Here is a 144,179-nt window from a genome sequence, read left to right on the forward strand (position 1 = left end):
CTAATGAAAGCTCCATGGGCACACCATTAGGATCCCTGCTACTTTGCTGCAGTCAAAGTTGTGTGAGCCCATGTACCATCCCTTTGTGCGTTAAGAAGACAGCAGTATCATAGATACAATGCAGAGTATTCTGCTTTCACGCTTTAGAGCATTCATTGCAAAGAACAGTGATGTTTTCCTCCTGTCCTCAAAGCCACTTGTTTACCCACCTCTTTTGTTCAGAACTGAAATGTTTAGCTTTAAAATGAGAGAGGAAAACTGCCATTTTTTATCAGCAGTAGGAAAACCACACAAAATCACTGTCTCTCTCAGCAAGCTTATTTTTTTAAGCATCCAGGGTGTTAAATTAGCTGTCTCATCTATATGTGCTTTAATAACCCACCCATCTATCAGCTGAGAACAAAACAGGCCTTAACACAGTATTGCCTGCTGAGACAAGTTATGTGATGAGTTAGATCTTAAAAGATTGTTTTATGAGACCCAGTATCACAATGGCCTAAAGTCTATTGAACACTATACTGACTGGACTATGAACTGCGTATTTGTTACAAGAGTAAATAATTATATACATGAGAGAGAGGGAAAAAATATGCCCAAGACTGCTGATGCTAAATTTTTTGGGAAAAGATACATTTTACCAATTCTGCTGTCTCCTTACCATTTTCAATGAGAAAGCTGTTAAGAGGCTGCAGGCTACTACATTTAATCAACAAATTATTCAGTGTGAGAGTGTGAATTTGTTACTGAATGTCTACAGTTAAATATTTCCCCCCCTGCAGCGGACTTCTAATTTGCCAGAGTAGAAAAATCCAAAAGAAAACATACTTTCAATGCATTATAAACAGAGGCCTCTAAACATTAGGCAGTACCCTTAGAGAAACAAAGATTGTTGTATAATCTGTTAAGAAACAAGCATTTGCTCCTCATGTGCAAGATAACAAATAAATAAGCACATACAAACTGTACAATGTCACTTTACTCACTTTAGGTTTAACCCATAAACCCGGCTGAATTTATACAGTGGTTTTACTTTTTTAAGTACAGGCAGCCAGAAAAAAGCCATTTAAGTTTCACAGCACAGCCTGTGTAGGTCTGGTTTTAGTTGTCCTCTTTCCCAATTGCACATGGTCCCTTCTAAAGGGCTATACAACCTTAAAAGGATTTACCTGAGTTACCTGGCATAGTTGGCCTGTCTGGTTTTGATTGTTCCTTTGAGACACCTCAGCTCATCTTCATAATTCCCATCTGGCTTTGTTTTACTGCTCGTGCAGGGAGGTGAAGTAAATCTGACACCAGCATTGCTGAGAGCAGAATGTAAGAGGCAGTTTGCTTTGTATCTGTGCAAATTTAAAGGAATTTTTTTAAAAATATTCTTTAAACCTGTACCTAATATTAGCAGCAGTTCAGTGGAACTCAAATATGTATTAAATATAAGAATGCTTTCCTCATTCAGAACTTGCACTTTACTGTGGGCAAGAGGCATTCATTGCTATCTGACTTTTAAGAAGGGCTAATTCTCCTCCTCTTAGTCATGCTGATGTAAATGTGAAATAACCCAACTGAGGTCACTGGGGAGATGGCAGAGTCCTCTTTGTGTGTCTGAAATCAGCCTACAAAATAAGCACAACTAATATAGGCTATTTTAAAAGCTCTGAGAATCCACTAAGACTGACATCGCACACAGGGAAAAAAATTACTGAAATGCTGTTTCAATTTCAACTTCAATTTTAGAACATCAGTTTTTGAGAAAAAAAAGACAAATTCCAGTGGCTAATATTATTTTCAAGCTTCTGAAAAGGAATATCAAACTATTGGAAGTGGGGGAGGGTAATGAAATTCTCAAAATAGAAAACTCTCTTCACTTGAAGGTGGTCAGGAAAATAGCCCCCTGATTTCCTGCAGCTGTGAAAGCAGTGAGAGCTCACTTTAATAATTATCAGTGAGAGAGAGGCAAGTTGCCCTATTTTCTCCACACTTGGGCTACAGCTTACAATGTGTATAGATGTTTGGTGCTCAGATACGGATCCAAACCCCAGTTCTTCCATAGCACAGATGTGGAGATAAGGTTCCAAATTGGGAGATGATTGTAGACCTTTGAACAAGTGACAGACTGAGAGTATTCACGCTCTACCTGTTTGGTTGATAAGGTCCATGCACGTATTCCTTACCATACTATACATCAATAAGTAGTTTGATGGGTCCCTCAGGCCTTGATCCCTAAATAGGACCTGTGCTCCATCAGGTATGATCCCTAATTCATATTTAAGGGGGCCTGTAGCTTTTTCTGGGTAGCAATAGTAAAATTAGTCCTTTCTCTCCTATATCTGAAAATGAAGCTCTTAAGACTGCTGCAGCTGGGTCACTCTTCATTTGGGATCGTGGGATTAATCAGGTTCTTACTGACAGCTGCATTCATATGAATATGTTTGTTTTCAGACAAGTACTTGAGCTAATAAGCATTTGGGCCTTTGCTTGGTTGATTCTTTTCATTATGGACAATATGATGCTCAGGCATACAATTTGTGTTATTTAGCTATTCTCTGCAGTGCCTATTATCAAATGGTCTTTTTTTATCATCACACAGTGCACAACTCATTTGTCTCTCACATTCCTGACTCAATACCCTCCCATCTTTTCTTGATCTTGTCCTGCCCTTGAAACATGCTAGTTAGCTGTATACAAAAACTAACAATACAAAGAAGTCGCAGTTTTTCTGAAAAAAACAAAACCAAACCAAAACCAAAACCAAGCCCATGGGTTCTCACAGTGACAATGACAAATGATTTATACTGGCAGGCACTCTTCATGAACACTGAATGCTGAGAGCCTGTATTCATGCAAGATAGGGGTGACCTCTAAGGCCATCATTTGGCCTGGTTTTTGTTCATTTAAGCTAAAAAAATTATGCTGTCTTTAACACTCTGAAAGTATTACATTTCCCCTTACAACATATGCAATAAAGGCTAATATCTAAGTAGCCTTTTTAGCACCTATCATTTTACAGAGCACTTCAAAAGTTACAGTTTTTTCCAAGCAATCATCAGACTCGGTGAAGTAGATTTTGTTTGATCTGGACCCTGACTTGACCTTGGGCATGTCTTGTCACTGTGAACCTGCCTGTCAATCGCTTGGTCTGATTCTGACCTGGGGATTTACTTCCTGGCTCGACGTGGGACCTGCTTCCTCACCATGAACTCACCTGAGGACCTGGGCTCTTGCTCAAACGTGGCCCCCACCTGCAGGTCTGCCCTGCTCCCCTTGCTGGACTAGTGTGGGGCTGGCCCCGGGCGGCAGGGCCTCTGCCTGCTGGCTGTGTTATTGCTCCCTGCCCCATAGGGAGCAGCTGGCCCTTTCAGTTCCCCAGTACGCAGCTGAGGTTTAGAAGCAGTGTGAATGGGGTGTGCTCCAAATGGAGACATTGGCAACAAAGGCACTTGACTCTAGGATTTCAAAAGCCTGAGGTAAGTACATCTTTTTCTGACATCATTTATACAGTTTTTAATCAGCAGTAACTCTACTGACGGCAGTGGAACTATCCCCCTATGTAAGAAGTGCTATTAAATTGTATTTTCAGAGGAAAGAAGGAGACACTTAAAAAAAGGAGCATGGGGACAACTTGAAGAAATAGCCCCAGAGTTCAGGAAAGTAAGGACACTTATGATCTATGAGGTTGTAGTAATGTATTACTAATTCATTAACAAACCTTGAATGGCAAGAAAGTGTAAACGCCTTTCCAAATCATGATTCTGGGACCTGCCAATTCTGCTTCATGTTCTAGCAAAAATAAAGATCTGTCTAGGGCTTTACTAACAGGATTGGACCTAATACACTTTTTTCTGCTAGGAAAAATGATGTCAGAAATGGGCTCAGAAATTAACATCTGGGAGAGAGTGTTTGATGGTTTCTCAGCTGTTCTGAGCTGCCTAAGCAGTGCAGAATACTCTGGCCCATCACTTCAGTATTTAAGTAAGCTTATTGTGATCTAGAAATTCTTTCCTTAAAGTCCATGCATCTGACTGCCTGCATGCTTATTTTCAGCTGCTATTTATTTCCCAGTTTCTGTTCTATTTCAGTTATATTGTCAAAACCTAATTCTGATGAAGCTCTGGCTTTGATCCGTGAAGCTTCAGCTGTGCAGTATCTGAAAACTGTAAGTGGAAAAGCAAAGTATTCTAGTCCCTTAAAAAAGGCAAGGGAAGGATTAGGCATTAACTGGCTAAAGAGTCCATAGGTATATAGTAGAATGGGGATTTTATTTATTTTTTTCTTCCCACAATGTACTAGGGAATGATCTGTAAGACTAAAAGGAGCTTAAATGACCTGAAAGCAATTGGGCAGTGCTACAATTGCAGTTTACTTATTTAGATCTTCTCAGAATACTGTCTCTTGCCTGGTCATCACTGGTGTTCATGGTGGGCTCATCCAGGCTGACTCAAATATTAAAATATGGCTTTTTCTCTTCCCTGTCTGAAAACAAGCTATCCTAGGGTTGGAGCTACTCTTGTTCATTTGACAAACCTTGAAGTAGTGAGGATGAAATGAATACTTGAAATACTCACCCTATGTGGGCGTAGAAACAGAGAAGCCCGGCTTAGCCACACTGCTTTTCCTCTGTCATGCTGAGAAAATGCTACACAACTCATTCACTTTCTACATTCTACCCACTTTCTTATTTACTCCTACAACACTGGCGAAGTGCCTTCTGTATGTTAATGCATAAGAACTGAGCCCTAAAAATGAGGTGTATTCCTGACATGAATATTAAATAAAATTGGAAGTAAATGATACTGAAGTGTCTGGCTTTATATCTGCTTAGTAAGTTACTATTCCTGCCTTGGAGCAATTATATGTGTTCATACTGGAAGTTCATCTGATACAGTAGTATGTGCATGTACGTGTGTAGAAGATGCCTTCTGCTGATTCCCAATATATCAGTCAGCGTTAATTTTAAGCAGTAAGAATTAAAAGTTTGGAAGGTGGGTCTTGCAGTACTATTTTTACTCAAGCTATAATATGGGTCCAGACTACATGTCTCGCATTCTCAGCCAATAGATTTGTTCACAGAAATAGGAAGCTAAGATACTCAGCCACTTAAATTGTTTGGTGTTATTCATATTTCAAGTACCAATGACTTAATATTCTTCTTTGAATGTTGTTTCTGCTGCACCCACCCATGTTATCTGTATTCATGTATACATTCTCTCCTGATGGAACATCAGGTCGGTATGCCAAATGCAGCTGTACCTGCCAGCATTACTAACTATAGAGACTGAGATGTCCTGTTCCATATGAATTTTTTGACTCTCTGGTGACAAAGGGTACAGTATGAATAATATTTGTATGTCAACATAAGCTTCTGTGTATGTCTCCATTAACTATTTAAAGGCTTTTCCCATCTCCAGACTTTGGACAGCAATGTAGGACATACATTTGCTATATGGGTGCCCTTGGCCAATGACCAAGGAGACACAGCCCATCCCTTTTCATGTCTGGCTGAGGTCCCACATGAGCAGGTTTGAAGCATATCAGAGAATGGGGTAATAAGGAAGGTGGCAGTGATAATGTTAGTGCCGAGGGCTTTTTTCTAGGTAGGTTTCCCTTATTAGGCTTTTAAACTTGGCAGTTTCCCTGAGAACTAAATACAACAGGGAAATAATACAATGTGCTTAAAACTGACCTAGCTTCATGGACAACTCTTTAGTTCTGCCCACCAGAAGGGTCAGAAATCTTCTCCAAGGTACCTGGGCAATCCTCAGGCACCAGGAAGCATTCAGATACTCTAAAGCCAGTTTTGCTGCCATCTAACCATCTGGTCCCAACTCACCCAGCAACAGAAGGGCTGTCACTCTGAATAACTTTACTGCCTACCACTTTGGCAAGTCGAGTCTGAATTTAACTAAAATCACACCTTGCAGCAAGAATATTTATGAACTAGGAAACCCTCCTGTGAGCATAAAAGGGCAATTATATGTGTGTATATATATATTTCCACACCCCCTCCTCTTCCTCCAATCTACATGTAAGCAGCGGAGCAATGCGGCCACCCTGGTTGCCTAGGAAGCCAATTGCTGCTCCTAAGGGATCTGTTTAAAATTCCAATCCAAATTCTAGTCAGGTTTCTGAGACCCTGGGAATGGAGCTCTTGAAGTGGTGGGTACTTTCCATTTTTTTTCCCCTCTCCTCAGCTCCTCTGGACTGAGAGAAGGCAGCTGTGCTGCTTTGCTAAACAGAGCAGCTGGACTTGGTTACCCCTAGAACCAATTAAGTGCTGTAAGAATGGCTTGCCTTATTCCAGGGAGACAGAAGGAGCTGTTTGGGATCATGAATGATACTGGAGAATAGTTGTGTATGTATGCAGGTTTTTTAAGCGTTGTTTTTGAGGCTTTTTCTAAGCACCTGCTGCCTTTTGGGGCATTTGTACTTTCACTGAAGTTGTTTGAAATGCAAATAAAGGCAATGATACATATTCAGATAATCTGAGACCTGTGTTTTGAAGGATTATGCTAAACCCTTTGTGGAGTTTCTTTTCAGAAACTAATCCTAGTGGAAAATTACCAAATGGAGCTTTAAATAGGTGAAATAATGAGCTAGGCAAATAGTGCACCTACTAGGGTGGCAAAGGTGGGTGCTTTCTCCAAGTCTGTTTCCACCTCACAGCCCTACACTGCTGACTACCGCTGGGAGAGGCAAAGCAGGGTGATTTAAAAGCAAAGTTCCTTAACATTTACTTTTGATGTAAGGCTGTTGTTCAAAAAGTTGTCACTTCTCATTATATGTGCTATTTAAATAGGTGTTCAGAATAACACCTGGATAAAAATCTATGAATAGGATAACTGATTATCAATGTAAGCAATACTCATTAAAAGAGATCTTATAAGGTAACAAAAGCTAGAGTTTGTTTATGCTCTCAGATAAGTGTAGGATCTTATTTAAAACTGCTTTGCAGTGTGAATTATGAACAGGAGCTCTTTGATGTCCTGAATGAACTGATGTATGATGTGTCATAAGGCATTATGCCAAAAAAAAAAAAAAAAAAAAAAAGGCGCTACTTAAGCCTCCTTTCCAGTGGTACTGAGTGAAATGAGAGCTATGGTTCTCATGCTCTGTCTTATGCTAGTATGTCCATACTGAAGAAATTTGGCTACAAAGACTACTGCCGAACCTCTGCAAAGTGGAAACAGGTGTCTGGTTTTCTGTTGGGGAGAAATCAGCAATGCATGATATGGGTATTATCTTAGCATACTTATAATGTCTATTTATATTGCACAGATTCCTCCATGAGCGTGGTCCCACACAGACTTCCTCTTTCGAAAACTTTAGCCCCAAACTTGGTTCGTGGTTTCTGCTGCTTGCAGTAATTTCTCCATAAAGAAGTGACAACAAGCTCTTTTCTTCAGAATATGACCCCCTGTTTCCACATTTAGGAGAAGCACAACTGGAATGTGATGTGCAATATTGCCATTTGGTGATACCTATCCCATGAATATTAACACTACCTTTGTAGGTAGCTGACGGCATTGCTGTTCAATGACTTGATTAAGTGGTCTTTGTTATTCTGATATGCACTGGCAATGCTCTTGTGACCAGGTAGGGTCATGTGGGGATAAAATGTGGACCTGCTGGGATGAGATGCCTGTATTTTAATACCATGGTTGGTATGCATCCAGCTGCATGATAGTGGGGCTTGGAAAAGAAAGGAGAAGGAAGTTAAATTTGTTCAGATGTCCTAATTTATTTTTTAAAATCCTGCAACTAAATTAGATGATTTTCCAAATGAAGGAATATTAGATACCTGTTTATACGCCAGGACATAGAGTCATGTGCAACCAGCAATCTTCTGTTCACTCTGGAAAATAAACAGGTTTTTTTCTGATGCTATCCATAAGAAAGGGGAATATCGGCAAGTACAACCAGATAAGGCATCTTCTGCTGTGTCTAATACCACTTAGAAACAATGTAGAATTTGTAATTATTATTTGGGGTTTAATCAACCAGTGAAAGAGTAGGAAAAATTATGTGGTAATATTCCTAGTATCTACTTTAATTGCTGATTGCTTGATTACTGCTGAAACTGATGAGGCTGAGTGTGATGATATTATCAGGAAGTTAAGCCTGAGAGCAAGAGATGAAAACATAATGTTTAACATGAACACGATACACTGCAAAATAGCATGTCTGAGGGCTGAACTGAGTGACTCCCTGCAGAGATAATTTGAATGCTATAAAGCCATATACGTAGAAATGCTGACGAATAAGATAATAGACAACTGTCACGGTTTAGGCCCCGCCGGTAACAAAGCAGCACGCAGCCGCTCGCTCGCTCCGCCCCGCCCCCGGCGGAGAAAATACCAAGGCAGGCTCGCGGGTCGAGATGAGGGCTGGGAGGGATCACTCGCCACTTAGGGTCACGGGCAAGAGGCAGGCTCAGCTTGGGGAAGAGACCAGATCGATTCCATTTGCTACCAATCGAACCCAAAGGAGGAGCCTGGGAAGGGCACCCGAACCTTAGAGCACCTTCCCCCCAGCCCTCCCTCCTTCCCGCCTCAGCTCCACTCCCGGTTCTCTCCGCCTCGACAGGGGATAGGGGTTGGGGTCAGCTCGCCACCCCGGGTCTCTGCCGCTCCTTCCTCCTCAGGGGGAGGAGGACTCCTCGCTCCTCCCCTGCTCCACCGTGGGGTCCCCCCGTGTTCTCCCAGAGGCGCTACCACCGTCACCGATGGGCTCGGCCTGGGCCAGAGGCGGGTCCGGCCTGGAGCCGGGGGAGCTTCCAGCAGTAGCTGCCAGCAGGAGCCGGCCCGGCGGGCCCTCCCCCGCTAACAAAACAAAACAAAACAAAAACAAAAACCCGCACCGCACAAACCCGTAATAGCAGCCTCTGAAGAAAACAGCAGCTGCTGTAATGCAATAGAAGAGTTACAGAAATCTAGGTGAGTGGCTGTGGAGTGATATCCAGACCAATAATTAAGACCAATCATTAAAAGATTCCAAAAGGTCCATGAGACTTGGAGTGAGGTAATTTAATGGTAACTGTCCCAGGACGTTATAGGAATATAATGCTGAAATACACACAGGTCATCAAAGCTATAAAACCAGGGCTAACTTTGTCAGGTATTGGATGGAAACACCACATGACACTTGGAATGATGCAGGAACATGCACAAAGAAACTGAAAGAGGTGACACCAGACTTCAGGTATGTGGTGGCAAAAAGCAGGCATAAATAACTTTTTAAAGGGGTTTCCTTCCAGAACTGTCAGCAGTTTCTTTAAATACTTCAGAGCAGTAGACTGAGACAGAAAACATCTCAGTCAGTAATTAGCAAACTGAAAACAATGCTTGCTAAGCATTGGGGTCTTGTCAGAAGGGACCTTGTGCTAGATGAAGAGTAAGGACTCTCTAAGGCATTCAGGCATGTAGCTGAGAAATCCGGCCAACATCAAACAATGGAACTGAAAGAATGATTCAGACCGCTGAAACTCTTGTGTTCTTAAAAGAAGAAAAAAACCCTGCAAATATATAGGGCCTGAAACTGTTAGAGTGAAGAAGTAACCCTAGAACTGAAACACCTTATTCAAATATTACCTTGTATAAAATACTCCCATAGTTCAAATGTATAATAGCTTAGGAGTGCCTGAAACCCTCCTTTATGAGCAAAATTGACTGCAAACTTGACTGTAGGGCAGTGACTTACCTCTTTCTCTACCCACTCACTTGTGCTTATGTACTGCGCTCCATTGCTGTCATGGCTTTTGGGAGCAGTAGCTGGGATCTGGCTGGTATTTTCAGTAAAGTCTTTGGGCTTTCTTCCTGATTCTCATTTCTTGTGAAAGTATTACCTGTTGGATTAAACAGAAAATTGAATTAATTTATACTGTAAAACATACTGATTGTGTATTATGTGTGTTAGAATTTGCCTGCAGGAGAGCCCTGATCCAGCCCTTGCCTTCTGAGAATCTCCTATTCAAAAACTCTGGCAAACAGAAGGATGTGTAGTTGCTCTGACTCTGTGTGACTAGAAGTGAAGGAAGGGGAGGGAAAAAAACCCCACAAACAACCCACCACCCAGTTGGAAACTGTTTGGTTTTTTTCTAAAAGCAAACAAACAAAAAAGTGGGAAGGAGGAGGGGAAAAAAAGAGCCAGGATGAGGATCAGGAGCTTGGAAATCTAAGTAAACTATAAAATTAGAACTGTCCTCCCTGGGTGATGAGGCTGTGTTTCACCATAACCTGTCTTCTAGAATTCAGGTTGTCAGTTTACCGCTTGGGGTTGAGGTCAGACAGATGACACTACACTGTTTTGACTACATATAATCATGGATTGTCTCAGTAGCAGCTGGTGGATGCTAGTGAGCAAGCTCAGTTTTAGTGTCCATAGATGCTCTGTTACCATTTGGTTAAAGCAACAGATTTTTTGTTAGTTGATAGCTCATTCACTCTACTGTAAGGACATCCTTACAATACTTGCTGGAAAAGTAAATTCTGATGATACAAGGTAGTATTTGTACGATGAGAAGTTCATTGGATGCATAATGGTATGTATATGAGAAGGTAGATCCAGTTGATGAGAACATGAAGCGAGGCGATATGGTGGGACTGTGGGTATCTCCAAGTCTCCTCCAAAGACAGTAGCTGCAGTTGCTCTGCCCTGCAAGTACTCAGTTTGTCTCCTCTAATTTAATCTTTAACATCCAGGTGTATGGGGTTTCTGCAGCAAAGTTTTCAGGCTATTAACAACTTTTGAGTACATAGTCTTTTGTATTATAAATATCATAATGACTTTTTCTCTAATGAAGTTGATTTCTTTTGTGTGTATAGACAACTGTTTTTTATTCTCCAAAGGAAAAACATTCTGTGAAGAAAACGAAATCCTTTTATTACATGGAGAACAGATTGACAATTGCTGAATCCTGACTCCTTTGTGAATTGCACTTTGTTCTGGATGGAGGTGGAAAAGTAACTCCCTTGGCAAGCATTTGCTATCATGGTAAATCATTGTTTCCATACGGAGATGATTTTTCTGTAAAGTATGTATTCTGTTTTCTGGGTAGGGAAGGGCCAGATTTCTCTGTGTTGATGTTGGGCATTGTGCGATCCTAACGTGCCCTAAAGTGATCTAGTGAACAACAGTCTCAGAAGTCTCACTGTTCCGTATCTGGGGTCCCATAATTGGTCTTCTGCTCTTCCACAAACCATTCTTTTTCAGATGGCTGGTACTGGTTTTCTAAAAAGTAGGAAAATCATTATGATTGATTAGCTCTAATCTGATGTGATGCTGGTAGTTGGGAAGAACAGCAGCTTCTGTGTTTTTGATGTGTAGCCGTCAGCTGGCAGGCCAACCACCGTGCTGCTGAGCATCTCTGGGAATGTTTTTTTAAAGAGCAGCAGTTAGTAAAGGCTCAAGTCTTCTGATCTGCAGCTGGATGACCACATCTCACATCACTGTGCAGTCTGTCAGTTAAAACTGGATTAATTCCTACTTCTTATGCCAAAAGGAAAGAAGATGGAGAACCTCAGTATTCTTCTAGGTGAAATCATACCAGTTAGGCAAAAGTACTAGTCTAGCTAGAAAAACGTGCCCACTCTTTTTGTGCTATGTGTGTTACCTCTGTGGATGTGCAGTATCAAAGCAAGCAAATCTGGCTCCATGCTACTATTTACGGGGCAGTGACCACCAGTCACCATGACCAAAGAGCAGAGGCCACACAGATAAGTAGCTTGCCAGGCAGAACAGCATGACAACACAGTTGGAAGCTGGCTGAAGTATTCAGGGTTTCAAGTGGAACTGCGGGACTATATGAACCACACATACTCTTTGAGGTGACTCCAGACTCCAACAAAAAGAACCTGCAGCCATTTGTCCATAAACCCTGCTGCCAAATGTTTCATGTCGGCACCTCTACTTTGATCACCCAGGATTTGCTTAGGTTCTGTATAGACATGTCAAAGGAGGTGCCTGTAAAGGGAATTAAGGCATTCCCCAAATCTGCAGAATTAATTTTGGCATCTGTTTTAGGGAGATGTGAAAAACTGATGTATTTGCAAGACGATCAGCTTGTAGGATTAAACAAGTGCTCCTGCTGGTAGAGCAGAATGAGCCCCTACGACAGGAAAGGCTGATTAGCTGGGAGCTTCTTTGCTGGCAGCAAATCCAGGCAAATACTTTGCAAGTTATGAAATGACTTCACTTGCATCAGCTATACAATGGAATATGTTGGCTTTATCTTTTTATTGAGATTTGTGGAATTCTCCTTTGACAAAGACTTGAAATCGGCTTTTCTTACAAAGGGCTATGAGAACGTCCAGCTGTACTTCCTGGTAAGTTAAGCACGAGAAGAATTTGCGAGTGGAGTCGCTAGCAGTAACCATTTTGCTTAGCTGCGTTAGATGTTTCTGCTATGCCTCCAGGGAACTAACCGGTGGCCGTCTACTCAAACGCTGGAAGCAGCATGAAGTTGGAAACACAGGGCTCCGATGCGGGGGAACTCCGACTAGATGCCCGCTGTTGGCCCCGGAGCCTCTCGCTGCTCTCCCGCAACGGTGGTCAGGAAAGAAGCCGTCCTCAGAGGCCTGAAACTGCCCAGCCCCTCGGCGGGCGGCCCGGGGACCGCAAGTACGGCGGACAGCAACGGGCGCCCCCTCCCCACGCCCAGCTGTGGGAACGGCGGACGGGCCGTCCCCGCCGCGCTAGGCGCCGTCCTGTCCCGTCCCGTCCCGTCCCGTCCCGCACCGGGGAAGCCGAGGGCAGGGAGCGGGGGCGCGCGGCCCGGGCAGGTTCCGGCTCAAGCTCCTCCGCCGCCGCCGCGCCCTCATGTCGCGGGCACCACCGCCCCGCGGGGCGGCGCGGCGGGCCCCGCTCCGCTCCGGGGCGGGCGGCAGGGGGCGCCGGCGGGCGGCGCGGCCGCTCAGGGGCGGCGCTCGCAGGAGTGGAGGCGCTCGGCGGGCTGCCGAGCCGGAGCCGTGGCGTGGCGGCGGGCAGCGGCTCCAGCTCTGGCCCCGGCGGAGGCGCCGAGCAGGTGAGGGCGGCGCTGCGGAAGGGGTGTCCCCGCGGGCGGGACGGTGCCCTGGGTGCGCTGCCGGGGAGCGCTCGGGCCGGTGCCCCGGTACGACCCGGCTGTATCCGCGGTGCTTCCTTCCCCCCTTCCCATGTTAAATACTCGGCGGCTCCGGCGGGAGGCCGCTGCCGACGCCGGGGGAGAGAGGGGGTGCGGCGCGGGCGTTTACGGCGCGGCGGGAGCGGCTACCCCGCGCCCGGCTGCGAGGGCCGGGAAGGGTCCCCCTCGTTCCCGCCTACGCCGCGCACCGGGGAGACCCGGAGCGGCAGAAGTGCTGCGGGCGGCGGCGGTCCCGGCCGCGCGGGCTGGCGGTCTGCGGCCGGCGGCGAGCTGCCCCCCGCGCCCGGCCTGGCCGCCTCCGCGGGGCCTCGGCGGGATGAACTTTGCCTCCGGGTTGGTACCCGCGGGCAGCCAGCCGGCTCTCGGTGCTCACGGGCTCCGTTCCGGGTGTGTGTGTGAGCGGTCCGCGCAGCTTAGCGCCTCCAGACCGCGTGTGCGTGCGTGAGCGCACACACGTCGTGCAAGGCAGGAGCCCGAGAGGGGCTCGTCGGCCCCTCTGCGGTGGCCGACTCCGTATCTGGCAGCCTTGGCTGGCGAACCGAAGGGTGCTGTCGCAGAGGTGCTGTGCTTCTCCAGCGGGCTGGTACTTTGTCACCTCTTGTTGGTCGATGTGCTGTGGCTGGAGTGGAGTAACTTACTTGAATTTGCCTTTTTTTGATGCCTGTTGTCTTTGGTGTGTCTGATAGCAGTCCCTTCGTTGTATCTATTTTAACCTAAGTATTTTTAGAGCCTTGAACGGGCTTCTTAGTGTATTTCTGCGCTGCAGGTTCCTGAAGATAATCGTGAACCTTTTGACAAGCATGGACTTTACATCAGAAATGTGTTTTGACAAGGAGATTGTCTTGGCCTTCACGTGGAATGTTGCACTTACCTCGCCACCCCCCCCCCCCCCCCCCCCCAAAAAAAAAGAAAAAAAAAGAAAAAAAAAGTGAAAGTCTTTTTAAAAATGCTAGGAAGTAAGGGGTTAAACAATGTATTTGTAAATACCATAACCTGATGGCTTTACATAAAGGCTGGGACAATGGAAATGATGGGGTGGGAAGAGTGCTTGTGATGACCTTATAAGCCTTTTATTTTGTCTGGCATTATAGTGTGAGATGAGCACCTAGTTCAGACCTTAAATTTTCTCTTCCACAAATATAGTTTCTTGTGGATGAAAAAACTACAGAGTAAGTGGCTTTATCCTTGACTAACTGCAAAAGCTGTCACATATAATAAGTTATTGTGCTAGTATTACAATAGTAATGGGATATTAAACCAACACATTTTGGCAGTAAGTAGCTGTAATACTTATGCCCTGTTTTGACGTCTGTAGAGGGAGGATTAGCTCAGACAGAATTTGTAGTGGGAGGGTGTGAGTGGGATGAAAAGCAAAAGCTGCTTAATTTTAATCTTCTCAAAAAGGTAACTAAAAGTAGCACATGTAGTTAAAACACATATGCTCCTCTTTCTAATGGCTTTTAATTGTAGTGTCTTAAATATTTTATGTCAACTCAGTAGTGCTGAAACATTAATTTTTATAAGATTCAATACATACTAACCAAGCTCCCTGTTCTGCAAAAAAGGAAGTATTGAGGAATAGCAGGGTCTCACGTGAAGGTCTGACAACAACAGAGCTATAAAACTGCATTGGTGTAACTAAACCTATGTATCTGTACCTATGTGCCTAAACAGAGGTGTACCTCTAATATTTAGTAATATTGTTTCAGTTTCATAATGGTGAACTTGCTTTTCTCTAACATCCCTCATTTGTCTTTTGGGCTTTTTTTTTCTAGTTTAAAAAGCGGGCATCTTGGAATGAATGCACACAAAAAGGAATGTTTCAGGATGTGCAAATCTACTGTCCCCCATGAAGTTTGCTTTCTCCAGTGGTTTTACAGTGGGGTGTATATTTTTACATACTTCCCTCACAACCTCCTTAGATGAAAGAAACCTTAAGTGTCCTGTGAGGTATCTTCTGTAGGTTGTTGTTAATTTTCATAATCTCACCGGAGACCTTTGAAAACTAGACTTTGGTTGAATTTTTCTGCATGCTTTTTCTGCTGAAGTTGCAGATTTATTTATTTTTTAATTTTTTTTTGTTATAAAAGGCTTGTATCTTATGTGTATTTGCATATTATTGCCTGAAAGATGAATGACGACTTCTTGTGATCCTAAGTGTGGCTTTTATCTGGATTTATGGTCAGTTCTAGTTGCATATTCTCTTCCTCTCCCCAAGGCTTTTATTTTCTTTTAACTAATACCTCCCCCCCCTCCCCCCGGTAATTAATATGCAGAAAACCACCGTGCGGTGTGTGTTGCTCAGAAATATACCTCAAATGAGCCTAGGAATTAAATGTTAAGCCACCTGCTAGCATATGCTTTATGATTTAGATACGATTAGATTTATGGTTTATGATGGCTGCTACAAAGGAAGTGGTGGTACCTTAATTGTTCAGGTGAGTGGAATCTTCAAAGCTGCCTCTGCCAAAATGATGAAGATGCTCTCTCAAGGAGTATTGGGAGGCACACACAAAACATGCAGCTATGGCTTTAGGTGTTGAAGGAATCATTTGGTAAAGGTAGTATGAGAGGATTAAAGAAGATGGAGTTTGTTACAGGAAGGTTTTGGGAGTTACTGGTAGATAAACAAGACAGTTACTGAAAAGATGGCCCAAAAGACAGCATGGCAGCTCTACTGTGCTGGTAAGCACTTGACTAGCACACACAAATGCTGCTAGGCAGCAGCCTCAAGGGTGAGGAAAGATTTGCTTAAAAAGAACCTCAGTGGTTCAAAAGTTGGACAGGCAGCACGGTTTGGGTCAAAACTGTTCAAGCAGTGCATTGCATTTGGGAAGTGTTTGAATGTAGCCTTTAATCTTGACTTGCTGGGAGAGGGAGTCAGGAAGTGAGCTGTGCATTGATTCACATTCAGAAGGTTATATTTAAAAATATTCTAGCTTGGGTGGTAAATTATTTATGAAAATGAAAACTGAAATTGTGTAACAAAAAGGGAAAAAATGCCAAATGCCTGGCAGGAGACTTTAGATATAGATTTCATGCAAAATTTCTACTTCCATGGGTTTTAGTGTCATCATAATTTTGCTGGAATTGTACTAACATATTGCAGGGCTGATAAAAAGATTGTGCTTGAAAAGAATTTTTTTTCTTTGAAATGCTTTCCAGAATGCTTTCCGTAAGGAGTGGAGGCCAATGTATGGTATAAATTACACAGAAATAGAAATGGAAACAGTTGATCATAAAGCTACATATAGGATGCTGGTGACTAAAGGTTTATGTAGCAGCTTTCCAGAAAGATACTAGAAATGTCGTACAGACTGTGGAACACTTTATGTTCTGTTAAAATCAGGCTGTGCTTTGGTGAAACCCAAATGAAGTCCTTTAGGGCAGAAAGTTTTGGAAATTTGATTGTCTGAAAATTGTAGCAGAGGATACCTGAGGCTTGACTTACATCTGTGCAGGAGCACGTGAGCTTTGCCCATGTGGCTTGCTTTGTGGCATTGGGTTAGGTTAGAATTCAAAATTAACATTCTTGTTTGTTTTGAACGTGTTAGGTGGTCTCTGATTACAGCTGGATGAGGCATTTTCTTGCTCAGTGAAGAAATAAAGAGTGGGAAGTTGTACTGTGAGAATCAGTGTTTACGATTCTTTTTAAAAAATCAGATAATGCCATTTTACTGTGTTCAGATAATGCCTGAATCATAAATGTAATAGTCCCTCCTAAGCAGCAAAAAAAGAGCATTTTTTTTTCACTGTACAAAATGAGAATAGGAACATCTGCCAGGAGGACTACAAAGGTGGATGGTGAGTGTGTTTCTGATGACAGGCAAAGGATTCAGAGCAAGATTGACAGGCTATTTTGTATTGATTAGGTAAACTGGTCATTGAACAGCTAGATAGCTGGCATATTTCTTAAAAATAACTGATTTTTGGAAACTGAAGTAATTAGGCTTATTTGTTTGTCCCAGATGGTAAAGACCTTGTTCAGAAATGCTGTTTGGAAATACTAGTCAGTGACTGTTAAGCAGCTGTTTCATCCATAGTTTCTACAGCCACCTTAAACTTTTTCAGGTACCAAGAATGAAGTCAGTTTTCCCTGGAAAGTTGTCACGTGATTCGTGGCTTCCCTTATGAAAATAAAAAAATAAACACCATAACTGTCTCAGTGTCCACTATAATAAATTCCACAATTACTTACATAGTGGAGGTACTGTACTGTTTTCCTAATGCTGATAGTCTCTGGTGATAAAAAGGGAGGCCCTGTGAATACCTGGTACACTCTGTTGTTAACGATTATTTTAAAAGGGCAAAGCAATGCTGACACTGGATCTTGCACTTTGCCATATTTTTCATGCTTTGTTCATCTTCCTCTCATCTATGGTTATGGCATTGGTTTACTGATTGCCCCTGAAGTAGAAGTCTGAACACAGGCTTGCATTTCTGTCTGTGAAGACTTTTGGGTGCCTTCATAAGGAGCTTCTGTTGGGCCAGTAAATTGTGAAAACAACTTTGTGGAACTAAGCAACAAAAATGTGGGCAATGGGCCTTTCAAGTTAAATGCTAGGGCATCGTGTTTAATGCCAGTGCTGTTTACCTAAACCTATTTTTATTTTTCCTTTTGAAGAAATAACTTGCCTGCTTGTACATTTGTGTTGGGGTTGTCTCTAACTGTAAGATGGTGTGTTTCTAGAGGTTAGCTTGTGCCACTGCCATGAGGATCAAGGAAAAAAAAAAAAAAGAAGGCATGCTCTTTTGCCAGCAGCATGGCAGTTTTTCCAGTATGTTGCCTGTGTTATTCCCCATTCAGCTATCCAGCAGCCAGGCGAGTTGGCAGTTATATGAAGTGTTGTGGGGAAGAAAGGGCAGCAGAAAATGCTGTCTACTAATGCACTTGTGTAGTCACCATTCTAGGGTTAGATTGCAGGAAGATGACAAAATCGCTGAATAAAGTCTGTTTAGTCTTTTTTTTTCTTCTTCTTTTTCTCTCCAGTATGAACTGCCAGCTGTTGGTGCTGCAACGGGTAATAGCATACCTGTGGAAAGAAACAAAAGTTTTCCGTTTGGAAGACAGGAAACATAAGTGTGTACCTACCCCGTAATTTTGAATCCTTGTGATTGTATAGAGGTGGTTGAAGATGGAAGTGTTGGGTGACCTGGCATATGATGATAGTATGGAACAGATCTCATAGCAGGGCCGTAGTCAGGAGAAATAATATTTTGGGGTGACGGTCAAAATACAGCTTGAGCACAAGTATAGAATAGAAGTGTAATCAGTAGTGAAATAAATGTCAGCCCTTCCATCCCTCTTGCATAAAAACTTCCAACATTACGTTGTTGTCCTGCTGTTTTTCATAGCTGTAATTTAGATAATTTAGTAAAATTGTGTTTTACTTCATGGAAAGCTGTCAGTAATGGCTAAATCGCCAGATGTGAAGTTTTAGGGTAAGCTGAAGGTGTGACTAGCTAATTGTTACGGGTGGGGTTGTGGGTGAGTTGCCAGGGGAATTTAGTGGATTCAGATTCTGGGAGTTTTTCAGAGGGTGAGGGATAAAGGACCAGTTGAAGAGAGGATACAAAGTGGGATGGCAAGTAGGCTGAAGAGCTTGGAGTACTTAAGTCAGTGAGCTCTTACGACTTAACTAGAATCTCCCCAAATCCATTCAGTGTGAATACTGCAAGCAAATCAACCTGTGTGAACCCCTGAGAACTGTGGCTGTGTGACCTTTCAGCATTGGAATATAGACATGTACAGGCAGGTTATCAACGGACCCAGCATAAGATTATCTGGAATTAAAAGAATAAGGACAGATTTGGGAGTTTAGGTCCTATTCTCAAATCCATCTAACCTGAGTGGAAGGGCAGACATGCAGAGGAAAATATTGTCATTCATGCTAACATAATCTCAAACGTTGGACAGGATAACTTCGACCTGGTGTGGGAAAATAAACATTTTCCTACATTTATGAGCTTTCTTCACTGCTCTGTTTATTCAAATTGACTTCACTGGTTGATCGCTACTAGGTATGAGTGCATCCCTGCAATATTTGCTTTAAAAGTTAGTGCTAGAAGAAAGTATTTGTAGCAGAATACAACCCCTGACACTGGAGCAGAGGGAGGCACGTTCCCGTTCAGAGGCATGTTCAAAGGTCTGTATTGGAAATGCATGCAGAGGGGAGTGTTCTAGTAGGGGAGGGAGTTGTTCAAAGAATTAAAACTAGAAAGTAAAGGCTTAACTGAAAAAAAAAAAGCGTAACAATTCAAGCATGTTAACTGCTTTGCCTTTGCGTGCTTTTTGGAGGTGCATTGTTATCTATCAGGCACTGACTGTGATGTGTGCGATTAGGATCTATGCTCATACAATTATGAGCATGTGGTATATCGTTTTAAAATGGTAAGCTTAAAATAATTACATTCTGGTGCTGTTTTTTAAGAATTATTAATTGTCTGTATGTTCTGGAATGGTTTTGCTGCCAGTTAAGACTCAGTTCTGGCCTGGAGCCGTAAAAATCATAAGGTTTCTTTCAAGTTGCATAATAATATTAAAAAAGAGTTGTTCAGTTTCCTTTAAGGAAGTAAAAGCACTTCCTTTGTTTTTGTTTTCACTTTCCCTGCAGTTCAGAGATGTGTATGACCTATCATTGCATAGGAAAAGGAGTAGGAATATGGTGACATTCCTGAAGTGGATGACGAAGAGTTGGGTTTGTGACAGATTTTCCTAGGTACTAAAATTTTGTTTCCACAGGACCTCCAAAGTGACTTGCTGGACTGGTGGGTTGTTACTGACTTTGACTCTTTTCAGATTTCTGCAGAGTAACGTTAATGTATACAGCTGTAGGACACTGACCTTATTTTCAGCCAAAAAGACGTAGTCAAGCCCAGATCAAAGCACTTCCTGAGAAGTTTGTCTGAATGGAAGGATCTCTTGAACTAAAGGTTTAAGTGGACCAAAAGAAACCAAAGTTAAGGACACCTTACTCTGAAATATTTTGTGCTCTCATACATTTGCTGTTCAAACAAGTAAACCAAGTGAGACCTTTAAAATCAGCATAGTTGGAAAATGGAAGCTCAAAGCGTGGAAACTTCCAACAATTCCTAAAAGGAATATGAAAATGACAGAAGAGGTATTAAGCTAGCACAGGAATTGCAGTAGTCTTTTCAGTACTTATGGTTTGGGTATGCCATGAAGTCTGACTTTTTAAAAAGGCGAATGGTTTGTGATCCAAAGTTATATAAAGACTGTTTAAAGCTTTGTAATTGACAGTTTTTATTATAGACTGGATTTTATTGATAGACTTAACACAACAGTAAAGCTTCTTTTTGGTTTGAAAGGAAGTAGTCAATGCTATATCATGTTCTGTTCAAAATGCAGCTTCAAATTCAAAACCACATCCATCTTCATTCAGAGTGTCTGCTGCACTCTGAGAGACCTTACAGCAGTGGTAGATCTGCGGGTTTCTTCTGTTGAATGAAGTGGCCTTTCTCAGACTTCATTTTGGTAGTCTAAAATGTGTAGCTTCCATAGAGCTGGGGACTTCTTTTTTGGCTTTTTGATTCATCTGAGCAGGTTTGTAACAGGTGTAGTATAAAATGAATAGTTATGATAGGCTGCGATGAGGAAAAGGAGGTTTAGGAACAGAACAGCAAGAGAAACTTTGATTCTTGGAAATGTTACAAAAATGCACATGGCAGCAGCATGTGCTTGTTTTTAATGCTCCTGGTAGCAGAACTTTCATGGGGCTTTTTTTCTTATCTTAGTCAGGTGCAAGGACATGTTCTAAAATCTTTTATCTGTAGCAGAGAATCAATCTGCAGCAAATATGTTTCTGTATAAAGCCTGTCCTCAAAAAAGTGGTCAAAGGCAGACTAGTGTGTGACCTAGGAGACGTAAAGTTTTATATTTACATGCAGTTTCTCTGTATTGTCAGATGGAAAACAAATACTTGTCAAAGTATTCCAATTTGTTTCCAAATTTTTTTCTTCGCTACAGAAGGGCATGCCATTAATCAGCTTTCAGTGATGCTTTTTCCTGTTATTTGGTAGGCTTTCTGTTCTTTCTTTTACCTAATAGGAGTGTAACAAATCTTCATTATGTATTCATAATTAGAAAAACTGAAAAGTACTGCATACTGAGTTTAGATTTTTGTTTCTGTTAAAGTGCATAGGTGTGAAACCCAAGGGTGTATGAAGGCCCCTGTTTTGCTCTCATGTTTGTAGAAATTGATTATGCATCCATTACAACTTAGAAAATGCAGTGGTGTAAAATGATTGTAACAACAGCTGTAGTGAGGGCATATTTGGGCTTAGCACCTGATCTCTGTAAACTCTGAAGCGGGAAAACCAGATGGAAATCTGCTCTAGCATGCTTTCATCCCTATGTTTTGGTGGCTTGCTTGGCAGTGTACTGGTTTAGAAACAAGCTCAGCAAGATAACCCAGATATATTGTGTGGTATGACAGCATCCGTCGCCATTCCTTCCCTGGATGCTATCCTATGGATCCTGTGCTGGATGCAACCAGCAATAGGAAAACTAAAACTTGGTCATATTTAGTGCTTGCAAGCAGTGACATAAATACAGACTTAAATAAAAACATTTTGCTGGCCAAAAAAAGATTTAAGACTTGTTTCCAACTTTTGCACCTACAGCAATTTTGGTAAATAACCAAGGAAAGAGAAATACTGTGTGTGTTATAAATACCTTTGGTATAGGGACATGTTGTATATATGATTATGTAGGTTTTGGGGTTTGTTTTTTAAATATACAGGTACTGACAATTAATATAATCCAAAACCTACTGGGGAGGGTGAGAAAAAGTAATCTGTTGGGTAGGTGGGACTTGAAAATATGTAAAGGAGCAGAGTCTGTAAAAGGGACAGTATTAAAGGGTGGAGATGATTTGCAGTGGTAGATGACAGAGTAAGTCATCATGTTTTCCTCTGGGAAACAGCAAGGAGGGAAAGAACTGTGTGGCACCTATTAAAAGTAAATGAATACTTTTTTACAGCTGATGGAAAGCAGGATCAGCATGACACCTGTCATTTGGAACCCAGAAGCCTTGTAGAAGGACAAACATTCCTAATTGGAGAAGTCAGTACTCGGACAGTTTGCATCTCTAATGAAGGACTGGAGTTCACAGGTTCCTGTGGGTGCAGTGTGGAGCTTTACCTGTGTGTTTTGCTTAATGTGGAGTAGAATTCAGCAAAGAGGTTCTTGTCTTGGCTCTGAGCCCCCCAGAGTGAAGTGATACAGCAGAACATCAGTGACTAAAAAGTATGACTTTTAGAATCAGAAGAGAGAGAATGCCTGAGCTGGCAAGCATGAATTTTGATGCTGACCATCACTTTGTCCTCTGATCTAAACAGATGTCTAAATCTGGCACAAAGTAGAACATAAAGGAGACTACAGACAGGTTGCAATAAATGTTCCATAATTGTTTCTGTGTGCAATCCTGCTTTTCCTCTGTTTACAGTCAGAGCTAATTTAGACTCTTGCAAGTTCCTCCAGGCAGGGGCATGTCATCTTTGTGGCAGATGGGAACACTTTATGTTCTTTATAAATAGACTAGTGAAGCTGGTAGGAGGAAAAATGCTTCTGTCTTCCAGATGCTGCCAGAGCCTGGGCAGGAAGGCAGCAGACTATCTCCCAAGTTGAATCTCTAAAGGGGTAAGTGTTCTGGGGAGAAGGGAAAAGGAGACTAAATTTAAAGTGTTTATTTATTTTTAAGGGAAGTATGCACGGGACATAGAAATTATATTTGAATTGCAGCTGTTCAGAACTTCTCTCACATATACTGATAATTTTAGTAATAGCAGAGAGACTGGAGAAGGAGAAGAGTAGTCTAGGGCAATGGCATCATCCCAAAGGAATTAGTTGTTTACAGTACCTTATATTTTGGCACTGTAGTTCTCTTCATCTCTAAGTTAGTTCATGCATTTACTTTGGTTTTTTTTGGTTTTTTTTTTTTTGTTATTAATAGTCCTAGGAACTATCGATTATGTAGAAATAACTGGAGTACTCATACCCTTTAGTGACTACATGTCAAAAATTATTGTGCTTGATCTTAAAAAAAATACTCTTTTGGTATTCAAGTGTTCTTAAGTGTGATTTTGAAATGTTATGGAATAAAAAGGATACTTACAGGTCACAATTACGGTATTTCTTCCAAAAATTCTTGTTTGAATTGTCAGAAGCATTTGGTTTTAGAAGTGGTTCCTTGCAAGGTGATTAGTGGTCAGAGTACAGAGGAGGTAAGCTGATATGCCTAAATGGCATTCTGTGGAAGTGTGAAAAAGATAAAAGAATCAAACATTTAATGATCTTTTCATGCTTTTTAACGTTTCCCACACTTTTTATTTTTCCCCAGTTTGTTCAAGAAAACATGGGTATAATTTCAACAGAAAACTGGTGTAAGCCTAAGGAAATTCCAGAAACTGGGAGATCTCTGGGTGCAAAATAAGTCAACTTCCAATGTTGGGAAACCCATAAAGGGTAGTTGTAATGTTTTAACGTTACATTACATTAACTACAACATTAATGCACTAAACATAACTTGAATATAGATGTCTCTGCATGACTTGTCTTTATTGCCTAATTTTAAGGGATTCATAGACTTGTAGGTTCTAATTTAAATAAAAGACATACATTCTAAAGGACTTGGACTGACAAAAATCAAATGCAAACCTAAACTTTTGTGGTGGGTTGACCCTGGCTGGATGCCAGTTGCCCACCAAAGCCGTTCTATCACTCCCCCATCCTCAGCTGGACAGGGGATAGAAGAATATAACAAAAAGCTTTTGGGTCGAGATAAGGACAGGAGAGATCATTCACTAATTACTGTCACGAGCAAACCAGACTCAGCTTGGGGAAATTAGCTCAATTTATCAATCAACCAGAGTAAGGTAATGAGAAATAAACCCAAATCTCAGAACACCTTCCCACCACCCCTCGCTTCTTCCTGGGCACAACTTCACTCCCAGATTTCTTCACCAAGACCCCCCAGCAGCACAAGGGGGATGGGGAATGGGGTTTATGGTCATCACACGTTATTTTCTGCCGCTTCACCTCCTCAGGACGAGGGCTGATCACACTCCTCCCCTGCTCCAGCGTGGGGTCCCACCCACGGGAGACAGTCCTCCACAAACTCCTCCAACGTGGGCCATTCCCACGGGCTGCAGTTCTTCATGAACTGCTCCAGCATGGGTCCATTCCACGGTGTGCAGTCCTTCAGGAGCACACTGCTCCAGCGCGGGTCCCCCACGGGGTCACAAGTCCTGCCAGAAAACTTGCTCCGTTGGGCTCCTCTCTCCACAGATCCGCAGGTCCTGCCAGGAACCTGCTCCAGCGCGGGGTTCCCACGGGGTCACAGCCTCCTTCGGGAACCCACCTGCTCCGGCGTGGGGTCCTCCATGGGCTGCAGGTGGATATCTGCTCCACCGTGGACCTCCCTCGACTGCAGAGGGACAGCCTGCCTCACCAGGGTCTTCACCACGGGCTGCAGGGGAATCTCTGCTCCAGCACCTGGAGCATCTCCTCCCCCTCCTTCTTCACCGACCTTGGTGTCCGCAGGGTTGTTTCTCTTACATGTTCTCACTCCTCTCTCCGGTGGCTGTTTTTCCTCCATCCCAACTTTTTTTTCCTTCTTAAAAATGTTATCCCAGAGGCGTTACCACTATCTGATTGGCTCTGCCTTGGCCGGTGGCGGGTCCGTCTTAGAGCCGGCTGGTATGGGCTCTCTCTTGAACACGGGGGGAAGCTTCCAGCAGCTTCTTACAGAAGCCACCCCTGTAACCCTCCCTGCTACCAAAACCTTGCCACACAAAACCAATACAACTTTGTAAAAACTTTTTCTGCTTGCATCTCTTAGCTGCTGATCTCTGAAAGAAGGCAACTCATAATGGTGATTTGAGTAGGACAGCATTGAAAAGCTGGAAACTGTTCTTTGGAGGATATAAGCTGAAGTTGTAAACTGAAGACTGCTTTCCCAGAACTCCCAGCATAAAACTGTATGACAGTCCTGCTCAAACCTGAAAGCTGGTTAGGAGAAAGATGTTTAAAATGTTCACCATGTTAGCTGCTTGCACACCTTGAGATTTAAAAGCGACAATCTCAGTGTCAAGTGGACCTTTTGTTTTGAGAACAGCAGATTATCCGGATTATCTTCAAGGTGTGGTCAAATTTCAGTATGGCTAGTGGTCCCTTCATCACTTCTGAATGCTAAGCAACTCTTCACCTGTACTTATTAAATCCAGCAGTGAATTTGCTGCACAGTGAGAATAATGAGTGCTGTAGAGAGGTACAGAATTGTTTGAGGAAGAGCTCTGTTTGATCCCTTGGCTTTAATGAAGTGAGAGCTTTTGATGGTTACCTTGACAGGCTGGGCAATACTACTGTGCCATTTTCAATAGCTTTTGCACATCTCAAGACCAGCTGTGCCAGTATGAGGATTTTAGAACTGACTAGATAAGGAAGAAACTTGGAATAAGAAAAAAGAGAAATTTAGATGTAGATATTTTAATGTTATAAATACTAAAATATATTAAACTTTTGCAACTTAGCTGTTAGTTTTGTTTTTTTTTTTAATCAGATGCTTGCTGCTAAAATGTTAAGTACTTTCAAAATAAAATTATCTTGTAAGTAGCTATTAGTTTTTACATATCAACATGTAGCTATGCTTTGTTGGATAGGCACTGCTTCCTGCTGTTTCTGTGCATGATTACCATGGAGTGGTACATGTTTCCTTTTCTTAATAGCTTTCCTCATCTTCACTTTTTTTTTTTTTAATGAGGCTGCTGACCTGTTTGTACTTTCAGTCAAGTTCTGTGTTTCTTGTGGTTTCTAACTTCCAGCTTAAGTCATGGGGTGTGCTAACATAAGTAACATTACTGAGCAGGTTTTATGTAATTTGTTCAATGATGAGCCGATTTTACTTTTTTAGAAATGTATTTTCTTACATCAAGTGATGTGACCTATTTCTCATAAATGCTTTTTTTAAAAAAAAACTGGAATGCTTGCTGCTTTCTGATGGGAAAATGAAGAATTATGATTAACAATATTGCAGATGCTAGCTTTGTTACTTTGTGATGCTATGCAAATGCAACTTCAGTGTTGCAGGAATTGTATGTCCAGTTTAAATTGTTGATGTTGCAGTCGGCTACAGGGGGTTTGTGAGGGTTTCCTCAATGTGATGATTACAAGCATGAGTAACTAAGTAGGTCATGCTGATGGGATAATTGGTTCTGCTGAGTGTTCCTGTTTCCTCTCTGTTCTGGTGCTTGCTGTAGATCTTCGTAGCACTGGTCAACTTGGTCATAAGCACAAGATCCCAGACACTATTTTTCATTCCTGCAGGAAAAAAAGCAAATCCTTTGAAGAGCCAAAGAAAAGGTTTGGCTTGCGCCACTTGCTGACACAAGTATTTTCTGCAGTTTCCAATTCAAGAGTATTAAGTTCTTCAGATGTATGAGAATGTCAGGATGCTGGACTTGTGGGTTTTAGTAGGTGAAAAATGTACTGCCTGGTAGTCTGCTGCCAAATGGCTGGGGAGTAATTGATGGAGCATCACAAAGTAAAGTGAAAGTAAAGGCAGGAGTCTTCATTATAATTGTATCAGGAGCTGTCACCTTCATTTCAGATGTGTTCAAAACAGGTTTTGTCAGAAAATAAGCCTGCAGATGTAGATGAAAGATAAAAGATGCATCAAAAAGCAATTACAATTAAAAACTCTCTCCTGCAGCGTGGAGACATCAGACTAGTAAGTGGGTCCCTGTGTTCTTCCATGACTTTTTCTAAAGCTATCTATGAATGTTACTCCAAATCAACCTTATGTTGTCTGCATGCTTTTTGCTCTCCCTCCTAGGATCTGTAAGCTTGTTGCAAAATATGCCTCCCAACGTCTTTGGCATATAGTTAGGTACAGACTTAATGCTTCCTTCCTTTTGGGCAAAGTCACCATTTCTCTTTGCTGTTTCATTGTGACCACTTTTGCTTGCTTGTATTTCAGTAGACAATGTCATTTTACTGTACCACATCAGATAAATACAGTAATTTTATTGAGGCAGACTTTGAAGAGTACTATTGATTATTTATGGAGACATGCTATATTAATCAAGTAAATTCATTTAAGCTGTCATGGTGAGACAATTTAATAACGTGCTTATGCTTCATGCTAGATAGTAGGTTTGTATTCTAGATGGATATGGGTGATGTAGAGGATGTAACAGTATCAGTCAATTGGAATTGGCACAGAAATTTAGCAGTGGTGGTTCAGCATCATGTCTAACCTCACAAGTGCTTTGAAAGCATCAATATCAAGTTATTTTCAGAGCCTGATTTAAAATACTCAAAAGAAATAGTTTAGCTAGTCAAGTCTGCAAAAATGTCATCTTTATATCTTGCACAGGAGGAGGGGTTTTCGGGGGCGAGGTTCCCTGTGGAGCACTAGCTAGCAATACCCAGCTAGTGCTGAACAAAAAGTAGGTTAGTCATGCCAGCTGGTCTGCTGGGAGCTGTGTGCTTACTCTAGGCTCTTAGCAGACATGCCGCTCTCCCAGCATTTCTAGGTAGTTACTAACTTTTCCAGTGAAATGGCCTAAGACAGAATGTGACTTGACCGCATTTTTTCCAGAAGCCTAGCAGAGGCTTGGCTACTCTCCTGACTCCCTGCTCTGGCCTTCAATCATAAGACTGTTTTTACCCTTGTGTGAGCATGCAATAGCCTAGCACCCTACACTAGCACATTGGCACTGTTTTGTAAGATTAGGTAAGAGGGTGCTATAAATGCTGTGAGTCGTTCTGGCAGCTTTTGATGAGTTGAGACTTTTGGATCATGTTTGAAAGAAAAAGATAAATTTTGTGGGTAGGTAGGTATGCTTCAAAAAGTAGCTCAGAAGTAGGCTTTTAATTATCTGCATTTCGATACAGGATGCTTTATCAATGACTATCCTTCCGAACATCTAGACTGCTTATGTGTGTCACGCTTATAATTAGTGTTACTGAAATAAGTGTGGGGTTCTGTAGGTCGTCTTTATCAAGTCCTGCATTCATAGAAATATAGAGTCATAGAATCATTTAGGTTGGAAAAGACCTTTAAGATCATCGAGTCTGACCGGTAACCTAACAGCGTCAAGTTCACCACTAAACCATGTTCCGAAGCGCCACGTCTACACGTCTATTAAATACCTCCAGGGATGGTGACTCAACCACTTCCCTGGACAGCCTATTCCAGTGCTTGATAACCCTTTCGGTGAAGAAATTTTTCCTAATAATCCAATCTAAACCTCCCCTGGTGCAAAAGACCTGTTCTCAGGGATAAACATAAATCATTGGTTTTCTGGCATGTGTCAGAAGCTGCTGCCAGAATGCTGCTGCTCCCAGTGCCAGGTTCCACCTCTTCTGCAGCTGTATGGTGCTTACTCGCCTTTAAAAGCAATAAGTACTTATCTCCGAGGCAAAGAACCAAGGTCCATACCTGGAGACTAGTGAGGTAGTGTTGTCAGTTATTGATAGAATTGACCCTTGAGTACTGAGAGCTTACAGTGTGTGGAGATGGTGAGGCTGGGGCATGACCTGCACTCTGGCCTGTGCACAGAGTTAAATAGATAAAGATCAGTATTCTCTAAATGTCACGTTAGCAGCAAATGCTCTTCGATGTGCAGCCTCTTGCTATGTGGTAGGATATTCTGAAGACCCAAAATGACGTTTTGCTGTGTGGTTTGTTTTTTGATCTATCTGCATATAAAAATAGTTTTGTGGTGGGGAGATAAGGTTGGTTAGCTTTTTATTCCACACACCCCCCTGCCATCCCAGGCTCAGTTTTCTCTTTTTTAGCTTACAAACCTTTGCTTCGGTGAGTGCTCACAATGCCGATTGTACTGCCTTCACTTCATATGTGCTGGCTAAGTGCTGCGTTTCCCTGGGAGTACTTTGTGTGCCAGCACAGAGGAGCAGAGGCTTCAGTGCTCATTCGTATGTATGTTCACCTGATTCTCGGCAGCTTGATATCAAGTAGGAGCTGATGACAAATCATATTGACAAGCTTTTATTTAACAGCTACTCAACAGGAGCTGTTCCTACTCCTCATAAATTGTAACATAGCAACTTTTAATTTGGTAACAGACCAAAATATATTTAAAAGAAAAATCTTTCCACCTTGTTTATAATTTCTTGAATATTGCATTTAAAACTAAATCTAAAAACTTCGATCTTGCAATTAAGGTTTAAAGCTAATTAAGCTTTTTCTCTAAAATATTTTGCTAATGAGGTGTGTACGATCTCCTTTTTTTCCTTTTTTTGTGGCAACTTTTTTTTATGCATCAACAGTATTAATGAATGTAGACTGTGCACAAGACCTCTTATTCCTAGAGCTTTTTAATAGATTTTACCTTCTCTTCCCTGCTAAGTCTAATTTTGGTTTTTCCTGTGCTTCCCTTCTGTTCTTCCATCTGTTTGGTTTAACTGCTTTATTCTCTCCTGGTGTTTTGTATACGCTAATCCTTATACCTTCTACCCTTCACAGCTTTGTTTAGTTGATTTTGTGAAATTGAGACTGTTAAAATTGTCCCTTCTGTCTCTTTTTTTTTTAAAAAACTATTTTTATTACTGCTTGCAGATGCCATTTATGGTGCTACTGGCATTTTGGAAAAATACTGTAATAGCTCTGGTTTCTTGCTTCTCAGAATCTCCAGTTCTTTCCATTTTTCCACAGTTTCCAAAAACTGTAAAGGTAGTTCTCCAAGTAAAATGAGATGGAGAGACCCCCCCCATCCTGCAAAATGTACATGCATAATACATTTCACTTACTGTAAGCCCCACTGCCTTCATTTCTGGAAGAACACCACTTAAGCTCTGGGTCCCATTGCTTTGTACTATGGAAATCACCTTGGGCCAACTCGGAGATCCCACAACTTAGTTGTCTAACCACAATAGATAAAATAAGTTCAGTGATTCATGAGACATTTTCAAATACTAATGAGAAAATTAATTGGGGAGGGGGGGAATTCTGAATTTTGAGATTGTGATTTTTACATGGTTTATCAGTGCTCAGAGCCAGAGATTAAAATCTTGCTAAGATGGTTAGGTTTTGGAGCACAGAAGAGATTTGACAAACAAATATGTATTAATTACATGTAATTGTAAGCCTGTTCATTCTCAAAAGCAGGAAAGAAACAAGAGAGATCTCTTTCCATGAGCAGGTAAGTGCGGGGGCAAAAAGAAACAGTGGTGGGGGAAAAAATTTATTTTCTGTCACCATGTTTGAATGTGCCATCATAAACAGAGCTCAGTTCAAAGGATCTGGGAATCTCGAAAGATTTCTTTCAAGACTAACCAATTTCCTGCAACACGCTGTCAGTGTTAGGAAAAGCCATCTCTTGCACATAAGAGCAGCTGGTTGTTTAAAAGAAAAAAAAATAATGTGTGTGTGTGAGAACAACCTCCCTCCCATCCCTTATATAGAGCCATTTTCCAAGGGAAAATGGACATCTGTGAAAACAGGGCACTGAAGCAAATTCTGTGCACTCTGGGATGTCCTTTTGCTAGGAGAAGTGTTTTTTTACTAATGGTGCATGCTTCTTGTTTGGGTATTTTCAGGAGAGGGCTGGGTTGTTTTGTGGCTTTTAAAAATATTGTTACACAGAATTATTCCAGGTATTAATCTTAAGACAATATACTTTTCCATTTTCTGTGTAGTTGTATTGGTAATTTTTCTCACTCTTTATTCTCTTAAGAATTGTGAACTTGGTATCAGTAAAAGGGCTACCAGTTAGAGAAACTAATTTTTAACCTGTGTTTAAAAGTGTGTGTATATGTTTTTAACTTGTTACGAGATTATTTCATTTCTAGGGATGCTTTACCAAATTGCTCTTGAGAGCCCTTAAATAATAATATTCTTGTTGTGATTTTCTTTACTTTTGTTGAAGGACCCATGAGCATTAACCCTGTGTTGGCAGGAGAAAACTTAGTTTTATGGGAAATGGCAATTTTTTTTACTTACTTGGAAGTTCTGTCTTGTGGAAATACAGTTAATCTCATAACTAGGGTGAAGACAATTTATCAATACTGGTTTTGCCAATTTCAATTGCCTCATGTGCTTGCCTTTATGAAGTAACTTGACACTGTCAGAGGGATATTTGAATTTTCTTTGTTATAGCTGATGCTTCCACATCTGAAATACATTTGCCAATGTTTTGTTGTTTGCAGGAATCATTGATATACGAAGATGAAACAATGAAGAGAAAGCAGAACGAATAATAATGCTTTTCCGAAACCGTTTTCTGTTGTTGCTGGCTTTGGCAGCCTTATTAGCCTTTTTGAGTCTCAGTCTACAATTCTGTAAGTGTCCTCCCCTTTTGTTTTCTATATATAGTGGTCTATAGGTGTGTTTAAAAATGGCAATGCTTACATGTTGTTTAAACATTCTTTCTGTATTTAAATATTTGTTGGGTTTTTTTGTTTTGTTTTTTTGTTTTTGTTCAAAAATAGGAAAATAAATGTAAGAATAAAAATAGTTTTGTGTGCCATCTAGGAAACTATACAATCTAGAGACTTTTCAAATCAAGCTATCTCAGAAAAAAAAAAAAATCTTAATTTTGTAGTGCAATTAAGTAAGTGAATGTGATTGAATCCTTCCATGAAAGTTGACAGAACACATGTGAGTAAAAACTGCTGCAATTCCTATTTTACATTGCATCAGACCAGACAGGATTGAGAAAACTGCTGTGAGAGAATTGAGTGTTGGAAATTCTCCTTATTTGTACCCTCACATTAGGAAACTTTAAACAGTTGAATTGGCTCATCACAAGTGGCTGGTTTGTTTAAGAAAAGATAAATTATGTTGTGCTTCAGATCAATTAATCATGGGTCAATCTAGAGGGCTGTCATTTACTGATGACTAAGCAGGAGGGTGGTGCTGAATGCAGGTGAGTGTACATTAACAAATGAGCACTGTGCTGTATGACTGCTTATCACCTGGTTCATGAATGATAACATTTGCTAGGTGAAATGATGTGTGTAAATCTACTATGTACTAATACACGTCGGTGTGATCAGTTGCTGTTAGAAGGCAAGGGAAAACACTTATCTGTAGTATAGGATAATGTTCTTTGTTGTTGTTGTCTTGCATCATGTTTTAATGTAAAATTGTTGTCTTTCTGGTCTGTGCTTTCTTTGCATAGTGTAAACCCCCATTCCCCCTCCCCCGCCCAAACCCAGAGGATTACTTTAGATTTAGAATGTCTTTTGCATGTGATGGACAACATTAAAAAGAAGGGTGGGGGGAAGGGGAAAGAAACTTTGTGGTTTTATGTTATATTTTTGTGTGTTCAAACAAAACACACTTTGTGATTTTTATGTAATTATTTTTGTGTGGTTTTGTGTGCATGTAATACAGGGACCTGTGGCTCCAGATTGCTTTTTCAGCCTCCTATGGGCACATGCCAGTGGGTCTGATTGCAGCTTGTTTTGCCCATTCAGCTCTTTATCTGCCCTTGATCTTATATGGTTGGTTATGAATTGTGTATAGGGTGAAGGTCCTAGAGGAACTTCAGCTGAAATATGAAACTGAATTGTTAACAAAAGTGAGCTTTATTTAGAGGTGAGGAGGTAGGCATACAGGAGAGTGAATCACATTTCATCAAAAGAGGAAGTTATTTTCCATTTAATTAGAAGATAACATTTGTGCAAGAGGAATTCCAGGAGATGAAGATGTTTATGGGGTGCTTTAAACAGCAGCCATCATGAAGCTTAGTGCCAATACCAGAATACATATAGAAATTTTTACATGATGTACTGCAATACAAGCTAACAGGAACCAAGTAGTTTGACATACAGGTAGCCTGATATTTTAGCTTCTACCAGCTTCAGCTTGTAGAGAGACTAGTTCAAACTCAGATCAAAGACCATCTCCACAGTAAAGACAAAACTCTTCTTCTATCACCATATAAAACTATTATGGAAACCAGCTGGCATTTGGCAAATTTAAAAACCAAACCAAAGTCTCAAAGTCGAAAACAATTTTTCCTCTCCAACCACAAAGCAATCCACTACCTGCAAAATTGTATTACAGTCTATAAGTGCTTGGTGAGGTGCTTTCAAATTAAACATAGCTGTAAATTTTTAGTCTTCTCCAATTTATAGTTTCTGACTAGGTTTTAACATTGAACTAAGAAAACACTTGATTCTGAACTTGAGCTTTTAATGAAATGGGCATGCAAATATTTAAGGAAATACTTGCAGTGCAATGTTAATGGAAGTGTAGTTTCAGTGCTGTCTTACAGCAGAATCTTTGGTCAGTGTCCATGACTAATATAAATACATAAAATTGCTGTTTTGATAAAACTGGACCAAGTATTAGTACATGGTGACCAACAAGCTGACTCAATAAGGCAGTAACCCCCACCTGAGAAATTTCAGAACATCCTTCGGAACACATCTGTCAGCCCTCCGATACTGCATGATATGGAGCACTTTACTGTGATAGAGCATTGGAGGACAGAAAATTTTAAGTGTTCAGCTCCATGGGACATACACACTATGTACTTAGTAGATCTCTATTTACTATCTGTTTCCTATTGCCGTGTTGAAGGTCATTCCTTGCCCTGAATCTGTTCCTCTTAACATGTGACAGAGGCATGCATCCCTTGCAATTTAATTCTCACTGTTGCATAAAGTGGTAGTAATGTAGTCTTGTTTCATGTATAAAGCTTTTTTCTGAAAGCAATATGCTTCTTTTCTTTGTCTTCAGATTGTAAAATTGAGTTTCCAAATTTTGATCCCTTCTGAGGTGCCTGGAGAAAAATTTTGGTTATACTGCTTTATAATTTGTGTCAGATCATGGAATGAAAATGAGAGCTGGTATGTTTAGACTCAGGAAAATGACCAAGCCACTGACTTTTTGTTTTGGTTTTGTTTTGTTTGAAGGGAGTTACCTCTTGAAGCATTTGGAGTGGAAATGGATGGTTTATGCTGTTGTGAGATTGATTCTCTGTTAGCAAGCAGTGTGCAGCTTTGTGGAGGAGGGCTGGTCCTTTTAAAACATCCTACTGCTTTTCTGAGCAGTGAATATTGAAAATGTCTCTTCCTTTCTGTGCTAAATTTGTTTAGAAAAATGAAACAGTAACATTAAATGCATAATTATATAAACGGTACACATCTTCCTTTTTTAACTCATGCTTTAGGGCAGAGCATCACTTCCGTAAATGCTTCATATTTTATCCCCTCTTGTCCACACGTGGAACTGTGGTGATTTGAAGCCAGACTTGTGAGTTGTAGCTGACTCTGGAGCGAAGAGAGCAGTGAAGACCAAGTTCAGCTGGTTTTCTGTAGGTTCTGACTCAATATTACAAACAACCCACACTGGCATGGCTGACAAGATTACGGTCTGTCCTGTGCTTGAGCTCTGAGGGTTCAGGAATCGCTTGCAGCAGTTTACAGCCCAGTCAAGCAGAAATTGATGCTGGTTTACTTTAATAGACTGTGCTGCAAAGGGTCTGGAACTGCTTTATAAGCAGTGATTTCTGCAGCCACGATGAAGTGGAGTTGATGGGTGTCATGTCAGCAGTCCTAATATAAGTCTGTCCTTCCTTGTAAAACAAGGTCCCAGGGAAATTGTTTTGGAGCCAATAGTTGTCACATCTCGGGTTTGGACACTAGCAGAGAAATGCTGGGAGGAACAACCAGTATTGGACCTCAGAGTCTTCAGTATTGGTAGGCTGGGGATGGACCCAGGACTGATAGAAAACTTTGTGTCCTGTGTTGATGTTTGTTCTTGGTCCCTTTCTCTTCTATTGCAGTTTCTGAGTTCTGATCTAAGCTAGTCTGCTTTCCTGTGCTGTTTTTTCCCCCCAAGGCTGGTGCTTTACATGGATACTAACACTGTTTAACTTACAGGGTAAATCATTGAGAAAGTTTCCCCCAAAATCTCTCTTGACAGCAGCCAACAGCTCTGAGTGCTGAAAGTATTCTGTCCCAACAGTTGCAGTGGATGGACATGGACAGGTTGACGAGGATCACTTTTACTGGAGCAGAAGCTAACCTCTGCCTTGCATCTGCAGTGCCATGGTACCACAGATACAGAAGGCAGCTTTGTGGACCAGTCAGTTCATGTTTGTCAAATGTTGTGTGCTGGATTGGCTTGCTGGATCAAATGACAGCTGAATCTTCTTTTCCTTATCCTGAGAAGAGGGAAACATACAAGCAGACTGCACTTTGCCAAACAGTTGGAGAAAGGACTTTTTTTTTGTAACTGTAATAGTCATTCTTCAAGGTGATGTAGTTGCTGTGGATGCCATAAGATACCTTCCTTCCTGCTGCCAAGAGTCCTCTGTCATGTAGGTTTTGGGCAATGGGGGACTTGACCAGTTGTGCTCTTTATGCCCTTGTACAGGAGCAAAAGGCACAGGATCTGAGTACAGTCTTTCGTATGCTGCTTCCCACTGCATCAGGTGTCAGGCTTGTCTGCCTGGGGTGCTAGCCAGCTCCCTGAGTATTTCACTTACAGCAGTAGGGGAAGAGAACTTTCTTCAGTAAGTCTTACTGTTTTCATGCTATGGGTATATATTTACATAAATAATGCCTCAGGTTTTGTTTCTGAACATAGATTTGAGACATGTTTGAAAACTTACCAGAATATTCCAAAACCTATTCATAGTTTTGCTGGGGTTGTTTTTACCATTTCTAGTAGGCACATAGAAGACTTTTAAAAAGAAGTTTATAATTGATGAAAAAGTGCAAGTCTTAATGGTTCTAGGCATCTTTTATATAATTCTGTGGCCTGGACTTTGAAGCAAAATACAGGGAGCCAGATGTGTTCCTCACATTCAGTTTGGCTATTAATAAATTGTGCAGTGTGAAACCTGGACCAGATCAGCAATAGAGGGAAACACTCTTCAATGGCAAATGCCTCCAAATTTTCTAAGTGTTCTAATTTTTAAATAGTGTAGAAAAATGACAGTGTTAAAAGTTAAAACTCCAAAAATGTTCCACTGCTGACTGAAAGCATATTAGGATGTCTCTGGTTGATAATTATAGCAATGAGAGTTTTTGTTTGGGAAAGCCATTGAATAGGGTGACTGGTTGACTTCCAAACCAAATATGACTGGCAGCTTAAAGTTTTATTAAGAACTGTCATTGTTTCCCTCCTGTTTTATGTTTGGGGCCAGATCTGTAGAAAAGAGTGGAGAAATATTTTCCTTATGGTATTTATCACTCCACACATGCTTTTATTTTCCCTGCTCTTTATGTAAATGGTCATGGTTCTAAAATGATTTTAAACTTCAGTACCAGAGACAAAGGGAGAACTGGTTTTGATAGATTTTTTTCAGTTAGACTGTTCTAAAATGGAATTTTGTTGTTTTTCTCTTCAGTGTTTTGCTTTGTTAGAAAAAACTGCAGAATGGAAGAAAGACCTGTGCTAGGTTGTGGACTGTACTTTTGTCTCTGTAAATATTATCTGTAATGCTGTTGACTAAAACTGGGCAGTTTACTTCTGTACAGAGCGAATGTAGGTTGGGATACTTTGTTCTTTTTTGCCAGAGGAAAAGGTTGCAGTGGCTGGGGTCTTCTTTCCTACTCTGTGTGATGTAAAATGCCCAGAGCAGTGCAAATGGATTGTAAAGGCAGTGGTTGGGGGAGTTCCTATAGTACAGAGACAGAGGATGGCAGTGCAGCTGGATTCAAGTGTGTTGTAAGGGTTGCGTCAGAATCTGGCTGTGGTCCTGCAGCCTCGCACTGAGGGGAAAAGGCATAATTTAGGACCCTGTCAATGTTAATTACACTTGATAGCCCTTGGGTCAGCTCAGGAACAGGAGATTGCAAGTATGCCTGAAGAGCTGCTTGCTTTTATCACCTTAAGAGTGGTGTAATACATAAGAACCCAACTACTGGGCAAGCACAGACCTTCCAGTGTATTAGAACATCTGTGACTGACTGCAGAAGCCTGAAGGTGGGTTTCCTCAGGATGTCTCAACTATTTATCTTTGAAACTACCTTGAATAGACCAAACTGAAAGGAAATTCAAAAGTTAGCTGTTAGGATGCCATTTGTAATCTCCATAAAGTTTACTTGACAAGGAGTAAACTTTAATCAAAAGTATGTAAATAATTTCTTTTTCTACAACATATATACCTTTACTTTGTTTTTTTATTTTTGTTTCTGTTTCCTGACAGTCCAAGGAAAGAAACAGTCAACAGGACTAAAACTATAGTGGGAAAGCAGCTCTTTCTACTAGCTATTTAACCCTGTGGCGAGCATAAATTACAGACTTTCCTCTTGAGCCTATCTGCTTCAGGCACTTGCAGAATCGTGAAGTCCCTGGCTCTCGGGTAGATCCAGCATATGGAGCTTCTCATCTGGTTTGAAGTTTGTTTCCCTAAGTACTTTCATACTTTGGTCAGCACCTTAGACTTGTCTTTCAATAAAAAGAATTTTGGTATCTGCCACTGCTTTTTAGGATGTTGGCCATTACCCTGGCACGGTGCTGGTTCCTGTGTGAAGTGTGGGATTTTTTCTTCCTTTTAAATACTTTCTCTGCTGTGATGGTTCAGGCTTGAGTATTGGTGTTTCAGCCTGTCTGAAGATGACATTTTTCTTTGCCAGTAATAATTTCCCTCTACTTTCTGTCATCTAGTTTTGCACTGGAGGTTTTGTTTTCACAGACGAGTCATGGGAAACAGAAATTGGGATTCTCCACAAGGAAAAGCAGTAGAGTGTTATTTTATTGGCTTGAGTGCTGCGGGCAGCTCTTATTTTACGAGGATGGTGAGAGCACCACGTGCAAACCCGCCAGGACGTCAACCGTAGGAGGTCATTGCTGTGTTGCTGCACAGCCCCTCTTGGAAGCCTGTTTGCTTTAATAACCCAGCCCCTCTGGTGTGATTGCTGCTGTTTGCATGCCTGCTTGATGGCCCAATACAGTTGCACAAGAGCATCACCGAAGCGTTCCTGGCTTAGCTTGGTACCCTTGCCACTGCTCGCTTCAGCTCCTGGCTCCAGACCAGCCGTGGCACACCAGGTGCTCCGATGGGCTGGTAAGCGTGTGCTAGTGCCAAACGCTCTGCAGGGACTTGCATGTGGGAATAGAGGTGGAAGCCGAGGGTGTGTAGCATCCCTCTTCAGCCTTTCTGTTCGCAAAGCAGGATGCGCTTCCTCAAGTTGCGAAGCTGTAGCTGTGGCACTGCAGAGTTGCCACCATCCCTTATCCCTACCCTGAACCGGAATGGGGGTGTGAGCTGCGCCCCCAGCCCCTTGCCCAGAGACTGCCAGTGGGATGCTGAGAGGAGCTGGGATATGTGAAGTCTGAAAAAAAAAAAGGGTGCGTCGGGTTTTTCCAGAACTTAATTTCTGAAGGAGAAGGGTGGAAAAAATGCCAAGGTATTCAGTTATAAGATAATACAAGCTTCTGGCTGTTCCTGGACAGAATACATATCCTTACCATCTCTAGAAGGTGAATTCCTTGCCATCTCTTACTGTTCTTTATGAACAAACAGTAACTACTCATGTTTTGTATTTTAAGAATATAATTTCTTCAGTGGAAAAAACCGCCACAACCTAGATTTTTACAACTATATTTAAAAAGCTGCAACTTTAGAATTCTTGATGCAGATAACTTGTTTTGTCATGTCTTAACCAGCATACAAAATTAAAAGGAGACCAGATATCTCCCTTCCTGAATTTTGCCTTCAAGCCCATAAGCATGGCAGATTTTCCACTAATGAGAAGTCTCTCTGGGTTTTTTGAAAGTACTAATTTAATCTGAATTTAAGATTAAAGGGGAAAACAACCCACAAATAATATATCCAAGGATGTGTACATCTTAGTAGTAAATGAAGAAAATTAACTGTAAATATACAGATTTTCATTAAAGATGCTTTTTGTGTTGTAACTGGAGATTTAAATAACTTTTCTGTGATTCTCGAAAGTGGTGGTATAATGTACCAGTCCAGAAATTAACCCTTGAAGGGGGAGGAGACGCAATGAATACTTGAGAATGATACTATGTGACAGTCTTTTCTCCAACAAAAATAGAGCAATAATTTTTAAATATCTGCTATAGGTCAGGTTAAGTTGCCTCAGAAAAGATTTGACTACTAGAAGTTACTTGGCAGGCTACAGGACTTCATAAATCTTCTTTTGGCTTCATCCATGATGGTTAGTTGTACTGTATTAAGCAGAGATTAGTATGAGGTGTTAAAACATATGGTTGAAGGCTACTGTAAATAAAGCCTAACACTTTGCAAAAACTAACATTAAGTTATCAGTTAGGCTTCTGCAAATCCTTACTACAGTGTTGGGTTAAATTCTAGAAGGAAGGAAACAAGGCTGGAATATAATAAGCATTTTAATGTAATTCTCTCAAAATCCAACTCAAATCTTGGTCCTAATACCTGCAGGAAAGATTGAAAGTCTTGGAATTGTGCTTCAGCCTTTTAATAATTATGGTGATACATATTGCAATTATTTATACATGTGAAAGGGTTGGTGACTTTTTGTAGGGACAGTCTCATAGGTACATACCTGTCCTTAATTGTTTGAGTTTTGAATGGATAGTAAACAACAAAGGAAGATGAATATACTGAGTAGGAGAAAAAATGTTATGCTTACAGTAATGTTTCTGTCAGTCTCTACCTAGACTAATGCATTGATCTTAATTCCCTCACTGTATATTTAGCCTGGGAGTGAACTCTGTTGCTAATAGTTAAGCTTCCTGCCAAACTGGGCTCCTGCTCTAATTGTGAATAATGCCACAAATAGATTCTACCAGAAGATGACTTGTATATTACATGTAGTTGTATGTTATTTAAACAAATTTGACCTACATTTCTTTCAAGGATGTGGGTAATACCTTTGTTTTTCTGCATACCATAGAGTCCTGCTATCTCTAGATACTTGAGTTTATCACCAGAATGGGGCTGTAAAAGTAAATGAGGGTAAAATATGACATGAGGAAGGATATAAATGCTGTTCATCGTGACTGTGTGAGAGAGGCCTATTGGTTTGTTCTGTTAAGATGCGAGTCAGGCCTTAGCTTCTCCTGAAGCACTCTTCAGACAACGGCCCTCCTCTTGTGTCTTGTACTTGTGGAGGCCCAAAAGGTGGGATTGTCTCTAGACCAAGAGGCTTCCTGAGGAGTGGGTGTATTCCTTAGTGACCCGGACTAATCGGGTTTTTGCAAATCAGTCATGTGCCAATGTAACTGCTAGAAGCTCTGTTGCAGTTGAACTCTTACAACCATGTGCATAGCTAGTTTCCTTGAGCAAAATCCTGTGGAAGTGTAGTAGACTTTGGGGGGAGCTAATAGAAGATGTTCTGACCCAAATCTCCCTCTCCTCCTTGTTCAGAGTGCAGATGCAGAGTCTCAACTGGAGAGTACCAGGAAAACTATTAACATCAGTGGGTATAATGCAGTTATATTCCCCCTATTTATAGGCCATGTGCAGTCTTCAGGAAAGCATGGACGACTACTTAAACTTTAGATTTGATGATAGTTTTGTTTTTCTGAGCTGTGCTTTGTGCCTGCCTTAATCCCCACTGTGCTGCTGCAAATTGAGTTGCAAACCATTGGTTCTATGGATGTGCTAGTTCTCCTGTATGTATCTGTTTCAGATATACTTAATATTCTTCAGATAGTTGTTGTTCACATTTCTTCTTAGTCGTCTTAATTTTCCTCTTGCAATTTATCTTCCAGGCAGTTTTGGTTTTAATCTATGCTTTTGTGGGGCTTTCATTGCTGAAATGATACAGTGATTTACTCAATCCAAAGTGTCTCATCATTTGACTGTGAAGATTTTTGAAAAATTTATTATGTGTTCTTGGGCTTGTGCGTCTTCTGTGATTAATATGGTTTCTTAAGCTGTACTGATTTTGAAGATTTTAATGCCTGTGGGCAGTTTTTTATTGCTTTATTTTAAAAATAGGAGTAATCTCTGTTCCCAAAGTTACTTCCCTTTTAAATTTTCAAAGCTAGCTCACTGAGAGAAAATCAGTGCTTGCACTTACTAAATGGCATTGTGGTATATTTGTTAATGGGGTGGGGTCTACGTAGTTTGTATTTAAAAGACTGAGGCTTTTGTGGACTTGCTGCAGTGAAATATGAAGTCTTGGAAAGTGGAAGTGATCTCCCTTTATGATTTTTGTGAGATGGTTGGATTAAAAGAGCTGGAAACCCTAGGTATGTGGTGTAATTTTGGGTTTACCAACTGTGTGCATTAATACTGGATGAAGACAAGAAATAAGATTCACCATCCTCCTCTAAGCTGTTTTACAGCAAGTGTCCTAAAGATACCAATAATTCTCTGATCCAAAGAACCCTGCTCTGAATTTGAGATTAATGACTATGTCTGTCATTACAGGCTTCCCCAGCACAAAAATCTGCCAGGCTCTACTGTATTAAATATGTTTTTTGGGGGTTTGCTGCTAGCAAATCCATGGCAGCTTTCTGTGCCCTGGTGTTGACAAGGACAAACAAGTGAACTGGCTTGGCTTGGGTAAGCAGTAGCATATGGTGTTGAGATTGCTTCTCCGAGCAGGTCAGTTTGTGGACAGAAAACAGTTGGGATTAGATGTGAAACAGAGAGGTGCTAATTTAATGCATTAGTTAAAATATTGATTTGAATTTGTAAGGCTTTTTATCTTGGAAGGACACTGATGTAGAGAAGTGCCAGATGTCTGTGGATAGTGTTTGACTGATGACATTAACATATTAAACAGTTTGCGTCGTGTGCCTTTGCAGAGGCTATGGCTGAACTGTAGACATGGTGGGTTTTCCTGCTTTTCAGGTGGTGGCCCTTTCAGAGAAAGAGAGATTACTGTATCTGACCCAGGTGTGCAGGCATAGAGATTCTGCTGAGACGTGCAGAAAGCAGCTCTGTTGAGAGGTGATGGAAAGATGCTTTTACCAGTAAGTGGATGTACAGAGTTTGTTGCAGCCCAAAGAGCTGCTGACTTGGTGTTCTAAAACCAGGGGAGCAATGCTTGTAAAGATGTAGCAGGCAGAGCAAAGCTGCGCTTTTAAGTCCTTTTATTTCTTTGTTTTTACCTATGTATTTTGTGATTTCTATTTCAATAGCTGAATATTGTATTATGTGCCCTAGTAAAAGTTGACTTGAATTTCAAAAGCCATTCTGCCTATTTTGGGATGCTGTCAAAGGAAAGCCCTAAGGAAAAGAGGCAACAACATGTACTTGAAGCTCTAGATGTCTTTTAAAGGGGAGGAGGGAAGCCATTTTATCTAGGATGATAGAAAACAATTGCATACTTCCTCTTCATATCCATTTGAGGAGTGAGAGCTTAGAAGCAAGAGTTAGTGAATCCCTTAAAGAGTAAGTGCAGGAGAGCATGTGTGTTTTAGCAGCAGAGAGCCCTTGTCAAAGATGTAGAGTGTTTGTGACATTGCTAGATAACAGAACAGCAGCAACTGTTGAACTATCTTGAACTCTACTGTATGGGGCGTATCTTCCTATCATTCTCAGCTGCCATAGATGAAAAGATCACTGAAGCCAGAGGATTTGCAGTCCATGTTCCTCAAAAAACACTTTCTGCTATGTTTTCTTCTGCTATGTTGAACACTGAGTATAGCTGGCCTCTATGTTTGTGTTCAGTTCATGGGTGAAACCTGCCAAGCATCTTTTTTTCAGTCATGATGTAATCACTGCGGCACCACTCCAGTATTGGTGAGAACCAGAAAACATACAGAACAAAAAGAAAAAACAAAGGTCACCACCCACAGGCAAAATATGGCAGTAGCATTCAGTATGTTGTGTCCTGCAGCTATGTTTTCATGGTGACCTTTATTTTGAGACAATACTATAGAAATGGGAAGAGTTGCCAACAGTTGCCAACTGCTGATAAAAGCTGTTTTGAAAATCTGTTCCAGGACAATTCAGCTGGATTAGTTCCTTTACCAGTTGCTGAGTTCTGTAGACAGAAGCAGGAGAGAGCTTTAAAATCTTATTGTAATGCTCATGAATCTTGTTAGATAAGTAACAGTGGCTGGATCTACTGTATTTACAAAAATCATGCTTTCAGGCCATAAAAAACCTCCTACTTAGTCTTTGTAAATTTAAACCTTGTTTGGTGGCCCTCAGGTCACTGATTGGATGTAGTCGAAGTCATCTCGCAGCCTGATGAGACGTGGCAGCTATGCAGATACATTGGTAGGAATGACTTGATCTATAGCATCGTGGTCCAGTTTATGTAACACTTCTTATTTGTGAATCCTAACAAGCCTGTGGTAGGCAAGGGACCAACGTAACTGCTTTTTCATAAGCAGTGGTGGAGCTTTTCTTGCATCTTGTCACTTAATAACCTGGAGCATGCGCAATATCTGACCTGAGTAATGTGTTTATAGAGCAGGAAATCTGTCTGCCTGGCTAAATGTTTAGTAGGAACCTTCCCCATACCCTTCAAATGGACTGGAGAGGCAAGCAGTGAGGTAATTGGCAAGAAGCTGGTAAGGAAAAGCTTTATTATGCATATATATTTAATTTAAAGAAAGGAGTGCATTTAATTAATGAAAATATAAATCTTTTCCATGTTAAACAATTGAGAGTTTCAGTGTAGTAGGAAAATAGAATAAAATGTAGAGAGTAATTTTTCATTTTGGGAGAAGTGGAAAATGACTGTCGTCTTTAAAACTTGAAAAGGCTCGCAGTTGTGTTCAGCATTGCTGTGTTATTGTTGTCAAGCTGAAAATCCTGGAAGCTATTTAAGCAGTGCCATATGCTCTTCTGAATTGTCAATTGAAAAACAACTCGGGGGGGGGGGGACACCCTAATATATAAAGCTCTTTTCAGAGCTACATCTGGACTCAATATATGCAAGCACCCATTGTATAAGTCAACATGTCTGATTAGATTTCGTTTCAAAAATGTAACACTACGAGGCATGCCATCTTGTGCTTTGGTGCAAAAAAGATTTTCTTAACCTATTTATTTTCCCTGTGTAAGTCAGATTGGGACCCTGTAAAAAATCAGCAAAGCCTGCAGCTAATGCAGCTGGAAATAAGAAACATGTTCTCAGAAATCCTGGTGAGTTGATTAAAGCTGGTAGAGCTACCGTGCATGGCGATCATGTGTAGTTGTTCTATTTATTTTTGAACATGAATACACAGACAAGGCCTGAGTCTGATAAGGAATAAGGTCCTGGGTCAATAACTGCGAGCTATGGCTCTGTGGGCAGAAAGCTACTTTTGGCAATTGCCCCAAAGACAAGGAAAAGCTTTAAAGAAGTTCCCAACTTGTGATCCAGAAAATAGGCAGACAAATAGGCCTTGACCCACTCCTGGAAAGGGGTAGGGAATTTGGCTATTTCTGTCCAGGTCTGTGAAAAAAAGCTAAGAAAAGCAGCCAATTTACAGTAGTTCTCAATTGTCCGTAGGGAGATTTGCATCTCCAGTGGAAAACTTTAGGAATGTGAAAACCAAGAAAGCTGAAAATTCAGCTAGTGTTTGACTGAAGAATAAGCTTTTGGTTGTATTTCATGCAGTAAAATTACATCAATATTAATTAGTAAATTTAAGATGCACTTACAAGTTGCAGCTACAATCATATTGTGGTTGTTCCAAGGAGAAAGAAGGGACTGTTGTGAAAGCTCATACTGGGGCATATGTATAGGCTTCCATTTTGTTCAACTAAAATTTAGCTTATCTTGTATTTGAGCTTGTGCATGGCAGGAGACCATTGTGAAGTCTTAGTTTTTTTTCCTCATAGCCTAGTATAAATTAGTTTTTTTTTAAAAACACTCACATTAAAAAAACCAAACACTTCAGTGCTCACACTCATTCCCCCTCAATCAGATCTGACTTCTACTAGATTAGCTGATGTACATCTGCAATCTGCTAGCCTTCCTGAGTTTCCATTTTCTGTCAGTAAACCTGTGATAAACAGGATGCTTCTGAAATACTTGTTTTTCCTACACTTTAAACAGAGAAATAGCATTTTTATTTACTTAATTAAAAGTGGCTCAGACTTCCAAGTAGAAAATTGCCCTGTAGTACAGAGGTTATTGCAAAAAAAATCAATCCAAGGTTAAGGAACCAGAAAAAAAAAAAGGAAAATAGAAAACTGTAGGTAGCATTTCTTTAAATTTCTTATTTCTAGTAGATAATGTCCATCTCAGCCTTGGACAGGTGATTTTCCTGGGGTTACAAATGAAAATGCAGCAGGAAAACAAAAAAGAACATTTGTTTTATTTTCACTGTGAGCTGAATAATAGTGAGTTGCTATAGCTGTTGGTCTTGTTAGTTGTATTGTCTGCTGCAATTTTTCCTCTAATGATGTATTTGACAGTCTTTAAAAGGTAGCTGAAATGCCTTTACTTTTAAGTATTTATTGACAGCACATGTGGCTTGGGCTGATGTTTTCTGGCGGTCAACTTGATGATGATAACTTAATGCTGAAGTTGAGTAAAGTTAGCACAGTAATAATGTGCTCACTCCAGTGGGCAATGCAGAATTGTGCAGGTTTTGCTGTTCCTGGGATGCATACAGTGCTTCCTTAGTGAGACTCTGCCCAAGTGGGGACTGTGATTGACTGCAGCTTGTGTATTGGGTAATTAAAATAAGAAGCAAGGCTTCAGGTGAAGTTTTGGGGAACAGTCATTACCTATGTACCTAACTTGAATGACACCGCTCCTCTCACAGACAAAACATATACCAATATGTATGTCAGTTGTAAAAACTGTCATGCAGCATGTGTGACAGTGGGCTGAGCTTCCCTACTGGAGGCTGCAGAATGCTTTTGTGCTGAAGAACAGTTGAGGCAATGCTGAAGTTCTCTCTTTGGCCATGAAAAAACAGTATCTGTTTATCCTAAATCTTAATTCAAATTTCCCATGAGTATTTTTCCAGTTGGAGGAGAGAGGTTCCTCACGTTGCCTGCCCTGCTCCCATCCCCACCGTGTTTGGGGCTGAAGACTGACTGTGGCTGAACTCTCCAGGTGGAAGGAGGTCGGTGAGGGAACTGGTCCTTCAGGCTCTGTGATGACTGGGTCTGCAAAAGCAAAAGAAAAGGGAAGTCCACCTCTTGTCTTTATTAAATCGCAAGAAGTAATTTGGGAAGAAATGGGACTATAACTTCTGCATCGTCACTTTGAAACAGAAGATGTAGTTTAAGGAACATGAGGAATTATAAACATAGCACTAAATAACAGGATTTTAAAAGCAGCACTTTTCTAATATTGTCCCAGGTAATGCAGAAATTTACCATACAATTATCAGTCCAACAAAATGGAAAAAAAACAACCCAGAAAACTTTGTGAATTTAATCAATTTCTCTTGGCAGATTAATGTTTATATATAAGAATTCAAAATACGATGTTCTGTTCCACGTGTCTGCTGCAGCATTTCTCATTGTCTTCAAAAGTAATTGATATTTTTGCTGTAGGAAGGGAGATATCTATGTTTACCTGATAGGATCAACAGAACTATTCTAGTGGGCTTTAACTTCTGGTGTCAAAATGCACTGTAATGAAGAGTATTGCAGAAATCTGTAGCTCTGCAGTATGAAGTGCTTGCCATAGCAAGCATTTTTCCGCACTTTTGATTAGAAGTACTGGCTTGAAAAGAACTTATATCTGCTACTTGGTTACTACACTTATAAATACTTTTAATGAATATTTTTTCAAGTCTGTCTTAGAATTTGAAACATAGGATTATGCTGTAAGTCAACAGACTCCTTGAAAGTTCTCTAAATTACTATGATCTGTCTTACAGAAGGCAGAAGAGCAGCAGCAATCCAGAAACTGAATGTATGTCAAATAGGTATATGTGCCTGGGAATGTGTCTTGGTCCATAACTCACCACTAGTGCTGAACGTTTACAAATTCTTGGAAAGTCAGAGGAAGGGATCTGTAATCTCTGTTCACTGCTCCCATTTGACTGCTCAGTTGATACCATGAGGTTGGAAATTCCTGCCTGCTTCTGTAATGAGGTTGATGAATCTGTACTTTGGGTGATCCATTTTTCAGACCTTTGATTTGATAGCATTTTTAAGTATGTAAGAAGAGAAGTGCTTTACCTCTGCTGCCCAGCTACAATTGCGATCTGAAAGCTGTACCTATGTGACCTTGAAACACATACTATTGCTAGGTTGAAGTATTGTGGAGAAATTACACTCCAAGGAACCTTCTTTAGCTTGCTTGTCAGGGATTTGTCAAGGCAGAGCTTTTTCTTGTTGCTATTCTGGGTTAAATTTAGGTATGTCCCACCCAGCCCTGTACTGTTCTTCTCTCTGTTACCCACCTCCTTCCTAGCTCCCTTCACTTTTTTTTTTTCTTTTTTTTTTCCCCTTTGGTGTGGTGCTCAGCGAAGTAAGCAGCACTGTGAGAAGAAAACGTTAAACCTTGGAGCCTGCTCTGCAGTAGAAAGGGCAGCAGTTGCACAGGGAGCCGTCTGCGGAGAATACCTCTGTGCTTCAGGGGCTCCCTGCTCCCCGTGCTCCTGGACAGGCAGAAGACACAGCAGAAGTGGAGGAAATGGAAGGGCAAATGCTAGGGGAAGCAGGGATGTGGTGAAAGAAGTAGGTTCAGATGTAGATGGTTGAGGGATAGAGACTGCAGAGGTACTGAGGACTGTCACTTTGTAAGTTCAGTGTGGACAGATTTTACATAAATATAAAATTTGTCATCAGGTTCTGTATGGCAAGTGGTTTGATTTAAAAAACAAATTACTGGAGGTTTTTTGTTTAATTAAACTGCACATTCTTAATAAATTAAAAGACTGGAAATTTAAGGCAAATGTAAAAGTTTAGTAGCTCCATTTATATTCTATATAAATATAAAATCTGAAGCTTAGAAGCTTATGTTCACAGGCTTAGAAAGCCTTCTTAACGATTTTTATGGTGGTTTTTCATAACAGCACTTGATATTTTGACTAGTGTGAGGCTAATAAGCCTTTTTTGTTTGTGTGATTACTCAGCATTCAAACACAGCACACTAGTGATTGTGGCATTGTGCGTTATGGATGAAGGCCCTCAGTGTTAATACAGATCTTACCTTTGGGACTTGTGAAGCTTTTATTTAGCTGTACAAAAGAATAACATGGGAAAGGTGGATTGTAGGTCACACAGGTATATTTGAACTTCATTGGTGTCTAAATATGCACGTGTAATCCAAGCAGAGCTCCAAGAGTGACCCCAGGGATGTGCTCCTCAGGTGTGAGCGCAGGCGGCAGGACGAAGCTTGCAGGATGTTGGCGCTCACGCAGCGCTGTGCCCAGGCTCCTCACTTCCAAACTCACAAAGGCGTTGCGCGGTGTGCTTTTCAGCCCACGCGTGCCTTGCCTTACCTACTTTTTCCAGATTGTTTTTCTTTCTGCATGCATCTTCACCTTTTTTCCCCCATCTTAGTTGTTTTGAAGCATTCCTGCCTCTTCCCGGTTGTTCTTCCCTACACTTCTCATATTCTAGCTTCCATTTTTTTCAGAGAGAGAGCAACTAGAAGAGAAGTCTACATTCATCATCAGAATTTCAGAAGCCTGGGTGTTCTCCTCAGTGCTAGGCAGCCTTGTTAGTGCCTTGCTAGGAGCAGAAAGGGGAGGGGAAAAAAAGGTGCTGACGTGTGCATTTGATTTTCTTTACCCATTAGCATAAGGTTACCTACCTACAGTGGTTTGCGTTGGTGGTTTTGGGGTTGGTTTTTTTTGCATTTCTGCTGTGTGGCTTCATTTCCATGTGACTGTTTTAAATAGTATGTTTGCATGTGGCTGAAAGAACCTTCTGTTTTATAAAAGACTAAAACTTCAGGTCTCTGTTTAGTCAGAAAATTGAGACTAACATGGCTAGTTGTGCTGCTGCTTCTCAGGCTGGTTGGAGCTACATGGGAAAACAGAAGTGGAAAATGGTTTTATTGCCTATCTTTCTGGTTTTAGGTAAATTTTTTTTCATGGATAAATCTTTTTCTTTTTGATAAACAGTGGTGATACCTTTTCCTTTTCAAGCTGAAACTAGAACTGCAGGAGGGAGAGAAACTGGTGATGGAGTGATTTAGCTTTTAATTTGGTGTTGCTCATGAACTACACTTTGCTTTGTGTTTGTTTTTCTGCTGTACTCAATTCTGTTAAATTCATGTCAGTTTTGTAGCCCTAATTCATATCAGACCGGCTTCCTGCTTGGGCTCCCAAGTACAATAGTTGATTTGATAAACTTGACATTCTTCCAGAGGGAACTAGTTGCTGAGTAGTAATTGTTGCAATCATTATACTGAAAGCACTTCTGAATGATATTGTCTCTTGCTTAGAAATTACTTGTCTAATATTTGTCTTTTTTGGTATATTTTGTGGCATTTGGGAACTGGGGGCATATGGAAGTCAGATGAATTAGCTTCTTGCTCTTTAAATAGGTCATATTTAATGTACACTGAGAATAAAACAATATATAATAATATTTCAGACGCCATTGGTTTTGTTTATAAAGACATTTCTTAGTCAAACTTAACTTTAAAATTTGGTTTTAAGGTGCTGTGGGTTGATTAAAAATTACTGGAGGTTTTCTGTTTAATTGAACTTAGAGCTTTGATTTTATTTCCTCTGAATTCTGTCAACTTAATTAAAAAAAAAAAATCTTATCTCCGTTTAGAGCTGCAAAAATTCTTGAAGGAGTGATTCTACAGCAGTATTTAGCTCTTCTACTGTGTGATCTGTACCCCTCCATCTCTCACAGGACAGCATTTGCTGTTTGACTGTTCAATTGGGTCTTACTTTTGTCTGATAGCAGCCCATGTGTTTAGTTTCACTTCATGTTTCAAACAATCTTACATCGGTGGGACACCAAGCAGAGTTGCATTGAGGTCTCTTCCATTTTATTGTTTCTGTAAGCCTTCTACTTTTTTCCCTAAACTTTCTAAAAATTAATGTTTCAAAGTAGTTTCTATGTAGCTTCTTTAGTTTTAAAAGTAAGTTTATGAATATTGGGAAATAAAATATATTTTCTTTCTCTTTTTGTTGTCAAACTACCTCTATAATAATATGTATGTATTCTTTATAGTTTCAGTGTTGGCAAAGTTTCCAGTTAGATCACCAAATATGTTTCAGATACAGTTTACTAACTGCCCTGGCTGTGGGAAATGCACATCAAAATCATATGTTTTGTTTCTGGTTTACATTGTTGTATTCCTGTCATAGTAAAATACGAGCTTTGAAAGGCACAGCAGTGTAAAAATCCTGTTCAAAAACTCCCTTAATTTAAGTATGACTACATACACATTGGCAGACCTGTTTTCGGCAAGTGCATGTTACTGTGAACTAAGAGAGCAAGTCATATAAAATAGTGCTAATCTATAAAAGTCGTGTGAAAACTACATAGTAGAGTTCTGATCTTGTAATGATTTACAGCTGAAAGCAGCACAGAATTTTGAAAAAAGAGGGACTTTTTTTTTTTCCTCCTTTCCTCCTCTGAGCTGCATCAGTCTAATACTATTTGTAGGTTTGCTGGTTACATATGGACCAGAAAACCCATCTGGGAGGTGGGATTAACACTGCAGAGGAGGACTTTCAGTAATGAAATACTTGGATACAGAGAGACAGTCAGCTCTTCAAAGAGCTTTGAATAACTGCTTTATGTGGTATCAGGGGTACCAAAATGGAGGAACAAATTGAGCCTTCTGTGCAGCAGGGAGCTGGAGAGGATGAGGCGTGCGAAGGACTCAACAGCTAGGAAGCAGGATAAATGAGGACAGCAAGGGAGCAAGAAGTCCAAGGACTTGAAAAGGGAGGGAGAAAGGAGAAAACATAAATACACAAGGCACTAACAATGTCCAGGGAATGGCAGAAGATGCAAAAACATTTGAGAGACAACTGAGACTTTAGTTGTCAGTATGGAAAATATCTCTGTCATTGTTTGGAGCAGGCAGAAGTATGAAGAGGGGCTGCGTTACTTGGCGTCCTCATCCCAAAGCACTGAAACGGCAGGATTGTTACAGCTTGTGAGGAGCTTTAACAAGGGGAGAGGAGGACTAGCCTTGCTGGTTGGGCTCTTCAGGTTCCCTGGGCTGATAAGGCTCAGCAAACGGAAGGCAGCTTTCCAATGGGAATTCACCTCTCCTTGGTCTTGTTTTCCCCCTTTTCTGAAATACTTGCGATTTTTATGTGTATACATTCAGTGGAAATTTCCAGTACACTGCCTAGACTGGTGCCCAGATCATATGTTTGTGGGTTTTTTCTTTTTTTTTTTTCCTTTTTTTTTTTTTTTCTCCTATTTAGCATAGTTAAATAGAAGACCCAGGTATTTGCATAGCTAGTTTGGTTGATTTTGTTATTATTTCCCCCCCTCCAATATGTGTTATTTCAAGTACACTAGAATTAAATACTACTTGTTACGACAGTGCTTATTTAGGTGACTGGAGTTTTTTGACCTTATTGATAATTTTCTTTGTCAAATCTACAGATAAGTCGAATCATAGAAAGGTCGGTGTTGAAAGGAACCTTTTAAAGATGACCTAGTCCTATTCCCCTGCCATGGGCAGGGATATTTTTCACTAGATCGGGTTGCTCAACTGTGTTCAGAAATCCAGACAACATGTTTATGCCCCAGGTGGGTTCAAAATTAGCAGCTCCTTTAGTCCATCCCTATTGGAGATACTTGGATGTGGACAGGGTGGTAGTAGTTTAGTGGGGAAATGCTGTGTCCCTTCTTTCCTGGTATAAACCAAGCTTATTCACTATATAGTAAGGGCAATATTTACCAGCTATTACTAAGTAATTAATAAATGTAGCTAGCAGCAGCATTTAGAAAATGATAGTTTTTAATAAACTTTTTTTTTAATTAATGACCTGACCTATTGTTATTCTTATTCTCAATTCCATTTCCAGTCCACAGAACAGACTTATGTTGCACCCATAACTGCAGTGTTGACGTAAGAGTCTCCTTTAAGGGTGTTCTGTCTGTGGCTTTTTAAACTTCAAGCACGTAATTTGATAATCCTGTAGGTGCTATTTTTAATATTCATTTTTAATATTTTTAATTAAGAATAGATTCTTAAGATTTAGTGCTTGTCCTTGTTCTTAAATTTGTCTGGCACTGTTAAAGTATTTATTCAACTAGTTTGATTAGAAATGAGACTTGCTATCTGCAAACAAAATGTTTGGCCCTGTCAATTGTAGGCACTTGATCTTAAGATAACGCATGCATCTGTTCACTGTTGTAGTTAATAAGTCTCAGTGCAAAAATGTGATCTGTTCAGTTTTTTTGTAGTTAAAACTGCTTTAGATAAAAAATTAGGTTCCTTATTTTGCTTTTAAATCTCTGTTACGGGTTTGTGTGGTGCGGGTTTTTGTTTTTGTTTTGTTTTGTTAGCGGGGGAGGGCCCGCCGGGCCGGCTCCTGCTGGCAGCTACTGCTGGAAGCTCCCCCGGCTCCAGGCCGGACCCGCCTCTGGCCCAGGCCGAGCCCATCGGTGACGGTGGTAGCGCCTCTGGGAGAACACGGGGGGACCCCACGGTGGAGCAGGGGAGGAGGGAGGAGTCCTCCTCCCCCTGAGGAGGAAGGAGCGGCAGAGACCCGGGGTGGCGAGCTGACCCCAACCCCCATCCCCTGTCGAGGCGGAGAGAACCGGGAGTGGAGCTGAGGCGGGAAGGAGGGAGGGCTGGGGGGAAGGTGCTCTAAGGTTCGGGTGCCCTTCCCAGGCTCCTCCTTTGGGTTCGATTGGTAGCAAATGGAATCGATCTGGTCTCTTCCCCAAGCTGAGCCTGCCTCTTGCCCGTGACCCTAAGTGGCGAGTGATCCCTCCCAGCCCTCATCTCGACCCGCGAGCCTGCTTTGGTATTTTCTCCTCATCCCGCCGTGGCCGGGACAGGGAAGGAGGGGAGCAAGCAAGCGGCTCCATGGTGCTTTGTTACCGGCGGGGCCTAAACCGTGACAGTCTCCCAGCTGAGTTTTAGCACCAGAGTTTGTAGTCGTTGCCTTTGGGGTATGGTTTCCCCTGTCTTCTGAAATACTCATGGGCCAAAGCTGAATTGCGTTACATTACCTCCATGAGTACTTAAGCCAGCTCTGTATGTTTTTGTGACATTAAGTGAGCAGTAGCAATGTTGTGGGTTGCTCTACAGAAAATTGGCAACAGAAAGCTGAGAGTTCTTGCTCCTAACCTTTTCTGGCTAGGAAACTTGACCAATGTAACATAACTACTGTAATTTCCCATTTCTTTAGGCAACTACTGTCTTGTAATGCTGTTTATTTGCAGAGTCCAGCAACTGTTGTAACACATTCTTAATTTTGGGATTTATACCCCAAATAGAAATTTGCTGCAAGCCCCCTTCAAGCCAGAGTTATCAACCTCTGAGAGACATTGCCAAGGCTCTGTGTTACTGCTAGTTTCTTGGTCAGTGCTTTGCAATGTCTCACAATCGTGAGTCTTGGCATGGAAGGAGCTAAAAAATGAATCTGATAAATGCTGGAATGGCAGCTGAGCTCTGCAGTTTGTGGCCAAAGTCAAAGTTACAGTTTAATATTCTCACCAAGCACAGTCCTCTGGGCCGTTGTATGCAAAATCTGAAAAAGCTTAAGGAAAGGTTTAGAGTCACTGCACTTTGTGGGTATTAGCCATGTCAACAGCACTAGCAAGGGTATGGAAAACGCTTGAATTCTGGTTTTGGCAGGCAAAGAGAAACCACATAAAATATTTGAAATAAATTTCTCAAAAATAAGAATGAAGAGTCTGTGTTACATTAACGGCTACGTGCCCTTAAAACCTTCATGTGTTTCCCTTCAGTTTGCTGTCTTTGTTGGCTTTCTTTGTCTGCACAACTCTATTGAGGAACAAATTCACCTCTAAAATTAGGACTGAGAGTCAAGATGCAACTGAGGAACTGACCCAGAAGAATTAGTAAAATTCTGCTTTGAAATTTGTTCTCCTGTTTGCCTCTTTTACCTCTTACCACAGATGACTAATAGGGGTAAAAATACGAACACTTTTTCTCCTCATTTTCACCTCTAAATGTGCCCCTGTTCAAATACCAGAGAATACTAATAGAAAAAAAAAGTGGGCATTTGTTATTACAAGTGTAGTCTTGTAAGACTCATAAATGAACTGGTGCTTTCACATCAAGACAAGGTAAAGAGACATTATCAATACAACCCTATTCAGATAGCTTCAGCATGCTTCTACATGTCGGAAGACTCAGTGGTAGCATTTCTTTTAATTTCCCTGCTGTGTGTAAGCATTAACTGCATTTCTTTGTATTTAACATTTTTTGTGGTAGTCTCAGTTACATTTCAACAAATATATTTTGTGTGTGTTTTCTTTAGATAAGTCAGATTATTTAAGGCTGGCAAGGTAGCCATGTAAGGGCAGGGATTAGTTAGGAAAATGGTGGACAATCCAGCCCCTTCAATCTGAACTACTTAGTTTTCCCAGTGGTTTTGTAGTACCATCGTAGTAACTGTGCTGTGTCTTTTGCTGATATCCTTCAATGTCAGTTTTTAAGTTACAATGTTGAGAGGCAGCTGGCTTTTTTTATGGCCCTTTTCTTCCTATTCATGCTCTTAGACCTTCATGAGAGACTGACAGAAAAAGCAGCTTCAAGAAGAGTGCAGAAGGCAGAGTTGTTAAACATCCAGAGATATTTCTGTAGTCTTAGCCAGGTATTGACTTTGCTAAAGAGCTCTCTTGACTATGTAAATCATGAAAAATTCACGACAAAGATCGGTACCGTACAGTGGCAGCCTCTCATGGAAACCATAGTCTTGTGTATAATTACTTAAAAAAAAAAAAAAAAAAAAAAGTCATAGTCCTATATGTCCTTAAACTCTCCTAAAGGTATATGGTGTATGTTTTATATCTTTCAGTGCATTTAATCCCAGTAAACCCCATCAGGGAAGATGGGTTGAATCCTAAAAGCCGAAAGAGAATAATGCCTGATTTGCTGACTGAGTCTCCTGCAATAGATCCTGTTTATGAAGCTCGTGTTTATTGCAATATTCCCACCATTGCTGAACGCAGCATGGAAGGTAAGCTTTGTGAATGCAAACAACAGTTTAGTTGCTTGTTTCTATGTGCTGTCATTGGAAAGGATAACTTTGTGCACTGTCAGTTCTTTGGTGCTTGGAGAACATACAGCAAATGCTAGTTGGTTGCTGAATTATGTTAAATCATTTGAAATATGCTCCTCTTCTTTCTTTTCCTTTGTATCTTCTCTGTTGTCTTGATGTTTGGAAGTGGTTCTGTTATTAGTCAGTGGTCAACTGGAGGCCTAAAATGGAAGAGATATAGTTATTTAATATCTGAATTGCAATTCATGTTACAAGTGAGCTGCATTGCAAACAGTTGACTTGGAATTCTGGAAAAACTCCAGAAATAACTAATTTTGGAACTCCAGACCATTAGACATAGTCAGCTAAAAGGCACATTTGCATTCTTCACCCTATAGCAGCTGCAGCAGCAAGTTAGTCTGAATGAATTCCCTTATTAGCATATCCCACTAATGCATATAAAATAAATTACAAATTAGTATATCAAAAGGCTCCAAATTAGGCATGCTGCAAAACCCGTCACTATGTCACTACACTATTCTACTTCGATAGGGGTCTGGAAGAGAGGCATTGTAGAAGTGGGGTAACCTTATCATGTTGTCAGAGTTCAGTGCTTGAATAATGTCTTGTTTGGTTGTTGGACATTAGAAGTACTATGGAGAATTTGCCAAGAACCTGAGTCTTGTATAAGTTGTCTTGCAATTTAAAGTGAAATCTTTCTTGGGACAGTAAATTACCATTTCTTATGGGGGCTTTCTTTCATTGCAATACCAAAGCTAGCTAGCTAATTATACGTGCCTTTTTTCTTAAATAAAACATGTGCAGGGGAAAGATTTAGGTAACGTTTACTTAACTTTTTATACTATTTTTTTTTGTTCTCTTTCTTCACTTTAGGTCATGCACCTCATTATTTTAAGCTAGTATCAGTTCAAGTGTTGATTCGACATGGCGATAGGTATCCGCTATATGTCATTCCCAAGACAAAGAGACCTGATATTGACTGTATGTTGCTGCCTAGCAGGTAGAATTCCTGGCTTTTATCATTAAGTGTGTGTTTTGCTTGATAATTATTTTGTTCCTCTTCAGGAAACAATTTGTGCAGCTTCAAGTACATTGTGACTTCTGATCTTTGTGTATTGCTGTGGATTAAAATAATCCAACACTGTATCAGTGGTGTACAATACTTCCTTTGAAACAGGAACTATTACCTGTTACCAGTTCAGACCAGAAGAAATTCTTGGTATTTCTTTAAAAAGTAAAAGCTATTTAATTGAATATTTAGGTTACCATTTGTCTTCGATAAGCTTCTACACATTTTCAAAATACAAGTGCAGCGTTTGAGAAATGTCTCTACCATTTCAGCTAAGCATGCTTCCTTTTGTATGAATACAAAAAGGTCTCAGTTCATCACTACCACAGGAAAACTGATGTTTGTGTCTTATGTTATTATTTTTTCCTCTTACCTTTTAGAAATATAGGTTATCAGAGTTCCCTTAAATTAATGATTTGTGTCAAAGTTCAGGGAAAAAAATGGGGGTTGTACATTTAACTATTAAAGTAGAAGTTAAACAGAAAGTGCACTGTTTGCTACTTGAAAGCTACCCTTTTCCTGTAGTTACCACTCGCTGTTTAAAACTATCACCTAAGTTATTTGTGTCTGCCTGCTGTTAAAACATGATTTACTGTTCTGTTTCAAAATATTGTGCTTCTGTCTAATATCATGTCTTTGTAGCTTGCTGATGCTTGTCTTCATATGTGAACCGGTCTGAGCTGTAGATATGATCTGAATTGCTTCTCTTCCGTGTGGAAGAACCTTTCTTTCTTGTTTAGAGTTTATTCACTGATAAAGATGAATTATAGTTTAGAGTAGTAGACATAAACAGTGATGATGTAAATCACCAACCTTTGTCCTAGCTTGCTTGATTACATGCGTTTTTTTCTCCTTTTAAGTAGGATCTGTGGTATTATTATTATTTTTTTCCAGCTGAGGACTTTCCAGTGAACCTACTGAATACTTACAGGTAAAAGAAGAATATCAAGAAAAACGATGAGATATGTTAGCAAAACCTCTAGGCAGCTCTGCACCCACTCGGCAGAGTCTGTGTAGGGATTCAGTGACTGGGGGCTGCATCTGCTTTGTGTATTTGCATACATTACTCAGGAAAAGAGGCATAGTAGATCTCCTGATCTACTGGTATACAAAGCAGTGTGAATATACCAATAAATACCTTTTTCCAGGATAGCATGGAATCTCCTCTGTCTTTAAAAAAATAATGTTCTTGCTTTTCTGGTGTAGAATTACTCAGAACTAGCTTTACTCTGTCATGCTGAAAGTGTTAACGGCACACTGAAAGTGCATTTCTGACTTAGATCAAATGTGCGGTTTTTGTTGTGATAGATTCATGGGCCATGTTCCTTAAAATTTTAGTAGCTTCCTGTCATCAGTAGCATTTATGATTTTATCTTTTATATCTGGAATACTCTGTCCTTTCAGCTTTTCCTCAAGTGGGCTTTTAACAAAAGAATCTTTCTGAAGGAGAAGGTGGATTATGGTACACTTTAGGTTTGTGATTAGCTCGTCTATGGCAGTTCCATTTAAAAAACAAAACCAATTTTCATATCTGGTCTTGTGTCAGTTTCTGCTTCAAGTATATTAAAACCCAAACACAGGAGTAATATTGCACAGTAGAAATGTTGCTAAAATATGCTGAAGTGACATGAAAGAAAACCTGAAACTAATTATTAAGTATAGCCTCATCTCATACTTGTAAAGGTGATGGGAAGATTGATGAGAGGGGCTTGCTAACTAGATACATTCGGTAGTGGACACAAAGGCCGGCAGAAAATGATCAGCAAATTGGATCTTTCTCTGAAGGAAGCTGAAATATATTGCTTTGCTTTTCAGATATCTGGCTGCATAAAGGAAATTGCCCTTGTTATTAGTAGATGTCCTGAAATTTGCAAGGCTCGCAATGCTGCCTTCAGTTGTAGTCAGTGTTATAATGCTATTCTGGCATGAGTAATTGAAAAGTAACCATTACTGCTGAAGCAAACTACTGTTATGGTGGTTGGTGTAACCCTATGGAAGTTTGAAACCAATGTCAGTTTTAGCCCGTCTTTGTGTCTACCTGGTCATAGGAAACAGATTTAGGGGCTCCTGAGTTATGTTCAGGCTACCCTATCTATCTGCCTGCATTGTGTATGAAGATCTAAACAGAGGAAAATTCACAACTTTTTTCCTCTAAACAGAGGAAAAATACAATATTTGACATGTATACACTTTTGTCTACAATATATACAAGTGTACATATAAAAATGTATGTATACCTTTTTAAGAGCAAAATGGGAAGAAAAATAGACATGAGGAATCTGCTTTTTACAGCTAACATGGCATTGGAATTCAGAAGATTTAAATAGCTTCTAATTTCACTGTTTTTAGAGTGTATATATGTACTTAGATCTTTCTTAGCTGCTTGGTACAAGTATCAAACTCAGAAATTGAGCAAACCCATGTCCTCATTTTTGAAAGGAGACTAATCTTTTGGAATGCCTGTCTATGAATGTGTCGTGGTTTAACCCCAGCCAGCAACTAAGCACCACACAGCCGCTCACTCACTCCCCCCCATCCAGTGGGATGGGGGAGAAAATCAGGAAAAAAAGAAGTAAAACTCCTGGTTTGAGATAAGGACGGTTTAATAGAACAGAAAAGAAGAAACTAATAATGATAATGATAACACTAATAAAATGACAACAGTAGTAATAAAAGGATTGAAATGTACAAATGATGCACAGGGCAATTGCTCACCACCCGCCAACCAACACCCAGCTGGTGCCCGAGCAGCAATTCCCTGCCCCCACTTCCCAGTTCCTGTACTAAATGGGACGTCCCGTGGTATGGAATACACCGCTGGCCAGTTTGGGTCAGGTGCCCTGGTTGTGTCCTGTGCCAACTTCTTGTGCCCTGGCTGGGGATGAAAAGCTGAAAAATCCTTGACTTGAGACTAAACACTACTTAGCAACAACTGAAAACATCAGTGTTATCAACATTCTTCGCATACTGAACTCAAAACATAGCACTGTACCAGCTACTAGAAAGACAGTTAGCTCTATCCCAGCTGAAACCAGGACAGAATACAACCCAAAATACCTGATTTTATGACTATACTGAACAAGTTTTCTAAGTGGTAGTGGTATAGGACCTTTTACATAGTGCAATTTTTTTTTTTTAAAAAAACTTCCCTCTGCTATCATGTTGGCTACTTCTTTATTCATACTTCAGATTCCACCAAAAGGCTTGTTTTGTCAAGAAGTGGCATTCAGTGACCTCATCTGACATCTTCCAAGGGAAGTTTGAATTCTTTGAGAGGTGCCCAACCCCAACAGTGTTCTATGACCGCTGCAAGCTGAGTGGCTTTCTGAAATTAGATATGCAGCCCTGAGATGGCAGACAGGAGACCAAACTCCAGTTATCTCTGCCAGAGTTGTGGGCAATTAATTTCTTGCTAATAGCTATGATAACATTTTTAATGACCTGCCTTGAAGGGGTGAGATTATTTTCAGCATGAAATACTAAGTAAAGAAATATGCTCCAGATTCCTTTCAGAGTTTTTAAAGGCTCTGATCTTCTGATCTTGCTCAATACCTGTCACATTAGAACGTATGTGAGAAAATTTTATTGCAAAGATCTTAACTGCAAGTGACAATGGATGAGTAGCTGTGTTTCCCAATATTACAGTGCCACACAAAACCTGAGTTTTGTATTTGTTGGAGAAGCTTTTATAGCTATTTCCACTCCAGTTTCAGGCAAGGAATACAACATGAAGGCCCTGGAGTCAGGAAAACTATCCATAAAAGGTAAAGAAGTAGTGCAGCTTTTTATACTGCCAACAGAATGACCAAGTCAAGCAGTTAAGAGGGCGTAGTGCCAGGATGCGAGGAGGCTAGCAGTGTCGATACCCTTGGCTGTTACTGATTTATGAAGCATTAGAACATCAATGTATAGATTATACATTCCTTACCATTCACAGCTGCTAAAAATGAGTGGAGAACCAAAAAGACCTTGTCTGCTTGAGAACAAGGGTTATGTAGAATAAAATCTCAGGGCCAACTTTGAAAGGGCAGCAGAAAGATTAAAGGAGTTGGCTCTGTACCATTCTGTCCAGATGTGTTAAAGCTCACCTTTCTGAATAAAGCTGGAATTATTACTGTTTATGCCATTGTTTTGAATGGAACATTTATTACTTTAACATCAGGAAGCTATTTGCCGCGTTTGGCTGTCAAGCTTATATTCCTTCCTTTGTGATGTAAATTTGGTGCTCGATTGTAAACATATTTATATTGAGAGTATTACAAGGTATATAGTTGCTACATTTGAACTGAAGGTTTTTTGATGCTGTATAATTAAGTTGAGATGTCTGATTGAAGCCTGGCTTGTTTAAGCTTTCTGGACTTCAGTTTCAGATAAGTATGCTGCTCATATTCAGTCTGTTCTTTATTTGTCTTGGCGTTCAGCTGATGGAATTCATTAATTAAGCAGATTATGCTACAGCCCCATGGACTTCTAATGGATATGCAAAATAGCCTTGAGGTCACGCTTTGGTTTTGTGAATTATGGATTGTGATGTATAGGTGTGGCATGAATATAAGCAAATGGATTAAATGTTTTGGAGGTTTCTTCCATCTAAAACTTCGATTAATATTATTATTATTTTCATTGTTCTGGATGCAAATTTCTAAAGGGAACTGAATAATATATACTTGTTTTCCCTCAAGAAAATTAATTGAATGATATTATGAAAATCCTTTCATTGTAGTGTGTGCTTATGGGGGGAATAAATTAATCTCCCACTTCTTTTTCCCTTTGTATCTTATAGTGTCAAAAGTAAAAAAAAAAAAAAAAAAGCAGTGTTTCTTCATTGACTTTGTATACGAGATAAAGAAGAAATGCTTTTTGGAAGATGCTAAAATGATTTCAGAAAACTGCTATAATTTGGTAGTATGCTGGGTTAATTAGCATATGCTTTAAGGCATTTTGAGAGATGTTGATGGTAATCATAAGAAGCTTAGTAACAAATATTTGAATTTTAGGTTCAATATGCACATGTCTTGAAACTGCCAGAAAAATGAGAGAGACAATTGTGGGAGAGGCAAGTATCATACTGTGAGCTAAAGGAGGTGTGGATTTGACTTGGAGTGAGGTCGAAGCACGATCCAGACCAGAATTAAGTGAAGACAGGTCTCCTGAGGACTTTTCTGACTTCTTTAAAGACTCAGAAGAGCAGTCAAGTAGACTGGATGACTATAGAGTTTGTTACAGAACTGTAAAAGCTGTAAGACCTTTATCAATAAATAAGCCCCAACGGTACTAATGCTGTATTTAGACTCTCTTTTGTAGACTACAGTAATCTATTGTTGTTTTTAATGGCTCTTTCCATTCATTTGCCTTCTAAAAAGGAAACAGTGTAGTCCTTTGATCTAATACTTTGTCTGCTTGAACACCACGGAAAACACATGTTATTTTTGCTTGAAGTTATAATATCATTTTTTGCACTTCGAGTAAAGAGAATAGGGGCTTGCTTTTGGTACAGTTAGCAGACAGAATCTGGTATGATATCATTACAAAAAGGTAATGTTCATTTGTTCAGAAACTTGGTGTGTGCCTGGTGTGGTCACCAAGTGACACTTGAAGGTTCTGTAGCTCCTTGTGAGAAGTTTCGTCCTCTTGGCTTTTACAAATTCTGCATTTACTATCAAAAGTGACATTTGCATAGATAAATGCTGTTTGGGAAGGGAAAAAAATAATATCAATATCTCCTTTGTATCAGTGTCCACCTCAAGTTCTTTCCTGAGGTAATCGGCTGTTAGTTTTCTACTTGACTAACTATTCAGTTTTAGCTTTTAAATAAATGACTCCTAGTAATTGATCTCAATAATTAAAGTATTTCTTCTATCGCAGTTTCTCTTTTAATCATAACCTTGACAAACATACTTCTTTTTCTGTAGCATCTTATGTCGTGGTGAAGGTACATTATTTATGCCACTCTTGCATTTTTATGAACATGTAAATTATTAAACAAACTGTAGTTGCATGTAGCCTTATCAAGATAATGTCTTTCCACATCTGTTTCTTAAATTCTGTACTTCATCTTAATTAGATTAACGTTGCAATTTTTATAGATATGTAGTCTTAGATTTGTAAGTGTTTCAAAAGAGTATTCAGTTGACTGAGTCAGAGGGCAGATTGAATGCTGTGGTTTGTTGACCTTCAGGTTTGTTCAAGAAACGAGGCTTACACTGTACTTCATTTTGCAGTATACATAGTAGAAATAAGGCAATCGTTCAGTGGTCCAATAGCTTTGATAGGAAAGAATGTTAAAGGAATCTCAGCCTGTTCCTATCCAGGAATTCATTTTGATCAAAAGTAGTCCTAAAATTAATAAACGTAAGGATTGAGAGGTGGGGAGTTTTTACCAAAAATGACCTTGTTGGGTCTGATTTGCAGCTTAGGCCTAAAGGAGGAACAAAACTCTGCTCTAGATCTGATTTATATTTATGCTTTAATTCTTTAATAAAAACAGTTTCTGCTCATGAGGATCACTTGGTAAGAAAATGTTTCACAAGTAGTCAATATAAATCAATAGCAATGTTTTCCTGCATGGTCCTGAGACAAGTAGCCCTGAGAAGCAAGGATGATTTTCTTCTTGCTCTGCGAGTTAACTGTCAAGTCTAGCAATGGTCTTCATGCTGCGATTTATTATTTTTATTATTTAAACAAAAGTAATTGGTTTAAAGAGCTAGCCTCTTACCAAAAGAGGCTTCCATGCACTCAGCCTGAGCATCGCTTTATCCAGGGACAGAAAGCGCCACTGTCTCCCATAGCAGTTCCTAAATACTGACCTTGCAGTCTTGAATTTGGTTAGTATAGTGGGGGTGGGGTGCAAAACCAACCTATAACAAAGTTGCTGTGCTGCTATGTGAGATTTGAGGCTTTGCTGTGTGTTTGACCGTAACGTTGAGCTGCATGAGTTATATTTAATACCTTTGCACATATATAATAGATGCAATAAATATATATTCATGCATGTTTCTGACGCAGTATTTAGCCATTATAGCTAAGCCATCCAAAATCTGCCAGCAGATTTTCTGAGTTGTCATGTGCATATGCTCCCTTTGGTACTATATTTCTCACTTGGCTGTCCTAATTCAGAACAATCAGCAAGTTAGTGTTTGCTTCTCTCAAAAAAACCCCCAAGACAAACCAAAAAACAAAAATGAAGAAAACCTCTAAGTTTTTGTATCTATAAACTTCTCAAGGGAAAAGGAAACTTAATGAAGGATGTCAGCTCAGTTGCTGGTAGAAATACACATATAGTTCAGATAGTTGCAGAGTATGATTTCTTTCTATGTACACTGGTTACAGTGTAGCAATAAAGAGATGACATTTCAGTATCAAAGCTTTTTAAGACTTTTACAAATAAGATATTTAAATTTTGAACAAGGATTTAAATGTTGGTCCATTTTAATGCTGGTGCATGAAAACTACACTATTAAATCTGGGATCTACTATCGCAGTGTTTAGTTTGTAAATAACAAAAAGATAAGCTGATTTCATTATTTGAGAGAAAAGAAGCATCCTTGGTGTTGTTACAGATAAAATTTAGTTTATAAAAATAAAATCATTAAAAGGCAAATTAACAGACATTAAAAATGGGAAATGTTCAAAATTAGGAAAAAGTATGGCTATAACTAGTGATATTAGGTGAAAAGCCATTCCATGTTCTGACAAAATTTGAAATATTTATTGTATTAATACATTTCCCAAATGTGGTAGCTTACCATCATAATGTTCAAAAAATTGCAGAAGGATGTCTCTTTAGCTCTTTTTTATTTTCTGGTTACTTTCATGGAAAGAAAATTTTAAGGCTATTTCAGTCTTTTCAACTATACAACTTAGTAATTTTCTTTGCTTCCTGCTCAAACAGTCCCAGCAGTCTTAGCTGTGTTGCCTAGATACTCCATCTCCTGCAGCATCTGTAAATTGGCCAATTCAACAGGAGGATTCATATTCTAAATAAAAGAGAAATCTTGGGGTGGGGAGGGGGAATCATTTGTTAGCTAGTAGCCTGAATGGTGCTGTGAATTTTGCTGTTGACAAAAAGAAGTTTTTATTTGCTCAGTTGTACAGGGTTAATCAGGAGAATTGCAGGTATGTTCTGAATTTGGTTACATATACAGAGATTACATTCAGGATAAAAAATACATTGTAGCCTGAAATATCTGTCCCCTTCAAGCAGAATGGTTCTTATTTCTATCATTTGATTTTTATTTTTTAATTCCCCTAGAATATATTTAACAAGTAGTAAGCCTTGAATTTATATTCAGAAATATGTTTAACAGTCATATTTTGTAATTCACTTCTGCAAGCATGTGCTTAACTTGTGCTCACTTTAAAAATAATATAATTAAAGTTGAGTAACTTGCATCTACATATGTGCATGAAAAGCTATATTAATACATTAATAAATAATTTTATGAGTTACTATACATTTTATTATTATATCTTGGAAGTTAGTTTATCTTGCCTGCCATTTTGTAGCTGAAGCTTTTTGTGAAGCACCAATAAATACTGTTCTTTCTTCTTTCCTTTCTTCCTTCCCACAAGTGGTAGCTGACAGTTTCATCAGTTATAGCTTTGATTTAGCTAGAATTAAGGTTTTTGTAAGCAAAGCAGCAAAAGAACCAGAATGGATAATGCAGTTCTTTTAGTTTTCTTGCACATCTATTTGCAGAACTTGCTAATTAAGTAAACGGGGTTTAAGGAAAATGATGATTGACAGTTTATTCATGTTTAGAATTTTTTGAAGGACAAAGTTTAGAAAATTGATAGTTCAGCTTGCTGTGTCTGTAACGCTAAAAAGCTATTTGCTAATGAGTTTAATTTTTGCAACTTAGGTCTTCCATTTTTAGATTGCAGTGCTGGGCTGTGAAAATAATGACATTTACAGAAAGTTCCATTTGACATTCACATCTGGAGCTAGATTAAGCATTCTAATGTATGCTTAGGACAACATGAAATCTCCACTGCTTTAGAAAGGAACAAAGCATTTTTTTATGTACCTCTGCTTCTCAAATATTAATCTTCACTTGCATTGTTAGAATGTCATAAATTCGCTAGTTTTCCTTTCATTTTAAAGTAAAAATGAAAAAAAATTTTTATTTTTCCTCTCATGTTGTTTTTTGTCTCATTTTGCATTTTTTTTTCTTACTGGCAGTTATACCATAATTTATCATAACCTTTTCCTCCCAAGATTTTTTTTTTTCCTGAGTGTAAATTAAATACTGGGAAACTCCAGTTTTATAAAATGATATGACAATGAGCTACCTTTCTGTTGACAGAGGCACTGATTCTTATGAGACCTCCTGTATACACATTCTGTGAGCATAGCTCTGCAAGAGGTGCTTTCTCAAATTTAAGAGAGTTTCTCAGTTGGGTCTTCTATGTAAGCATGAATGTCTTTGTAAACTTGATTCCTGACACTTACTCATACTTTAGTAGTGTTATTGCTCCCTCTTGTGGTTCTTGCGACTCTGGAAGTTTTTTTTAGACCTGAGGTTTTTGAATCAAAACAGTTTATCATTCTAGCAAACTGTAAATATGAACAATAAACACAAAACTCAGACTTCTGTAGAAGTTCTCTGAGAAAATTGATCTTCTTTATATATATATATATATATATATATAAAATTTTTTTTTGTGAGTAACATTAAAAAATATTTACTGTGTTCAGGCTGAAAGTCCTATTAAAATGAGAACCATCTGGGGCAGAGTTGGGTTGCCAAATAGTTTCTGATTCAGTTCTGCACAAAAGTAGAGAGGTGACTGTGTGACAGTTGTTGAACATTGACATTTAACAAAGAAATCCCTACTTATGTAATGTATTTCTGTTGTAGAAGTGTGATCATAGATTTTTTTAAATTTTATTTTAAAGGTTTAAATCCCATTTGATTACATTGTTTGTGGACTGTTTTGTATATGTAGTTTTCAGCACAGCCATACAACAGTGAACTGAGTCTATAGTGTATTTGAAATTTGCACAACAGTTTTGGAGATCTAAACATTCTTTCTCCAACTAGAATTACGTTTCAGTGAGTTAACCTAGACTTTTTTGCATGTATTTCTTTTCTAGTTGTGTTCATTACTTCCATTGTGGGGGTATCTTATCTGTTTAAGTGTCCAGCAGTGTTGGATTCTTTCTTCCTGGGGAATGGTACAATACCCAAAACAATGACTTCCAATTTTAATGGGGCCACTGGATACAACTTTCTGGGTACCACTTAATTGGGGCTACATGTGCTATTTGATTTGAAGTCTGAGATTGTAGTCAGCATTGTACATTACAAAACTTCCTGCAAGATCATCTACTTAAAATATCGGCTATTTGAACCCATTTACATTGTCAGCGCCCTTGGCTGTGGTGTTAAAATGCAGTGGTACTTCAGAAACTGGAGAGAGTATTTTTTTTTGTAAGGATTTTTTTTTTTAATTTACAGCAGTATTAGTGACTGCATTCAGAAAAGAACAAAAAAAAAATCTCCAAATTACTTATGAAAAGGTATCATAATTTTAACATGACAAGATAATTGGTTTCCCTATAGGTCTTTGGTAGTTAGTAAGTAGTTCTATTTCTTTTGGATACTTGCAGAAGTCCTGACTAAGAGCAGATGTTGTCTCAGTGGGAAATAATCTCACACCATGAAATTTCCAAGCTGACATACTTAGAATACTTGACTCTCTTGAGCTGTTTTCCCATATGCTTTTGCAAGTTTTCACATTTTGGTTTACCCCTCTAGGAAGCCTTCTCATCCTCAGCTTGAAGCTTTCATTAAATATATGTCCAAAGGGTCTGCAGCCCAAATGGATGGTTCCCTAAGTAGCCTGCCTCGTTACCCTAGTCATTCTTTGTGTGAAATGGGAGAGCTTACACAGACAGGTAAGTTTCCATAGTAGCTTTATCTTTTCTTCTGCTCTGTTAAATACAGTCTGTAGGAGGATGGATCTTCTGTTTTTCTTTACATAGAAATAAATGTTTTTTTATGGGAAGCTTATAATGTTGGTCATAGCCTAGGTTATGCTGGGATACGAATAAAGTATTAGACTCTCTACTGTAAAAGTGTTAACAGTTCTAGAAACCACGCTTGCCAATTCTGTTACAGATTGATCACACTTTTTATTTGTGACAAGTTGGAGCACCTTTCCTTGTCACTGTTGTGAAAAATGGCATTGCTCAATCCCTCCTGAGGAAGATCTGGTACTCTATTGCTGATTGGTTTGCAATTCAGAATGGTCCTGGAACTGAAGAACACCTAGTTGCCAGTTTTTACCTGTGATGTAACTACTGTGTTCCCTGCAAAAGATTCAGATGTAACAGACACGTTTGATGCTTGTATTATGGAAATAGAAAAACTGTACATATCTGATGCTTTTTTTCCTTCCCCCCACACCCCAAGCTTTGTAATGAAGTTCCAAGAGTGTGCTTTCTGGCATAATTATTATGTGTATTTTCACCACAGGAAAATGAAGTTTTATTTTCTTATTCCATTTATCATTTCCGCTGAGCTAGGTATTGGGAGAAAACGTGGAAATATCAGCAATTAAATTCCAAACAACTTTTTCAAAAAGTGAAGTTTTGAGACTTCATCAATACTACCACTGAGAGAAAGGCTGCTGAACTCTGCTAGTGAGCATACTGTTTAGTTTATCTGTACAAAAAGGGTAGGGGAGATGGGAGGTAACTGGAAGTGTTACAGTCAGGGATTTGACTGTGTAGAAGAAAGTATGTGGAGAGCTTGGGACTATTGTGGTGCTGGGGGTATTGGGAATATTAGAAAGAGACAAAAGGTTTGGGATTGGAGAGGGAAACAAGGTAGTGCTGGATCAGAGCATTGATAAAAGGGCCATTTGGAAAAGATCTGGGGCTGCTGTCAGTAGGCAATAGAAATATGAGGGGAGCAAAAGCTAAGAGGATAGAAGTATAGAAACAAGTTGCTGATTTGTAAGAAACAGATTTACCCAGATTCCACAGCCCTTGGAATTGTTTGTGTTCTCCACCCAGAAGAGCCAGCTGAACTGGTATGAACTGAAGTCCCTGTATTTGTTTGCTGCATGTATTCTTCTGCATGTGTTCGTATTGGTGCATCAAAAATGAAAATACAGAAGTGCTTTCCCACAGACATGTGGAAACATACTGTTGCACAACTGGGTAAAAATGTGATTGTGAAAAGGGTTAGTTACGTGGATTTTTCTCTTCAACATTCGTTAATTTAATTTAAAAATTCACATTAATAGTGCTTCTCTGTTCTCCTGTGTCTTTTCAGATTTTACCATTGATCCATTCTGTTTTATTACTGCACCTTGCTTTTAACTGTGTTGCTCTTTTTATCTTAAATACTAGTGACTGAAAGAGCGTATCATAGTGGTTCTGGGCCGTCAGTGGGTTTGGAGACTGACTAGAGAGAATGAAAAGAGTGTTGAATATTTGGGGAGCTAGCACCATTTTTCTCATGCCGACTGTCTTTCAAGGAATCTATTTTTTAGTCCAAAACCTGCCTGTCAAATCCTCATTATGTTTTGGGATCCCATCAGAATAAATATTTGTGTAAGGCCAGTGTCAAGTCTCGCAAAGTGACATCAGGAGGAATCTAGCCAGGTTACCAAGGAACTCTTCCTAATACAGCATGTTGTGTGTGACACTGGATTCATCACTGCACATGGCTTGTAACTGAGCTAGTATTTGGGACTCCTGTTGCTTGTACCAAGTTATATAGGTGTTCTAGTGCATAAAGGGTTCATGCCTGTTGCTTTGCTGCTTTGGGAGGATAACACAAGCAAGGTAGATTCTGGAGTAAAGGTTTTGGCATGTGAGAAGGATACACACCCTCCTCCAGCTGGGTAAAGGCAGAACATTAGTGTAAGAATTATCAAGCAGTTTGAGTATTTCCTGAAGAAAGATGGAGAAGGAAGTTTGATGTGATTGCCACACCTTACCACTCTATTTTGTGAGTTTACACACTATTTTACATTCTCTGTATTTGTTTCCTGACTGCTGGTAGTTTTCCTGGCTGCCATAAATTTGCAGCATTCACTGCCTGTCTGAAAACCTGACTCAGGTGCAGGCTGGATCCATCTTCATAGCCATCTTTCTTTTATAGTGATGTTAGACCCATTCAGTCTGTGTCTCTAGTCCAAAGAACAAATATTAAACCACTAAGGTTTTAAACAAATTTTAGGGAAACAGCTTTTTCTATCTGTATCTCAGTTTAGCTCCTAGAGTCTGAGAGACTGAAGAATAGCAGGTATCTCATATTTCATGCAGTTTTCCTAATAGTCAAGCATAGGTGAAGTTCAGTTTTTGAAGTTCATAACCTTTTAACTAATTGTTCATGTATCAGTAAGACTGCTAGCTGTATTTTCTTTTCTCCAAAACTAAGAAGTTTCTAATCATGTGTTGTAATTTCTGTAAAAAATTATCTTTCAGGGGTTGTACAACACTTGAGAAATGGACAACTATTACGAGAAATTTACATAAGCAAACATAAACTGCTTCTGAGTGACTGGACAGCAAAACAGCTCTACCTGGAGACGACAGGAAAAAGTCGAACCCTGCAAAGTGCGTTGGCACTGCTCTACACTTTTTTGCCAGATTTTGACTGGAAGAAAATTAATCTGAGGCATCAGTGGAGCACCATTTTTTGCTCTGGAAGCTGCGACTGTCCTATGCGAAACCACTACCTAGAAGAGGAACAGCGCAGACAGTACAGTTTACGGGTGAAAAACAATGATTTGGAGAAAATATATGTGGATATGGCAAAGATTGTAGGCATTCCTACCAGGCAGTTGAGAGCTTCTAACCCAATAGATTCTCTCTTGTGCTATTTTTGCCACAATGTCAGTTTTCCGTGTACCAAAACTGGCTGCATTGGTATGGAACACTTCAAAGTAATCAAAAGACATCAGTTGGAGGATGAGAGAGAAAGACAGGATAAGAAACTTTATTTCTTGTATGCACTATTGGCTACTCATCCTCTCCTCAATCAGACTGTTAATCGGCTGCAGCGTATTGCAGAAGGCAAGAAAGAAGAAGTATTTGTTCTTTACTCTGCGCATGATGTCACGTTGTCACCTGTTCTTAGTGCCTTGGGCATTACAGAGGCCAGATTTCCTAGATTTGCTGCCAGATTAGTTTTTGAGCTGTGGCAGGATGGGAAGAGACCCAAAGAGCACTTCATCCGCATCCTGTATAATGGTGCTGATGTCACATTCCAGACCTCGTTTTGCAAGGATTATTATAAACGTTCCAGCAAGCCGATGTGCCCACTAGAAAAATTTGTCAACTTTGTCAAGAGGGATATGTTCTTAATTTTTAACAGCACTAGTTATTATGATGCATGTCGTAGAAGACCACTGTAGAGAAGGAAAGTGAAAAAGAAGCATCGTTAACTTGTGTATCAGTGGAAGTCGGTATTCTGGTTGAGGCGCAGTTAACTTTTGTGATTTCTTGTACTTGTATGTGTAAGTACAAAAGGGTATTGCTTGAAACATTCTTTCAGTAGTTTCATTTTCATTCAGACTGCAGATGGTCTCCAACAGAGGAACAAATATTGAGGGAGTGTTATGTATATGTGTATGCTCACATATGCTGTGTTAACTGTAATGATAAATCACGTGGGCTACTGTAACCTGGATGTCACTTGATGAAGAGTGAGAGAGCATAGACTTTGTTTCTCTGTATTCCAGAGCAATACTTGGATACCATAAGTTTAAAACCAAAACCATTATTTTTTTCACCACCGTCTCAGTCATTTTAGGCAGTTTGTGTCAAGGCCTTTATGAATTCCAGGCATCTGCATTAAACCATTTGTAAGGAATTCTTGAAGCTCCCTACTCAGATAGAAGCCTTTTAATGTTTAGGGAAGGTCTTTAAAACAAAGTGCACATGTGTATCTCGGCATAATTACCTGAGCATGTACAAATGAGCATGTGCCTTTTTGATCTCGCAGACCTATAAATACTTGGCTATTGTTGCCAGTGCCAGAGAAGGGTATACTGGAAAAAGGATACAAAACTCTATTCTTTGATTGCACTTTCAGCACTTTGAATAGTTCAAACACAGTCTAGAAATATGTCAAGGTCTTGTGACATTAAAATAGATAGCAAATGCTAACATTACCACTAAACCTGAGTGGGAAATTAAAAGTCAGTTTTATGGTGAAGTGTTGGGCTCTTTCCCATTGTGAATGTGTTTAAGCTGTTGTGTGTGCTATGGAACAAATCATTGTTTTAGGAATTTGATACAGTGACTGCTTGAGACAGGTTGACTGAACACTAAGAAAATTTTGTAGTTGAGGTAGTATTTTTATGGACTAGGAAGCTCTTCTTTTGTAAGATCAGACTTGTACATATTGTACTGTGTATATTTATAACACAGTAGATCTTTCTTACTTGTTTAGTTTGTAAACACTTGTGAAGCTCGCTTTTAGACATTTTTTTCTCCTTCACCAGGATGTTTAGACTTAAGAATAAACTGTCTTTTATGGGTAACTTGAACAATGAGTAGATATGAAAACTTGTACTTCAGACTGCTTTCGTCTCTTTAGGAGTAGTAAATTGAGAACCAATTTTTAATAGAACTCAGAAATTTTATAATGGTGAAGGTTTTTTACACCTCTAGAAATTAGTCTGTGACTTGTGATTCAATGGTGCTAGTTTATCAAAGAAAACATAACTCAGCATAAGTTCTCTGACTATTGGCATTCCACTCTCTCTGTTCTCAATGCTGCATTTGAACACATTTCTTAAAATAAAACTTTGGGGACTCTTTGTATACTTGTGTGTTAGATTTATTGTGACTCAGCTGTTTGCAATAACAAGATAAGCATGTATTGTTAAGCAGCTTGTTTCATTAGTAACTTCTGTACTTAGTATGTTCTGGTTCCCAGTCTGAGAAGGAGCAGGTAAATGTTTCATGAATACTGAAATGGAAAACATGATAGAAAATTTGGGGCTTTTGTACCACATTAGAATGTGTAACTTTGGGAAATGTTTTCTTTCTGTCTAAGAGACTAGCTCTGTTAGTCATCATACATGTTTGTGTTCTGGAGGGCAAACAGGAAGAGAGAATCTGAAAGTTGAGCTTGCTTTGTATAAACTACGTGAACTGGACCATTTGTCCAATATAAGTACCAAATACTCTGAAGAGCTAGCTGTTGAGCTATCAGCAAAAGGCAGCTATAGGTCTTTAGAGTGTTATCTGTTGGAGCTTTGATGCTGTTTGGTGACCATTTGCAGGAATGATGCTGAAGTGCAGAAAACATTACCATGGACATACCATTGGTGTTTCAAGTGTGTTATTTAGAAACTTTGAACCCTTAACAGCTTCTGCAAATGCCAGTCTTGGTGTCTTCAAAAGCCTGTGCTAGGAATACCATCTAACCTTGCATCATATTTTGAAGGCAGACCATGGAATTATTTTGTTTTGTTTTGATTTCCTTGTGCAGAAAGATCCCCTTTGTTGTAGGGGTTTTGAGATGCAGCCATGAATCGGAAGAGATGTGAATTTGGGTGGATTTCTCATTTGTTGGGCTCAAAGAAGCATTGAGATCCCAGATATTAATGGATATTGCAGCTGTTTTCCAAACTTCTAGCTTAACTTTTTTTGTAGAGCAGCAAAAATGCACTGATTTTATGGACCTTTGGTTGCTGGTCAAATAGTAAGCTTTCTGCTTGAAGTCTTAAGTAAACCTTGGGGTTAATCCCCCTAGATAAATCAGTTGAATCGGGTGCTTGGAAATGTCTTCATCTGTGTAGGCATACCTCAAGAAGAAAGTGAGACAGATGCCGAAAGATCAGATTCTATTAGTAGCTGCAGTTCCTCAGATTACCCCAGATAAATATGTGTCCATTATGGATGTCTGATCTCAATCAATGCTGCTATGTTGAAGGGTGTCCCTAATAATGGTGATAGCGATGAATATGAAGTATTGCTATCCCCTAGCCAGAGTTCTCTTTATGCATAGAGAGGTATGGGAACTGGTATTTCATTCCTCATTTCTGTTCTCTGTTCCTCAGCCTTTGCTTCCCCATTACCTGTAAACTTCCTTTGTGTTTAAGGAGGGTGGGAAAGTGGGTGTAGGAATACTTCATGCTCTTTCCAGCATTGTTGATGCCAAGCACTCCCCCTGCTGTCACTCCTTACTGCACGGTCTCTGAATAAAAGAATGATCCTTAACAATGTTTTTAAGAAAGTCAGTGTGGTGCAGAGTGACTTCAGAAAGAACAAGCATACAGTACATAAATGGAGGAGCACAAGCTGAATGTAACCCTTTTGCATAGAGAAACGTGTAAGAAAAGAGGTGTTTGGCCATAACGGAATGTAACAAGGTGAAAGAAGGAGTGCACTTAATAGCTGTTGATGTCTTTCCTTTGTTGTTTTTTCTTGTGGCATCCATGTGGCAGTACACTTCCCCCCCCCCAGCAGGAAACGAGACTTCTCCAGGCAGGGAGAAGAGAAAAAAACCCCTAAACTCTAGAGGCCACAGGTTGAAATTTGAATTGACCGTTTGAGACATGCCAGGTGCACTGAGGTGACCTTCTTGGCCAGTAGGGATTAAATGCCCACAGGTCAGATTTGACAAGGGTATAAATGGGGTCCTGCCGAAGGACATGTGGGAATCAGTCCTCTTCCTCAGAGCAGTGGGTCTGCAGTTGGGGACTCCCCCTTGGGTCGGGGCACTGCCTGAGGTAACTCCTCAAGGGAGAGAGCCCTCAACTTTTAGGTGAGTGATAAGCACATTTTGAGTCATCACTTTTAAGGATTCTTAAGTCGGCTGTGTAGTACTAATTCCCCTTACATCATTGAGCCTGTGGTTTACAGATGTTACCGGAGTTCTAACTGACTTTTCTACTGAAGAATAAATCTGAGTTTTAACACCTGTTGGATCCGATTGTGTGCGGCTCCATGACAATCCAATCTATAACAGTTTGTACAATCAGGGCCACAAACGCACAGTATAGTGAAAAGGCACCTACGTTATTTTGACTGTTTCCGGTCGTTGATCTTCCTGCATGTTTTTGTCCTTCCTTTGAAGGAAGAAACAAGATTACATGAAAATTAACAGGGAAGTAATTTTTCCTGTTTCTAGGGGAAATGTGGATCATTGTGGTGTATTCTGATGGTTTGCTTACTTTAAACATATGTATACTTCACTGTTAATGAAACTTCTCCAGAACACCAACAGGAATTAGTACCTTTATAATATTGCAGTATCTCTGCTGTCCAGACAGCTTTTGAGTATCTCCAAGGTTAGAGACCTCACAACCTCCCATGGCAACCTGTGCCCATACTCAGTCACCCTCACAGTCCAAAAAAAAAAAAAAAAAGTAGTTTATATTCAGGTGAAACCTCCTGTGTTTCAGGTTGTGCCCACTGCCTCTTGTCCTGTCGCTGGGCACCACCGAAAAGATTCTTCTTATTTATACCCTCCTTCAGATATTTGTATGCATTGATGAGATTTCCCCCTGAGCCTTCCCTTCTCTGGGCTAAACAGTGCCAGCTCTCTCAGCCTACCCTTACATAAGAAGAGGTGCTCCAGTCCCTTAATCGTTGTGGCCCTTCAGTGGGGGCTCTCCAGCAGCTCCGTCTCCCTTGTACTGGTACAAGAGTATAATAGCTGTTCCCACCAAAATGGCCTTCCACCATGGCCAGGGCAGTGGTAAGAAACCTGGATTGGGGAATTTAAGGATGATCTGGAGCAAAATTTTCAAGGTACAGGAGGGTCAGATTCTTCATACTGTTTTAGATGACTGAAGATGCAGATCAGTTACAGCAAAAGGTATATTTTCCTGTCTTTTCATATTTTTGTGTGCTATGTCATAAATAATTTTCCTTTTTTTCCTGTATCAGTCAGTGTGAACAAGAACTAACTTACCATGTTGCTAGCACCTGCTTACCTGTATGTCTGAGGGTCAGTGGATGGGCATTACCAAATCTCTAAGGTAAAAAAGAGCTAATTATTATTACAAAGAATCTTATTATTCTTCTGCATATGCATAAAGAAAGAGCTTCAGAGCTGAGATCCTTCTCGCAAACCTCTGACTTGACTATGGAGACAAAATGATATGCAAACTGCATTATCAAACTTGACTAATTATTAGGTTTTAAAGTTTGGCCTAATTTATGATACAATTTGCAACTGTGAGTGGATTTATACTTGGACTAAGGTAATAAATTTAACTACCTGAACAATGGAAAGAGGAATTGGTGGGAATTTATGTATCCTAGAATTGATGAATACCCTTTCTATAGGGGTGCATTGATGAATTAGACCTACCAACTGGGAAAAATTGACTTGTCCAGTTGCACACTTCAATCAAATGATAGAGCAGAAATAAAAGCTTCTGCTTTAAGGAATGCTGAGATCTTGTTCTTGCTTTGAAGGAGTAGGAGTGGGATGTTTTGTTTGTGTGCTAAACACAGTATTTAGAAACTGATGTTTAAACATGTTGAGTACTTGTGGTGTGAGTGAAATGTTTCCTCATAAAATTCGGCTTATTTTTTAAGTGCAGTGCTGAGGTGCAGTCCGTCCCCCCCCCCCCCGCTTTTGTTTCATTTCTGATAGGTATAATAGATTTAGTTTTAAATGCTTCTTGAACATTATGAATGCCAAATGGCTTGGTTTTAGCTGTCATATTCTACTTTTATATTTGGGAGTGGCTGAGAAGGCTCTAAATGCAAAATACTCGAGTGCAAAGTAGTACAGAAAGAACGTTCTCTTGGAAAATGCTGTCTGAGAGCAAGAGATTTGAAGAAAGAAAGAAGTAGGATGCCCTCTCGTGGCGGTTTTTCTGTTGTACAAAAATTGATTTGTGTGAATTAAACTGGGAAAAAATACACCTTTGCTCTGAAATTGCAACACTGTGGAAAAGCAGAGTTCAAACCAGGTAAGTTGTAGATGGATTTCATCCTGCAGTCTGAAAAAGAGGACTCCTCCATGATTTAAGTGGTTGTTTATTTATAGAAGATGCTCGAAACCTTGTGGGGTGAAGTAGGAATAATGATGACAACTGTGATGGTTATTTTGAAGCAAGTTGTTCACACAGAACATACCCGAACACAGGTGTATTCTCCAGGTCACTATAGCTTTGCTGTCCTCTGGACCAAATTCAGTCCTACTCCTTTCAGCAGAGCAATTTCTGAAGTTAGTAAAGCCTCTAGTATATGGAATTATAAAGCAGAGTATTTATTCCCTGTCAGTTTGCTGGTTTGGTCTTGAGTAGTTTGCTTGCCTTGTGGTTTAGTTTCTTCCTCTTTTCTACATGAAAGGAGCTATGCCACATGTGTGTACTATGTCATTATTCAAGTAGTTGAGATATGACAGGCTCTGAACTTTGCAAAGTTCCTTTGAACTGAAAACAAATACCATTAAGCCCTTTGTTTCCAAAAGTCCTGGACAGTAATTTTCAAAAGTGATTTAGAACTACTCTTAAGCTATTCCTTTAGGATCGATCCCCTGACAAAAAAAATCATTAAAAGTTTTTATTCTGTTGAAAGTAAAAAAGAAGGATGAAAAAAGAGTGATGACATTTGAAATGTAAAGCAGTCGAGATCTCATTCTAAGAATAGTCTTTATGGTAGAGGGGAAAAAAAAAAAAATCATCTGTTTGTCAGTCTTTTAAGATGCCATTGAAAAATGGTCATTGGAGAATGTGGGGAGGAAAAGTTTATGAGCTGAAGTTGTTGCTGTTGAAGGTCCTTACAAAACAGAACTCACAAGATAAAAGAAGAAAAATACATGACAGAAGTAGAAAATGTGGCCTCTGTTGCAAATTCTTGCATGCATCTTCCCTGGAGCAGCTACAAACAGGCAGCTGTTTTAAGCATACTAGCCAGGAGACTGAGGATCCAGGACCAGCTATGGGACAGAATGAACATTGAAGGCCAGTTACAGGGGTATCTGTAGCGCGTATGTGTGAGTTGCGGGCATGTATGCACGAGTATGTGAGGTAACTGGAAGATAAAGGGTCCGGGGTGGACTGGCTACTGGCTGGACCTGGGTAGGCAGAGCTGCAGCAGTCTTGCTTCTGTAGGGCTGCTGGGTTTGGCAGCTCCAAAGAATTTTGCCGTCAGAAACAATATGATCTAAAAAGGGATTCTGCAGGTTTAGGTGATGAGAGGGATGACTGTAATACTGATAAAACTGTTTCTTCCTTAAAAAATTTGTCTACCCGAAAGCAGTGAGTGACAGAGAGGGAACCAAGCCTAGTGTCCGATGAACTGGTATTGGTGCACTGGTTGCCAATTTCATTCTCCTTTTTGAACTGGTCACATACTTAATGCCGTTTTCCTTTCTGCGGTTTTCCGTTCTGGGGCAAAGGCAGCCCCAGAGCTGTTCGGCTGCGAGGCTTTGCCCCACGCCCCTCTGCTGGCAGGGGGAGCGGGATTTTTGCCTGACGGGAGAGTTTACCGACAGCGCTGTGAGGGGAATGTTTTTTTTGGGGGGGCCGCCGGGGCCGGGCAGGGAAGAGGCCGTTCGAGTGCAGGGGCCCACCCGGCCCCGCCGCTGTCACCACCTCTCCCGGCCGGTACCTCTGGCCCCGCAGGTGCCGGCTTGAAAGTCCTGAGGCGAAACGGGGGAGGAGGCAGGCGGCAGCCCCCTCCTCAGGCGGGCGAGGCGGGCCCGCGCCTCCCCCTGGTGACCGGCGCCGGCCGCCCGTGCCCCGGTCCGGGAGCTCCCTCCGGCAGGCGACGGCGGCGACCTCCTATGGAGAACGTGTGGGGAGAGTGAACGTGAGAACAAAATGCGAGTCCTTCCTCCTGCTGTGGCCGTGGTGTGTGAATATAACGATAGGATGGTGGTAACCCGAAAGGCGAAGGCACGGGCAACGTGGGAAGTTGTTGCAAAAATGCGAGAGCGGGAAGCGGGAGCTGGGCCTGGGCAGACCTCTGAGTCCTCGCTGTGCCCGGCTGTGCCAGCCCCAGCGCTGCTGCCAGCCGCCGTGGGCGAAGGTGGGCTGCGAGACCCCCCTGGTCTGCTCCCACCTCTCCTCTAGGGCTTTGAGCATCTCTCTGAGGTTGGCACAGGACTTTGAGTACCACTGCAGAGATTGGCACGGCTTTGCCAAAAAACATAATTGGCAAAAAAGCTAACGGCAGCCAGGGTTTAACTTTTAGGTGTGAAAATGGTAGTAAAATAATGTTGTAATGTTATCAATTAATGCGTATAATATGATTGAAATAACCAGGGAGCTGTTGCAAATAGTCTGATAAAGAAATCAAAGTTTAATCCCATAGAAGAGTTAGCTTTGATTAAGAAGTAAAATTGTGAAGCGTAATGTATAGGATTGTTAAGTTTGAAATGTAGCCATAGAAGCTTTAGGAACCGTGTTACGTGTGACTATAGGAACCTTAATATTGTTGATGTTGAAATAGCTAACCATAGGAACCTCACCAGGAAGTTACTGTTTTTTCTATGTTTTGCTTCAAGAAACTAAGGAAACAGTCATGGACACCAGTTATGCTGCTTGGAAACCCCTTACCCTTCCCATCTCGATTTGAGTATCGAAGATTTCAATCAGTAGAGCTAAGTGAAAATGACCAATGATGATTGTTTTTAAATAAGAATATTGATAAGGTTATATAATCAAAGGACCAATCGTTATAAAGGTTAAATTTAAGAGCAAGCATAGTATGCATTTCTATGTAAAGAGCTTATGTAACAATGACCTGACAGAAAAAGTCTATAAAAACTGATGGATTTTGATATTAAGTTGGACATGCCTTTGGAGGAGCGATCCCCCGTGTCCCCAGCGCTGCAATAAACGAAGTGCCTGCTTCTTAACTGCACATTGGTGTTAAGGAGTTTTATTATGGATTTTGGTAACAGAGCTGCTGAAGTTCTGTGTACAGCCCCCATCAGTTAATATTTAAAATAGGGGAACAGTGACTAAACATGATTTAGGGCTTAGGAACTAACTACTAGACAATGGGGCTTTATGTTTATGTCAGAAAAGGTAATGGATTGTGATCTGGTCAATAAACCTTGAAGAACCACTTGAAACTACCAAGATCAGGGAAGAAGTAGGTAAAAGGTAATTCCTACAGGGGAAGATCACGACCACCAACTCATTGACCACCTGCTCAAATGAGACCGCCTACTCAAAAGAACACAATGAAGGAAGAAGACAGGGTCTGTGCACTTATTTACATGAGGGACAAAGAAGAAAGAACCAATCATTCAGGAAAATAACAATGAATATGTGTTTAAGTGTATTATAATTATGAGGATTTTTGAGACAAGGGTGTGCTGTCTTGAGACAGGCACCTGTTCATGCGCATCAGTGAAATTAGTTTGAAAATATCTTGACTCTGGGTGTTATTGGCTTGCACACCAGGTAAACAAAACCTTAATAGGACATTAATAGAGCACATTAAAAAATTGCTAGCATTTAAGTTGTGGGAGTAAAGAAATTGTGGAATGTGATTGTGTAAGTGGATGACGGACTAAGATGCATGTCCCTTTCAGTTGTATTTGCAGTCCTGTGTATTTGTCTTTGCTCACTTGCTGTGCGAGCAAAATCTTAGCAGCAATAATTTGTGATGGAAATGTGCAAACCAGGGATTTATCTGGAGAGAGAGAATCTCCTCTCCCTAACAGCAAATCCCCAGAAGGTATTTCCTCCAAGTAACTTGAATGCCACCCCAAACAGCCTTTTGCTTCATCCAAAAAATCTGGATGCAGGCTGAGTTCCTGTCCTGTGCTGATGTTGTACTCCAACTTCAAATTATTTTTTTATTGCCTGAGGGTATTTATGCTGTATCCATAAAGGGAGTAAACCAGCACTGGAACACTTTGGAAAAGTTACCAGCTTTTGTACAAATGTCTGTTTCCCTATAAATATGGGTATATAGTTACATCCAACTTCGGCTGTCATGAAGGTATTTTTGTAGTTGTATGGAAGGCTTGGAACCTGCCTGATCAGGGACCAGAAATATCAATACCATGTGAATGAGATGAGAAAGCTACAGAAAATGAAATACTAAGAACTGGAAACAACAGGAGCAGGGAACAGTTTGCATGAAAGCTCAAAATTGAAATATGTCATGGAATCCCTTTGAATACTTCTGGATGTTGCACTTCAAATTAAAATATGACGTTGGATTATGGTTAATTTGTGGATGGAAAGTTGATGGGTTAATAAATGGTTCACTGTGAGTACTTCCAACTCTCACTAAGCAATTTACTTACTGTTCTGGAATAGGAGTGTTGTGGTTTAACCCCAGCCAGCAACTAAGCACCACGCAGCTGCTCACTCCCTCCCCCCACCCCAGTGGGATGGGGGAGAAAATTGGGAAAAAGAGGTAAAACTCCTGGGTTGAGATAAGAACGGTTTAATAGAACAGAAAAGAAGAAACTAATAATGATAATGATAACACTAATAAAATGACAACAGCAATAATAAAAGGATTGGAATATACAAATAATGCGCAGGGCAATTGCTCACCACCCTCCTATTAACACCCACTTAGGCCCTGAGCGGCGATCCCCCCCGCCCTGACTCGCCTCAGTTCCTATACTAGATGGGACGTCCCATGGTATGGAATACACCGTTGGCCAGTTTGGGTCGGGTGCCCTGGCTGTGTCCTGTGCCAACTTCTTGTGCCCCTCCAGCTTTCTTGCTGGCTGGGCTTGAGAAGCTGAAAAATCCTTGACTTGAGACTAAACACTACTGAACAACAACTGAAAACATCAGTGTTATCAGCGTTCTTCGCATGCTGAACTCGAAACATAGCACTGTACCAGCTACTAGGAACACAATTAACTCTATCCCAGCTGAAACCAGGACATGGAGATGTAGTGTTGCTTTAGTTTCTTTTTAAAATTACATTCTGCTTCATCAGTACAGAATCCAGGTCATGTTTTCTCAGTCTTATGTGCTTTTAAATAATGAATATGGATAGGATGAAACATGGCTGTAGTTTCATTGTCCTCTTAAGCTTTCAATTTATCATGAAAACAGTCACAATTCCTCTTCCCTCTTGAAGCTGTTGAGTGCACTTAAATATTATTTTATCAGTATGAAATGGTGTTCAACTAACTGGTGCAATCTTTGAAGATTTCTCTCATATTTATTAAAAATAACTCTAAGGATAACTTTAAATACTCTGTAGATGATACTAATCAAGACAAATACAAATACTTAGCAATAAAATTGACAAGGAAGGACAGTTTGGGAAGAAGGAGGGTCTTCAGCAGAGTGGGGATGGGGTGTGTTCTTGAGGACCCTGAGAGTTGTGTGAGAGAAAGAGAACCAGAGCCAAGTGATGTTACTGTATGTGGACTGCATGAGGGAGAGTCAAAGGGAGAAAAGGATGGTACACTGAAGTAGTAGAATGGCCTGCAAAATGCATGGAGTAATCCTTCCACTTTCTTAGTGCTGGTGAAAGACTTACCTCAAGTAGCTTGTTCACTTTTGGACACAGAAACTCAAGAACAATGAGAAAGCTCAAAAATATGGTTGAACAACCTAGAGTGAGAGAGACTCCAGAAAAGAAAACTGAAAGGAGAGTTTAATAAAATGCAAATATGATTACTATGAAAAGGAAGGAGATAATCTCTTCTTCCTTATGGTTAGGACAAGAAGTAACTGTAGTAAAAAAAGACTGAAGTTGGACATTTAAGAAAAAAAAATTGCAGGAGTAAGCCTAGTGGAATGGTGAAATGAACTGGTAGGAGGGAGACTGAAGTCACAGGCCTTCAGTGTCTTTAGGAACAGGAGATACAAACATCTCCCTGGGAGCATTTGTTGAGTTTTGTTTTGCAACTGGAGATGAACAGGTGACTTCCAAGTGTATTTTATTCTTTATTTTTCTCTGATTCTATGGAAATATGTTCCTAATGTCCACCACATAAAATACTGCTGGCATGTATTCATGGTAGTCTCCTGGCAAACTACTCAAGAATTCACATATTTGGAAGTTGTACACTTCTTCAAAGTCTTCAAGTCATGTACAGCTAGCTGTATGATGACTTATCCATCAAAATGAAGAGACGGAATTTGGCAGGGCTGGGTTTTCCTCTCAGTTCCCCTCAGAGCATGCAAATACAGATTTTATTCCTGGGTTCCTGCCAAAAACCTCCTCATGGAAAAATCTGTATCGTCTTAACCTACTACCTTTCATTACTTCCATTTCCCCTTCCATTTTCTCTTTCTAAAGAAGTTGAAATACTGTTCTGTTAAATCAGTGACAGCTCAGGCAACTTCAAAATATTGACATGTGTATGGGGGCTTCTTTTCCATACACAGAATTTAGAAAGGCTTATTGTATCTCTGATCCACTATTTTTAGAAATTTTTAACTTTCTTATTTAAACTTGTTACAAAGTTTGACTTTTCCAGAATCCAAATGGTGCCTGTGAGTTCATGTGCATTGGTTTGTGTGTCTGCATATAAATACAGATTTTTGTAGGGTATTCTCATAAATAAGTACATGGGGGAAAAAGCTTTACCTCCAGCTCTCAACTCTGTCAAGTCAGAATCGGGCTTGAATGGTACACTTTGCGTGTACTGTTCTCTTTCCTCAGGCTCTCCTAAATGAGAATTTTTGAAATTTCTTTATGTGATTTTTCAGCAGTGTTCCCTCTAGGGAAAGTAGGTTTTGTCATGAAAACACTTCCCTGCAAGAGGAGATTACAGTCTGTCCTATTAAACATTGATTTAAATTTTCAGGCTGTTACAGTGTTTATCAATTCAGTTCCTATTAAAACTACTGGAAGATGTATAGTTTATCAGCACAAAGCTAGGCAAAGACGCTGGTCATTACCTTCTTGAGATGTTAGGAACAGATGACTTTTGCCAGTAGAGGAGATTTAGGTGCCTCTTATAAAACACTTTTAGTAGCTGTCTTTCTGTTGAAGAGGTTTTCTCAGTCTGACAGAATGCCAATATGTTGCTGTTACCCTGGTCTGCAAGGTAGGCAGGGTAATGAAGTGAGTTTTTTTTGTAATCACACCTGGCATTGGTTTGGGGAGAGGTCTGCCCTCGGTAATTTTTGAACCTGGGCTGATTTCAACAACATTTGACAGGAATGTAGAAGTTGCCAGGTTCTACAGATTTTGTGACAATATATGATCAGGTGGAGGAAAGAGGTCCTCCAATTGCTCCACCTGTAGGGAAATTTAAAGCATATTCTGCAGACACTGAAGTTGATGAGAAATGAGATAAAAATGCACAGACACCAGGCTTCTTAAATCCTGAACCTACTTTTTTTAATTCGTTGTTCTCCATCAGTAGACATTTGTCCATAAAGGTAGTGCAACTAAGCATTCCCAGATTCATGCCTGTTGTCTCAGATAGCTGATCTGCTCTGAAGAGTGTCTGTAGGGAGAGCAGGTGGGTAAGTTCCAAATTATTTTTTTGACATGGTAGTCTGCTTTCTTGGCGTCAAGAGAAGAAGCGATTTCAAATGAATCTTGCTGGAAGCATTAATATGGTATTTGCATTAAAAAATGATATATGCCATCCACCTGATGGATGCTAACAGTATAGGCAAATGAGCATGGCCCCTTCAAAGCTGTGAACAAAACTTTGAAATGGCTTACCTACATCCCAAGTGAAAATCCTGAACTCATTTCAACATGCAATATATGTCGGGAAGCTCTAACTGAGAATAAGATTCCTCTGTGATTTTTCTGACCACTGAAATTGCCAGTTGAGTGAAGAAATGTCAGTTCAAAATAAGAGTGGCTAGAGGGAAACCTTTTTATTAATTCAAGTTCTACAGTCTTTTACAAGAAGTAGTGAAAGGAATTTTAACCTTAGTGTTCTGATGAAATTCCAGACCCTTTAATTACATTGGCTCTGAACTCCACCTGCAGTTTTAGTGTAAAAAGCTGTTCTGCTTCAAGCTCTAGCCTGCTGTGCAGCTATGCTGCTCAGTGTCAAAGTGTCTCAGGTTCATCTGAGAGGTAAATGATAATATAATGTATATAATTTATAAAGTGCTTTGTTGCATTTTTCAAAGCCCCTTCAGGATTTCTCAGGATAAAATTCATAGCAGAAATGAGATACTATTTGAAGAGAGACTTTTTTATCAACCTGGTTGATGGGTTAACTTTTTTGGGATGCTAAATTTTTATGCTGAATTGTGTATAAACATACATCAATCTAATGCCCTGGAACTTAGGTTGACTCTCCTTGTAAAAGTACATCAGCAAAAAGGTCTTACTGATTGAATAGAGAACCTGTGCTACTCATTTAGGAGCAATTGCTGATTTCTGTGTGCTGATCAGGTGTGCATAAGCTCTGAAAGAATGTGCTTCCACTGCACAATTATGTTGAATAGAAAGGCTTTAATCCTCTATTTTGAGAAAAGGCAGTGAAAAAAGAGGTAATCTGCAGTTGGGTGATGTCAAGCCTGTGCCATGTCTCATTAGTATTTTTGTAAATGCAGGCATTACCCAGTATCTATCATTCTGTAAGTCATGGTGTAAGAGGGCTGATCTGCATGGTGGATTGCTGAAAGACTGTTTGGCTTTACCAGATTATTACAGGTTTTTTTGAGGATTTTTCTTCAAGGAGCCGGTTTGTGATTTATGGTGCAGCATAGTTAAGAGATCTGCATTTCTTTCTTTTTAAGTAAGTGTTCACTGTTCTGTGGATAGGGATTTACAAATTGAACACTGCTCCTAACACAACAATGCATAGGACTTAGAACATCTATAGCCTGAGTTTTGGCTTTATACTGGATGTGTGAAACATTACAGATTGCATTAAATTCTTGTGTGTAACTGAAAAAATTTTCTCTTGCCCTGGACTGATAATGGTTTACTCTGTTGGTTCTTCTCCATTAATCCAACCTGCATGATGCTAAGAATGATAATTTGAGTTCCCTACTTATGATTGCCTTTTTAAATACAAGTATTTTTAGTCATGAGGCTGTCAGATGAGATTAGATCCCACTGCCATAACGCCAGTGTGTATACTCTGAGAGATGACCCTTTTGCCAAAATGAACTGGACAACGTGCTTTGACTAGACAGTAAAAGAAAAAAGTCATGGCTGTCTGATCCTCACCAGAACCTCAGCTATTTTCCCTAGTGCCAGCTTGATGCTATGAAGTCTACAGTACAGGACCATCTTTGGAGTGGTTGTACTTAATTTGCATCTTGCCTCTCTGATTCTTGCACCGGAGCTATCATATCATTAAGCTTCATTTTTACAGTTTATAGACCAAGCCACTCATTCTTAGGCTAGCACTTACACAAGAAAATGCTGAGAACTTTATTTTTTTTTTTTTTTTATTAAACCCCCAAATGTAATTGAATGTAGAACTGTTTGAAGTGACTGGAAGGCAGCTGCTGAATTTAATCAGGACTTTAATGTATGTTATATATTAATGTAAATCTCACTCCTTCCTTAAAGTAATTCAGTATTCTGTTAATGCTCGTGTAAGAAACCACTGTGTGTGTTGGGATGGAGAGGGGGAGAGTAAATGATTTGAGTTAGAACTCCTGACACTGTAAGATGCTACTCAGTGTGAAATGACAGTTTCAGCTTGCAGGTAATGATTTAGTGTTCAAGTAAATTGAGGGAGGGAATATTTTCTAGTTTGCCTTGGGGACCGAGAACCTTTGTGCTTAATGCGTATTAGAAATTTTCTCTGCTGAATTCGTAAGGGCTGCAAGGACTTCCTAGGGGCTGCAATGCCTTACCCTTGCTATTCATTCCTGCCTTGAGGTAAACAGTGACTGACCACTCCTTAACCTGTGAGGAATAATTCCCCTTTGATCAGACATAGCCTGAACAGTGTGCTACTGCTCTGTTCTTCTGCTGACTGTTTCTAAATTGGGCTGCAAACTGAGAGGTGCCTGGAGTTTGATCATTTGTATTTTATTAAAAACTTGTCATAGCACAGGAGGCTGTGGTTAGAAGTTCTCCAAATGAGAGAAATAAGTTACCAATGTAAAATGAAATTCAAAATTCACATCAGTGACCACACTGAGATATGACTTCTTGTCTTCCTCCTCCCATTCATTGTTGCATCTAATTAAGATACAAATCAGCAGTGTCCAGGTCAGAAACTTCACTGAGAGAGCTGTCCCTCTTTATGTATGCAGCATAGCAGCCAGCCACCCCAGCATGTAAAAATGGAATCCCCTAGGTGTTCATTCCACAGTATCATATAAGATATTGCTGCCAATGGAAACATGCTGTGTTGGAGGCCAGGCTGCTCATCTGGGAGCCCTGTACTTGTAGAGTTCTTTCATTTTTGAAGGCTACAATCAGTCAGGAACTTACGTTCTGTCATGCTTAGTCCTGGTTACTGGCACCACAAATCCCTGCTCTATTCACCTTCTTTTAAAAGGCCATTCATGCACAGGTAGTGGCATACCGATTTTTAATTTCAGGTTGCCTTTTGCAGGCATCCCTTTAAGATGTTTCACAGCCTTAACTTTTATAAATTTTGCAGTTGACATTCTAAGCAAATATGAATGGATCAGTGAGAATTACCATAATCCATAAAGATATAAACCCAATGTCATCCTAAAGAAGTGGGAAGAGGCAATGTCTAGGACTTGGGCTTGTAGCCAGACAAAATGACCCTGTGTTTCAGTCTGAGCTATTTTAATTTTTAACTTTAGGCGCTAGCCACCTGAAGGGTGATATGCTGCCAGGTTCAAAGTGACATATTTTGAAATGTAGGGAGTTGGTAAACCAATGTGATCCCTCTTGGGGAAGATCTAAATTAGAGTCAATTCACTTCATGACTGATTTCATCTAGAGATTCTTCTCTTCTACTGTGATTCTAATATAGCCTAACACTGTTAATTGTTTAAATGTGAATGAGTGATTTTTCTGAAGATTACTGTAACTAACAGTATCTTTGCCAGTTCTGGGAAGAATCTTCTGTATATCAAGGGGAAACATTCCTAGTTATTGTCATCGTATCAAGATTTGTTGTGGCTGTTTGGCGCCAGACCCTAGGAATATCACGTTTCCTATTCTTAAACTGATATAGCAGGGAAAGTGTGTCTGTTTCTCCAGAAGAGGGTATCCCATCACTGTGGGCCAGAAGGATCTTGCTCAGGGCTTATACCTACTTTGGTTTACATTTTCCCATGGTATCTCCCAGCCAAAAACAGCTCGGAGAAGTGCAAAGACAGTAAATCTTAGTGAAAGAATAATGTGTTTGTGAAGGTTGATGGAAAGACTATGTGTATAGCTCTTTCACTTAACTTTCAGGAATATCCATACTGATGAGACCTGTTAATAAGCATAGAACATAGCTTGAATGCACTGGGGGCAATTGTACCTATCACACCTCTTTTCTGTTTATGTAACAATCTATACTATATGGTGTATTTCATTAATTCCTTACTGGAATCTAACACCTTACTGAAATCTAACACCTGGTTTGTGGGCTATATTTCTGTCTTTGTCTGATTTTGTTTTCAGAAACAAGGTGTGTTCTGTATAGCAACTACTATATTATACACACCTACACTGTGAAGTACCTTTATTTGATTTTAGCTTCCTCTTCAACATGAAAGCAAAGATGCCTTTTTTACTCTTTTCTGTTTAAACAGTGACTCATTATTCAAATGCATGGCAGCTTTAATGAAAATTTGCATGAGACTGTAGAAATCAGCCTAGCTGATGGTTATGGAATGAATGTGTGCAAAATTTATTGGGGACTTCAAGTTCTTTGTTACAGTTTCAGTTGTTATTGCTCTTCCAAAATTCTGGCAGTTGAAGAATGAGAAAAAGAATAAGCAGAGAGAGTGTCGATAGCAGGAAAATTAACTTCTAATATAAAATGACAGCTTGACAGTGAACATGTTTGGCATGAATTACAAATGCAGCAAAAACTGGGAACTGTAATCTGATTTTCTTTTCCCGATTCTATATCATTCTTTTATAGAATGTCTTATAGGTACTAACACCATTTGTGTCATACATAGGAGCCTTAATGTAATTGATATTATATAGCAAAAGCATTCTCAGTATAGTTAGAAATGTCATGCCTCCTCAGTGACATTTGCCATTAATTTTTGCAGTAGTAAATGTTAATTTTGGAGGAATCTGCATAAGTTCTAAATCAGGGAAGTGTTCTGTACTTGATTGAGTCACCTCTTACGAACAGATAATCTCAAGACTTCTTCCGTGCTCAGATGTCACGGAAGTAACTTAAATTGGTATTACTAGAACTGAATCAAAGCACTAGCACTGACTTGGCTCATGAATTGTGGGTGCAATCAAATCCAGACTCGGATCTTCAGTTCGTTTGATTTAAAGGGATAGCTGATGGCAGTGGATGTGTCATGTTCAATTTCTACATTGTGTACTTGGCAACTGTGCTTCAGTTGTTTCACCAAATATTGTATTTTGTGTTTGGGTTTTATTTCAGCTAATTCTAGCTCTGCTAGACCTGATCTTTGCCCTTCCTGTGTCTTGAAATAGCCAACACACCTTGCATCATGTGTGGGCATGAGCATAGCTCCTCATGGACTTTTCTGTTGTGGGTTGGTTTTTTTTCCCCAGCCTTTGCTGTGTGACCATCTCAGAGGACCACACGCAGAATGTTTCTGCTGAGATTCTTACAAAACAACCACTCATTCTTTCAGATATTTCCCACAACTGCAGAGCATTCATTTGAACCAAATTAACTTGATTGAAAACTAGGGAGATGTTTAGTTTAGAAGCAATAAAAGGGTAATTGTCTAACCTAAAATAAGGATTAGAACAAGATGTGGTTTTGTGGCATGAGGCAGTTCTACATCTGAAACTTAATAGAATGCATGGCTGAGAGTCTCACCTTGCTGTGGTATCAAACACATTCCTATGCCTACATGTGTCCAATGGAAAAGATGGCATTTGAGGAAAATGAACACTTGGCTGCATTCACTGAAATACTTGGAAATCTTGTGTATTACAATGATTCAGATCTTTATTCACAGCTAAAACAGGCCCACTATGCTCCCCCGCCCCTGCTGCTTGGCTCTTTGGATATGGACCACAGCTTGTATACTTGGACTCATTTTAATTTCTTTGGTTGGTGGAACTCAAAGATCATCAGCCAACTCATTATGAGAACTGTGATGATGTGTCTTCCAGAGGTTCGTTAGCACTCACTCAGCAAGATTCCCCAGCATGCCTGTACTCTGGAAGTAGCAACCAGATTGCATGTAGGTGTGTAATATGTGTCTGTCAGCAACATGAATCAGTCTTCAACAGTTTTGATTCTTCTCTGTGAAAAATGAATATGAGATTCCTTTACTGCTTTATGTCACACACACTTTATAGCACTAACAACGCTTGCTGCACATAAGGAACATGCATAGGCTATTCTACTTGCTTAAGCAGCCTGAAATGAGACAGTGTTAGTGTGCTTGCTCATGTCCAGAATTATGCTGGTTATTGTGCCAAGTTAGAGACATGAATGTCAAGACATTCCACAAGCCTAGAAAGGATAATAAAAGTATTTATGAATGTTGCAGTTTTAAACGTTACATTTTTTCAGACCTCCACAGCCTGGACTGATTTACAGCTGTTCAGCTCTTTTTTTAAAAAAAAAAAAAAAAAAAAAGAAAGAAAAAGAAAAAAATCAAAACATATTACATACAAAAGAAATTAAGGAAGCCAGAAGCTATGCATTCAAAGAACTATCTAAAAATAAGAAGCACAGCTATAAACTTTAATATCCCACTGAGCAAAGGAGAAGTTTTTTCTTGTCTGGCTACAGGAGTGTGTGCAGTTTTGCTGAAATGTAGTTCTCATTTTGCCTCATACAGTCTCTGTGGTGGTGACTGCTATTTTTATTTTAGATGTGGCCTTTTTACTGTCTTTATTTATGTTTTCATTCTCATCATAAGCGATGTATTGTAACTGTTCTCTGCATTCTGCATGTTTAATTCTAAACTCTGACGTGCAACAGCACTCGGTTGAGCTGTGGCAGCTGGAAATTCAGTACAACTGACATGCAGTCCCCAAGTCTGTAAAGGAAGTTGAGTGACAAAAACACAAGTTTTGCAACAGAACAAATGAAAAAAAATGTTCATAGAGATCAGCTGGTGTTGTATTATACCCACATCGTGACTGTTCTCTGTCACTGTCTGCATGCTTAGTATTTTTGTATGATTTTGGCTCTGTATTCTCAGCTGGTGTGGGAAGTATTTGATGTTACAGCACAGGTGTCCAGATGTGAAAGATTCATGTCTAATCGTGGCAGTATAGGGTGGACATACAGTGATCTCTTTCAAAAATAAAAGAAGTATGTGACAGAGGTGGAATGCACCTTTTGGTAGCCTGGAATAACAGTCACTGTGAGATGGGTTCTGGAACTAAATTAGAAGAGTAAAGCAACAGAGTGAGAAACTACTTGTTCCCCTCAAACAGTCCATGTTTTTGCTGATTCTTCTGAAGGAGTTCCCATCTTGGAGAGAAAATAATAGCTATTCCATTAAGTCTTTACCAACAGTGTTAGGAAAAACTGATGAAAGCTTTGCTTCTTTTCAGAAGTGTACTTTGGTAAATTACTCCTTGTTTTACTTGTCATGCTAATAGTCATGTAAGAGGTGGCCTGTGTGAGGAGAAATGTGAAATTTAGTATTAATGTTCTTGGATGTAGAATGTAGAAAGTAGTGGAAGATATTGGCTGGCCAAGATGTTTTGGCACTTTTGAGAGGTCTGATTTTCAGAGAGAACAAAAAAATGAGTTTGTTAACAAGCACTGAAAGTGAGACGTCAGAAATACAGTGAACAGTATGTGTAGAGACATCAGAAATACAGTGAACAGTATGTTACCACTTCAGGTTAAAATTTAGGATCCCAGTCCAGCAGTTTTAGCCTAATGTATGAATTAAATAACATAAGCATTTATTTTAAAATGCTGTATTGACAATTTGTAAGGGACCAAATTCTTTTGATCATCCACAGAAGATGCACCTCTCAGAAAATACCCATGCTGCTTTTTTTTTTTTTTAAACATGCCTTCTTCCCAAGGTGATTTGAGTAGCTTCAAACAAATTGTTTGATAAACAAGAGAGCCTGAGATCTGGATAGATTTACATTGCTGATATGCCTGCTTAGCCATGCAGAGAGATAGCAGTGTGATAGTTTGTTAATTGCCTCCTGGAACCAGTTTCAAGATCCTTTTGTCAATGCCTGATTTCAACCACTGGTCAGGGTAGATGGTAGGAAAAAGAGGAGTTAAAACATCAGCCTCTAATTAAATCTGTTGGAGTTTTATTTCTAGCATTGCTTTGTATTTGCCATGTGTCCCAAAGTAAGTACCTGTGTTTCTTGGAGAGAGGTGTAAGAAATTCTCTGCAGTGCCCTGATGGTGTTCCGGTGGGAACGATGGAACAGTTGTGGACTTCTCTTCGGAAACACTGGCAAACTCTGTTTCTAGAAGACTTCCATGTCCAAGGTGTGCATGGACAAATAAAGTGAGGTGTGCCCCGAAAAATGCTGTGGAAATGATGTATTTGAAATGCTTAGGTAATGCAGTGGTAAATCCTAGATAAAAACTGTATGTGTAACTAGGAAAGAACATATGGTAATATATAGACTTGCTTCTTTAAGGTATTTCCAAAGGCTAGCTACGTTTCATGTTCTCCTTATTAGTCGAAATTTCCATGGCCTCCTTTCATCTCCATTATTCTATGTGTCACATGCAGCAATAGAAATCTGAGACTGGTTTTCAAATACAATTCTAGGAAAGTGTCCCCCCTTTAGCCTCTGCCATGAAATAAAGCACAAAAGAACATTTTTAATGAAACATCAATTATCAAATATGTGCAAAAAATGAAATGCCATAGACCTTATGGATTGGGTTTTCAGACATCTGTTGCTGTTGTAAAGGGAAATGACAAGTCCCCAAGTTGGCAAAAGCTTTGAGAGAAACATGCCAGGACCTTCTCTTATAATCTCCTTTTCCCAAAGAAAAACAAAGGCTTTAAGCTAACTACAAACAAACAAGTTCTATTACAACATAAGCTAGGATACTTAACTTTTTAAATAAACAAAATTCATAATGTCCAAGTCAGCCAGGATGGAAATAAAGGAGTTTATTTAAACAGCCATGTTTCCCAGTCCCTGCCCCTTCCCACTTCTGCCATGCTGGTGGAAGGTAGGTCCTTGCTTCTATGCTTAGTTTAACTCACTTCAGTTGTTTTGTGGACTGCAAAAAACCTCTGTCAGTCCCCCTTCATCTCTCAGAAGGTTTATTAATTATTTCTCCATTTCTTTCAGCGTGCATTTGTTTGCTCCCTGTTTGAGTTTAAGCTTTCCAGCTCTATGCTGTGACTCTCTCAGAAGTCCACGAGGATGTGGCTAAGTGGCTGTTTTGCTGTGTATGTGGTGACTCTGAGCTGGTAGGATGCCTATGGAGAAGTGATTCCCACCCCATGGGCCCTCCTACAGCTTTTGCCTGGCAATGTGGTAGGGAACACCCTACCTGGAGGGATGCATATGGGTAGCTCCAATTGTTTTGATCTTTCTTTAGAAACCTGTTCATATCTGTGGTTGTGCCCATCACTGTCTTTGCAATACTTTTATTTCTGTTTATTCTGTAGCGTAATCAGAATGTAACTGAGTGTTCCACAGTAAAAGTTAATGGTAACTAATGCAATTTGCAATATTTTTACTATACATATCCCTACCATCCCTTAGCCAGCCTCAGGTTTGCTTCCTTAAACACTCATGCACATTGAACAGAGGTATCCATTGATATATAGGGTTTTGTGGTTTTTTTTTCTTGTTTGTTTGTTTGTTTGTTTCCCTTCCTGAGTAGTTACAGTTACTTTAAAATCCAGTAATTTCTGTTGTTCAGATGTTGAACTGCATTAGGCAAGTGCAGGCTTCTAAAACATTCAGCCCAGAAAACTACACCCAGAAATGTAAATGACACTCTTAAACCCCTTCTCCCCAATCTCTGCAGACTATTGCTAGTCTCCTCTGGAGAAGGCAAGAAGATCAAAACCATATGAATGCTCTGGAGAAGGGAAGGGCACTCGCCCACTCTGAACTGAGTCTAAAACATCATTATGGGCTCATTCAAACTGCTGATTATCAGTGAAAGCTGAGCCTTGTACCAACTTGCTAAAGGTACTTTTAAGCCATTAACACACCATCATAATTCTGCAGGAGTCTGAAAGGGAGAAAATAAACCACAAAAATAGTTTTCCTTGACTGTAACTTGACCTGGTGAATGACTATATGTTCTGAATGCTGTTTGCGTAGCTCTCATTACAATTATGGCCTTAGATAATTAGTTAATTAACAAGGCTATGGCAAAGCCTGTGTCACTGCTTTCATCATAAGCTGCAAGTATTTCAGAGGTCAAGAATGAACTGAGGTCTCTTTGAACTCATTTGCCCCTTACTTCTTCCATGATCTTTAGATTTGCATTCCATTACTTCCAAAACATTTGCTCAACATGACTGTAGCTCAGTTAAGATGCATATTCCTGGGTTCAAATAACCTCTGCTGCCCTCTCTTCCTCTCTGTGGCCTCCATTGGGTTCCACTTCAATGCATTTCAAGCTCTCCAGGATGTGGTAGCTATTTGTGGAAGCAAAACCATGCTATTTCTTCTTTTGTGATAATGGCTGGCTTCTTGAGTGTTTTCTGTCAGGTCCTTTAGTCTGTCTGTGGTCTTGATTTTCCTCATTCAGTTTTCCTGGTATCCATAAGTTTCTTTTTTCTATTCTTTATATGAAAGAACCACTTTAATTTCATCCTTCTGTCTTGCCAAATTCTGTTCAATTCAGTGAAACTATTGACATGAGTAAAACAGAAGACAGACAGAACTTCTGCATGATGTTATGATCAGTGTTTGGAGTTTGATCTGCAATGTCCATTCATCGTATTCTTTTATTAACCTGATGATAAGTGATTATGTAGTGTTGACATTATGTCTAGATATATCTCCTTTTTTTCATGACCATGTGGTATTTTCCATGTATTTTTTTAATAAGAAGTTTTTTTGTTTCCTGGTAATTTGAGGGATTTTCTTCTTTTCTACATTTGGGAATTGGAACCAAATGGGTTCTCAATGTCTTTCTCTTGCATTGTTGCTTGATTGTTCTTCTTAGACTAGGACTGTGTTGTGTTTGTCATCTCTTGGTCCTCCTCCTATGTGTTGTTACTCTCTGGGTGCAGGCATTGCATTCTCTTCCTCCTTGGATTTTCATTTGCCATCAGTCCCATTTATGCCTTATTGTCTGATGACTCCTTTTTTTTGTGCTCCATCTACATCTCTAGCTGCCTCTTCAAAAGATCTTTCATACTCCTTTATGTCTGCGGGTGGCACACAGAACTCTCTCTTTTCTTTGCACCTTTTCAGTGTATAATCTTGTCCCTGGTTAATTTTATTGGTACACACAGAATTCAGTGACTATCTCTATGCAGGAGACTATTAGATTGACCCATTTCAGATCAGATTCCTTAGGTGCAAATTAAGTCTTCATCAGGTCTCTTAGATCTTGTGGATGCCTAGTCCGTCAATTTCATTTCAAGAGCTCTTATCTGTGTGTGTATGTGGAGAGAATCTGCTTCACCTTTTCATGCCTTGCCTGACTTCTAACAGAGCAAGGCCACTGCAGATAACTGAAGTTGTTAATGTTGCTTCTGTTTTTTCATTGTTTCCATGGATTCTCATGTTTGTTACAAGCAGTGTTTCTGCCTGTTAGTTCCATTAGTTAGGGTGCTTGTGTGTGAACCTTGAGAGGGATCTCTGTGGAGTCAGTTGTATTTATACTGGATTCTGTACAAATTTTAAATGTGTTTTTCTCATGTCTTTTGTACTCAGCAAGACATATTCCATTGTATTACAGTCTCTGGGACTAAATAATGTGAGGGAGTGTTTCTTTATGACACTTCTGCTAAAAGAAAACAATGATCCTCCAATTTTCCAGGGTCTTTAATTCTCCTCAAAAGATCAGTTGCTGGATTTTGACTTATCCAACTTCCTTTTTAGCCCTTTAAAACTGATGTTATTGGTAGAAAATATGAGTTCTTTTTCATCTTACTTAAACTAATGTATATTCCCACCTGTATATTCCCACTAGCATTGCTTTAATTTACTGTGAAGTGAATGAAATCAGAATCAGGACCACTGAATGTATAAAACATACTTGGATTTGCAGGTATGATTAGCTGTGAAATGTTTCATGGTAATTTTGAGTGCAAGACAATGACATACTGTTTGATACTCTGGGCGAGCCAGGGTTGCAGAGCCCACAGGAGACAGACAGTAGAGCTCTGTAAAAATGAGAAAGGTGACAGAACAGCAAGTGAGAAGAAGAGAGAGAGAGAGAAGGTGAGGATGGATAGAAGAATGTGTAAATGGACTGGTGAATGATGAGGGAATGTACAGCTGAATTAAAGAATGTGTGAGCTGATAGGTGAGAGATTGGGCAAGCAAACAGGAGAACCAAGTGCTTTTAGGGTATTAATAAATGTTCCAAAGTGCTATAAAGACGGAAAGAGAGTGGGGGAATATAAGGATTAAAGTGCTCAAAAGACAAAGGCATTCACAACTGGGCTGGTAAACATTACAGTGAGATGACCCTTGCCAGGAGAATGTTACAGAGCAATTAAGGAAAGAAGACAGCAATGGCTTATATGAAAAGGCTTGAAGGAAACTTCTAAGTGACACCAGTGTGGCAGGGCATATCTCCTAACAGAGCTTTGAATTGCCCTCTAGAGAAGCTAGCTTTTCTTCTGGGATTGTCCAGGGTGGGTTTTCAGGTTTCATATGTTGTCTCTCTTCTGTGCATGTTAATTCGGACTGATGTGCATTCTTATTCCTTATAACACTCACCTTGGGGCCTGAGTTGGGAGCCTACCTGTTCTATATAGGTGCAGAATCTCCAGAGCTTGTATACTCATGTATTCATGTTCCCTGGAATAACTTTGGAGGCTTAATGAACAGCTTGAGGGCCGTTACCCTCTTAATTCTGGCACTGAAATCAGTTGCCTTAGATTAGACATTTTAAACTCCCCAGGTCATGCAGCATCCTCAGAGCATGGAGCTGGAAGTGATCTCTTCTGTACAGCTTTAGGGAGATTACTTAGATTCAGTGTATGGGACTGAGACCACTCTAATGAACAGTGAGAATCAGCATACTTTTTTCTCTATTCCTTGTTTACTTCCTTCCCTTAGAAAGCCTTAGCTCATCAGAAATGCTTGTAAGAACTGTCTGTGTCTTCTTTATATGTTTTGGCTAGGAGAAGACTAAGGCTGTCATTTCATATGCACAGTTATCTGGAATTTACTAGTGAAAATTCTTCTGGGTTAAATTAAGTGCTATTTTTGACTGGTCAGTTTTTATTCTGCATTTGTTACCCAGTCTGTTTTGCCATGGTGCTGGACAAATGCTTTGGCTGGGATGAGAAATGGGGTGGTGAAGGACAGGAAGAAGCAGCTGTCAAATAAGACTACCTTTCGTGAGGGCAGAGTTGCCTTTAAAGTGTGTGCGAATCTATAGCCAAAGACTCTCTTTACTTATAGTGATTTAAAAAAAAATTTTTTTTTTAAAGGAGGAGAGTAGACTCTTGTTGGACTGCTGTCATGCAGCATGTCCTATGTGACAGTATAAACCAGCAAGGACAAGGGATATTTGGTGGTGAGTGACTGCTGGCTGGCTTCATTGTCTTTTACTGCATGGTAGGTGCAGGATGTAACTCATTCTTACTATTTGATCTCCAAAGGGAGAATGTTACTGTATTAACACAACGTGGAGCAAATTCATTGCAACACAATGGATCCAAAATACATTAAGATTTGCAATCAATGCACATTTATTTCTCTTTATAATTCATGACTGTTGTTTTGCCAGAGTAAATCATCTTCTTTGAGTTCTGAAGCCATCCTATCTGATTGGCTGAAACTAATCTATATCACTGAAAACATGAACGTGTGACAGTGATCATTCATAAAGGCCCATTTCCTGCAGGTATTGTTCTGGTTGGCAGCAGAGCTGTAAAGTTTGTTGCATTTTTAAATCTAGCTTTAGGGTGTGAATATTAAACCAGCAATAAATTCAAACCCTGCTATAAGTATTCTCTTCTAAGAATAGGGTTTCGAAACATATTCCTAAAAATTTTGTTCATCCCTGTTACATATACTTACTATCTATATGGTCTGCTAAGAGCTTTGTGAAACAGAACTGTTTCCTCTTCACCTGTGCATAAGTACACACATCTACATATGCACTACTAGTGTTGTCCCAAAAAGAGGTTCTTCACCTGGTGTGCAAAGAGCCGATAATACACACAGTCAAGATACTAATTTCATGTCTGCACAGCGATGGGTCCTAGGTGGTAACTCCACAAAGCTAGCACACCCCTGAAACACAAACAAGTTCTTATATACACAGCAGGATCAAGAAAAAAAATGGTAACAAAATACATGATTGGTTACAAACAACTTATATAACAAAAGCACTTCTATACATGTCTGAATAGTTACCCAACTCATTATATTAAGGTGGTTTTACATTTACATTCTCATTATGCACAAGTGGGTGTCATTTTTAATATTAAAATCAAGCTAAGTTAGCTAAGGACACACTTTTTTCCTGACACTACTCCAGAACTGGCCGCTTATGATATAAATCAGAAGTAAGGCAATAGTGTTGGCAGAACCTCATTGTTTCACCTCCTTGCTTCAGTGGATTCAATACAGGGACCTTCCATTCTTGTTCCTGTGGTTTCAATAACAGATTGTCCTTCTGACATCACTAGGAGACAGACTAAGCTGTTGAATGTCTCTATTGAGGACTCTCTGAAGCTTTCTAGGCTTGATATTTCTATGGAGTGAGATGATATTTTAGTCTATTTTCATTTTCCTGAACTAACAGTCTTCAAAAGAATCCATATAAAAAAGAGGCACAAATGAAACTCCGTGCTATTTCATTAAACTTTGCTCACTGTGAGGATGTTAAATGGCTTTGATCATTTCACCTAGGAACTGAAGCTGGCGATCAACAAATGTATGATCTTGATTCAGAATAAGCATGGTGAACAAACTGTGCTCCAGGGAGATGCATGACTTGAATTATGGAAGTGCTTTAGAGGTCACACATGGTATGTTAGATATGTTAGTGAAGGTGATTTGTTTTGATACAGTTCTTAATACTAAAGTTCACTTCTAAGTAGAAAGTATAGAATTTTTATTTTAATAAACTCTAAGACTTCTTTTCAACTTAAAGAAAAGACCGGTATTGTCACACCTTCTGTGACTTCTGAAAAGTGTCTGTAAAATAGCTGAAATAGTTTAGAAGAAAATCAATGCTGAATAGTTGTCCTTGCTGGTCTGATGCGGGGGAGGAAGATGTTGGAGGCACCCTGATTAAAAATCTATGCATCTTCACTAGTCACATAGACCTCTATGGTCATGAAAGATTAAAGGTCCTGGCAAGGTTAATAATGGTCCCAGGTCTTCACTCAGTGTTTATCCAATCTGTTGACTGAGAAGGATTTGTAAGGGGTACACTGGCACAATTACAAGTCAATACAGTGCTGAACTTTAGAATTAAGTGATGGGGAAAAAGCAGCATGAACTCAAACACTCCAAACCCTTATCTATTTCTTGAAGAGAGGAAGCTAGAGCTGTTGGACCTAGTTTAGGATTTTATACAAAATAAAATGGCAGAGATAGATGGATATGTTATTGTTTATTTCTGTTAATTCTTTGCTGAATATTTCTCTGTCATGCTTTTACTGGTGCTGGCCTTTTATGCTTAGCAGTGTCAGTTGTTGAGAACTTTAGAATGACCTGATGAGGCTTTCGTCCCTTTTCTGATCACTTAAAACTGGGTAAACTGCCCCTTAATCCATAGTTATAAGTTTTAATGGTTGGTGGGTATTTAGTGAAGTGTTCTAGAGAACACCACATTATAATTGTTGTCTGAGAAGCTCCTTCCAGGTTCTGAGCACAAGAAATGCACTGACACTATTTCAGGGCAAAGCTCTGCAGAAATCCTAAGAAACTTTGCAGGTCATATAATAACCTAAGGAAACCAGTGACTCAAGGCTGATCATGCCACATATTATAACTTCCATGGTATGCCTGTACTGTGCGCTACAAGACAAAGCAGGAAGCAAATGTTAGAAACCACAGAGTCAGAACAGTCCCTGAGAACCAAATGGGCTCAAGGTAAACTGGGACATCACTTAGAGTACTCTGCTGGGAACAGCAAACTTGGCAGACATCCCTCCTTTCAGAAGCTGTGGTAGGCTCATCAATAAACTTTACCTCTATGTCTCCCAACTCCACTGGTATCTAGCCTTGCTCACCACGACTCTATGTTCAGCACTGTACTGCAGTACTGTTCTGTACCTGTACAATGCCTCTGTCCTTTTTCTCTTCCCCCCTGCAGCCATAAGAACAAGCCAGCCTTATACCCTGGGGGCAGATATAATTTTCCTATATCTATTGAGAATCCTTGAGTCAGTTCTAGAGGCAGGTTAGAGTGCAGCACCATGTTGACACAGACTGCTGCTGGGAGCAAAAATGAAATCTGTGCGTTGCACTACAGACACACAAGCTCTTGTAGAGCTAGAGTGTGTATCCGTGGAGCAGCATTATGCTGTGTCGTTATTCCCTGTCAGGCACTGTGCTTGATCTTTGGGTTAGCAAAATTCCAGCCAGGCAACAGTCAAATAAATCCAGTTATCACGAAAACGACCTAATTGTCGGTTAGGAGCTATGTATTTCTCTTCTGAACTCTGTGCAAAACTATGTTCATCTTGCTTATGTTAGATTTTGCCAATAAGGCTTCTTTTAAGCTAACACTAAAGACTAGCTATACTGCTCCCCACCAAGATAGATGTAAAACTAGTTCATGTGGTAGGCCTGTGTTTCTTCTATGCACCTGCAAAGCAGGGTAGTAGTCAGTAGCTAAAAAAATTATGATGGATAGCAGCAATTATAAACCAATAATATATGGGAAACAAAGGATTGCAAAGAATTTCCTGCCATATGCATTTAGGAGGCATCTGGACTACATCTGGGAAAGCACATGCTCAGGGAGCTGCAGCTTGCTGGAGGTGTGTGTCTGTGCTAAGAAGAATAATGATAAAATGGTGCTATTCATGTTTACTTCTTTGTGTGTTGAGGGGAGGTAAGGAATACTCAATACAAAGTATTTCTCCAAACAGATGGAGTACAATACAACATTAATTGACTGAGAAGTAGGGGAGATCACCTTGTGAGCTGTTTTCTCACTTTATTGCTTAATCATATTCAAGATGATTGATAACATTCCTTAAAGAGTAAGGTACTGGGATTGCTATTAGCATAAGTGATGACATGTAAATATGACTGACCTTAACATTTACATTTTGGCTTATTGGCCATAGGGACAGGCTGATGTGTAGGAGTACATATTGCTAATGGGTCATTAAAAAAGAGGAGGAATGGAAGCCATCTGAAAGGTGTGCCTGCTGATACACCAGAGAAGAGCAATTTCTAAAAAACATTTGGATGTCTGCTGGGAAAATTGCAGAAAGAAGGAAAAAATGATCTTACAGAGTTTTTTCTAACATGTGGAAAGTTTTTAGGTGTTTGTGGTTTTTTTTTAGTTTTTTGTTTGTTTGTTTGTTGTTGGTTGTTTGGTTTTGGTTTTTTTTTTTTTTTTGTCTCCCCTCTTACCAGATGATATGAAAATTGTTCCTTAACGTTACTGAGCTGGTTTTCTTGAGGGCTACTGAAAGGTTTGGGTCAAGTAGTCTCTTTAGTTTATATGCACACTCCCATGAAGATTGAAACAACTGGTAGTTGTCAGTTTGGATATTTAAAAAGGGAAAAAAAAGCCGCCAGGATTCCTAATCCTACTGAAATAAATTCAAATAAGCTGTTTTCCACTAGTGGACAATGGTGTTTTATCCTGACCTACTTGTACTGTCTGGAAAAAGAGGAAGCTTGAAAATCACTTGACACTAGACTACCAGTAAGATTTTTCAAAAGCTTCAGTGCGTCTGACTTTGGGTTCCATTGAGGGTCATGATAAGGTGCTTCTCTTATAGCCTTTAGAGTTCTAACCTTAGCTAACAGATTTGACTTCATGAGTATAGTGGAGGGTCAATCATGACTTGGCTTGTATCATTTACAGACGCCCTAGGCTGATTTTTTTTGTTCCATCAAAAGCTTATCTTTTCTGGAGGTTACTGTATAATATGATACTGTTTGATCTTCCAAGGCTTGCTATTACTCTCATATTTTGTTTTGTGTGTATAATTGCACAAAGACTGATGTGTGCAAAAAAGAAAATGCTTGATTGAAAGCAAATTTATTTCATTGCAGATGAGCAGTAATATGTATCTGATGGACGTGTTACGTGATGGATTATTCCAGAGCTTCAGACATACCTTGTGGGGGTCTAAAATGCATGTATGAGATAGGCGGCAAGTGCAAAATGTAGTGCAGTTAATCCATACCTGCCAAGAAATAACAGTGACTACTCAATACAGGTCAACTGCTGGATCCTTTAAAAACTGAGGTGTTACATCAAAACTAATTATATTAAATCCTTTCTACTCTGTAAGTGTCCATCCTGGGAAGGGATTTAGAATAATTATGGACCCAAGAACTATTTTGAAGCTGAAATTGAAAGACTTTCTACTGTAAGTAAGAGAAATTTTTTTACTAGGTCTCCCTTTGGAAAAAATATCTTTTACATCTGAAATCATTCTTTCATGGTTTTGAAGCCTAAGTTATAATTTTTTTCCTTGCCAAGCTAGCCCCTAAACACAACTGATTTTTAGTCAAGGTGTCAAGCTTGATACTGCTTTTCAGTTGTAGCCTGCCTGTGGGGTAACATGGTTGAAGTGGACTGAGAGATCTTCCTTATTACAAACTTCTGTGGTTCTTGGGAAAAGGTAAATAGGTTTAAAATCTTTTTTTTTTCCGTGTTTCTCTATGTGTTGTTCCCATTTGGTAGAGTGTTTGCAGGATTCTGTAGCCAGTTCCTACTGAGTGCTCGACTGCACCTGAGTAGAGGCCAGGAAAGTTGGGCTGTATTCACTTCTCCTGCCTCTGCAAATAGGTATGTAGCTGGACAAAAATATTTTACTTCTTTCCTGCTCTTCTGCTGGGGGAAAGAGCTTGAAAAGCTGGGTGTAGTACCACAGGTATTGGAGGTGCCTGGAGATTTATGTGAGGAGCATGGGCTAGTTATTCTAGCTCTGCTCGCTACTGACTTGACACTGTTTCTGGAGATTAAACTGGAAGTTGGTGACTGCAGATGTTGCAAGTCTGTCTGATGCATCCCAGTTCCCAGTGGGCTTCCTGCAGTGGCACCTGCAGATTCTAAGGGAAAACAGGATTCTCCCACAGATGTAATCAGCTCCCATTGGCCGTAAAGAAAAGAAGGTGGCTGGTCATATCTAAACACAGATCTCAAGGGTACATCATGCCTGGTAACATTTTCCATAAGGTCCAGAGAATTATACAAAAGAGGAGGAATCATTACTAAAAATAAATGCAAATACTATTAAAACCCCCCAAACCTTCTCATTAAAATTATCAGCACAATGCTTAGTCACCTAGAGAGCAGATGACTTATTGTCATCACAAGTGGAAGCACTGCCTCAGTATACAATAGAATTAATTTTTTTCCCTTTCTTATCTTTATGCTTACTGACTCTTGTGTACTGGGGAGATGGACTCCATACAGACTTGCTTCCAAGTGAAATAAAACAATTGAAGAAATGATGTTGATGTTTTACTATTTCCTTTCAAGGCTTTTCCAACTTTTTTGATTTGGGGTGGGGTGCCCCCCCCCCTTTTTTTATGACCACATTCTGGTGTCTTTGAGCTGTTGGCCAGATACAAGAGCAGGTGTAACTGATAAGCAAAGTCTTCTCCCAGTGTCTCAGTTTGTTCTGTGTAAGTTCCATACATTGCTATAGGCAAGACCTAACACAGTCATAGTAGGTGGCAGTGCCATCAAGTGGGCTGAAAAACTGGAAATTTACTCATGGATGGCTTGGCTCATCCTAGTCGTTTATTCATTGTATTTTACAGCAGCTTAAGAAATGCCAGTCACACTGAACTTGGCAAACAAAAGAATTGGTTATTAATTTCTAATGATTTTCAATGTAGGAGTTATAGTGAAAGAGTCTTAACTGTGAGACACAGCAAGAAGCTGTAGTTTTTCCTCTCATGCATACTAGTGCGCTGATGAGAATTTTTCCCATGTACAGTTCCTTCAACGGAGAACAAATCTTCTCATTAAGTACTAATATCTAAAATGAGGCAATCAATAAGCAGAGAAAATTTTTATTTGCCTGCTTTTTTTGTTAAAAGAGACAATGTTATAAGCTAATCATTTTCACAGGCATGACATTTAAAAAACACAAAGTAAAAGACAGTCTTTGATTACCACGTACCTTTAATTAAAACACAGAATTGGACTGTCTTACTTGCTAGTTTGTCTTCCATTTTGCAGCCGCCAACATAAAGCACACCTGCCTCTTCTCTGTGTTGAATGATTTCATTCCCATCACAGCTGTCCATTACATTCAGTGATTACATTTGTTGAAAAATCACAGATTTCTGTGATGAGGGTACACAGAAGTAATTCGTACTGTTTTCTGAGATATTCAAAATAACTATTACAATCTGTATTGGTGAAATGCAGACTGTTGCTTGCAACAGTAACCTCTCTAGAATCAAAGTATATGTTAAGTGTCCTGTGCTCTATATCACTGTAATGGCCTCAGTTTGGCTTTCATGACAGATTGCTGTTCACCATCTCCTAAGAGCAGAAGAGTGCATAAGTCAAATACTTGTCCTCTGACACTCTATCCTTACAGACCAAAGAAGGCAGTGACTATAATAAAGTGGTATTCATATTTTTGTTACCTTTTAACAGTCTAACTAATAGTAAGTCTGAGCAATGTTAGTTGTGGCAGTATACAATACAACAACTTTTTGCGTAAACCTAGGTCTTCCAAACTTCCTCAATTCTAATGTTTTTTTGGATGACAAATATTTTTCTATGGCAAATTCACTTGCAAGTTCTTTCATTGTATAATTGTTATCCTTATTCCAACTTTATTAACAAAGGAATATTTGAGACACCATGTTATCTCATTGTCTCCTATTCCTGCTACTAGTATGCTTTTATGTCTTGGTCCTAAACATACCTTAGTAGCTTGCAAGATCAAATGTACTCTGTGTCTGACCTACATAGTAAGGGGTGATGTCTTGGTGAGATAAAATAATAATAACAAAAAGAAACCAAACAATAAAATAGAGTAGTATTTTGTATATTTGTGTGCCTTTCTATCAAAGGTATCCTTCAGCTAGTTATGTCTCTTTATGGGAATGCTATAAATAACTGCCTTAAGGAAGGATTCACAAACAGGTAAGAGCATGTTATGGGTTTCTGTAGTATTGGGGGACTGAACTGTAAGCCTTAAAAATTGCACCTTTTGGAAGAATTCCATCTCTGATTCACACAGTTGATTAATTACTGTTTTGGGAGTTTCTGATACACTGTTGACAATATTTAATGGAGTTCTTTTGTGAGACTTGTGTGAAAAAGTAAACGTTTGACAGAAGTATCCAGAAAATGAATGTTCCTGAAGAATGTTGGTGAAGGCAATTTCTGTTTGCCTGCTGGATCTCACATACAAAAGTAACTTCATCATAAATTAATATGCATACCTTGTTGGAAAGAAAGGAGCTGAAAAATGTAGTTTGATCCTAGGAGTGAGACTTAAGGGTGATGCATGTAATTATTGGGCTTTAAATAAGCTCTAAAAAAGAAGTAAGACTCTTCCATAAGTGAGTTTCTCTTCTTTCTATCTTCTTCAGGCTTGGGGGATTAAGTTCTGAAGGGCAAGATTCGCAGGCCCTGAATATGAAGCCCCTGGATGAGAGGAGTGCAAAAGCAAGTCAGTGTCCTCTGCTGGCCTGCAAGGATGAGTCTCTAAATGATACAGCAAGCACTGAACTCATTCTGGGTACTTTTAAACAAACAGAGGAAATGTGTCAGAACAAGGGCAGAAATTTTTTTAGCCCAAGATCAAATTCAGAAACTGATATGCAAATGAAGTATGGGAAGTGGTAGGAGGGCCTAACTGTGGCTATTGATACCATTTCTTCTAACAAAAACAACAAAAAAAAAGAAGAAATCTCAAAGCCAAAAACTGATTACGTGTTTTAAGTGAAATTACCAGATCTGCAGATGAGAATCTTGCTTCACCATGGCTAAGAATACCTTTCTCTGTGTTTTCACCTTATATTCTATTTTGAAGAAAAAGCTGTTTGGTTTTTATCATGAGTTGTGTGTGGCCCGTAAGCATTTTCGTTGTTGTGCAGAGGATTTCTGATAGCTCCATTGCTTGAGCATGTTGTAATCTGGTGATTCTTCCTTTGCAAGTTTGAGTTCCTAGTCACTTTCCTCTATCACCCAGAAATGGCTTCAGCTCTCAGCCACAAAAAAGTCAAAAGGAAGGAACAGAAATCAGCTCCAAGTGTGTAGGACCCCCCCCCCAACAAACCAGGTCAAATGGAGGAGGCATCCAATGCTGGGTAGCTATCTCCTTGTAACCACTTTGATGAAACCACACAAGGGAAAAGCTGTCTGCAGTAAGAAGTCATGCTTACTGCACGAAGAAAGGTGTCAAGTGAAGAGAAGCAAAGTGTGTGAATGGGCATGTCCTCCAGAAATGCTTGAGGTGCTCTTTCTTCTTTTAGTTTCATCTGTTTTCTTTCTTCTTTTATTTTTGATTTTTTCCCTCATGTTCTAGTTTATAGCTATTGTAAAAGTTAACATCTACCTTTGCAAAAGTGTAATTAGAATTACAGCTTTGAACACACAAAGTTGATGAGATTCCAAATTCAAATGATCCCCTGAAATGAGGGAGGCAAACAGCATAAACCAGAAAAGGAAGATTTGAAGACTGGCAAGACACCCCCACCCAATTCTTTCTCGGAACATAAAGAAAGGCAGTAAGAAATAAATCTTCCATGCTCTTCAGTCCTTAATTTAATGTGGCCTCTCACAGAAAGCTGTTAGAATTTGAACAACATAAGTGACATTAAAAATCATGAAATATTTTAGTATGCTGTTTCAAAGGGTGGAGAGGTGGTGTAACAGTATCTGAGAATATTTATTATGTTTTCTTTTTTTGTATCTCTTCGAAGATTCAAAGATGAGAAAATATTGATTACATTTTTTGTTGTTACTAAAAGTTAATTCCATGTATTTTCAGCCATTTTCCCACAGGCAAGTCTGTAGAACACAGAGAATAGGAACAGAAACGCAACATTATTTTGCTTTTGCTTAGTTCCACAAATTGAAGTAAATGACATTTCCTTGTCTCTACTTGTATTGGCTTTGTGTGGCAAGGTTTTGGTAGCGGGGGGATTACAGGGATGGGTTCTGTAAGAAGCTGCTCTGAAGCTTCCCCTGTGTCCAGCAGAGCCCATACCAGCTGGCTCTGAGATGGACCTGCCGCCAGCCAAGGCTGAGCCAATCAGTGATAGTGGTAACGCCTCTGGGATAACAGATTTAAGAAGGAAAAAAAAAGTTGCAGGACAGACACAGAAATGGCAGCTGGAGAAAGGAGTGAGAATATGTAAGAGAAACAACCCTGCAGACACCAAGGTTGGTGAAGAAGGAGGGGGAGGAGATGCTCCAGGCACCGGAGCAGAGATTCCCCTGCAGCCCATGGGGAAGACCATGGTGAGGCAGGCTGTCCCCCTGCAGCCCAGGGAGGTCCACGGTGGAGCAGATATCCACCTGCAGCCCATGGAGGACCCCACGCCAGAGCAGGTGGGTTCCTGAAGGAGGCTGTGACCCTGTGTGAAGCCTGCACTGGAGCAGGCTCCGGGCAGGACCTGCGGATCTGTGGAGAGGAGCCCACGGAGCAGGTTTTCTGGCAGGACTTGTGACCCCGTGGGGGACCCATGCTGGAGCAGTGTGCTCCTGAAGGACTGCACACCGTGGAAAGGACCCATGCTGGAGCAGTTCGTGAAGAACTGCAGCCCGTGGGAATGGCCCACATTGGAGAAGTTCATGGAGTACTGTCTCCTGTGGGAGGGACCCCACGCTGGAGCAGGGGAAGAGTGTGAGGAGTCCTCCCCCTGAGAATGAAGCGGCAGAAATAACGTGTGATGAACTGACTGTAAACCCCATTCCCCATCCTCCTGCACTGCTGGGAGGGGGTTGGTAGAGAATCCAGGAGAGAAATTGTGCCTGGGAAGAAGGGAGGGATGGAGGGAAGGTGTTTTGAGATTTGGTTTTATTTCTCATTACCCTACTCTGGTTGATTGGTAATAAATTGAGTTAATTTTTCCCAAGCTGAGTTTGTTTTGCCTGTCATGGTAATTGGTGAGTGATCTCTCCTGTTCTTATCTTGACCTACAACCCCTTTGTTATATTTTGTCTCCCCTGTCCAGCTGAGGAGGGGGGAGTAATAGAATGGCTTTGGTGTCCAGCCAGGGTCAACCCGCCACACTACTCTAGGCTTTAAGTTTTCTTTTCTCCCCCCCCCATAAGTTGTGCAGGGACTCTTTCACCTGGTGTTTGTATTTGTTAGTACATTGACCCAACAGGATGTGTTCCCCATTACTTTGGGGATCTCTAGATGCACTTTCATTCCAGTAATAATATACCAGTTGCATTGATTTCCGCTCTCCCTCTCCCCCCAAGTCAATATTAGGAGGTTCTTAAGGCCTGATTGTCCATAAAAGATTAATGTCAGCCTAGGCACAGCTGAATTTTTTTCTCTCTCAGATTTCACTCTTGCAATAAGACATTCATGCTACACCCCTGTTTGTTTCTAAACCAAACAGGCAAGTTTTGATGTTTAAGTGGGCATTTTATTACAGTTGAATTTCACAAAAGTTTAAAGCATCAAAACATGTCACAACAATGATTTTTTCATCTTCTGGTTAGCTCTGTCTTTAGTAACTGTGGTGGTACTAGAAGTCCAAGCTGTGTGATAACTGAGCTGCAATGTGTATCTATGAATTATCAAATAAACATTTCCTAATAAGTAGAAGATTGTTTAGTGTTACAATAGAAGTAGCTTGTTTCTTGGTGGTTTCCTAGTTACTGGTACAGTGTTGTGTTACAGGCTGTCCAAGTGCAGAGTCCTTTCTGGTAGAGGCAGGCCTTCAGGTGCTTTTAAAGCAATGTGTGGCTTTGATCTAGTTTTGTCTTGCTGCAGCTCTCTCTTCCAGCAGCTAGTTTCTAATCATGCTTCCCCCGGTTCTTCCTTTCTACATGTTGAGGATGTGATTCCCCCTCCTCACTCTGCTCCCTGTTGGACAAGTGGCTAGATCAAAATGACCCACTGCACCAACTGGCCTAGTAGAAAGCCTTGATGGCTGTGTAGGATGGGGGACAATGGAAATCCACCAGCCTTTTAGAAATGGCTACTCATCAGAAGAGCAAAAGAGCATGGAGCGAGCTTGTTCCATTCAAGTTCCTCATAGCAGAGTTACTATAGCAGCATAGCTCATAGGCATTCTCAGATACGACTCATTTCTCATTCCTGTTACTCTTCTGAATGACATTTACTATTGTTTCCCCTCCATGCTGCAGTGGTATTTTTCTGTCACAGTGTTTCTGTGGCATTTTGTTGTTTTGTTTTCATTAAGGGTGAGGAGGCCATTGCTGCTGCCATTAGCCATTCTGAGTTGTGTGACATGCTGTGAGGAGCTCAGCCCTAACCTACAGTATGGTCACTCCAATAAGCAAACTAGCAACATGTTTTCAGACTAGGAAGGATATGATACATTGTTATACTGTATTTTCTACTGCTGTCTTAAATTTCGCATGGTATTGATTTCCTATACGATATCATTTTACGTTGATGAACTAAAGTTAATGCTGTCCATGAAAGCCTGGCCTTCTTGAAGTCTGCAAAACCCTGTACTGATCTCGGTGGATCCAAGCTATCACCCTGGTTTTTATTTGGAATTATGTAATATTAGAATAAGCGTTCACAAAACATGGGGTTTTTTTTACAAACCTGTATGGTACTGCTGGTGTTCCAGTCCTGACAGTCCTCTCTGCTAGTATGAGAAAGAGCACTTCAGAGATCTCAGTTGGGTTTCATGGCCTCTGCAGGGTGATACCAGCCGCACCTTCAGCAGTACAGCCAGCAGAGCAGACTGGAGCTGTTATGCATTTTTAAAAGAATGTGTAAACAGAACCAGCGGGTAGCTATGCACTGTTTTTTGTGGTCTGTCATGAAATCATGAAGAGCTCTACTGCTTTGCCGTGACTCTGCAAAAGTCTCAGAGTCTGGGCCAAGAAGCTGTCTAAAGCTATGGTTAATGTGGTAACATAAGGGTTCAAAACAAAACTAAAGATAGAATCAGCGGAGAATGTACAGTGTGGATAGTGGCTTGCAAGGGATGAGATCAGAAGGGCCTGATGTCCCTGTCTTTTTAAAAACTTTTTAGCAAATAACATATCCTTCAAGCAGGTGTTGCCATGCAACAAACATGAGAAATTTCATGGATTTTGTAACTTTAAGACTACTCCTCTTCTTTCTTCAGAAGCACTATTAAAATTATTTATGTTGGCTTCTGAAATAATAGGCTAGAGCAGAACTTGCACCATTCCCTTTTCTTTTGAGGCTCTGGTTTTGATTGTTTTCCCTGAAGGCGAAATATTTAGTGGAGAAGTTGCCAGCTGTTTGGTTTAACCAATTCCCCTGCATGGAGAGGTGCAGCTTTGCAGGGTTCTCTCTCTATTGCTCTTGCAAGTGGCTGATCAAATTGCTACCCAAGTTTTGAAGTGGTGATGGTTGCTTCAGGAGGCACTGTCCTGAAATCGTACTTGCAAGCTCACAACATTTTTTCAAAATGCATTCGAATATGAACATGGTTCAGGAAGTCACATAATTACTTTATGGGCCAGCGGAGACTTTGTAAAGTGCATGTTAGGAGAAGCTTCTGCTATTTGGTTCAACTGTAGTGTACACCAGCCTGCTTCCCACACTTGGAGTTCTCCTGCACTTTTCTTCATTTTGTTGTGAAGTCAAAGAGGTTTGTTCTGTGGTTAAGCTTTATTTTTGACAAAAGAAAAGGAAAGAAAAGTGTGGACATCACATTAAGGCCACTCTGACAGAGGTGTTTGTTTTGTTTGTTAAGAAACGTATGGCTTCACCACAGTCATCTGTTATGCTACGTTCTTAGTAAGTAGATATTGTATGAAGACTCCTGCTGTTTGGTTCTGCTCACTCTTAGACCTGCTCTACCTCAACCAAAAGAGGATTTTTTGTGTCTGTTTGGTAGCATTCAAATTGTTGTTGTAGATTATACGTTAGAGAAAAGTCAAGCACACGTGGAGCATGAAAACCCTCTCAGAATTGTAGAATAGAATCATAGAATGGTTTGGGTTGGAAGGGACCTTTAAAGGTCATCTTGTCCGACCCCCCTGCAATGAGCAGGGACATCTTCAACTCGATCAGGTTGCTCAGAGCTCTGTCCAACCTGACCTTGAATGTTTCCAGGGATGGGGAATCTACCACCTCTCTGGGCAACCTGTTCCTGTTTCACCACACTCATTGTAAAAAATTTCTTCCTTATATCTAGCCTGGACCTACCCTCTTTTAGTTTAAAACCATTACCCATTATCCTATTGATACAGGCCCTATTAAAAGGTCTGTCCCCATCTTTCTTGTAGGCCCCCTTTAAGTACTGGAAGGCTGCTATAAGGTGTCCCTGGAGCCTTCTCTTCTCCAGGCTGAACAGCCCTAACTCAGCCTTTCTTCACAGGAGAGGTGTTCCATCCCTGTGGTCATTTTTTTGGCCCTCCTCTGGACCAGCTCCAACAGGTCCATGTCTTTCTTGTATTGAGGACTCCAGAGCTGGACACAGTACTCCAGGTGTGCTCTCACCAGAGCAGAATAACAGGGCAGAATCACCTTCCTCAACCTCCTGGCCATGCTTCTAGGAGGCCTTGGGAAGCAATGCTGCTGGGATAGCTCATGATTTAGACCGTATTTTCAGGAATGGAGAGTAAGGGCAGACAGAAACTATAATTCATTGGTGGGGTAGAAGGGATGAGTGCTCAATATTTAGGTTTACTGAAATGTGCAGCTAGTTGAGTTTTGTTGCTCTAGGGTGAAATCTGCCATTGTATGGAAGCCCTTGATTTGAAGTATCAGTATTTTGATCTGTAAAAAAGTATTTTGCAGTTCACTCTGCTCCTTTCCCACCTAATTCTCTTCTCTTTTTGCACTACTACGATAGTACATTGAAATTCCTGCAAACACACTGAACTAGTGCAGTCCTAGTAGAACTACAGGCTCAGTTCCATCATGGTTTTTCACTGAATTTACAGTAGTTGCTCCTTGTTTAAATTCCCAGATAAAGTTCACACTGTATTGCAGAATCGGCTGCCTGGGAGGAAGCGTAGCCAGGAGACACGCTGAGAGCACAATGTTGTGAAGTGTTTCACAGTGCTGGGTGAGGATAAGAGAGCAAGTGTTGCGTGTGATCTCCTGTGTTGGTCTGATATGCAGGTGACTCCATTCACCTTTCTTGAACCACCCTGATTTACATTCCCACTACAAGCAGTCAGAATGAAACTGGAGCGCTTTCTGCTTCTCAGTGGGAGTTGCGCCAGGATCTCCTCAGGTGGCAATGACCTCATGTGCTGTGTCAGCAGCTCTTACTGCTTCCACGCATTCCAGACTCTGCATCTTGTGCGTTTGTCAGGTGATGTGGGATTTTTCAGCCACTCATTTGATTAAAATGTACAGATTTTTTTTTGTGTTGTGTATTTTTTTTATTGTTGTTCTTGGTGGGTTTTTTGTTGGTGGTTTTTTTTGTTGTTGTTTGTGGGTTTTTTTGGTTAGTTTTGGGTTTTTTTTTTGTTTGTTTAGCTTTTTGGCACTAAAAATTTTCACAAATTTGCTAGAGGCAAGGTACACATTACCCCATATCTGAAGCATAGAACTGGAACTGCCTGGGCAGTAAAGGCTTGATTCTGAAATCACTGAAGTGGGTTGTCTCTGGAGTTATGGTATCACGAGTCAGCTAGTCAGCAGTGCCTTGGTCTCTACAAGGCAGAGGCTGCTGATCCCAGCAAGTCGGAATAATTACAACAGTGTTTCCAGAAACCTGTAATACCTACAGCAGCTGCAGCACTGCAGAAAAGAGTTCTTTTATCTGAACAGTCTGGTAGGAAGTGTCCCCTCATCTTTGGAGCAGATTGTGAAACCACAATGGAATCCCCAGGATAAAATTGTATTGAACTTAAGCCTGGCTTTTATCTGAAGGCTACAACCACATTCAGTGATTGGACTACATGGCCTTTGGCTGGGTCAGGGCAGGGTTTCTAGCACCTCTTTTAGACGTATACCAGGACTGCAATTATGCCCTCTTGCTACAGGGATTGTAAGGAATAAAAGTCCTTCTTTGCTTGCTGGTATCAGGTCTGATTAGCCTTGTGTTCTGAGTGTATGGGAAGAAATAGATCCCAGCATTTGTGCTTGGTTAAAATTTAGATGGTTTTCTCTTCCCTGTTTCCCCATCCTAAATATATTATGATTAGCACTGATTTTCCTTTAATCACCAGGTACGCCAGGCATATTAATTTCTGCTATCTCTGTACATGCCTTGGTTTATGTCATGTTGTCCTGAAATCAACCTGGGATGCTTCTCAGAGAACATTATCTGCCAAGAATACCTGACTAAGTTTTATATGCTGTGTGCTACTTGTCAGTAGACAGGTATGAAGAAGCAAGTGCGGACCAGGGATTTTTGGAAGGTATTTTGCTCTTGCTCATAATTATGGTAGTGGTAGAAAACAAACTCAGGAGTTGCAGTTGAATTTGTAAGCCTATGTAATCATAGTATTCTGGTCCCAACTACAAAATTACTGAATATTTTCTAACTTATTTGAAAAGATTGCAATATAGGGAAGTAAAAAGCAATAAAAATGTAATGTATGCAACAGAACTTATGTAATGTGTGACAGGACCCTTAAGCATAGCCTCCGTATGTTTTGACTTTTTGTTAAGAATACTGAAAAAGAGAAAATGTATGGTGATCTTTAGGAAGTGGTTGATATGTTGCAGTGTTTTTGGCAAATTTCAGCTTGGCATGGTGCTGACATTACATGATGTTAAACTTCGGAGAACACAGAAGACAAACATTTCTGTCTTGCCCTCTGTCCATGTTTCCTCTGTCCCTCTTTTTTTTTTTTCTTTTTCTAGTTCCAGATTGAGCATTTGGTAGATTGGATTCTGGCCAGAATTTGGGAATGAATTGTAATATTTAAACTTAAATTCCAGTTTCTGCTGTAGTATTATCTGACAATTTATATTCTTAAAAGGCAAGAACATGGTTTTTGGCACCACTACATCTGCTAAAAGTGAAGGGAGAGTGGTAAAATGAATACATCTTTATTTCTACCTGATGAGACAATTCTAGAAGAGGATAGCCTTTTCCAGATTTATTGATTTCCTGTATATAAAATGTGTTTGAAAATGTGCATATATGCAAAATCTTTTTCAGCTAGATTTATTTGTCCTATCAAGATGCTTTTCTTCTTTTTTTATTTGATGGTTTGAAGTATGAGGGGGTTTTCTCAGTGAATTCAGTAAACCCAGGATTTCGCTTGAGTTCCATAAACTTGGAAGAAATGAATGTCTAAATTCTAGAAATTAAACACCTTGAAAATACACATACCTCTGACTAGATCTGAGACTCTTCAGCAAATTGTATGGAAACAAAGCAAATCCCCAATGCATTAATAAATAACTGAATAATAAAACTATTTATTAATGTTATACAATTCCACATTTAAAATGACTATTGATAGACAAAGGATTATCCAGCCTATTTTGTCAAATTTGCTGTTAAATTTGTGGTTTGTGTGAGACAAGCTCATGGTTTCTGTCTCTTCCTCGCTGCAGACTCACTGTGTCTCTTCTACTTCTGTTGCTACTGCCTCTGCAAACCAGCCGTTCCCTTGCTAGTGCAGGGATGAGTGCAAGGGCTGCATTCCTGCCGTGCTGCTTTCACTCCCCTGGGATTGAATCTTATCACTCTGCTGTTGTGAAAACACAAGGCTCTTGGTTTCAGTGAAAGTAGGGTCAGGCAAGAAGTCCTCTGAGTAGGACATCCATTAGCAATGTCTTTCTACAGATACTAAAAATGAGCATATTATATGTTATAATGCCTGTTGGTTTCTCCCATGCTGGAAGATGTCTGCATCTGTGTCTGAGGTGTCTCTTTGATACTGATGTCCAACATCTCTAACAGTTATTAAAGCTTTGAGGAAGAATCCTTGTGATTTGGAAGTTCAGGAGAGTCTTACTTTAGTTTTGTTGCAGACATTCATTTCTGAAAAGAGCCTTCATTGCATCTGATACCACTGTGCTCCATTTACCAGGCTCCTAGAGTCAACTGGAGTGTGTTAAGTCACAGCTGTCGGTTACTGGTCATCTGTGCTCGGAGATTTTCTGTTGATAGATGTGCAATTTACTAAAAGTAACTGCTACTGAAGTAGTGGTTACGGCTTGATTCAGATGCTCGGCTGGTGTTTGCATGCAGCATTCGGGTTCACATGTCTGAGCCTGCAGGCAAGCTTCAGAGCACTGCTATGCCTGCCTGTGCATGGCTCAGACAGCTGGATCCCAAGTGTTGCCATGGAATAAACTGGCATGCCCAAAGCATGAAAGAGTTGTTAACACAAGCAAGAGTGCAGGCAAAACAGTTCCTGTGAACTGCAGAGCTGATGGAACTTGATTTTCTCAAGATTTATGTCCTGCTTGGGACCACTGGGGTAGAGTACCTGATATCTAATAGCAGGCTACGATCCCTTTTGCAGTCTTTTTCTCCAAAGAACACTTAATCTATCTGTCCTCATTCCAGCTGGTTTTTTGGATGTAATTTTAAGAAATTAACATTATTTGGATTCCTACCTTTTTGTCAAATTGTAAACTGGCCAATAAGTTCAGCACTTACTAGTGGAGAGACAGGTAGACAAGTATATCTAGAATATGATCATAGAAACTTTATTTTTTTAGGAAATCAGGCTAAGGGTCATTTGTGCTTTGAATGAACCAGAACTGTTAGATGCGGGAAAATTTGCAATGGTATCTGCCTTGGATGTCATTATCAATGAATGTGTCAGGATGAGGTAGAAATGCATAAACTCAAAATAGAGAAGGAGAAGAGCCCCATATATTATGGACTGCAGCTGTCAGTTCCAAAAAGTCAGTAATTTTTACTCATGATTGTATATTACATTATTACAAAGAACACAACTATGTGGAAGGTGATTTGAGATTAAACTTGCTTTTCTGAATTGCTGGCGAGTCAGGCATAATGCAGGGCATTTTTCTGCAGGGAAAATGGGTGTTTGCTTCTGGGTTTGGTTTATGTTTTTGCAGGGTACTGACCTGTGGCAATCAGTTTAAGGATATTATATTTCTGCAAGTAGCTTAGAAGTACATATTCAAGCATACTTTTTACCTCTGTGTTTGTCCTGTCTCTTTAGACATGGGAAAATATGTATATATATGTAGGTGAAACCCTTTTTTTATGCCATTCACAGCAAATGAAATTCAAATTTTGCTTGGAAAACCTCTTTCATGGCAAAAACCACCTTCAAGTGAACTAATTTTATCAGTGAACAAAGTCTCATGGCAGACCCCAAAGGCACTATGCTAACATGTCAATGCAGCTCTAACATGACCAAATCTTTTGATTTGAGAGTATTGCTTATTTATTGTCTGAAGAAATAGTAATAATGAAAGGCTGAACTGATCAGTTTGTTGGGGGTTTCTTTTTGGTGTGTGAATTCAGGCATTGCCTGGTGTGTTTCTGAAATTCCCACACAAACAGCAAAATGAAATTGCTAATGTTGGCCAAGACTATGTAACTTCTATGCAAGTTAATTCAGTTCTAGGAGGTAGAAAATGTGAGATCCTTTTGGTATGTTTTTCTTTTTTTCTGTGGTGATTTCTTAGATCTTTTGTGTTGTTTTCAAAGTTTGTTTAAAGAAGGTTTCTGCAATAGTAACAGAAACTGCGTATTTCACTGTGTTAGTATTTACTTAAAGCTGAGTGCTGACCATGCTTTCTGAGAGTGATGATCTTATTCATAGGGTTTTAATTCCAATGTAATCCTAACATGTGCCTGAGTAGCACTTCTTGGGGTAAAATCTGCTCTCCCCTTCTCCCACCTGATTGTATTTTTACTTGTCTTTTAATTTTCAGTTAAGAATTCTTTAGAGAATAAGGACCTGGACTAAAGCCAGTTTAAAGCTATTGAAAGTCTTTTCATTGACTGCAGTGGGCTTTGGATCACACTGTAAGTGTATTAAGAAATATTTATTATTAAGTTGGATGTATAGCACAGCCATCTAACACAATAAAACCAGTGGACACCTAGTCCAAATGAAATTGAAATCTGCATTACTAACCAAAGGGAAGCTCAGCTGCTTGCAGGAAATACTTTTGCTTTTGTGGTATATCCTCAAAGAAAAGAAAGCTTTTCTTGTTAACATCGATGTAGCCTGGTAAATATTGAAACATGATATTGGCAGTTTAATTACCTTGGCCCAACAGAAACTTTATCCACAAGTACCCATCGCAGGAATATACCTATTGAAAGGAGCCACTTGTGCCTGCATCAAACTATTTGCAATAATACACTGGTGGGTAACAAATTACTACCTGTCACAAGATGAAACTTGTTAAACCTCTTGTAAATCAAATGGTAAATTACAATAATAGGTTTAGATGTTTAGGGAAAAGATAAATTAATCTACAGCATGATGGAACCTCTTATTTGCTGGTTTTAGGAAAGAACAAATGCATAGGAGATAAAGATTTTAAAGAAACCACACTGGTTACTAGCTCTTCAGACTTCTAGTCGTTTCGTAAGAAGCTTGTTATTCTGCTCATTATTCACTAGATGGCAGAACAAGATAACCTTGCTCAGATAGACAGTAAGGGAATAGGGTAATTTCTAGGGATTGAAATAAAAACCCGGAGTTACAGTGAAATTGAACAATTTGAGATAAAAGGAATAAGAAACTGAAAAAGAGACAGAAAGTTTGTTTCCCCTTGATAAAAAAAAAAAAAAAAAAAATTAACAAATTTAGATTCTTAAACTGCCATTCCAACAAGTACAATACAGTAATGGCAAAATTGCAGATGCCAGTGTGGAAAAGTAGAGTCTTTATTTCTGAGAGACAATGGAGCACATTATAAAGCAAATAGCTTGACAGTAATTTCTCTTTGTCTGTTTTTAGTGAAGACTCATATGTTTGAATAAGAACTTTCTTCATTGTCTCTAGCAGCTTCTCTTTCAGATAACTGACTATTCATAACCTTAAAGCACTGTTGCAAGAAAATGGATCATGAGAAAGAGATGGAAGTGGCCCTTGAGGTCATATTTTTATCTCAGCAACACTAGTGTTAATCCAAAGTAAGTGTGAGCAGAATCTACCCCATTATTTAATACAGTTCATTCCCTTGTCAATAGAGGATCATTTCCTGTAGTGAATTTTCTAGTCATTTGTCTAGCATAGCTTTAAATATCACTAAACAACTCGTTTTCTGGCAATTCCTCTGGAACACTAGTCTACAGACAAAGAAAATGTCTGTGACTTCACTCCAGCATCAAGTACCAGTAAAATGTGCTTTCTACAAAACCTGTTTTTTCCTCTCAGTCCATGAACATACCATTGCATCTGTATCCCACTCTTCACCTTGTTATTAGAACTGCTGAGAGGAATGCAACTGTCTAAACAGCAAATAGTGTAACTGTATCAGTATTGCAAAACATAGCAGAGCACATAACCTCAGACTCGGACGATGTTATCAGTCTGTGAGTGTCTTTGGCTTTTTGAAATTGAAAAATTAACTACTTCACAAGTTTTCCACACAATTCTTGAATAAGTTTTATTCTGCACTCTGACAAAACTGTGATCCGCTGCAGTCCAGTCTAATTCCAGATAAGAAAGGTGGGTACAAAATTAGAGAGGATTTTCTCCCATAAAAAGTCTTAAAGTAGTACAACTGAGATAGATAGAAAAGACGTCAGTTAAACAAACAGCAAGACATGAAGCTATACCTGTCAAACTGCTTTTATGTACTGTGAAGCTCTTGGGCCAATAAACCACATTCAGTAGCTTTTGTGTTCCTGGAACATCTGTGTATAAGGTGGAATTTGTGAAGCTGCATAGGAGATTTGAATTCTTGATTCCCGCAAAAATGAAAGGGAAGTCAGATATCACCATTCTTTACCAAATACTTTTAAAAGTTGCCTGTAATGTTGAGTTTCACCCTATTTATGAATGATTCTATTCCAGCTGGAAGTGTGACATTTATTTGTTTTTTACAGGTAAACAATATGGGAAGAAAGGAAAAAAAAAAAAAATCACAATTTCCATGTAGGCTTTATCTACATATATCTATAGAATTTTCTGTTTGTGAAAATTCCCTTTGTCTTCATACACTAATAATACCACATAATTTACATGGAAAAAGCAGGAGATTTGCATATAAATTGCTATTTTTCATGATACAGTCAATTATTCTGGGCCATATAGAGACTAAGATTTAGACCATAGCTAGGAAAGCAAGCAGTTCAAAGAGAAATATTCTACATTCTGAAAGAACAAGATGATTTTAAAATAACAATTGAAGTAAATATTGTTGGAGACATTTTCCTCCAAACTAGCTTGTAACTGTTCTTATAGCTCAAGCTGTCTGGTTCGAATCCCTGAAGAACCAAGCTACCAGCAGGATTGTACTGAGGGCTGACAAATGTGGCTTCATTCTTCCACTGGCTAAAATAGTCTTTTCTGTTCTAATAATTTATGGATGTCCTGAGTTTTGCAATGGCAAATAATTACATTCAGTAGTTCAGCTTCTGGTTAAATGTACTTAATACCCTGCAAACCTGTTAGGCTACAAGAGGAAGTCTAGGCACTGTGCAGATCTGTTTTGTAGGTTGTAACCTCTGAAAAGATACTTCTGATTATTAAACTTAAATGTTGGGAAACTCATTTTTTTCATCACTTTAGAAAAATATGAATAAGTGGAGCTGAATGACATCCTCGAGTAAAGACAAACCACCTGTGGACCATCCCCCCCAAGGGTGGCCAAGAGAATTGTCATTGCAGGAAAGTCCTCAGCACTTATGGGTAGCTACAAGTTTTATTTGGCTATCAAACACATGTAGAAAACACTGTAAAAGTCATAAATGCCCTGGAATAATCCAGCTCTGTGAGTGGAAAAAAATTTTTGTTTGTCATTTGAGAGAATTTGAAGAGGCAATGGCAATCCAGCCCTGAGTTTAGACAGGTAGCTTGCTATTGAGGTGGCAAGAGATTTGTAATCTTCCTAGTAGTCTGTTGTGTTGGGTGTACTAATGGGGTGGTGGGATTTTAGCATGCCTGCTCTCCTGCAAAGCAAATGAGTGTAAAATTCGTCGCCAACAGAAGGAATAGACTTGTAGAGGAGATGAAGCAGAAAAGAAAAACTAGAACACTTCTGAAGTGAAAACTTTGCATGTCCCACTTGAATTTCAACTACCAAGATTGTACTTAAGCCACAGGCTTAATGGCCTAAGAAAAGTGTCACAGATGGAGAGTTTCTCATCTACATGTATTTCATGTTTATTTATAGTCAAATGGTTAGTGGAAGTCAGAATCTGAGTTCAGAATATTGACCCTGTATGACTAGTTATTGTTTCTACAGCAAATCACCAGTTACTCCTCTTACTCTTGTGTATGTGGACCTGAAAACTTTCTGATAACTTCATCTTTGATGGTAGACTGTGCTGTATGATTTCTAATAGAAAATAATGTTTAACACATCCTTGCTTTAATTTGTGAATAACTATATGGTAACTGTTCTGTCATCCTCTTTTTGCAGTGTTTCCATGGATGTTTGTGGTATTACTGTTTATGGATAAATGCAAATGTCAGAATGATGTATATTAATGTTTAGGACTAGGCATGTTTCAGCAAGTTATTCCATTTATTTAGATATGTAGCTTCAAGGCCAATGGGCAATTTTTATCAGAGTTAATGGAAAACAGAAGTACTAAAACCAGCTCCAGTGCTGTGGTGGGGATGATTTTCCTGTATGATAATTGACAGGAGCTATAGGAGAAACTATATGGACTATTTGTTAGAAAATGCGCCATTATGTGAGACTGTGTGTTAGATTACATTGACATTCAGAAGTAGTTTATTTTTGTCTGTAGGCCTACAAATGTTTCAGCTCCCTCAGCTTCAACAGGGGCTACTTTTTAACATACAGGGAAGTTCAGATTTTGTTCTGCAGATTTAGCAATGGACTTTTTTGTTGAATCTGGTTTATGGAAATGACAGTAGAGATCTGGCATATTAATATCTGTCATTTTTAAAAAAAGATATAATTTGGGAAACTCTTGGTCAAATTAAGACCACATTTTAATAATATACTGAAGGCCAAATCCCTGATATGGCATAGCAGTTCTGAAGGTAATAGAATAAAATTTGTGAAATGTTGGTAGTAAGTTGCCTTGTTACTACCAAAAGTAAAAGCTTTAAAACTCTATCTCTTTGGAAATTTCTAATCTGATCAATGAATGATGTTAATTTGATGAATTAGTTGTTTTATGATAATAATCAACCAGAAATCCACCTAATAGCCGTTATTTTTACTGCTACACACCTACATGGATTTCAGCATGTTTTGAAACATCAGTTCCAAACTGAGAATCTGCTGTACTTTCAGACAGGCTGTCACTATTCTAATTGCCCAGTACACTGAAATACAAACTCACGTGTACAGTGAACAACAGGAAATCGAAGATTATTGAACACCAAAACCCAGATTTTTTAAAATGTTTTTGTCATCTTTCTTCTGTAAGTTCTATCTGCTACCATATCTGACAGGGTCTTTGAGTGACAGGACTAATCTAGTTCCAACTCGGCCCTATCTGGGACCAGTCTTAAGATCTATGGAAATGTAATTGCCTTTGAAACTTCCACACCTTTTCTGTATTTAGTTTAAATTAGCTAGCAGATTCAAAGACTATTAGCAGGAATAGACAGCACAGTCACACAAGTTCTATTTCATTAAGAAGTCAGGCTCAAAAAAGCTAGCAAATTGACTTAAGCCAGTTTAAGAATGTAACCAAAAAAACAGTTTATAGTCCTTAAAGTTAGAGGATTTAAAATCTTAATCCTTTTCACTTGCTCTATTTATCCAGCTTTTTTCCTAATAGAACTTCCTGGTAGCTTGCCCTAGTGATTAACAAAAGGTTATCTCTGCTGGGATGTATTTGGCAATGTGATCTAGCAGGAACATGGAATATCTGACTGTAGTTCCCCTCTGCTATGAGGAAGTCACTTTACCTCATTTTCCCAGTTTCTAAAATGGTGATAATGGTGGTGACGTCCTTTGTAAATATATTATTTATCACAAGTCCCTTATAAGCATCAAATATTACTGGGTTGTTTGTAGAGCAGGCTATGGAGCTCCATACAGCAGTGTCTATAGTTTTTGAGAGGTTGAGAGACATGTTGTATGTGGACACTGAGAAAATCCTGAAGCTCATTCTAAACTTTCTGTGCATGATTTTGTGATTTGATGGGGAAAAAAAAAAAAAGGCCTGAGAGAGCAAATCTGGTAAATGCAGACAGCTGGCCACCTGGGGTTTACAGGCTTCGATTCTCTTGTTCTGGCTGGGTCAGGAATCTACTCCCTTACTTTTTCTGTCTTAAAGTTCCAAAAGGCCACAGTCCATCACTAATGTCCAAGACCTCTTCTACTTGAAGTCATACGAAAGAAAGAATACAAGCTGCTGAAATGGCTTTCTTCATCGTGTAATACATTGCAGTTGTTCACAGCTTGGTGATAGATTTGCTGTTTCCCACCAGGTAAACTTCAGAGTCTAAGAGTCCCTTAGACACACTGGCCTCCAGGTGGGGGAGTAAGTGGGACACTGACTATTTCCATCTTTGCAACCCTTCAGTAGTTTCTGATTCCCTTTTTGTCCACTCTCCAGGAGGTCACGTGGTTGGAAAGAGAGTTTGCCTCACAGCTCTATTTAGACCTAAGCCTGGTTAGTAGAAATAGCATTCCTCACAGTTGCAGGATAATGTAACATCATAAATAGAGCTATCAAGATTGTCAGACAGCCTTTGTGGTTGTCAGAGCAGTGATGTTAAGAGAAAAGGGGTTTTTTTGGTTGTGATTTTTTTTTTTTTTTCCTAAATAGCTTTCCTCAAACTGTCAGGAGAGCACCTGGTGAAATGAAGCCTTGCTTTTGTTGTGTAGCTTTTGTTCTCAGAGATGGTTTAAGTAATAAATATGATGAAATAATTACATAGAAAAATAACAACTTCATTTCCATCAGAACACTAAGGGGTGGTGGTGATTCTTCAAAATGTCTTGAATACTTGAGGAAATAATTATAGCTGGGCTACAACTGAAATACTCTATGCAGTATCCCAATATCTGTGGATAGTAGAGGCTGTGTAGTACCTGAAAAAGCAGGGGAAGTGAAGATTAGATGCTCTTGCTAATTACTTTGGAAATGGTTGATTGGGAAAGAATCACCTTTTATCTCATTAGCATTCAGCAGCACAACTGCTGGATAAAAAGGAAACAAACACTTGGAATTGCAAGGAGAGGAAAAAAGGGCCATTTTTTCTGTTGATGTAAATCAGGGTGGTTTTACAAGGAATTCACTGGAGCTTGGAATGATTTATGCCTGCTGAGGACCTGGCCTTAAGGAAGCAGCTGGAACAAAAGTTTGTTCTTGAGAGGGCTGTGAGGTGTCCCTGGAATCTCTGCAAAACCAAACAGTGGGTTTCTGGCTGCCAGGGGCCTGCCCCCATCTGTGTCTGATTTATCAATAAATAGATAATTTGGTTATTGATTTCTACAAATGTGAGGGAAGAGGACCATAAGACTCATACATCATTTGCCTTACTGTTAAATCCCCAATCCTAGCCCCAGAGCTATTTGTTCTTAATTTTCCCCAGAAGAAACAACAAGGGTAGAAACATGGTGCTTAATATAATCACTAACTACAGATATTTTGTGCTTTATTATCTCTACTGCAGGTTTTAAATTTTGTGAGGGTGATTCTTGCCCCCTGCACCCTTCTATGCTACTTCCTTCCTGCTGGCCACAGGATGTCATGGGAATGCAAAGCTAATGGAAATTTCAAGACTGATGTTAGAGCTGCTATAATACCCCTGGAATAAAAGAACAGAAAATATTATGATGAGTTTGTTTCTCTGCAATGCAGTTGCCTGCTGGTAGAGCAGGTTCCCAATACTAGGTACTTCTTTGCCCTCTCCTCCTTGTATGTGTACAGAGGCCAGAAAAAAGGTCTTGCTTTGTGGCTGGAGCTTGTGCCTGCTACTGTGAGTAGCAATGAATGAACCTCTCACTGTGACCTGCTGCTCTTAGGCACAGTTTGGTGTGATGCAAGGAATTTGTTGTATGCCAGAAGCGAGAGAAATCTCAACTGTTTCTTTTTCATTTTATTCAGTGGTATTTCTCCATTTTCTTAAACTGACTCAGCAGTGAAACCCTCTGGAAGTATGTTTTGGGTAACTTGGAGTAGTTTTCTAGTTCCATAACAGCTATTCTCAGTAGGCTAAAGACTGAGAATGTTTGTAGGTATTGTACACCATAGCGTGTTGCTGGTGGCAGAAGATACAGCAGTGGCACAAGTCTGGTTTACAGCATAAAAGGTTGTAGTGAAGGACACATAAGTATGGCAGGCCTCATTACTGTCAGAGGAGAGGTCAAGGTTTTGTTAGCAAAATATGGAATGCTAGGGTAAAAATATAGAATACTAGGGTAAGACAATGAATTTTTATGAATGTTTTCTGGCTGAGGAGAGAGTTATGATATGTGTGTATGCTTCTGGAGGAATGGTCTTGTCGTTTCATGAGTTGCAGATGATTTACCTGTGACTAAACAGAAGAGAGACAGTTCTGCTCTCTTCTGTCAGCTGTGAAAAGGTCGAGAGCTCACACTCTCAGGGCTTAAATATGCCTTGTAGACCAGCCATTAGCCTCTAAAGAGGGCAATAGCCTGCAAACTGATGACTTACAAGATAAGTGAAGACAGTTTAGTGCCTTGCACATCGGACAGCTTAATGTGGAGCCCAAATGCTTTTTAGTGGGCTTTCTTATTTTCTCTACCATTAAAAATAGTCTTTTGTTTGCTGTCCCAATTCCACAAAGTCAATCCTTCCTTTCTTTAAAAATTGCATATAGTACAGCTAAACATTACAGATTTGTATGGTTAGTAGTATTGTTGGAGACTAACACAAAAACATCATGAACTTAATAGCAGATCTGTAAGTGATATGATGCCTAGGACAAACACTATGACCATTGGAATGCACAGCAGCATCCTAAATAGAAATTATTTAATTGGTAGAAAGATAAATTAAATTAATTCAGGTGTCAGCTGATATTCCTGGTTTCTGCTGTTAAGTTTTTATGAATAGTAACCAGCTGGAATTTAGTATAAGGTACTGGAGTGAAAGTAATAACATATGAACGCTTCTTTCTATCCTTTCAACATCCTTCGTGCTAAGATCAGTAAAGCTAGTGGGTTTGTAATTATGGCAGGGAGGTATTGGAGTGAAAATAATGCTGTCATATTGATGTTTTGTTACTAATTAGATGAATCAAAGAGCTCTTTCTTAATGAGCAGGAAAACCTTTCATGAGGACATACATTCTTAATAAAGGAGAGGTATTAAGGCATTTTCCTCATTCCTCCCCTTCTTTTCCTTCTCTCCTCTTGTCATTCCCCTGCCAAGTTCTTTCATGCCTTTATTTCATCTGAAAGTGACTTCCCCTTAATTCAAAATACTTCTTTTCCAAATGAATCCTTGATGCTAATATAAGCTTGATTTCCACCATTTGAATTAGTTAACTTTTTAGATGGAAATGGGAATTCGAAGGTGACGGAAGGATTTTAACTGGTCAGAGAAAGAAGAATCCATTTTAAGGGATTTCAGAAGTAGATTGAGCTGGTTTGCAGTTCAAAACACCTCCCACTTGGTGCCTCAATGGCATGAAAAAGACCTGTTTCAGGGGAAAACTACCTACTTGACTACTGTGTAGGTTTTGGTTGCTGCTTGTAGAAACTATGGATTTGGGTTTGGGTGCTGCCCAGACATAGTCTTTCTTTCAGGTACTGTCATTGCAGCTGTAGAGCATTTATGTTGTTCATCTGTGGCCACAGAACAATGGTTTCTTCTGACATGGGTATGTAAGAAGATGACAATTACCTTACCATCAGGTGTGTCCACCTGTTGTTTGATGCACAAGTGTGTGCTTTCTTCAGAGACGTATCTGCAAATATGTATTTCCATGAGGATCATTTCTTTCCTTGGAGGATATGTTTGTCCCATTTCATTTCTTGTCTGTGGGAATAGATGTGCACAATGTTTGTGGAGATGTGAAGTAACTAGCATAAATGAAGGAGAATAGGTCTGGCCTATTCATGTTGGAAGTGTTCATACAGATGTCATGCAAACGTGGAGAATAACTTATCTAACCAATTGCATGTCACGTACAAATAAGCAGTGTATGTGGCAACACGGCAACCCATGCAGGAGAATTTAAAAAACTAAAATACTCTTTTAAAATGAAGAGGGTCAATCTGCCTCCAGGAAGAGAGACTGCTCGCATGGAAGTGGCTAAGTATGTCAGATCACATGTTCACTGAAAATGTTTGCCCTGCTCTAGCCATCTTTCTTTGAGCATGTAACTCCCATTAATGAATTTTTTTCATAATACACGTTTATAAATGAACATATTGCTTGAACCTGGGGGCTGTATCCTTCAGCAGGATGCAGCTTAAGGCATATCAGTTCTGGCCAGTTAGCTCTGCCCACTTCTCATCATAAGATTCCTTTATTTAATAATCTGTGCATTACATGCTAGTACAATACTGTTACTCATTCAACAATGGGAAACAAGGAAAAAACAAAGTTGACTGCAAATGGTGTTATTTTATTGACAGGGAAGCAGCAACTTGGATTCCAAACCCCTGCTATCTTTTTTTTCTTTTACCTTATGTCTGTATGCAACATCTATTGCTCCTTTAAGCTCCACAGGGGAAATGATGAATGGCGGATATGGAATTCGCACTGGATACATGCTGGGTCATGAAATGATAGAATGGTGGTGGTATGATGAATAGGACATCAGGGTGAAAATAGGGAGATCGGAAGGGATTGGTCTGCTTTTGAGCTTGCACAGAAGGTGTATGGTGTAATCAGTAAGGTTTAGTAACTCAGTTTTTTAGGCAGTATTGCCTTGTAGAGCAGACAACTAATATTTTAGCTGTGGTATGCAAAGTAGGGGTCTCAGTGCTGAAGCCAGGAATTAGCAAACTGGTGCCTGGTCAATAGTCTGGGTCTGATCTAGTCAGTAGACTCTAAGTTAATAAGGTAAATATACACATATTCTTTCCCTGTTATGGTTAAATAGTAAGTAGCAGAGGGAAATCTCAGTGCCTGTCACCAAGGTGCAATTGCATTACAAATAAGTTGTGAAGCACATAATCTATTTTTTGTTTGGTTGTTTTTTTGGTAGAACAGTTCAGCGTTGTAATTAAAACTGCAAAGACAGAAAGCAAAAATTGTAATTTTGCAAATATGGGGAAAACTAGAAACACTGGAACATTTCACGATTTGAGTCACTTTGAAGCAACTCAGTATTCATTGCTCGTGGATTTTGCTGAGCTTGTCAAACAGAAAGAAATGACATTTAAAACCTTAATGGTGAAGCAGCTGGAAAGTGCTAGGCAACACAGTAGTTTCATACATACAGCGTCACATCACTTTAATGGTTTTTTTTTTAGCAGAAACATCTTTTGAGAGTTCACCAAACCAATTTTGGAGTTCCAAATACTAACTTAAATCTGGCAAGGTCATCTTTTGTTGCTGTGATTCCAAAGAATGTTTCTTTCTATGTTTTATATTAGTAGTGCATATAATTAGTGAGTATGTTATAGGAAAGAAGGTATCCTTTGCTTTTTTCCACTAAAATGGAGAAATAAGTGACTCTCCTTTTGGTATTTCTTTATTTTCTGTTTTAGTTTGGGATTTTTGGGGGGGAGGGTGCTAATAAAATATCAGACTTGATAAATTTGGTATGAGAAAAAGAACTAGGCACTCAATGCAGCAAATTTTATGCTGCGCTTGAAGAAACATTTAATGACTCTTGAGAAGGATGTGAAATGAAGCATGGTTGGGTGGTTAGCTCAAAGGACTGAGTCAGGACTCTTTAGCCTCTATTTCAGAGTGACAGTGACTTTCTCTCTGACCTTGGGCCGCTTGGGTGTATGAAATTAGGTACTTGGAGGCTCCTTCAAGTTCATGCATATTGACTGCCTCCTGCAGTCACACGGGGCCCCATGGATGTCAGTCCTCATGGCATAAACGTGCAGAAAGGTGTGTATTTTGTAGTGTTTCTTACTATGTGACAAACTGCTACAAGTCAGTGCTACCCATGTCTATATTATACTTTCAGCAGTGGGCAGTCAAATAAGCAGGCAGCATCACAGAGAAGGGGGAGAAAACATTAATACTGAGTTATAATAGGCTTATTGTCCTAAGATTTGCATAATTAAAAATCTGTTACATATACATACATATATTGTGTATGTTTTCGAGTTTCTTGGTTGGACTGAAAACCACTGGACTCAATTTGGAAGAAAAAATTTCAGCAAAATTCCTTTTATCAGATTGGAAGGCTTCACATAGACTCTTTCACAGAGAAGACACCCTTTATAGTTGTGTGTCTGTTCTGGGATTTTTGAAAACAGTTCAGTCTTCCCATTACTTTCAGTGAGGAGGGCTGAAGCCCAATATACGAGCTGGGATAGCTCTTGGTGCAGATGAAACAAATCAAGCTCCTGGATCCTAGTCTTGCTGTTTCACCATTAATTTAAATCTTGTAGACTTGTCTGTGTGGGAGGAAATGGTACAACCACTAAACTGACATCTCTGACTTGATGAGCTCCACATTTTACAGCAGTGGATCCCAAACTAAAAGTTACACCAATTATTTCAGAGAAGGAGATATGAGAAATAGGCCAGAGGTAAGTGCTAAGAGGACAAGTTCTGGTGTGGAATGACTACAGGCTACCCTCTGAAAAAGTAGAAAATTGTAGGGCTGAGAGCACCACACTGCCTAATTCCCAATGTGTGTGCTGGGGAGGTAAAACGAAGAAGATGAGAGAAGAGAGACTGCTGAGAATTGCTGTTTTAGAGGAGGTACTGCGCTTTCATCCTCTTCTAGGGCATTTGGAAATTATGTCAAAGCCCAGGAAAGATTGACAGATATTGACAGTAACTTGCAACAGCACCACCACCAAGCTTTCAGTTCTGCCTCAAATGTTTTAATAACTGCGGCTTTTCCTGAGTCATAAGAAATGTGTAAAATATATGCATGGAAGGCCAGCATTTGAAAACACATACAGAGAGCACCATAATTATCTGAAGATAAACTGGCAGATATTGTGATGGAGTGTTTTAAATAGACTGAATTCCTCAGCTGACAAGCCTAGGTTGCTGATCCCATTTACATGAACATAAAATTTGAATGACTGTCTCCTGTCCAAATGTACACAACTAGAATTTTATTATTTCAGAAATGTGCTGGAAGGTCCCCTGGGAAGGAACATGATTAAACTTTGTCCTGGGACAAAACACAAAAGCATTATCATCTCCTCTTTGAAAGGTTTCACTAATCTCAAGACTTTAGCATGGAGCTAAATTTAGAAAGTCTGGATGCCAGTGAAGGCAGTTCATGTTTTCTATAGACAGTGACAAACAGTATATTCTCAATCACTCAGGTCAAAGTTCAGCTTTCATCCTTGCCTCTGGTCAGAGGCTGGAAGACATCCTGAACAATTGGCTCCTTGTGGTTTATGATGCCAACTGACAGTGGAGTAGTTGAATATATGATCTACAGCCTTTAATTGTCTGGAGAGGCATGGAGTTGACGATGTTTGATAAGCCATTCATGATAAAAGAATAACTGCTACAGAAAAGTGGAGCTGAAGAGGTGGCAACACAGGATACAAAGACATGTTATGTTTATTCTGAGTGCTCTAACTGTTTTTTAAGTCTGACCTGGAGGTACGTGGTGAAAAGAATGAGAAAACAGAAACATCGCTGCCACTGTATAGGTCTCTATCAAAAGGAAACACAGCTTTTCTGGACTCTTAGGGAAAACCACTGTGCTGAAATTGAATACTTAATTATCTTATGAATTAACTTTCCTAGTGTGAGCAAGCATGTATGCGCAGATATAAATCAGTAGAGAGAATCAGCATGTACGTAGTTTATTATAAACATGAACTAAATCTCATAGCTTCATAAAGTGAAAACTAAGGCAAAGATATTAAATGTTTACTCCTCATTTACACTAAGGCCACCTTCCTGTCCCAGGAATATTGATGTCAAAATTTGTGCCGAACAACTTGTTTTCAGCCTCCTTTAGAGTGTCCTTGACTTGATTGTTATTCACTTTGCCCCTTTTATAGCAAGAGGCTATGCTGACTGCTCAGGAGACAAACTAAATATCCACAGGCCAGCAAAGAGCTTGCAATAATTGTAACAACAGCCACAACAGTCCCTGAGACACTTTTGCTGTACTTTACAGAAAATGAACTTCAGCTGTATGAAAGCTGAGACTTTCATCTGTTGCTTGATAAGGTCAGAGGGCAGGTGTTTAACCAGAAGGACTTTTACTATCAAAGAAATACTGTGAGAAGATTTCAGACTTTATGGTGTTCTGGGCTAATCTTCACTTTTATAGGGGAATCCCTAAAAATATTATTTTAAAATCAAGTAATACCTGAAAAATTAAAATATCCCTGAAAGTTCACAAGTGGATGTGAGGACAGAAAGCCAGGTCTGTGTATTTCTGTTGATGAAGAGAGGAGTTAGATTTTCACTGGTAAATACATCAGTTCTTAATTGAAAATCCTCCACAGGTGGTTCAGAGATGCCTTTCCCCACTACCAGGCATTACTCAATGGCTCTGACCCTTCATTGGGAAATCTGGCTACAAAGCAGAGAGACATGGAATGAGATCTGACTGGTACTGCTTTCTGATTTACAGCTTGTCCGCATTAACAGTGCTTTGGGCAGACAGGGTCATAACAGAAGAGAAAGAATGCTGCCATTCAGTGTAATTATTGCTGAAGAATAACTCTGAGACAAAAGGGAGATTTTTAGCAATGATTTTGTGTGTCAGATTAGTAAGATTTAAAGCAATGTCATTACTAAAAGTGTTGCTGAATGTGTTTCTTTGAAATGAGGTTTTATCATTACCTTGAGTTGGATGGAAAATATTATACGGAAGAGCTGTTAAGGAGAAAGGAGCATTTGCAACTGAAGCTGTTTAGTGGGAATAAGATTTCTGCCCCATTAGCCTCTCCTTTAGCAAGACATGGATTTCATTGTGTTGTTTGTGCAATATCAGTGAAGTAGGGTGAAATCCTGCTTTCTTCTACCAACAGTCATAAGGCATTCAGAATGAACTGTATCCTTTTGTCTAGAGTAGAACTACCATTGAGGTCTGGGGACCAAAACCACAATGATTTGGCATGGACCAAAATAAGTAAGTGGTGATGAACACATTCTTAAATTCTATGCTTGAATATTTATTGTTTCCTCTAGATCTGAAGGTACGCACATTTGAACACAGATCAGAAGTCACAGATTTTTGTAAGTAGTAAATGGTGTGGAACAAGGAGAATCATCACCCAAATTTTGGCTCTTTTTTTCATAGGTGATGGGAAAGAAGGGCTCTGTATACCTCAGACCTGCTTAAGCTCTCATGCAGATGCTGCATAACATAGCATAGCTATATTCCAAGAGCTGCCTTGCCTTGCTCAGTGTGCATGTGCAGGGAGAGGAAGACTGTGCTTTAGAAGATGTAACTTTCACAGTAGTAAGTAATGCTGAGATTCTGGGAAATCCTCCTTTCCTGCACATCCAAAAGAGGCTGCTGTAACTCAAGGCTGCAAGAGTCTTTCTAGCTTCTGGATCAACCAACAGCCAATGCTAAAGTATATGTCTGCACAATCTTCTCCAGACAGATGCAAGCTTACTCTGCCAAGATGTCATTAAACTGCATCAACCGGGGCCTGATATCAAGCTAATAAGAGAGACTGCTGAGAGGTAGCTTTATTACTGAGAGATTTAGTGCAATAGCACCACATAACTTCTGGCAGGCTCAGAGATGGGTGAAACAACTTCACCTTTGTTTTCTAAAGCTACCTTTCCCCACTTACCTTCTAGGCAGTACATTGACCTGTATCACTTACCTTATATATCTGAAAAGTGTATCAGCTGGAGTGTGTGTCCTGAGTTCCTCTGGCTATTCCTGTTGACCTTTCCTCTCTGTTTGACTAAGTAGTTTTCCTTCTTTGCCCTCCCCCCCATTGTTTGCAAGCTGAGAACTTTGTTTAAGATAATAGCCATGATCTTTAGATTCTGAATTGTTGCTATGAACAAACCTCAGGGACAAAGGATACTCCATGCTTGGAAGGGCTGTTTTTTACATGCTTGTATTTTTGGAAAAATAAGAGAAAAAGTAGAGCAAAACTAATGGGATTCAGGGCAAAACAAAAACCAAAGACGCCCCCCTCTGAGAATATGAACAATAAACTTAAAGCAGTGTGATGTGCACGTCAAGATCATGGCAAATTTTTAGTCACTTAGCAAACATTTTAAGCCAATGTTTGAGCCTAGCACTTACAGTGTCAGTTGCACTCCTTCTCCCAGTGAATTTAAAAATATTTCACAAAGGCAGGGAAGTGTTGTTCCTATTTTCTACCCGAGTAAGCTGATGCAGAGAGGTGAAGTCTGAAGTTTTTCAAACTTGGGTGTCCAGTGAGAAATCTCCTATGGGAGCTGTAGATACTTAACATTTCAGATGATGTTCAAGCCAATTGCTTGAGCATTAGAGCAGGTCTTTACTTGGGTCCTTCATAAATACACAGTCGAATAATTTGATTGAAGTTTTGCCATTCTAGTTCAACCACTTTCTCAAGTGAGCTTCGTTCCTTTCCTAGCAATGGCAAAGTATTGTCATTATTGATCTACAAAAGGCCCTATATGCCATCAGACTTAAAAAGTCAGTAAAATGGAAGATGCTTACATTAATGAAAATCACCTGGTAGCAATTAAAACAATACTTTCTAAGCAGAATAGCTGAACATGCCATTGATTTAATGATCCTTGGCAGTGACTGTTTAGCTGGATTTACAGGAAGCTTCGCATGACATTTCATTAGTATCACAGTGAATTAACTTTATAGTGGTGTAGTGCTTAATCCAATTTAGGCTTGGTATTATTAATGATACTACTAAGGAAATCGTTTTTAAGGCAATTAAACAGCAGTATGTAATGTTGCCAAGCATCACTACTGATATCCGATGGCATCAGAAAATAACACATTTTAAAAGGGAATTGAAAGCGGAAAGATAGCACTTCCTGGTGATTTAATCCTTTGCACTTGGAAGGCTACCAAGCCACATAAAAATCCATTCTAGAAGATAACTTTTGAGGGAGTGTAAGTAAATACATTCACCCTTCTGCTTGCTGGCAGCTTGAGCCACATGCAGTTCATGTGTTAACTCCAGCAAACGTTGCTTTGTTTTAAGAGGGAGGAGAAGTCCTCTTGACTTGAGTCAAATATAATGGCAGATTAGGACAAATCAAAGCTGTACAAACTGAACATTGTTAAATGTAAGAACACCTAGGCTCAAGCTCATGCTGGAATAGGCTGCTGCAGTCTCACAGTAGTTGTGTAATGACTGCATACCTGTAGGTATCAGAAGTCCAAAAATGATTAAATGCAGGGAGGAATAAAGCCTCATCAGTGGAGTGTATGGAGCGAGTAAGGCTCTGACTCATGATCTCTAGAGAGTCACCTTGCAGGAATATAAGAGTTTACTGTTCATGCCTGCTCGTCCTTCCCCTTTCATGAACTTTGCTCTCCCTACAAAAAAGGTGGTAATAAGGATATGGTCTCTGTTCAGCTGGTACAGTTCACTGCCTGTATTAAGATTCATTGATCTGATGCTGATTTCAGCTGATGTGCTAAACAGTGAACTTCAGTACACGAGGATGCTGACACATTTTGCCATCTGTCACTTTTTCAACAATGATGGTACCTGAAAGCAGATGGGTTGGGCAATAGTTAGGACCAAGAGCTTCTTTAAGCACCTCATCTGAATTACGGACTGAAGGCCACAGTTTGATCTCCGTCCCCGCCTTGTTTTCAGCTCTCTCATTCCTTTTTTTCCAACTGATTCAACAATTTGACCGTCTTAAATCAGCCTACTGGACAGCCAAAGCACTGAAGTGTCACCAGCTTCCCACATAAAATGGGTCCATAATTTTTATTTTCCTTGTTCCCCTCCCCCATTTTGTCCATGTAGATAACTGTAAATCTCTTTCGAACTTGGAAGTAAGTAGTGACTCAGATTTCAGGAGACCTTCTAGGAGAACATCTTTGGAATAAAGAATTGGCTTCCTTATCTATTCATGTTGCTCCGTAGAAGGTGCATGTATAAAGGCTCAGCCCAAAATTCACTGAAACTGATTTTAAACCTTGCTGCTGATGTGAATTCCTTGGGATCAGGAATGACAACAGGTGTTTAGTTTTTTTGGTTTTTCCTTTTAAGTAATTCTAGCATTGATTTATATGAAGTAAAACAGGGCATGAAACTACAGGCTCCCTTTGATCAAAATGCCTGTTCACATAAATTGTAATTTTGCCTAATATAGGACAGCACCCATAATTACCCATAACAGCAAGGAACAATGAGTTGGACAAAGTGAAGTGACAAGTGCATTTTAAGAGATCGTAAAATTCCCATTTCCAGGCATCGCTGTGTTAATACCCCATGACCAATAACCCTTATCATCATATACAAAAGTATTATTAAACTATAATTTACGGGGTGGGCTGCATTGTATGGGCTAGCTGAGAGATCCTGCATTTGTATGTTGTTCTGGTTATGGTCTTTTAATTTTGCTCACTGCCTCAGAGTCTTTTATTTAAGTTCTAGGAAAAAAACCCTAAAATAAGATGGGTTAATGTGTAAGATAATTTAATGTCACAGTTTTAAGCAACAAGCTGTGGGTTCTTTTGAGACAGTTTCTTTTATCATCTTGATGGGTTTAGGTTTGATCCAAATTCTGTTCCCTGTTACTGTTTGACATACAGCATGCTATGGATATGTTTAAGTGATACATTAGTTCCAAAGATGATTCTTATGCTAATCCTGTTGCTTCTTTCTCTCCTTGGTATTTATAGTAATGACAAAGTACCTTTCATTTTGGTTTATCGCATCAAAATGTAGTAGTGAAAGGAAATAACACATTGGTACCCTTTACACTGTAGTGTTTTACTGCCTGCACTGATGTGCCAAGGACATGTACTGTGCTGTGTCATATCATTTAATTTTATTTCCATACGGTGATTTTCCATATCACTAGTGGGTTTGCCCTTCTGCCTGTCTGATTTGTGTAGGCACACTAATTTGTGTGTGTGGGTTTGGTTGTGTTTTTTTTTTGTTTTTGTTTTTGTTTTTTTTTAAATTAAAGAACAGAAGTTGCTTTTATTATTTAACATCAATATGCCCAAATAGATCTCTTCTGTGCTGTGACTTAAATCTCATAGCTGGTACTAACAGGAACTTACGTAACTGAAGTGACAAGTTCAAAACAAACAGTGTGAGTTATTCCCATAATGTGATGTTAAACTGTGGCACTCCCTACTGAAAGATTCAGTGGCTATGAAAAATTTACATGTTTTAAAAAGGAAGAATGATGAAAGAAAAATCTCTCAAGAACAACCAAATGCAAAGAAAGTGCCTCAGACTGGAGAGTCCTTGCTGCACAAATCACTGTGAGTGTTAGAGGATGTTTCAATGCATGTTTTCCCTTTTTCTGTACTGTTTTGTGGGCATCTATTGCATTTTGGACTGATTAATGTAGCTAGACTGCAGAGGGAAAATATGTGAAATGTATTTAAGCCAAAATGAACCAAACTTACTGCTGGAGACTAATGATAGTAATTCCCCTTCTCAGTTCAAAGGCCCTCTAAAATCTGGTACAGGCTTTCCTTACCCTTGTTGCATACACCATTGTGTAGGCAAGTATGAAGTACAGTTATTTGAAGATTGTTGTGGTCTGTGCTCACTTGCAATAATGTAGTTGATGACATAAGCTCTAGGCCTTAATAATGAAGGAGGAGATTGAGCAAAGTACTTAGGGATGGAGTTTCTGCTCATGAAGTCATATTAAGAGGAGTGGAGTTATGTACAAACTCCCAAGCAAGGGATTCTGGGAGTACCTACTTCAACTCTGGACCCTATAGGGGCTCTCTTTTGCCCCCAAGGTACAGTGTGTGTTAATGTGGAGTTTGTTGTGGAGGGGTTATTTTGGAGGGAGAATAGGGCAAATAAGGAACCTAACAAACCCCTGTAACCAACAGCATCTTCAGAGCTCATAAACTATGTTAAACTACCCCCTCTTATGCATTAGGGCTGGGGGTAGCCTTCTGGATCAAGGGGCAGAATTTTGCTTTTTAATGTCACTTCCTTAGGTGAGCAGAAGTCTACACAGCAAAGAGTTAACCTTAAGGGTGATGACAATTCCATAATGAGTACTGTTAAATGTCTTGCTTTCTTTTGTACCTCTGAAAACACAGCTTTTATTTGCATAAAAGTTGTCATAATACAAGATGAACCCTTGAGTGGGGTTAGATAAGTCTTTCATTAATAATGGTCAGTTAATGTATTGGTGGAGCACAGTAACTGTATCTGATTTTATATCAAAGAAACACCACTTCCCTTTGTAAAATGCATCCTTTCTTTGAAAGTCAGAACTTGCATGTTGAAGCATTGACCAACATGCTGAACCCAAACTGTGCTGTTACACGGTACATATATCTGTTGATGTCACTGGAGGTGTGTGGGATGTACCTGAAGACTTGGACTCAGCAAATTATCCTCTGGTAAGTTTAGTTCTCAGGTACGCTAAGTCCCCTGTACTTTCCCAGGGAGGTCTGTGGTGTGTAGTTGATTTAAGGGTGGGAAACTGTTGCAGCCTTTTGCCAATTTGGCCAAGGAATTTATGAATCTGGAATCCCTGAACAGTTACAGAATTGTAGAAATTACAGATGGAAAGAGACTATGAAGTATCATTCGAGTACACATGCCAAAGCAGGATTGTTTTGTGTAGTTAATTCTCCAGTGTTTGGCCCAGAGGTATTTTGAGAAGCTGTTATATGATGATCACAGTCAGTGCTAGGGAGTATTGTATTCCTTGACACTTAAGTTCTTGAAACTTGTGACAAACCATGTATTCACATAACACATATATTTATCATATGGATGAGCCATTTTTCATGGCTTTTCAGAAAAAAATAAGTACTTCTCAAGAGTAATGAACTTATCCCACAGCCTGCAACTGATGCCTGGAAGTTAAATGATATTTTAAACTGAGTGCCTTGGAATCTATTAACACCCAAATGATCATTTTCCTAGAGTATTTTAAAGTCTGTATTTCAGAAGCTGAGATTGTGAGCAGCTAACCTTTTCTCCTTTGCAATTTAGTGCAGATTTAAAAACTAGGACCTCACAGAAGATGCAAGGGGGGGGGGGGGGTGGGGGGTGGGGAGAGAGAGAGATCTGGGCTACCTCTTCTTCCACAGCCTTTGCCTGGGTAGTAGAAGTAGATGCACTATAGTAGTACTGGATGTTTTTATGAAGGATACTTTTTGGGAATAGGAATAAAATTTGAGGGGAATTCTCTTGCAGCTGTAATTTTGTTTGAACCCCATCTATCTCTGCAAGTTTTGTATGTCTAAATAGTAATTTGGACTTAACATTGTCATTGATGGTTCTGAAGTTGGTAGTGTCAAATTCCCTAGTCTTTCTTTTGGTACAAAGACCAAGAACTTCCTTCACCTAGAGAATATTGTTCCTCTAACATCAAAAGAAGGGCTGCAACTTTTTTCTGGAATATGTGTTCCTTTACTTGTCTGTTGGGTTATTCACAAAAGTGATAAGTCTGACTTTCAACATTGTGACTGAGTTTCAGACTTCAACCTGTCTTGTTACAATAGAATTCATCTTAGCAGGTGAAATATTTTGCAAAATAGGAGAAAAATCTTTTTAATTCTCTCCTTTTCTACAACAAGTATCAGTGCTCAAATGTTGATCTTTTTCATATGCCAGATTGTTATAAGCTTCTGCTTCACGTGAGTTGTCTAGCCTCTATAGCCTTTCAGTTAACATGGAAAATGCTACAAGATGGAGGTGCTGTACATGGAATGAGTAAATGAATACAAAATTCAGTCTTAACTCATTAAATTCCATTGTCTTCAATGAGATTTTAATTGGCTAATGGCTAAATAAATACACATAGCTGAACCCAAATATTTCATCAGGTGATATTAGTAAGGTCACACTCCCACAAAATAAGCATCATATTTCTGCATTTGTCCATGGAATACCTGAATTACTGACTTCTGTGGATTTAACTAGACTTGCAATATAATAAGCCAGACATATTTTTATTGAATCAGTAGGAATTTCAATGGAAGTGTGGCCTTTCTAAGGAAGCTTCAGTTTGTGAATATCTCAGTGGACGAATTTGGTAGAAAAATTGTCATATATTAAATAGCTGGAATAATACATGTGCATCTTTGTGCTATATAGGGCTGCATAAAAATAAATCCAGGACAATGAGACTTGGCAGACTATTTCAGGTATTTCTTGCAGTCACAGCATGATTTCCTCATGCTACTTTTGACTCTTGCTATTGACTGCTGTACATTCAAAAGCAGACCCCAAAATGACTATGCATGAGCCTGTTCCTTTAAGATTCACAAGATTGGTTATATTGTTCCATGTTTGAGAGAGACAAATTGTCTCAAATATTTCAAAAATTATTTGGTAGAGGAAAAGATGGTTCTAGGGAACAGTTAGTGAATAGGTAAGGAAAGTAATTTTTTTGAGGACTTTGAGACAGGAAATGTTGCAAAATAGTTACTGTACACCTTTGATTGACTCGGGCTCTTTTCTGATTTAGGCTGACTTAAGAGGGATTAAGGTAGTGATTAGGTTCTTGCATGTTGTTCTTAGGAAGAGGTTTGTACCTAGTCCTTTGAGAAAATTCAAGGAGGACAAGCAAACTTGAACTCCTGAGGCAAGTGAACACTTGAGAACAGTGAGTCTGAGGAGAGGAGAACTGGTAGGAGTTTTTATAGTTTAGGGAAGTCCTGAACTGAAGAGACCAGGAGCAGAAAGAAAACATGGAAGCCTGTTGCAGAGGATCCACAGGGGAAATCATGCACAGACCAATGTGATCAAGTGAAGTTCATTTACTACAACTTTTAGCACAGTTATATACCTTATGTGCTTGTGCACGTGCCTTATACAATACTCTAATTGGTGCAATACCCTGGTTCACGCGACACTATCTTATCCTCTATTGGCTGTGCAAGCTTCTTCACGAGGTGTCCAGCAGTTACTTATCTCATTCTTCGGCATCCAGGAGTTGCTTGTCAGGCTCTTCTTATCTTCCTTTTTCCCAGTGTACAAGGACACAGCGTCCTTGTCTGCTCCAGCACTTTGTAAACTTATGCTTCGTTCTCACCTAACGGCTGGATTGCTCACATGCCCTCGCCCAGCCAAGAAATCCTCAACAGAAGCCTTGATGAACACACTACGTTCCCGACCTAAATGGAGAACACCTACTTCATCAGTTCCAGTGACCTCTAGAAATCCCAAGACATGGAAGAGAGAAAATGTATAATGAAAAGGGCTTGCAATAACTTCCAGGAGAGGTGGAATTTGCTTTGCATTCTCTAGGGTGTCTGTCATGGCTCAGGAGCCAAGGCACAAGCAGACTGTGCGCATGTAGGATCATCCCTGGGCATAATATGGCTTGAGGCAGCATTTACTCCTGTGAAGGCATCCAAATATACCCTTCTTGAGTATGGAAGAATGATATAAGTACATCTTGAGCTGCATCCTGTAAAAGAAGTTTGTTGTCTTGACCCTTAGTTACCTGCCAGCCTGTTTGCACTATAGGATGTACAGAAAGTAAATCTCTGAGGCAAAATTCCAACCAATCTCTCTGTAGTATAGGATCACTTTACCCAAGACTCAGACCCTTTGCATGGAGTTAGAAGTAAAGAATGAGTTGTATTTTGTGGACCTGCTAGTCTCCTTGGATTCAGTAAGCTCCAGTTTGGAAAGAAGCTCTCAAAAGTGATAACAGCATCCTCTTACATCTTGTGTATCTACTCTCCTTTCAAGAAACAGAAACTAAACTAAACTGAGCCTAACTGTGAACATATACAGTCCGTACAGGTTCTGAGATCACCCCAAATTTTAAATTTTATGACTTAAGCATCAGGCCTGTTGAACAGCATGGAGAGGGAGAGGAGTTTCAGAATCATGCTGTTTTATTTTTATGCATTTTTTTAAATGCTGCATTTTCGCTCCATGAAAATGCCACTGAATAAGCTAATTGCTTGTAAAGATAAGGGCTTGTGTATTTCTCTTTTCATTAGGGAGAGATCAGTTGTTACAAAAATACTATAATATGAAAATGTGAATAGATGGTTACTGTGGCTGAGGACTAGGCAAACAAGTTTGGAAGATCAGTTTTTGCCTGGTTTTGGAGTGACTAGGTTAAAGGATGACTTCTGATAAAGATGTTTTTGGATGATGACACAGTGAGGTACCAGAACGCAACAACAGTCATTGTAGGCTTTTTCACTACCTAAATAAATACCCTTTATTCTGAGAGAGAGCAGAGAGTAGTTCCCCCTCAGACCACTGGGACAAGGAATCTGTCAGGTCTCATGGTCTGACAGATATTTGCCGTGAGATGTGACACAACCATCCTGATGCTTTGGATACTTGGATAGAGCAAGGATTTTCTGCTATGAGTTACCTTTTTGGTAGATTGTAACAACATAAACTTTGTGCCTGGTTAGCTGTGCTGAACAAGTCATGTTTATAACTTAATCCATTTCAATTTCATGCTTTTCTGTTTTTTGGGTTCTACCAGTAAAATAGGATTTTAGTTAAGAAAACTTGAAGTGGAGGTTAGTTAAAGTGAGGTTGTGCACGTTGAGCCTCCCTGCAAAGGTTGTAGGGCACAGAAGATGTCACAGGAAGAGAATAAGTTTACTTCATGGTTCAGGATGCCTTGAAGTTAGAGCTAATCTTTTCTCAGCTTGCTGGAGAGCACTGGAGAATATTTCATGGTACATGAGGAATCATGGCAAAGAGATTCTATATGCTACACTGGGCTAAAAGTGGCCAGTGTGGCTCCATGTGCTCAGCACTCTCGGATCCTCTGACCCAGGTGTTCCCTTTAAAACCTTTGCCCCTGTGAAAGAGAAAGAGTAGCTGGTCATGGGTAGAAAGGGGATTGCCTTTATTTTTCAGGCAGCTTTGCCACACCATGTTGGTGTGGCTCTTGGAAGAACCCAAAGGTTTGGGTAGTGCTAGTTTAAGGTATATCTTCCTTTTCACTGCAAGTTCGTAAGAGTTGCCTGCACACTGTATCAGTTCGTTATCTATTATGGTCTTCACACAGCTTAAAGAGAAAGAAACAAAGCAGAAACATTTCTAGTTTCTATACTCCTGGGATGTCAATGATTTAGAGAAAGAGAGAAGTACAGTTAATGACTGTTTGCTGGCTAACTTGCATGCACCCCACAGAAGCTTCCAAGAGACTGGAAAGGAAGTGCTGGCCTTGCTGAAACAAATGGTAGTGCTCCCACTGAGTTCACTGGGGCCAGTGTTTTACCCAAAGAAAGCATAAAATAAGCAGGAGTATTGCCCAGGACTGAAAGAGAGTCAGGAAAATCAGAGTTCAAACACTTCCTATTCAGGTTCCCAAACTAATTTTTAATTTATCAAAAAGAAAGGAACAATACAAAATGCTGTTTCTAGTTATTCAAAGAATCTTCCTGTTCAGAGGATTTGCTAGTTTCACAATACTTGCTCCCAAACATAGTTCTTCTGGGCTTACAAAGACAAATGTCTGACAGAAAAAAAAGAAAAAAAAAAGTAATGGCAATAGAGATCTGGTCTTGCCAAAGATGGGAGAATACCCCATATGCAGACATGCAAATCTGAGAAACACTCAACATACTTCTGTAATGTTCATGAGAGAGGAAATTTTGAAAGTTCCTGAAGAGATGTTAATTAACTACTTCCTAGGAGCCTGGCTTGTTCTCAAAGAATTCAATGTCAAAACTCCCACTGACTTGAACAATACAGTTCTAAATCCTTTGAGATTACTGTTATTTAAGAGAGAACTGAAAATTCTTACCTTGCAAGACCAAAGTTCAGGACCTCACGCTCTGATTTCCCTGGAATAGCTGGTGACATAAATAACACCTGAAACAGCCTTGAGCGGCATTCCTCTGCCTGCTTTAGGTGTTAGGGAAGTCATCAAATACAATAGGCAACACAAAGTCCCTATAGTTCAGCTCTGGCAGGTAAGCAAAGGAGGCAAAGGATTTTTCAGGCTAAGTATGTCAGCCCCCCCCCCCCCCCCCCCCCCCCCCCCCCCCCAGCTCTCTTTTGTTTTAAACAAATACACATTTTCTGTTAAAGATGTGAGAACTTGACAGCATATTTAGTCATTCCTTAGTTATTCCTTATTACATTGTAGACAACCCAGAAGTGTGTATGGTGGTATAAAGGCAAACAAAAATGAGGGAACCCCACTGCAAGGGTTTTAATTCTTGAAGTAGGATTTAGGTATCTAATGTTTGGAATTTAATCCATTTCATTTTTTAAGGCCAAATTTGTAACAGAAAGAGGTGCAGAGTTGTGATGGGTTGACCCTGGCTGAACACCAGGTGCCCACCAAAGCCGTTCTATCACTGCCCCATCCTCAGCTGGACAGGGGAGAGAAAATATAACAAAAGGCTCGCGGGTCGAGATAAGGACAGGAGAGATCATTCACTATTACCGTCACGGGCAAAACAGACTCAGTTTGGGAAAATTAACTCAATTTATTACAAATCAACCAGAGCAAGGTAATGAGAAATAAAATGAAATCTCAGAACACCTTCCCACCACCCCTCCCTTCTTCCCGGGCACAACTACCCTCCCGGATTTCACCACCAAGCCCCCCCAGCGGCACAGGGGGACAGGGATGGGGTTTATGGTCATCACACGTTATTTTCTGCCGCTTCACCTCCTCAGGACGAGGGTTGATCACACTCTTCCCCTGCTCCAGCGTGGGGTCCCACCCACGGGAGACAGTCCTCCACGAACTCCTCCAACGTGGGCCATTCCCACGGGCTGCAGTTCTTCACGAACTGCTCCAGCATGGGTCCATTCCACGGTGTGCAGTCCTTCAGGAGCACACTGCTCCAGCGTGGGTCCCCCACGGGGTCACAAGTCCTGCCAGAAAACCTGCTCCGTTGGGCTCCTCTCTCCACAGATCCGCAGGTCCTGCCAGGAACCTGCTCCAGCGCGGGGTTCCCATGGGGTCACAGCCTCCTTCGGGAACCCACCTGCTCCGGCGTGGGGTCCTCCCCGGGCTGCAGGTGGAGATCTGCTCCACCGTGGACCTCCCTGGGCTGCAGGGGGACAGCCTGCCTCACCGTGGTCTTCCCCACGGGCTGCAGGGGAATCTTCGCTCCGGCGCCTGGAGCATCTCCTCCCCCTCCTTCTTCACTGACCTTGGTGTCCGCAGGCTTGTTTCTCTTACATGTTCTCACTCCTCACTCCGGCGGCAGTTTCTCCCCGTCCCAACTTTTTTTTCCTTCTTAAAAATGTTATCACAGAGGCATTACCACTATCACTGATTGGCTCGGCCTTGGCCAGCGGCGGGTCCATCTTAGAGCCGGCTGGTATGGGCTCGCTCTCTCTCAAACACAGGGGAAGCTTCCAGCAGCTTCTTACAGAAGCCACCCCTGTAACCACCCCACCCCCCCCTCCCCCGCTACCAAAACCTTGCCAAACAAAACCAATACAAGAGTGTAAGTACCTGGGAGTGTTTTGGCAGAAGTGCTCTTGGGAGCAAACTGAGAGTGTAGCTGGAAAGGGTGAAAGAGTGGCAGAGCTAGTGTCACTGGAATGGGAATGGTAACCCTTTCTTTTCATGGGAATGCTGTTGGGTCCCTTCTACCTCAGATCTGCTGGCTGCCCAAGTGCTGCAGATGCCATAGACCCTTATTCACCCCTGGGTTTGGTAAGTGTGCTGTTGGTGGCTGTGCTGTACTCATTTTGGCTTTTGATGATTTATATCGCTATTACAACAGTATCCAGTTATGGCTGGTTTGCTGTAGGGATACGAGCAAGCTCTTTCTTCTCACACATACCTTTTTATGTGAACACAAGGGCAGACAGAGTGGGGGAAAAAGATGGGGGGGGAAGGTGAGGAAAAAAAAAAAAGAAAAAGAGGAGTGAGAAAAAGACGGGTATAGACAGGACCATGGAACCTGCAGGTTCCTAGAAAACAAAATGATGCTTTTATTTATTTTTACAGAAAATTCATTTTGGTTCACATCTAATTTTTCTACCTGATATGGACTAACACAGGGAACACATATACTTCAGTTCCTTCATGTGAAAAGCTTGAATCAGAATGATATTGGAAAGAGAGGACAGCTCATTAGCTGTCACCTCCCTCTGCAAATAAAATACCAAATATATAGAAGCTAAATCCTTCTTTCAGCATGTAAATTCTAGGAACAACCTGTGCATTCCACTGGTCTAGCCACAAAGACTGGGGAGACCACATCCAGTCACTGACTTTCCATTGGCAGAGCCTCTAGTTTCATTGCAGATGGGAATAGGAAATGTAAACCAGTTTGTCTCGAACAGAGGCATTTTTTAATATGCAACTGGTGGCAAAACTAAGCTCTAGTAATAGTAAGTTCCTTTTGGAAGACAGATCTACAATGGATTCTGGTAGAAAATGTGTTAGTTTATGGTATTTTGCTAAGGTTTTAGAAGTCCAGCAGGAGGGTCAAGCACCTGGATTATCTAAT

At 39.9% G+C, this 144,179-nt stretch overlaps 1 protein-coding gene across 6 annotated transcripts; it reads left to right on the forward strand.

Moving 5' to 3' along the window:
* The first annotated feature begins 12,208 nt into the window (after positions 1 to 12,208).
* On the forward strand, positions 12,209 to 73,624 carry PXYLP1 (2-phosphoxylose phosphatase 1). Of its 6 annotated transcripts, XM_049803664.1 has the most exons (8): positions 20,982 to 21,147; positions 22,114 to 22,251; positions 22,712 to 22,772; positions 31,305 to 31,436; positions 54,874 to 55,035; positions 55,951 to 56,077; positions 66,907 to 67,046; positions 69,591 to 73,624. In XM_049803664.1, the coding sequence occupies exons 4-8, from the start codon at positions 31,358 to 31,360 to the stop codon at positions 70,520 to 70,522; spliced, it is 1,440 nt and encodes a 479-aa protein (XP_049659621.1). In that variant the 5' UTR covers positions 20,982 to 21,147; positions 22,114 to 22,251; positions 22,712 to 22,772; positions 31,305 to 31,357; the 3' UTR covers positions 70,523 to 73,624. The 6 variants fall into 6 exon arrangements, with proteins under 6 accessions (XP_049659622.1, XP_049659619.1, XP_049659620.1 ...); XM_049803663.1 differs by lacking the exon at positions 20,982 to 21,147 and adding an exon at positions 12,943 to 13,012 and having other exon boundaries at positions 22,114 to 22,772; XM_049803661.1 differs by having other exon boundaries at positions 22,114 to 22,772.
* Positions 73,625 to 144,179: the final 70,555 nt, after the last annotated feature.

Source organism: Accipiter gentilis, chromosome 6 (assembly GCF_929443795.1).
Source record: "Accipiter gentilis chromosome 6, bAccGen1.1, whole genome shotgun sequence".
NCBI classification, from domain to species: Eukaryota; Metazoa; Chordata; class Aves; order Accipitriformes; family Accipitridae; genus Astur; species Astur gentilis.

What these genes read in the sequence shown, in the direction of transcription:
- PXYLP1 (XM_049803665.1), top strand. Translation starts at nt 31,358, where the DNA reads ATGCTTTTCCGAAACCGTTTTCTGTTGTTGCTGGCTTTGGCAGCCTTA. An exon ending in TGTATGTTGCTGCCTAGCAG is followed by an intron (nt 56,078 to 66,906) that starts GTAGAATTCCTG and finishes TTACCCCTCTAG; the next exon opens with GAAGCCTTCTCATCCTCAGC. An exon ending in GGGAGAGCTTACACAGACAG is followed by an intron (nt 67,047 to 69,590) that starts GTAAGTTTCCAT and finishes ATTATCTTTCAG; the next exon opens with GGGTTGTACAACACTTGAGA.